This window comes from Taudactylus pleione, unplaced genomic scaffold, assembly GCF_031769625.1.
Source record: "Taudactylus pleione unplaced genomic scaffold, aTauple2 ptg001990l, whole genome shotgun sequence".
In the NCBI taxonomy this organism is placed as follows: domain Eukaryota; kingdom Metazoa; phylum Chordata; class Amphibia; order Anura; family Myobatrachidae; genus Taudactylus; species Taudactylus pleione.
This window is the reverse complement of record NW_028286386.1, coordinates 6668033-6802116: the sequence shown is the minus strand read 5'-3', so window position 1 is coordinate 6802116 and position 134084 is coordinate 6668033. Positions and strand designations below refer to the sequence as shown.

The following is a 134084-nucleotide window of genomic DNA, read 5'->3' as shown; positions in this document are numbered from 1 at the left end:
AATAGGTACTGACAGTCAGGACAAAGAGGCACAGAGAAGAAAGCAGAACAGAGGTCAATGACAGTGAAATGGGTTGCATTGGTGGGATCTGCATGAGAATGACAGCTGGATTTGGCACTACGGGAAATTGGCTCTTTACCACCTTAATAACCCCTCTAAGGTCTTGTACCAGCCTATAACCCGTCCCATCACTCTTCTTTACAGGAAAGATGGGACTGTTGGCTACACTAGCTGTACGAACTAAAATTCCCTGCTGTAACAATCGCTCAATTATAGGATGACCCCTAATTCTACCTTTTAATGGGTACTGGGGAATTTTTGGAGCTTGCCTACCACTTTTTAAATCTACCATTACGGGACTTACGTTTGCCATTAATCCAGTGTCCTGTCCATCCTTGGTCCAAAGTGAATCTGGAATTTGGGACAACATTTGATCTACCTGAGATGGATTCTCACTTAAACTGGTAGAGTGATACATTATCCTTTGGGGAGTGTCCAGCATATCCCTCACCTCATGTACAACTCTCTCTGGGATATCTAAAAATACACCATTAGGGGTACAATATATGACACATCCCATCTTACATAACAAATCCCTTCCCAGTAGGTTAGTAGGAGCCGCTGCTGCCAGAAGGAAAGAATGTCTGGTATGCAACGGCCCCATAGTAACCTCTGTGGACTTTGTTAAAGGATAATGTTCCACTTTACCTGTTACACCCATTGTTGGTACTGTCTCGTTGGTCACCTGTAAATTAACGGGAGATTTCATCACTTATCTGTTCGCCCCTGTGTCTACAAGAAAAGGATATTCAGTACCAGCTACATCAACCATCATGACCGGTTCTTCCCTAGTACTTCCCATTAATCTGACTATCTGTAGACTACAGGTATGACCTGACCCCTAGCGTTGGCTACCATTCTCCAATAAAGCATTTACGGCCACAATTGGAGCTGTTGCCTGTTGAACATTTGCTGGTCTCTGTGCATATCCCTTATGGGGATATCCAGGTCTTCCCTGATTTGGGGTTCCTACTCGTTTTACTGTACAATTTCTACTTAAGTGTCCTGTTTGTTTACAATTAAAACATGTCCGCGGATCAGGTGAAAACATGTGTTGTTGTGAGGTTTGAGCAGAGGGTAGAGGTGGTGGATATGGGTAAGGATAGGGAGGGTAAGGTTTGTGGGGGATATGAGTATGGGACCTGTGGTTGTATTGGGTTAGCGGAATGGAACTGTTTGCTGTTGTGTGGGGTTAGTGAGGGCAGGTGTAGGTGTGTGTGCAGGTGCGAGTGTCTGTTGGCTCTGATGTTACAGTCATCCCCTCCAGAGCTTGGATATTGACAGCCATTAGTTTTTTGCTCTGGATCTCCCTCTTTTTTTAGATGTTTTTATCATGTTCTATGGCAGACTCTATGAGGTTATCTATTGTAAGTCCCCTCCTGCCAGGCTGTGAGGTCTGAACCCGAGTCTTTAAATTCTCTTTCAGACCATCCATGAGTACCGTGACTATCATTCCCCTGTGGTGAGTGCTATCTTTAATATCTTCAATCCCAGTGTACTGGGTGATAGCCTGCAGAGCCCGGTCGCAATAATCTTCTGCAGTTTCACTCTCCTTTTGCTTGATTGTGAAAATTTTGTTCCAGTTAACTACTACTGGAAAATATATACCCAATTGAGTCACAATGCGGGAAATGTTACCTTGGTTTACTTGGTCTGTTAAGGGAACGTTGCCATCCAATACAGAATCCGTGATAAATTTTGTCACATCGCTATTGCGTGGTAGACAGGCCCTTAACACCACACGCCAATCTTTATTAGTTGGTTCATGAGAAATACCCAAATTTCTCAAAAATCTTTGACATTTGGCTAGTTCCTTTTTGGGACCGGGGAAATCATTTATGATGGAATTTAGTTCTGCTCTTGTCCAAGGACAATGCATTACTACTTCCCTCGTGCACCGTTCGCATCTGCATTTCCATTCGGAAGTTATCGTCCAAATGGGATGCAGACCGGTAGCGTTGCTACCTCTGACCTGGTTGGGGGTTTAATCTGCTGCTACGTATGGTATGAACAACTTCCTCTACGGGTGCAGAGTGTTAACACTTCCCTTGCTGTTACCGATGGAGATGGCGGCACCACCCGTGATTGTGGTGATGCAGCATCTATCATTTGCACAGCATGGGAAATGGCAGACATTACAATAGGCTCATCATCCACATCATAAACATTTTCTTTATGGTTACTTAAGAGGGGGTACAAATTGCTTGTTACATTTTTATGGGTATTTTTGGTAACTGTACTTGCACCTCCATCCACATAAGGTGGGGGAGGTGAGCGTGAACTGCTGGCAATACTCTCCACAACGCTACCTTGCCTCACGTGCGCCATTTTGCGGCTCGCCCGTATTGCAATTCAGCGTTGCGGATGCATTCTCAGACAATGCGCTCGCAACGCTAGTTTGCGTCGCTTGCACATTTTTAAGCCACGCATCCCCTTCATGCTGCCACACTTTTAAACATTCATAATATTTGACCTTTATCTCTCGGGAGTGCATCAGACTGATGTGATCCCGGACATTATCTAATACATCCTTATCAAAACTACCAATTCTGGGAAACGGTCTAACACTTTTCATTATCATTTTAAACCATACATCACAATACCTTATTGCATAAGTACCGTACTTAGGCCCTCATTCAGAGCCGTACGCTCTGAGCAGAGCGCACGCTCTGAATGAGGGCCGCCCTCCATAATTATGGAGCGTCCTCCTGGACGCTCGTATAGCTGTGGGTCACCACCCACAGCCTATACGAGCGTGCAGTTAGATGGCCGCGATGGTCGTGACCATTGAGACCATCGCCACTGCGAGCCGGAGCCTGCGGTTGAGGTTTTCAACCGCAAGGCCCGGAGTGATTTTGGCTCTATCAGAGCCAAAATCACTCCCACTGACATCACTAGTGATGTCAGTGGGCCGGCTTCTGATGGTAGGCGTTCCCTTGGGAACGCCCCCGTCAGGGAGGCACGCCCCCAGCACGCCCACCAAAGGGGGCGTGCTGTCAATCAACATCGACAGCACGCCCCCTTTGATCAGACACAATGAGCGAAGGAAAGTCCTTCGCTCGTCGCGTCTGGCGCATGTGCACGACGGAGCTCCCTCCGTCGTGCGCATGCTCAGTGCAGACCATCGACCCACTTGCGAGCGGACAGCCGCTCGCGAGTGGGTCTGAATCAGGCCCTTAGTATGCATAATACGACGGGCTGATACTTTCACTTACCTGTGGACGATTTAAGTCGGCGGCGCCCACACACCTGGATAAGATTTGAAAAAGGCAACTGCCACACCCGGATAAGATTTAGTAAGGCAACTTCCACACCTATGGAAGTTTATATGTCGGCCACTTCCACGCACCTCTCTACAACAAAGACAACATGTACACCTGCTACTGTGTATAGAACGGCAAAGCTACTTACCGAGCGGCTAGCCTAACCCTTGCACCTAGCAATTAAGGATCATACGATACCTTTAACTTTGTCCAACAAATATTCAGTGTTACACACTTTTTTCCTGCGCAGAAAAATACACGTTAACCCAGATATTAACAATTAAAAAATGTAAACCTCAACGGCTTTGTTTAAACACGTGGCAGCAGAACCGGAAGTACGTATACGCTATTGTGCGACCAGCCGCATACACAATAATGCGACTACCACACAACCGTATAATGACTTTTTAGCTGCGTACGCAAAAGTGCATCTTTACTGTGCGAAAAACTGCGACTCTGCCGCGTACTCAATACTGCGGCACCCTTTTAAACGTTAGGTTCTATCAACAAAGGAAAACAAACTTTTTCCCTTCTTGTCCCAGGATTCTAGTCAGCTTCCTTTGCTCACACGAAAACGGATAGCGATTTTTCAGCACAAAGCGGTTGCAGGAAAACCCTGCATGTGGCCATGCAGGGTTTTCTTTGCTCCACCCTTTGCTGAGATATTGATAGCCGTATGTGCCGTGTGAGTAGGTAAGTGACCTCACTACTACGAGCCCCCAACTAACGATACTGAAATTGAACCTCTATATACCCCTGCCTGTACCTTCTAAAATTCTACCTATAAACCTCTAAGGATGACGCTAATTTGCGTACGCAGTCATACAGTAAATAGAGACTCCAGACTTAGAACATGTGGTTCCAAAGCACAAAGTATTATTCAAGTAAAAAGTACAGTCAATTACACGCTATTGATCCAGACACAATTAGACGCAAAGGAATTATACAGACCCCAAGTACAGTATACATACGCAGCGCTTCCAGACCAGATGATAGGCATCAGCAAGAAACCCCGTCGTCATTCAGCACGAAGACTAAAAACCCAGTGTTTGAGCACACATATTTATACCCCCCCAGAATAGACAGGACAATAGAGAAGTTTGTTGATGATGTCATTGGTTCCCAGGGGGGAAGCAGCTGTTACAGAGCGTTTAACAGGCTGGTTCAAATAGACTCACCCAGCCTCTAACAACTGGGGGTCTCTGCCCTCCTGCCCCCATGCAACATCCTAACAGTTGTTCATAATATACATTTTGTTGCTTGAAGTCTCTGCGATCCATAAGTTGAGAATGCATGATGCGATCTCCACACCGATAGTACCGGAATTCTGTTGAAATAATATGAGATATGGTAAGAACTTACCCTTGGTATCTCTAATTCTACGAGGTCCATAGGGTTCCACAGGATACCTTGGGGTATAGGCGATGGCGGCAGACATCCAGGCACCACAGAGTTAAATTTTCAGCCTCCCAAGATGCACTGGGGTCCCTCTCCTATACCCCGCCCCCGAGCCTCAGGCTACTCAGTTTCGTAACAAGCCATAGGCCGGAGCAGGAGCAAAAAAAAAAAAGAGAGAGAAGACAGTCTGGAACACACAAGAATCACATTCTCACCAAAGGGAGACGGAAAACCGGTGACCAGATTCAAGCCCATCTGCAGTACAGGTGCGACAGGGCGGGAGTCCTGTGGAACCCTATGGACCTCGCAGAAATAGAGATAACAATGGTAAGTTCTTACCATATCTCAGATTTTCTACTTCAGGTTCCATAGGGTATCCACAGGATACCTTGGGGATGTCCTAAAGCAGTATCCTTCAAGGGTGGGGACGCTCCTGTGCTGTAAGGAGAATCCGCCACCCGAAGGAAGCATCCTGAGAGGCGTAGGTATTAAATGCATAATACCGTACGAAAGTATGGACAGATGACCACATGGCTGCATTCAAAGCTGAACCGCTGAGGTGCCACGTCGAGCTGCCCACGAAGGACCCACAGACCGAGTGGAATGAGCCCTAACAGAAGATGGAACAGGAAGGTCATCATGAACATAAGCTTCAGAAATGGCCAGGCGAATCCATCCTGCCAAAGTTTGTTTAGTGGCAGGCCAACCTCTCTTGTGAAAGCCAAAAAGGACAAACAAGGAGTCCGACTTCCTCAAGGAAACAGTGCGGTCTACATAGATTCGTAAAGCCCGCACCACATCCAAGGTGGCCTCACCAGCCGACAGGTTCTGTGAATTAAAGGCTGGTACAACAATTTCCTCATTGATATGGAAACTAGATACCACCTTTGGAAGAAAACCAGGCCGAATGCGAAGCACTGCCCTGTTTCTGTGAAATATTAGAAAAGGAGGTCTACAGGAGAGAGCTCCTAATTCTGAGACCCTTCTGGCTGAAGCAATAGCCAGGAGGAAAACAGTCTTAATAGTTAGCCATTTCAACTCCACTGAACCCAGTGGTTCAAAAGGTGGCCCCTTAAGACCACAGCCAGGTCCCAAGGTGCCACAGGTGGAACAAAGGGAGGCTGAATATGTAGCACACCTTGCATAAAGGTGCGGACATCAGGGAGTGTAGCAATCTTATGTTGAAACCACACCGATAGGGCAGATACCTGCACCTTCAGCGAGGCAAGGCGAAGACCCTTATCGAAGCCTGCCTGCAAGAAAGCCAGAACCCTGGACACTTGGAATGCCCGAGAAGCATACCCTCGAGGGCGACACTATTGAAACGGAGGAAACAGCCATACTCGATGGTAGATGCATGCAGAAGAAGGTTTCCGAGCTCGCAACATGGTTTAACCACCGAGCCAGAGAAACCTGTGGACCTTAACATGGCCGTCTCAATAGCCACGCCGTCAAAGACAGCCGACTCAGGTCCGGATGAAGACAAGGACCTTGCAACAGCAGATCCGAAGATCTGCGTACCAATGCCGTCTGGGCCACGCTGGAGCTATCAGCAGGAGCGTGCCGCCTTCTTGCTTGAACTTGTGTATCACTCAAGGAAGAAGGGAGAACGGAGGGAAGAGATACGCATACTGGAAGGTCCACCGGACTGACAGAGCGTTCACTAGACACGCCTTTGCGCCTCCTGTTCTTGACCCGAACATCGGCAACTAGTTGTTGTGTTGGGAGGCCATGAGATCTATCTCTGGCAAGCCCCACCTGTTCACCAGTAGTTGAAATACCTCCTGGTGAAGAGACCACTCTCCTGGATGCACGTCTTGACGGCTGAGAAAGTCTGCTTCCCAGTTGAGGACTCCTGGAATGAACACTGCCGATATTGCGGTGGTGTTTTTCCGCCCAGAGTAGGATCCGGGACACCTCTGTCAGAGCCGCCTGAGTGTGTGTTCCTCCTTGACGGTTTATGTAAGCCACCGTGGTGGCGTTGTCAGACTGTACTTGCACGGGTCTTCCCTGCAGGACGTGTCTTGCTTGCTGGAGAGCATTGAAGACTGCTCCTAGTTCCAATATATTTATTGGGAGTGCCGCTTCCCTTGGAGTCCACCTCCCCTGAAAGAAGTGTGGTCCCGTCACTGCTCCCCAGCCGCGGAGACTGGCGTCCATCGTCAAAGGGACCCAGTCCGCTATCCAAAAAGGGCGCCCCTTGTGCAGGTGAGCAGTCTGTAGCCACCCGGCTAGAGACAGCCGTACCTCCGGAGAAAGCACCATAAAGTGTCTTTATCTGGTGGGGCAACCCATTCCATTTGGAGAGGATCAGCTTCTGCAGAGGCCTCGAGTGGAACTGGGCAAACTCCACCATGTCGAATACCGACACCATGGAACCCAAGAGCCTCATTGCCGAGTGAATGGACACCCGGCGACTGCGCAGGCAAAGGTGTAACTTTTGCCGTAACGCAGAGACCGTTTCCTCCGTTACAAAGATCCTCTGATGTTGGGCATCCAACAGAGCTCCTAGATGGAGCATCCTCAGTGATGGTACCAAGGAGGGCTTCTTCCAATTTTATCATCCAGCCGTGAGTCTGCAATACAGACACTGTCAGGTGCAGATGGCGCTGAAGTACCTCTGGAGATTCTGCCAGCAGCAGGAGATCGTCCAGATAGGGTAACAAACGGACTCCCTGCATCCGCAGGTGAGCTGCCATGACTGCCATAGTTTTGGCGAACACACAAGGTGCTGTGGCCAGACCAAAAGGCAGAGCCTGAAACTGGAAATGGTGATGGCAAACACGCAGACTTTGCCGCCGCCAGGGTAGCCACAATTTTGTCCAAATCAGGGCCAAAAAGCACTTAACCATTAAAGGGTAAACCCTCTAACCCTTTCTTGGAATCTTTCCAAGACCGCAACTACAGGGTACATCGTGCTGCTACTGCTGCCGAGGAAATCATGGAAGCAAGCATGCCTATGTCCAAAGCCGCCTCAGTAATGTAAGTGGCTGATTCTCGTAGATTACCCACCAGTTCCACTTGATCAGGGACTGAGTCTGGGTCCAGAGACACCTCCAACGGATCTGCCCAATATTCCATGGCTCTAGCCACCCAGCATTAAAGGAGACCATGGAGGGCATTGGCAACGTTGCACTCTTGACGAGGCGAGTGACGTGAGAGTCGACCTGTGGCGAGGTTTCCCATTTAGAAAAATTTTCTATGGAGGGATATGCCACTGCCAGATGCTTCTGGGGCTGGAAACGCCTACCTGGCGATTTCCAGGCTTCCTCTAAATGATCCACTAACTGACCAGATAGTGGGAATACCGCAGCATCACCTTTAATATCCTTAAAAAAGGGATATTTAGATTTTGCCACAGGCGGAGCGTCATCCTCAATAACCAAGGCCGTGCAGACCGCCCGTACGAGGCCTGGTATACATATTTCGGATTTAGCCTCCGTGTTTTTATTACGGAAGGGTTCCTGAATGGAAGTTCACATCATCCTGATCACCCTGATCAGTTTGAAGTTGCAGCTGCCGCTTCTGTGGCCGCCAGGATGGCTCTCCCTGCAAGCGTCCGTCAGGTGTTGTACCGACGTGGACAATGACCTCGCCCACGCAGGTTCTTGCATGACCTGGGGGGGCGAGACCGAGAGACTCTGAGGGATTACCAACTGTCTAGGGAACCCCTGCATAGGGGATGACGCCATAGACTGCTGTGAAACCCCCATCTGGGGAAAAGCAGAGGGCGTCGCTAGCTGGCCCACCAGGGTTGTAAGTGCCTTAGCAAAACAAGCCCAGGGCGGCTCCTGCACAGGTGCAGGGACAGTAGTTTGCTGTGCCTGTATAAGACACGTGTTGCAAACCCCTTCAGAGCTGCCATCTCCCTCCACCAATTGTGCCAGACATACTGTACACCTTAGCTGAAGGGGCAAGTCCTGGTCAGTGTCAGACATGCTGAATGACCGGAACTGTGTGTGACACGTCTCACTAACAGACTTGTATAGTGGGACACTGACCCCTGGTAACACCGCACCACAAGGGCTAATAGCAGAGAGACAGGGATAGGGAAATGTCTGACAGATTGAAAGTGAAAGTACAAGCAGCAGACACTAGCGTTTAGTCACACACAATGCAGAAATAACAACCTGCACTATCAGTGCTTCATCAACTACTCAGACTGATAGCCTGGTAGGAAACAGCGCAGCATAACCTGACCTTACACCGAGGGGGGGGATGCAGGGGGATCCCAGACCCTAATGCCGCCGTTTTCAGCGTCCAGCAGTGCTTGCCAAGTCACAGGAAATGGCCGCTGAGGAGCAGAGTGAGGGCAGGGCTGGGGGAGGAGCGCATGCAGATGCCAAACCGCAGTGGAAAGGCTGTGTGCAGCGGGGGAGGCGCCGCCTGCTGTGCAGGGAAAGCACACTCCCCTGGCATGCATTTAACCCCTGGGACGCCGGGCGTTTTCCATTATCGCGCGGTCCTGTGTCCCCGGGGGTAGTGGAAGCGCAGGGTATGGTGAGCCTGGCTCCACGCTGCAGCCGGTCCCCGGGGAGCCCCCTGCCTGGGGACTAAAGGACTGTGATACAATTTTCTGCGGGAACCCACCGCGGGTCCCGCCGCTTACCTGAGACCCCCGTGAATCCGGCCACAGTCCAGGCAATGAGGGGCACCGCTAGTCGTGACCCCGATTGCCCACCAGGATCCCCGGATCAGTACCGGCGTTCTGGTACCAGCGGGGTTTGTAGGAGTGACAGCATGGACGTCAATACTGACTGTCCTATGCTGGAGCACTCTAGTTGTGCAGCCACAGCTGCGAAGAAATATTCAGGGGCCTTGAAAAGGCCCCCCCCCTGTACGGTGCGACTGGTTCCGGCCAGGCACCGACGAAAAACTGAGTAGCCTGAGGCTCGGGGGCGGGGTATAGGAGAGGGACCCCAGTGCATCCTGGGAGGCTGAAAATTTAACTCTGTGGTGCCTGGATGTCTGCCATCGCCTATACCCCAAGGTATCCTGTGGATACCCTATGGAACCTGAAGTAGAAAGTATGCATCAGTACGAACCCAAACACGGCTATTCCCGAGTTGGCGCCGCTCACACCGGAGTCAGGTCTGCATAGACCTGGCTTTTCTGGCATGAAAGTGGACGCTTGGAGATGAGGTCATCTCCAAGCGCCACTGAAGCCGGACCAATCGGCCGGCTTGCGGCACACTGCAGGTCATCAAGACCCGAAGTGCACCGTACACACAGCAGGGTTTCACGGGTTACTCCCGTGTTAAACCCTGCTATTTACCTGGGTTGGATTGCTGGGTCACTCGACTCGGCGATCCAACCCTCACCCCTTTTACACCAAGGAGCTGCCCGGGTTAACCCTGCAATAACCCGGGTTTTAGCTCTGGTGTAAAAGGGGTATAAGTCAACACTAGAATGCTGACAGTTATGTTGAAGCTAACATGCCGACATGGACAGAGGGCCTGATTCAGAGCCGAACGCTATTTGCGGATGGTCGTTCTGAAAAAGGGGCCGGATATTTAAAGTGCTCGCTCTTTGCGGTCTGTTGACGCCTCTATGTCTGAACGAGCGAACAAAACACGCGGTTGCTATTTTGAAAAAAAACGCCCCCTGGCCGCTCGCATCATACGTCATCTCCGCTATTTATTAGATTAATCGAGTACATCGAAAGGCGTCTGAACTGCTCGCTATTCTTGGGGTAGCATTTTCCTACCGCAATCATGCGAGCAGTTCAGGCTAAAAGACAACAAAGTGACGTGGTCGATAACGCTGCTTTGTTAATTATACACACCCTTAAAACGCCCGTTTTGACCGTTTGGCACGCCTGCGTTCGGATCTCCACTCCCCGTTTTCAAGCACCTTCCCCTGTTACCACCCACAAATGCCTCATCCTGTCACTCAAATTAGCAGGCATTCGCTATTTTGCGAGCACACGATTTTTGACCGCACTGACTGGTTCGCGCATGCGTACTAAAACCCATACGCATGCGCAGATGTGCGAACATCGCTCCGAACGAACGTGCAGCCGCTTACGAGCGGCTCTGAATCAGGCCCAGAATGTCAACATTAGGGTTAGGTTTTGGGTTACACACACCTAAAAATACATTGTTGACATTCTATCAGTGTTGACATGTTCTCTGTCAACATTATGAATCTCCACATGGGTCCTCAGAATAGACTGGTTTTCCATAATGCACATATGTTCCTGGCATATCACAATTAAATGTTATGTATTAAGCTATTTAAAAGTGTAGGAGAATGCATGTGTGTGTATAACTTTCCAAAGTAACCTGCACAAATGTACTTATTTCTTTAAAATCAGCCTCACTATAAATTTAAATATATGATTGGAAGGGCATGAAGTAGGACAAAAAATATTCAACAATATCCTGTGCAGAAATATTTCCGGTATTATCTACAATCAGTAATTACTGTAGATATTATAATACCCCTTCTATTGGTTAAATACAAATAGTAGTTATTGTAGATACTATAATATACCCGTTATTGGTGAAATACAATCATTTACTGTTTATACAGGGTTGGTTCAATAATACCACTTTCAGACAGGAAAAAGCTGAAATCACAGCTTTTACCCGGCATTTGCATGCCGGGTTGTGTTGACAGTCCCTGCCTGTACCCCCTTTCAGACAGAAGAGCAAATTACGTGTCAAACATTTCAACCCGGTAATTTGTTTTTCTGTCTGAAAGGGATATAAGTAAGGTAACAAGACCTCTCACATGAGCAATGTTCTCATTTCATTGTAATTCCCGCTAGGCCAGGGCAATACTATATAATACACCTGCTATTGGTGAAATACAAGAATTACGGGTTGGATACGTAATGCCGGCGCTCAGGTCAAAATCCCGATGCCAGTATGTCGTCAGGGTTAGGATCGGTATCCTAAAGGTGCATACACACTTAACGATTCGCTCCATCAGTGATATCGTTAAGTGTTTGCCGGGCTCAATGTTGTTAACGAAATTAAGTTTATACACTGAACAATATTGTTAACGATGTTGTTCAGTGACGTCACTGGCAGCATTCCTGAACATGCACAACCTGACAATATCGTAAAGTTGGTCTGCATGTTCAGGCGATGAAAGATATCGTTAACGATCTGCGGGAGCGCGCATCGTTAACTATATCTTGCATACACACTGGACCATATAGTGAACAAATGAACGATAATGATCTCCTTCACAATATCAGCCAGTGTGTACGTGGCTTAACTCTCCCCCTCCCCACACCCTAAAGGTGCATATCCCCTACACGAGTGGAACGACTGTACGATGACATCGTAATCGTTCATCATCCTGTGCAGTATGTCGTTCAGTGCAGGCACCCTCCCTCATACACAACCTGATGATATTGGCACGTTGACTTGCATGTTCAGGTGATAACATATGCTGGCAATGACCAGCGGGAGCGTGCATCGCTGGTCGTTGACGGGATATTCACTGCACGAATAATAAACGATTGAACGATAACGATGTTGCAATCATTCAATCGCCCATTTTTCTCATGTAGTGGATACGTGCCATAATCCTAACCCCTAGCCCTCCCCCTAACACTGCTACTTACCTTCAGGATGCCGGCTAAATGCCGGCATCCCGCACGCTGGGATATTAACCGCATCCCGTAATTACTGATTATATACCAGTTACTTAATAATCGGCCGTGTATTTATTTTAGATTTCCTAAATAGAATCTCGTTTTGTGCAGTGCTGCTACAGAGTTCCCACATCTAATGCTGCACATTCACATTGTGTCTAATAACGTAAGAAGATGAACCCCAGCAATACATATTGCATAGGTTGGCTGTATTTCCCCTTCTTGATATTGCATATACTGTATCACATGATCATGGTGACAGCTACAGCCAGCCGCATGATCCCCTTCCCGCTGCGCATTTTACGTCATTATGTTGGCGACGTCGCGCTCTGGTTACGCTGTATAGTATATACAGTAGCTGAGAAAATGGCGGCCGGGACGGGGAGTGAGTATTGTGTATAGTGACCGAGGCTTATATTGCCAGCATGTACTACCTAGCGCAAAGCCGGCACATTAGTGTCAGACCATATGCGCAGTATCCTGTGTACATGAGACGTGTCAGTGTATTCATTTGTATTTCCTGTCGCTTTCCCCAACCTAGAGCACAAACTGCTGAATGTCGGCCCCACAGAGCCGTGGTCTGTCCGGGAGAAGCTGTGCCTCGCCTCCTCCGTCATGCGCAGCGGCGACCAGAACTGGTGAGAGGAGAAATCACACTAATTGGCCCGGGGATCCTACTACTGGAGTATATGGAGCAGCAGTGCTCTCATAGCGGCCCATTTATCAATGATCGCTTTTGCAATGCGATCAGGGCATGCCAGTAACGCCCATGATCGCTTCGGAATGCAAAAAGCGATCCTATTGGTCGGATGTATCACCCGGGACATGCAGGGATTTCGGAGCCCGACCCTGCGATGTCTTCGGAGAGCTGCCAGCCAGTACAGGGGGTGGTGCGTATGCGCAGTCCCGTGGACTGCACATCCGCCATAGCATGGGAGGGTTCCGGAGGATCCCTCCAGTGGCTAATAGTGCGCGGAGTAGCCCATAGGCTACGGTGGCTAATGTCATCTTCAGATGGTGTTAGCTGCAAGGGCCAATATCTGGAATGCATCTCATTCCGGATATTGGTAAATTTGGCAGCATCGCATCCCCTATAGAAACCTATGAGGAATGCGGCTGCCAGTGGTAATGGAGGGATCACAGCAGGTATCAGAGATACCTGCTGAGGTCCCTCCCTAATACATACGGGGGATACTTAGTATTTGAGGTAAACGGTTGTTTGCAGGGATTTTACCTCAAATACACTTTGATAAATGGGCCATATCGAAATATGACTATGGTTGCTAGATCCTAGTTGGAGAAGGGACCTCTCTGACGTTGCAACCACGTGACCGCTGCAGAAGGGGGACGGACCGCTCCAGTGTTACCATCCACGTACACAAAGAGGGAGAATATATTTTTGTAGTGAGCCACCTTGCCCAAAGTGTGGCGAGCGGCCACTTTTGGCCCCCCGTTCGGATCCTTGTCCCTCCCCCTTTGGTCGCTGGTCACGTGGGCGTGACGTCAGAGGTCCCTTGCAGCACCCAATTCTAGACCTAACCATATAACTATGGTAGTGGATAGTTCCCCTCTAACTGATGTCATCAGTTACTGTCCAACATAATTTCCTACTATCTACGTGGACATAGAGGGGGAATACAATCCTGTGGCGACTTGAGTGAAGCGAGTCACCATGCCTGAAGCGTGGCGAGCCGACAAGTTATGACTATATCATGATGAGCCCTCCCCCTACTGTCCAATTTTTTGTGGGACAGTCCCGATTAGCGGGCAAGAAAATGGGTGGGGATTATATAATAGTGGGCAGAGGTTTGCCAGAAAGTGGGTGGCATTGAGTGGGGTTTATTTAATCCAATTAGGGGCATATTATTATTATCGGAAATTGGTTGGGATTATTATCATTTATTATCATAGCCAAACTTCTGCACATGTGCGGTCGTCAGTCTACACATGTGCAAGCTGTCATTGCTGGGAGGGATTCTTCAGATTACTCTCCTGCCCCCCCCCCCCCCCCAAAAAAAAATTCCTGTGTACAGCCCATACGATGCGAACAATGGTTAATACTCATTACTCTGGAGTTTAGTAAATTTCACATTTTTGTAGTCCCTATAGAATCCTATGGGGCCTGCTTCTGTGGTCACAAATGGGATTGCACCTGATATTGGCGATTTTTGCTGCCGCTCTTCCTTACATACATTTAGGGGATCCTTATTATTTCCGCAAATTTTTTTTGATAACTATGCCCCTTAGTTTGTACAGATGTTGAGAGGTAATAAGTGTACAGCCGTTTGCAGCAATGACTAGATGTATTCATTTTCTGTATGAATTTCTGAGGCTTTTACATCCTGTATGATGAATATGAAGTACCTGCTACTACAGCACTGCATCTTCTCAATGATGATGTTTGGTGGCATTTTTTTCCTTTTATTGAGGCATTGCAAATAAACATAATGGCATTTGTTTATGCACCACACTCTTTTGGTCCCATCTCAGTGCACTTGAGGTTTGCACTTTGACTTGGTCATTCTAAAACCTTTTATTTCTAATCTATTTGGATTTAGTATCAGATTTGCTAATGTGCTTAGATCATGTCCTGGTGCATGAATGCGTTTTGTCCAAGCTTCTACAAAGAGGAGTTAATTGTGAACTTGGCGCGCAAACAACTGTACTTTGGTCTCAGATGATGCAGTTATAGAATATGTATTGGTATGAGGAGTATGTTCTGTTCAAGGCTATGTAGAATGCCGCTCAGACAAGGTTCCGTGTGAGAAAGCAGGAACTTTTTGTAGTGTATTTTTGGGACAATGCTGGAAGGAGCACTAATACATCTTTTGCTATATACTGTATTCCTGACCGTGCAGCGCTGGTGGAGGGTCACAGCTGGCTTACAACAAATGTAAATGGCTCCTTAAACAGGCATGAACATCTGTTGTGTATGAAAACCTTTTTTTAACAAGGGTAAATCCCGAAAGGGTAAACCTTTTATTTTATTGAAAAACTTAATTTCAGTGACCTTTAATAAAACTGATGAATAAACTCACTACTGTTTTTAGGGTGTCTGTGAGCCGCGCCATCAAACCTTTTGCAGAACCAGGACGTCCTCCTGATTGGTTCTCTCAAAAAGTAAGCTGCAGTTTGTTTACAACTTGGCTCATAGAAAACTGGGCTCATGTAAAACATGTATCATCCTCACCTTGGTGTCAGAATTATCCTTCAAATGACATGTAGTTTTATCTCTGGTTGAAAACTGGGTCACTTTGTAGACACTAATGGAGCGTACACACGGTCAGATTTGTCAGACTTGTCAGATTTGTCAGATGAACGATTAAACGATCTGAACGATTTGAACGATTTTACCAAAGTTTTGAACGATTTGAACGATTGAACGATTTTTGACTGCATTAAAATGAATGGAATCGTCCAAGTCTGACTGCAAACCCATCAGATGTCAGATATCGTTATCTGACAAACGGGAACGCGCATCGTTGATCGTCCATCGTTCAGGCATGTCAGATATGAACGATTTTCCTTCAGATATGAACGACTGAACGATTTTTAAATCGTTATCGTTCATATCTGAAGGAAAAATCTGATCGTGTGTATGCACCATAAGTAGGAAATTAATTTAAAAGCGATGCCTGGATGTGCAGTTGGACTCGTGTGGCAACGCAGGTAACTGTGGCACATTGCAGGCATAACAGACTTATTTTATTTTGCTACCCCAGCATTCTGCTCAGTTAAAGGAGTGATGATGGTCTATGGTAATTATCCGTAAAATGCCCTGCAATGGTTTATTACGGATATCACATGGTTAAACTTGTATGCTAATAGTTGCCTTGTTCATTAAAAGCCTCCATTTATTGTTTGTACTTACACAGTATAAAATGGTTTATACATCACAGAAGGATTTTATGCAGCTGTTACTGTTGTAAATATTTGAAAGCATGCTCTGGAGTCTGTACCTTCACAATTATAGCCATGTTGTGACAGTTCATATTGTGTATCTTGAACCAATGTTGCATTTCATTTTATTTTGTTCTCAGCATTGTGCTTCACAATATTCTGAGCTCCTGGAGACCACAGAGACCCCAAAGTGAGTATAGACTTACAAATCACATTCAGCAGTCATCCCAAGGCATTATATTGCTTGTATAGTTTTCAGTCTCTGGTCTGATTCAAAGTTGCATGGAAGATCGCTTAGCGGACGGATCTCACAATTTAGCAACTGTGCATGCATCAGAGCCTACATATGCAGCTATGGGCAGTTCAGTGACTATATATCTCAACCATAATTATTCTGTCATCCCATATCCCAGCCAGTGCTAACTTACCCTCCAGCATTTAAGTCCAAAAAGAAGGTGCCCCTTTGTACCCAAGAAGCTGAACAGCATCAATATTAAAAAAAAGAAATAAAAAAAAAACCTAGTAAGCCAGAGCTCAACAAATACCATTTGCAAAGACGATTTGATTCTCAGGATGGTGGAAAGAATCCACAGAATCCCTGACGGTCCCAGCATCCCCATTGGCAGTCCCAGCATACCCGGTGGAGAATTGTGAGCGCAATATCGAGCGGCATGTTACATCTAGATGCATTTAAATCACACCACTATCCTACAAAGACCTCCATATCACATGCTGTGCATTATGTGGTTACCAGTCCTGCAGCCAATTTACCATGCTGCGACCTGTTCACTCCCCCCCGTGCGAGCTCAGTATTAAACTGACCACTGCTGATTTCCAGAACACCTTTGCTGGGCTGCAGATTTATTTAGTAAATGTGAGTACTTGCACAGTAGTGTAAGTATTTTGTTTTCAGATTACAGGTTGAGTCTCCCATATCCAAATATTCCGAAATACGGAATATTTTTTAGCATGACTGAGATAGTGAAACTTTTGATTTTTGATGGTTCAATGTACACAAACTTTATTAAGCACACAATTGTTAAAAATAAAATGTAAAATGACCTATAGGCTGTGTGTATAAGGTGTATATGAAACTTAAATGAATTTCATGTATGTACACAAACTTTGTTCGAGCCACAAAATTATTGAAAATATTGTATAGAATTACCTTCAGGCTGTGTATATGATTCATAAATGCATTCTGTGTTTAGATTGTCCTAAGACATTTCATTATGGTATGCAATTATTCCAAATTACTTAATATTCCGATATCCAAAATACCCTTGGTCCCAAGCATTTTGGATATGGGAGACTCAACCTGTATATGGTTACCCAAAATGTAAAGTTTATATTTTGCAATAAGAGTAAGTTTCAAAGTCAGCCTCTCTTGCGTTGTCAGAAATAAATTGAGATATCTGCCTGTATTCACATTTGGCCGCACCACCCTTATACACCTGCTTGTGAAAGTAGATGTCCTCATTAGCAGTGCAGACTTTAATGTAAGAGATCTGTGTGATACCAGCTCACCTCTAAGCAGCTCACTATTTCACCTAGGACACACTTATCCTATGAATGAAAGCCTAGTTACAAACCCAGTTACACCCACTAAGCATGTGATAAAGAATATTTACTTAAATTGAATCATCCTAAAATGTGCATAGCTCAGTTAAAGAGTGAATACTCAGCATGCATGGTATAGGGAAAAAAGTAAATACTGTGAATAGCAAAACCATGCTCAGAATAGCAGTCTGATACCCACCACTTATTGTTTCCATATGTAGCCCGTTGCCCCACTTAACAGACCCATGCTTACTATTAGTTCTGTGCCAGTGCCTACAGCCAGCCCATATCCAATGCGATTGGAAACATGATGTGTGTTATTATTACCTGTTTCTTTTCTATGTTATAATGTTCACTCAGGCTGCGATGGGTGGGAGAGTACAGCCCTCTTAGGGCTTCTCACTTTGTATATGTTCTTTAGACGGAAACGAGGAGAACGTGGAGAAGTAGTGGAGACCGTTGAAGATGTCATTGTGCGGAAACTGACAGCGGAAAGAGTTGAGGAATTGAAGAAAATTATTAAAGAAACACAGGAAAAATATAGGTAAAACATGTTTAGATTTCACTTTATATTCAAACTATCAAGCAGCCCATACATAACCTGACTGAATAACAATACAGAAGATCCATACATTTTCTATATTATGTTTAAAAACACCCCATGCTGAGTTTTTAAAAAAAAACAAAAAACATTTTTATTTACAAGACACTGCCGTACAGAGAGAGAATGAAAAAACAAATATATTTATAATGCGGACATACACAGAATAAAACATTCAGTGAATGTAAGTATCAATATTAGAACAAAGGCATGGAATGCAATGGGTTTTCATTTAATAATTATACATCAAATACTTAAGGACTGAACAGCGAGTCCTTATTACCTGGGAAGAAACATATAGGCTACATCATATACGATTTAAGTAAATTTAAAGATAACAGAAAAGAAAAAGATAGTAGGGCAGCAAAGAGGGAGGGCGTAAAGCAACAATTGCATACAGCAGAGTGATGAAAAGCAAACCAGTACCTCCAAAGTTGATGGTATTTGGGGAGGGTATCATTCAAAAGGGAGGTAATGTATTCCATGGATGAAATATACCACACTCTCCTTTATTTGCTGAATCTAGATGAGGGAGGGTGGTTCCATGCACACTTAAGAATCATCAGTGCACACAGGTGTCAAAACCTTAAAGCATTGTGGTGAAAAGGCATTATCTATTGTATTTTTTTTTTTTTAGTCTGTTTAATCAGCTTCTTGTTAACAGAACATGTTTCTTTCAGTGGGGTCAGTGAACCCAATTGACATGACAAGGTTCACTTGTCAAAACTAAACCAACCACCTGGTCTGTAAAAAAGTTATTGAACTCCTCCAGAATTATTTCTCACTATTAGCTACCCAAAGCTGACACTTTGCAAGAGACTTCAGTTACTCCCTCACGTAACTCAAAATATACTCCCGACTTAAATTAATTAGAGTTACTGTAATCCAAACAGTTATATGCATGAAATGTAGCTTTTATAAGCGACCAATCTAGCTTGGCACATGTATTCTTTAAGAGCACAATTAACATTATTAAATTAAGTTTACTATGATAAAGAAAAGTCACAATGCTTCTAATAGGTGTTTGTATTTAGCCTGATTGTCCTAATTAAGGGCTTTCACTTTCTATTGTCAGGAAATTGAAGAAAGAAGCAGAGCTGATTCAGAGTGGCCACATGGACAGCAAGTTGGAGGAACTGTGGAATTTCATTTTGGCGTGGGTTCTCATTTTGTTATATACTTCTGTATGTCCATCAGCTGTCAGTTCTAGGTTCCATTTTAATTCACTGTCTGCAGTAAAATCTTTTTCTCTGAACCGTGCAGCAATAAGAAACAAGAAGAGGAGGAGGCAGAGATGAAGAGAAAGGCCACAGATGCTTCTTATCAAGGTTAGGGTGAATTGAATACTTTCATTTAATTTCAGCATTGAAAATTTGCTTGGTGTATCCCTAAAAAAAGAAAAAGAACATAAGTAACAGCAGGAGACTATCCATCCAATAACACTTCTGGACAGCACTCGCGGTGTGCTTGTGATAAATAGCTTGTGTTTTTTGTTTGTATGAAAACATTTTAATTGACGAACAGCAGGAAATTACAGCAATACACAAGAGTATGGTATCGAGATTGGTACAATGACACAGAAACAAATGGAGCAACTATAATAAACAATATAGTTGCAATATAATAAAACCAAATAGATGCCCAAAGGCCACTAAACAGGAAGTAAGCTAAAATCTACACAATTAAAGAACAAAGCACAGTGATAGCTTGCTTTTTAATTCATAGTCAAATCAATCCTTTATTTCTGTATTTGAATCTTGATCTAAAATAAATAACTGCAATATCTTCTCTTGAGGCTTTTATATTAGTAATGGGACAGGGTCATACAGAACAAATATGTCCAATATTGTTAAAATTTACATTTGACCTTCCATTTTTTTTTTTTAAATCTAATTTTGAACTATCTACAAGTATGTAAATAACTGCAATGGAAAATTTATTTTGTACTGCTAAATTTGTATTCTTTCAGCCCGCCAGGCAGCTAAGAACATTCCTCGCAGAACTTCAAGTACAATCAGCCGCTCCTCTATTGAATCTTCATCTCCAGGAGCAGAGTTTGGCTTAGGAGACCTGACACCAAGTAGCATTGAGGAGGGAAGTGTGGGGGTAAGTGCTCTGCAATAAACAAAAACTGCAGCCTTGGTATCAGTTCTTTAGCTATATTTATACTACAGGTAGTTTAGGTCTTGCAAATTTATGATTCTGATTTTTTCCTTTACAGGTAAGTGTGGGGTCTTTAACGAGCACCCCAGTCTCTTCCTTCATTGGCATTCCTGACACCCCTCCTCCTCCTTCTGCCCCCTTGGAGTCCCTGTTGACCCCTTTGATGGACGACTCTCCCCAGAAAAAGATGGTGGGACAGAAATCAACTCCACCCCCCTCCCCGCTGTTATCGGAGCTCCTGAAGAAAGGCAATCTGTTGCCCACGAGTCCCCGGCTGGTATGGAACCCTACCCTGGTCCTCACGGAGGGTGTCCCAACACTACCCATAGTTTTGCCAAGGGAGGAAATTCTGCACATAGTCAAGTTTCTTGCCATATCTGTTTCTTTTTTTCACAGGTCAGTGAGGGTGAAATGACTTTAACATCTACTCAGCTTACCAGTTCTGGTGTCCTAATGGATGTTGGAGTCCTTCCAAGTCTTCATGGAGGTGAGCTGCACTCTGTTGCAGGCACAATCCCAGCGGCTTCAGGTATGCAACATAAATATAGATTTGGCAAATTAAAAAATAAATAAATAGACCCCAGATATCAAGATAAAGGTTTGTCTGCCTCATGAAGCCTATTACATATTTCTCAACCTGCTTTTTTTCTGTTGATCCCTTTCTCTCTTCTTACTTGGTCCTTGCCTCTCATGTTTGGTTATATCAATCCTCTTTCCTTTTTATTATACTTTTTTTTTTTTTTTCCCCTTTATTTATTCTGTTACCTTTTCCAATCTCTGGCCTCCTCTCTTGTTCTGTTGTCCCTTCCTGTTCTTGCCCTGATAGGTGCTCCCACTCTGTCCCGGCTTCTAGAAGCTGGTCCTGCACACTTCGCTCCACCTCTCGCTTCCTTCTCTGCTGCTACAAGTGAATCTCTGTCTAAATCTTTGCTGACCCCTATAGAGTCCCAGGCCACCATTATTATGATGTCAGCACTGCCAATGGCTGCAGCTGTCCCAGGTAACTTTTGCCTTGGGCTTCATGCTTGTCTTAATAACTTGGTTTAAAGCTGAGCTCTGCTTTAATTTGAATGATTTTAATTGATTGTATTTTCTTGATTTTATGCAAATATATTATTTCTGAGCAGTGCCAGAGTTGGGCACCTTTTTTTTTTACTTAAGTAAATTCTTTTTCAGAGGACAACTAACATAAATTTGATAAGATATCTTATTCTATTTTCATATCTCTGAAAATAATAAAAGCTACAGTTGTTGACTGAAAACTCTACATGATAATCAAAGGGATCTTATTTGACCAAATAGTGACCCAGCAGGAGGACTCTCAATCTTCTTCAGATCCGCACACCGTTACAGTGTCCATGGACAGCAGTGACATTTCCATGATCATAGATTCTATCAACAAAGAATGCCTTGCAAGTGGCGACGGAAGCGCACAATCCAAAGCCGAATCTTCAGAAAGCAAGGGGGATCTGGATCTAGCAGAGAAGATGGATATTGCTGTATCCTACACGGGAGAGGAGTTAGATTTTGAAACTGTCGGGGACATAATTGCAATCATTGAGGATAAGGTAATGGTATACATGTGCCAAATTCCTTTTTTTTTTCTATTTTAAACCATCTCCACCCGGAAGAGTACAAATACCCACATTAAATATCAGAATGGTGGTTTACAAACTCAGAAGAGCAGAAATGTGGAAGGTTACCAATAGGACGTGAAGCTGCGAATTTAATACTGCAAAATAGTTTGATTTAGGTGCCCTAGTTATAAATGAAGACCTTGTAATGTTGTCCAACAAAATTATTATGATTTTTTTTGTTTTATAAATCGGATACTTTTGATAGTGAATCTTATTATAATGTTAAAGGGTTTATGCATTATATAGCAAATGCTGACTTTGTTAATCATACTGTTCCCTGGTGATGCTTTCATTCTCCCGACTAGGTGGATGACCATCCTGAAGTGCTGGATGTTGCAGCTGTTGAAGCAGCCCTTTCTTTTTGTGAAGAGAATGATGACCCCCAAGCACTTGGTGGGCCCTGGGATCAGGCTGTACAGGAACATACAGCAAAACAAGAGACCCTTGCACAATCTCTCATTCCAGGGTCCAAGGAGTCTGACTCAATAATGAATATAATGGAGCTGACTGCTGATATAAAAACGGAACCTCCAGAGAGTGAAGTGGAGCCTGCTCCATCAGAGGCTTCTTCCGTCAGTTCTCATTCATTATTTCAACTTGGACCTCCTGAAGAAGCATTGAGAGGAACCACTGTAGAAGACCCAATTAAAGAAGAGGAAGCAGAACACCAATTGAAAACTGAGGTACTTTTTATACATAAATGAGATTGCATTACAGAGGATACGATTTATGTGTGGTTACTTATCATTCTTCTGTTTTGCTTTCAGGAACCACATTGTGAAATTTCTCAGAGAGACTCTTTTTCTAATGAAGAGGAAAAGGGAATGGGATCTGAGGAGAGCCCGGTGCTAATTGGTGCGCACTGAGAGCAATAGAAAATGTATATACTAGGTTTGGGGTATCATTGAGATTAGACCGGAGTTGGGTAAACATGCGCAGTGTGTAATTAACTATGCATGTTCTCATTGTCTTGCTCACATTTCCAGATGCATTGAAATCGGAACCTCCATCTAGCAGTCAGAACAAGGTACCCTTTACTGTACTATCACATGCTCTTTCTCTACAGGATTGTAATTAGAATTAAATCTACATTAATATAATTTTCAAAGGACTCTCAAGGAGAGGAGGAAGAAGAAGATGATGATGTCACAAGTGACGTTGGCAGCCCAGATGAGCCCAAGGAAGAAGAAGCTGGGGAGGAATATTTGTCAGAGATGGATAATGAGCCACCAATCAGTGAGAGTGATGATGGGTTCAGTATACACAATGCCCAACTTCAGTCACACACACTTGCTGATTCTATTCCCAGTAGTCCAGCATCCTCCCAATTGTGAGTAACCTCTGCTTATGTATGTGTTTATGAAAATATATTGACATGATATTTGATATCAGATGTATTTCGCATTCTGTTTAAAAAACAAAACAAAAACCCAATGACATTATAATTTCAGTTCAGTCTGCAGTGAAGATCAAGAGGCAATACAAGCTCAGAAAATATGGAAAAAAGCTATTATGTTGGTGTGGCGAGCAGCAGCCAATCACAGGTCTGTAATTCTAACTCACTTGTAGTGGGGTGTAATAATTATGTGTCTATTATTCACTCGGTGTCTACCTAATCCTCTGCTCTGCCCCCTTTTTCCACCTCTACCCTTTCCTACTAGTCTACTCCACCTCCTCCTTCCCTTATCTCCCCCCCTCTATCTGCCTGCCTCCCTCTCCTCTCCCACTACTACACTTTCGTTTTCTTCTACCCCACCATGATCTTACTACCCCACTGCTAATCCCTCCTCTCCATGTCACCACATCCCACCTCCATCCACATCTCATTAAACTCTCTCCCTACCCACCACCTAAAGTTTCCCTTCCCAGCACTGGTGCCCGCACAATCTCTCCACTCTATTCATCTCGGTCCCCAAAATTAATCTAACATACTTGTTACAGCAATCCTGATAATATCATTCACATCTCTCCCACAAACACTGTCCCTTTATCCTGTGCCCTCTGGAATGTCAGATCGGTCTGTAATAAACTGGTTCCCACCCATGATCTTTTCATCTCCAACAACTTGCATCTCCTAGCCATTACTGAAACCTGGATTTCACTCTCTGACTCCACTTCATCTGGGGTCCTCACCTCTCACGCCCCTCGGCCTGGGGGTCGCCATGGTGGTGGTGTTGGAGTCCTTATGTCCCCTGGTTACTCCTACCAACTGAACCATCCCTTACATTCTCTACATTTGAGGATCATGCTATACGCCTCTTCCAACCAGTACACCTGCGAGTAGCTGTCATTTACCGTACCCCTGGCCCTACCACCAAATTCCTTGACAACTTTGCCTCCTGGCTCCCGCACTTTCTCTCCTCAGACTTTCCCTGCATTATCCTAGGTGACTTCAATATTCCAATTGATATCCCCACTGTATTCCCTGCTTCCAAACTCCTTACCCTCACATCTTAATTTGGTCTCTCCCAATGGACCTCCTCACCCTCCCATGTGAATGGACATTCCCTTGATCTGGTCTTCACTCACTTTTGTGATAATTCTGATTACTCCAATTCCCCATTCCCCCTCTCTAACCATCACCTTCTCTGTTTTAACTTATCCCTCTCTCCTTCCACTCCTCTACCTCCTAAGGCCACCATCATTAAGCGTAACATTGAGTCTATCTACACAGTTTATTTTTCTTTCCTGCTTGACTCACTGCTCTCTCCTCTCTCCTGCCTTGAACAAGCTGCTTCCCTATACTAATGCCTCCCTTACTTCTGCTCTTGACTCTGTTGCTCCGGCAATCACTACTCACCCTCGCAGATCGACAACTCAACCCTGGCATTCCAGATGCACCAGATACCTGCAAAAGTGTTCACGAACTGCCAAGCGACAGTAGAGAAGATCTCGCTCTAAGGCAGATTTTCTCATTTTCATATTTATGCTCTCATCCTACAGTGCTGCCGTTTCCCTCTCTAAACAATCATATTTCAAGCACCTAATCTCCTCCCAAACCTCAAATCCCCAGCATCTCTTCACCACCTTGAACCCTCTCCTCTGCCCACCCCCTCCTTGCCTTCCCTCCTTGCTCTCTGCCCTTGACTTTGCTACCTACCTTATATCTAAAATTTACTCCATACGTCAGGACATCATATCCCACCAGTCCCCAAGCACTACACCTCCTCCTTTCCCGGATCATCCCTCCCCTTCCATTTTACCTACTCTGACATCCTTCTCCCCTGTATCTGGAGAGGACGTCATGGCCCTCATCCGGTCCTCCCCCCTTCCACCTCCCCCTCCCCTTGACCCTATCCCTTCACGTCTCCTCCGCTACCTCTCTCCTTGTCCCTGTTCCCATCTTGCCCATCTCCTCAATCTCTCCCTCTCATCTCGCACTGTCCCTTCTGCATTCAAACATGCCCTTGTCTCTCCCATTCTTAAAAAACCTACCCTTGATCCTAACACTCGCCAACTACCGACCAATCTCTCTCATTCCTTTTGCCTCGTATTGTTTACAACCGCCTTACCACCTTTCTTTCCTCCAACTCCCTCCTTGACCCTTTTCAGTTCTAGCTTCCGTTCTCTCCACTCCACTGAAACTGCCCTCACAAAAGTCAGCAAAGACCTCCTTCCTGCCAAATCCAAAGGCCACTTCGCTCTGCTCATTCTCCTTGACCTCTCTGCTGCTTTTGACACTGTTGACTACCCTCTCCTGCTGCAAATCCTTCACTCCCTTGGTCTACGTGACACTGTCCTCTCCTGGCTGTCCTCCTACCTCTCTGACCAATCCTTCTCTGTCTCCTCTCATGACTCCTCTACCCCCCCCACCCCCCTCCCCATCCTCTTACAGTAGGTGTTCCCTCTATACGTCCTCTTTAGGTGAAGTCATCGGCTCTTTTGACCTCCATTATCATCTCTATGCTGATTATACTCAGATCTACCTTTCCTCCCCTGACCTCTCCCCTTCTCTCCTCAGTCATCTCCAACTGTCTCTCTGCTATATCTTCCTGGATGTCCCAGCGATTTCTTAAACTTAATATGTCTAAGACTGAGATGATCATCTTCCCACCCTCCCACATAACCTCACTTCTCACTATTTCTTTATCAATTGTTGGCACAGCTATCTCCTCGAGCCCCAAAGTGCGCTGTCTTGGAGATATCCTGGACTCCTCCCTCTCCTTCAAACCACATATCCAGAACCTCTCACAGTCCTGTCGTTTCCATCTCAAAAATATTTCCAGACGCTTTCTCACCCAGGATGCTACTAAGAACCCAATACACTCAGTGGTCATCTCCAGATTGGACTACTGTAACCTCCTCTTTTCTGGCCTCCCCAACTCCCATCTCCCTCCTCTCCAGTCTGTCCTCAGTGCTGCCGCTCGACTCCTCTTTCTCTCCAAACGCTCTACATCTTGCTCCCCTTTCCTTTAGAACCCAATTCAAGGTTCTCACACTCGCTTACAAAGTCCTCACACATTCCTCTCCCTTCTCTCTCCTGTCCGCCCTCTTCGTTCAACAAATGCACTCCGTCTCTCATGCCAATTGATTACGTCCTCCCACTCCTGCCTCCAAGACTTTGCCCGTGCTGCTCCCTACCTTTGGAACTCTCGCCCTCTCCCCATCAGACTCTCCACCTCTCTACATGGGCTCTCAAGACCCACTACTTCATCAAAGCCTTCCAGCTCTCATCCTAACCTGCTAATCCATGCTCCCTCCTCCCTGTCTACCCCATCTGTGTCACGCCTGTTTGTCTGCCTCTCCCCTTTAGAATGTAAGATCTTGCGACAAGGGCCCTCTACCCTCTTGTGCTTCTCCTTACTTTATTTTCATCTACTTCTTACTCCCCACTAGGGCACGTAACACTTGGTTGCTTATGCTCTGTTGCTTATTTGGGTGTTATGGTCACCAATGTAGCAATGTATATTATACCTGTCCTTGTCCTCCATTGTATTTGTATTGTACTGTTAGTCACTTTCTTGGTTATGTACTTTGTAAGGCGCTGCGGAACAACATATAAATAAACGATAATAATAATACTATTATAACAAGGATGAAATTCGTTCTTCCATTATTTCTGCTGCTGGATTTCCTATTAGGTTGTGCACTTTGTTCTTTTGTAATATCAGTAAAATGTTTTAATTTTGTATAAAAGTATGCCTTGTATTGATGATACCAAACAAAGTAAGATTTTTTTTGTTTATTCAGTCATTGAGGAACACACTTTATCTCCCCGGAGGGTGATGTGTGTGTGCCTCCTTCGGTAGTGCCATCACTACATGACATCCGAACAAAAGTCCAAACTATTATCTAGCCAGAACAGAAGGCAATAAAGACCTGTATCATTGAGACTATGTGCAAAAAAATAAGCATCTTCTGGCACCAAGTGAGAAAAATCCTACACACCTGGATACATTATGCAGCAGGAAGTGTGTCATTGTCGAAAGCATGATAAAGACTTCACATCCTCTGTGGACCCTGATTTTAGTGCCTTCATCCTACATTTCTGCTAGTGTAATTTCTGTTTCCGGAAATGCATTAGAAGCAGAGAAAAAAATGTATAACTAAAGAAATACCTTACACCTTTTGAGTTAATAAAAGCATTTAACTAGTGTCAGCTACTAAATCATTCTTCAAAACTGATTACACATTCAGGGGGAATGTAGGAGTTGAAAAGGGTGGGGATAGAACATCTTAAAACCAATGAAAACGTTAAAACGTTACAGAAAGCACAAAGTAGTGATGTATAAGGCTCTAATAAATATACTAAAGTAAGACATGATATCCAGTTCACAGCTATATGAAGCCAAGATCATATATCAAACGTGTACAAAATTTAGTTGCTTTGAACTCATGGTGATGTCTTTCTATACAGATATGCCAATGTCTTTCTTCAACCTGTGACAGATGACATCGCTCCTGGCTATCACAGTATTGTGCAAAGGTAATATCTGCATGGGGTTATCCTGTAATGTTGATAGAAAAATCACATTTATGTTTGCTATAGGTTAATCAATAGTTCTAGAATTCCTTTGTTAATTATGCTTTTGTAACTATGTCCTGGGACATGGGCAGCTGATGTCAACCCAGCAAACCTTGACCTGCAGCCTCAAGCCAGCTTTTCTTCATCTACTTTACCCTGAGCTTTGGTATAAATAAGAGAATAAGACAACGGGAGCAGCTTACTTCTCTGTGTCACATGACCTCCTGGGTCATCCGGGTTGGAACCGTTTTCCAAATATTAGTAAAAGTGTGAGAGGTCTGCTAGGCATGTTAGAGATATGTAAAGAACATACGGGAGGTGTGATGGGCATATAGGAAGGAAGGATTTTTGGTATCTAAATGGTATGTTAGGGGTATATGGGGTTGGGTTTGGAGTACATTCGGGATCTGAGGGCTTGTTGGGGTCTGCAATTGAGGGGCATTTTGGGATGAGGGATGTGTGTGTGCCGAGGTTGTTTTCATGCTGTTTTCTTACTCTTGCAAATACACTTTAGCTACTGGTTTTGACTTCCTCAAGCAGCTATACTTTCCACAGATCAAGAGCTGGTGAAGAATAAAAATAGCCTGTTATGATGAATATTATATAACTGTGCCATATGTGATTTTTTTTTTTTTTTTTTTTCCCTCTGTTTGCGAACCACAATGACTTGGTAGTTTTTCAAAGAATGTTTAGAATCGTTAGTATTCAATGGATCACTAGCAAATATGTATTTTTTATATTTTTAAATGTGATAAGATTTTTGAAGCGAGTTAAGAAATAATCATTCTTTGCTTATTGATCACAGTGTTATCGTCCCTTTACATCCCTTCTTTTTCTCCCAAGGCCAATGGACCTATCTACTATAAAGAAAAACATTGAGACAGGTTTAATCCGGAGCACAGCTGAATTCCAGAGGGACATCATGCTTATGTTCCAGAATGCTGTAATGTATAACAGTTCTGACCATGATGTCTATCACATGGCAGTGGAGATGCAAAGGGACGTGCTGGAACAGATACAGGTATGGCTCTATTTGTTGGTGTTGGACCAAGACTGTTGATGTAAGAATTGTTTGTAACTTTTGAATATACTAGTTGTTGTTATGGACTAATATTCATAGCTTTTTATTTTTTCAATATCGAAGCATAAAAAATGATCTACAGAGTTGACTTTAAAATTGCATGTAGTAGAAATATAGTAAAAGTGCAACACAAGATTTGTTTATTTTTTTTTATTTTCCCTACAAAACAACTGTTCATTCTTCCCATGACAGCAATTCCTTGCCACCCAGTTGATAATGCAGACATCTGAATCTGGGATCAGTGCAAAGAGTCTGAGGGGCCGGGATTCCACACGAAAGCAAGACGCCTCTGAAAAGGTACTGTTATGCCAATTGCTGCTTAAGTCAAGTCACTTTTACCATTAATATCTAATTGTAAGATCCTCATGATAAGTGCTGACAAGATGATGGCTTTCTTACTGAAATATCCATATTCTGCACTACTGAAAGTGGACCTAACTAACCAAATGTACTGATAAGACGCACAACCTTGTTTTTGTTTACCACTTGTTGCATAATTATGTAGTTTATGTTTTATATATGGCTTTTTAACATTTTACAGTAAAGCATTAGACCCATATTTTATGTTCATATGAAATATTTATTAATACCGATGAGTATGTTTCTATGCCAAGAAATGACAAGACTAACAGCAGGAGTGTTTTCCTGGCTAATATCATCAAGATGCAACTTAATATTAAGGCTTCAATTATTGACCCTATATCAAAGTGCAGACAGGTTTTGAACTCTGCAACTGGCCACTGTAAAACTCTATCTGCCTAAAAATCCCAAGTATTTCTTGGTCTATTCAGCCAACCCAAGTTCCTGTCTTTGAAACCTTCTGTCGATTATATGACTTATAATAGTGAATAAAGCATGGTGATTGGGTAGTCACGATTGGTGTCAAATGTCACCAATAAACAAGTAATGAAGACTTGCACCTGCAGTTCTGCATTTCCTCCAGGTACTGGATTATTGTCAGTTAAGTGAGAAAATGCTAAAACTAATATGCTACGCTTTATATAATCACTGAGATAAATTCACGCAACAGTGTTTGAGCAAAATCCTCATTGCTCCAAATGCAAAATTTGATTTAATGCAGAGTTCTGATTGGCCTTATTTATTTATTATTTGTATTGTTTTATTTTATTTATTATAGTTGCAGTCCTTTGGCCACTTTGGTAGATTGTACTCATTTCAAAAATGTAAAAGATATCACAATTTCTGCAGGGAAAGAGTGTGTATGCATGTCCAATCGGACCAAGTCACATCTCACGGGGATATGCTGTAGCTCTCCCCTATAAAATGTTTGCCCCCACCTTTGTAACACATCTCTCCCTCACCCTACCGCTATACACACATCTCATTAATTCCCATCTCTCCCCTTTAACACATGCACATTCCCCCACCTCTCTGGTTTTAAGTTTAACACATTCATACCCGCCACAAACAAACCCTCTGTAACATATTTCTCAACTCTATTGTTTCACCTGTTCTTATCCCTCACCTCTAACATATTCCCTCCTTCTGCTCTGTAATTCATTTACTGGCATGTAGCACATATTCCTTGCACATTACCTGTCCTGTGTTCAGAATGAGATGGATCCCATCAAGCAACTTGTTCTCACCCGTTAAGACACAATACACCGACAGTCCATCAGATTTCACTACTGAATGACTGGGGGCAAAATTTACTAAGTGGCGGTTTGACGGCGGGTTCTATTCTATTCTAAACCCCGGCAGTTTGGTGGCGGGTTCTATTCTGTTCTAAACCCCGGGGGTTTGGTGGCGGGTTCTATTCTGTTCTAAACCACGGCGGCTTGGTGGCGGTTTTGCAGTGGTTTCTAAATGACAGCCCTGTTCTATTCTATTCTAAAATGTGTTTTGATGGCAGTTTTGCAGCGGTTTTAGCCTTAGTAAATCTGCAGATAGCAAAACCGCCGCCAAGCCACAGTCAAAACACATTTTAGAATAGAATAGAACAGGGCTGTCATTTAGAAACCGCTGCAAAACCGCCACCAAACCCCCGGGGTTTAGAATAGAGTGGAAACTGCCACCGAACCGCCGGGGTTTCAAATAGAATAGAAACCGCCGTCAAACCGCCACTTAGTGAATTTTACCCTGGGTCTCTCTGCATGGCTGCGGACTGGAAAAGTCCCCACAGCTACAGCGAGACCCTGCAATGTGGTACAGGGAGGATACAGGTCCTGCTTCCTGTGAAGCACTAATAAAATGACCATGAAAGGTGGATGCAGGCTGTGCTGATCATCTTTCCATGCTAGAGCCTGCTCATTACTATGAAATACAGAATTCTATTATGCATGAGGGGACAGCAATTCAATGCATTTGTTTCTTTATCATTTTATTCTCTGGAGAAAAACATGCAGTATGTATATGTTTTGGTTGGAAATCCAGTAATGTGACAGGAGTTCTGTATGGAAACTGTAATGTGAAATAAAACATATGGAATCATTTATCTAGTCTGCTGTTGGATGAAGAAAACTGTATACACGAATAGCTGCCATAGATCAATGTGATCAAACATCGGTGGAAGAATCAAGAATGTCAAATTTGGCAATAGGGGTTCTTACTGCGGTTCTTTTTTGAGATTGTGAGTAGCAAGAGAAGCCAGTACTGGTATAATTTGTTAGGACACACTAAAGTAATACACCCCCCCCCCTCCCTCCAAAAAAATATAAACCAATAAATGGAGAAGCCACCTGCACCTATATTTCAGTCTCGTGTTTCCCCTAAGGGCTCTATGTCAAAGTCCTGGCTCCTCTTCTGCTTTTGTGTTGCCAGCTTCTCTGTGTCTTGTGTTGGAGAGTCTCCGTGGAATCTGACCTGTTTTTGTGTTTGTCCTTTAACAGGACAGTGTCCCCATGGGCTCTCCTGCCTTCCTTCTCTCTCTCTTTGTAAGTATTGAATAGCTGGAGTGTTGGAGGAAATGAGTGTCTCCATCCTTCGATTAGAGCTGATAGAGAAAGTAATCAATGTTGTTACAGTCTGCTTTATGTCTGCTCTGTAATGCTTTCTTAGTGTCCCTTTCTGTCCTTCAAACTGATATTTCTGTTTTATTTGTTAAATTATACCCGAGGATTCTCTTACTTCCATCAAGTCAATGTAGAAAGGTCACGTAGTTTGTTATCCAGTGCATGTTACAGATGTATTCATTCCAGTGTAGCTGTGTTTTCCGTAAATGCAACAATTCAGAGCTTTGAAATGTGAATACAGACAGGGTTAAGACAGGACTAGGATGCGAAGGCAGAAGTTCCCAGCTTAGATTATCTCAGGTATGTGAGCTTTTCCTATAGTACTGGAATCTGAATTCCTTTAGTCTCTGCTATGCCAGAAACCATTATTCTTTCACCGATAACACTGTTACTCCAGGCATTTCCTTCATGATTTCTTCTTTGTTTCACAGGATGGAGGAACCCGAGGCCGTCGCTGTGCAATTGAAGCAGACATGAAAATGAAAAAATGAGGTGGCAGCCTGTGTACCATGTGCTACACAACGTAATAGTAACAAGTGAAGATTGATTGTATTATGTGTATAACAGAGCAATGTCCCTTTTCCTCAAGTTAGTGTGTAAAGCCCCAGTATCTGGGTCTGGTAGCTAGCACATTTCTGTTTGCCATGCCCTCCGTGAAGTGGCAACACAAGCAGTATTGTTTAACTTGTAAATATGTACAATTAGATAGCTAGAACATCCTGCCCTTAAATGACTTTGTAAATGGACATGACAAATGCAAAAGTTCTACAGTTCAGTTATACTTGGACTTTATTTATTAGAAAGGTAGGGAGTAGCATTCAGTGATAATTTGTTTTGCACTTACTATGCTTGTCATTAATGTACTTAATGATGGAAATCCTAATGGAAGAATCACAAACTTGTGAAAGGGAATGATGTGATGTCTGTTGCTTGACTTAGACCTAATTAGATGAACATACATTTCTGAGATTTGTGAGCAATGGGCATTGAACTGTTCATTGTGTGCATTTACCATTAAACTACTGTTTCTCATGCACATTAGAGTGCAGATCTCAGTAGAGTGACTCTTTTTTTTATGACTTAATCTGGCATTCTTATCTGTTAGAATGAATGGCAACTACTAATCACTTCACAATATTTCTGTTTGGCAGTAGCAGGTTTGTACCTATCTTAAGATAGTGTAAGCGTCACATGATTGGATCACATCCTTGCCTGGAATGCACTCTTCAGCCAGGCACACCCCAGAGTTGCCAAGCTTCCCGGCTAATTGTTATATATATATATATAGCAATTATGCTGGCCATATTAATTTTCCTTTAAGTTATAAATAATAAGGTAATTGTCAACAGAGTATTTATGTTTTAAAAAATTTAGAATGTTTATCCCACAGTAAGAAACCACTTCACTTATTCGTAGGTCACTACCCACTCTCACCCACTTTCAGCAGCTGGAAAAAGCTTCTGTAAAGGTGGTTTTGTACCATAAGGCACACATCCACTTACAGACATGAAAACAACTGCACGATTACGACATTGTAATCGTGCAGTCGTTTGTCAGTCTGTGATGTGCCTACACTGAAGAGCAGTCGTTCAGCGTAGGAACATCAATCATCTGCAAACATGCTGATCCAGACGTTATCATCAGATTGTACAACATATTTGCCCAATGATAGATGTCTGAACGACCAGACATTTTTCTTAACGATTTTCAAACGATTGGAGAACGATTATTGATTGATAACGATCTCGTTATCGTTCAATCGCTCAATTTAATCTTCTAGTGGATGTGTGCCTTTTACAATGATTGTATTCACTTGTATGTGCCCTCCTACAACTTTTACTTAACAGATTGCATTATCTACTAACTAAAGTACTCTAAAAGCGCAAACATCTTTATTATTGTAAATGTTTTATTTATAAATTGGCTGTCAATGTACAAAGCCAAGTTTCTGCCTAGGCACATAATCAAATTAGAGTATCCTTGCAGTTTAAATGAACGTTTATCTTAAGCTGGAAGTTGTCTGAAATGAACTAACTTCCACTCCAGTTAGAAAAAAAAATAAAAATAAAAAAGCATTTATGTATGCTACAGTTTGGCTCTAAACAAAGTTTATGTCATTTGACTGATTTGTTGGTTTGTGTAGACTAGAATTAAATTGTTGTAATGTTGTGGTACTAAAACAGTTAGCCATCATTTTTAAATCTATTTGCAAAGGTAAAAAGAACATGCTTAGTATGTAGACTGGAAACTACATTTGTCAATATTTATTTGTGACTGTTGTAAACATGTCAAACTGTAATATATTTCTCTTTGTTGTTTGTAAATGTTGTTAAAAGGAAAATCAGGTGCATATGTTTTATATTTTCTTATACATCACACATTGAAATAGGCTTATTGAAGTTATACCAGTTTATTGTCTTATTTTGGTTACATTTGCACTCTTATGTATTCCTAATGTTTTCTGTGTATCGCTCCTCAAACCTTTTTATAATTTTTTCCTCCAAGAAATCTTCACCAAAACCCATACTAGTCGACTCTCAATAGGAGTTGAGAGTAAAACCAATTTGGATTACTCAAGGAAGATTTCATTTAGTTGACGGGAAGGGCTATTGTCCTGGGGAGAGATCCTGGGTCAGAACTATTGATATTCAAGCCCCACTTTACATACAAATGTTACAACTCTATGCTTTCTATTAAAAAGAAGATACCTAGAAGTTAGGGAGTAATGTAACATGCCAATTTCAGCAGATTTACCTAATCCAGTGTCCTTGCTCCTGGCACCTTGTCTAAACTTAGCTGCGTGCCGGAACCTCTTTCTGTTTATCCTGTTGTGCATAGTGAATATACGGCCATTCGTAGGCTTCAAGTGGGAATTTAAATTTGTGTTCTGTGCACAGGCAAATCAACACCCATTTGTTGTGGTGCCCGTAGACATGACAATTTTGGACCAGGGCCGAAAATTGCAATTTACACTTCTCCATTCTGCCGATACTGATTTAAATCTTTCCAATAATACTGTCAGCCTGTAAACGCTATCTGTTGTGTGGCCACCTTTTAGTTTTTTAACAAACTAGTCTGACATTGCTGATTCATTGTTATGTAATTTAATCTGCATTTTATATATTGATTTATTAATATTATGCCTTTTTAAAAAAAATATAATTGTGTACAATAAAGTTTCATACTTTTAATTTAAGTGTATGGTGTGTGCTTGTTCTTGGGTAAATGAAACATACCAAATTCAATTGCACTTTTTTTTTCTTTGTTTTATACCATTGTTTTATGTTTTTTATGGCCCATACTAGATCTGGACAATACCCTTTTTATGTACTTATTGTAAATGTACATATTGTCTTATCATCCAAAATATTTGATCATTAAAATGCATATTTTTGTAAATTGTACAAGAATGTCAATTATGTGTATATATGATCATATACTGTATGTTCTCACATGTTTTATAGATATTGCTGCTATAAAAAACTAAATACACCAGTCCTTCATCTGCTAGGGAAAACACATGAAGTGTGGATGCAAAAAAATGTTCCCGTCCATTGCTCACATATTTCATATAGTAGTTCTTATTTTAACACTCTATATATAGATTTTGCAGTTAGCTCATTTTCCAGTTTGCAGCTTTTTAATCTGCTTGATTGTGAGTGGTAGATGTGTAATTGATGTCTGGGTCTTTTTTTATATGATCAAGCCAGTGAGTTTCTAACTGTTTTTCTGAATTTTTGATTATGTTCATTTACCCTAAAGTTGCTCTCTCAGCACCCTGGTGATATCACTAGTAAATGTTTAGGGTCAGTGGTGCTTCAATAGTGCAATAATATATACATGCTTACAATGTGAATTACATTTTAAGTTGACAAGGTATGGACAAATTTGTAAAGCCTGAGAATTTGAATACTCACTGATATGGTTGAAAAAGCCTGGCTAAAATCTTTGGCTTAGTCAATTTCTGAGCTCACATAGCTTGTTTTGCGTCCCCGGTTATAAATGAAGAGAACTGCCCCCCCTTCTTTCTCTGATACTTCAGAAAATTGCTCCATGGCTCCAAGTGCATTTGTTCAGGGATCACTGGCTCTCTCAATGTTGCCCCTAGATTAGGGATGTGCAATAAGCAGCCCCCCAGCTGTTGTAGAACTACACATCCCAGCATACCCTGCCACAGATTTGCTATTTGGCCATGTTAAAACTGTTGCAAGACATGCTGAGAGTTGGTGCCCACCCCTGCCTAGATTAACTGGCTTGAGTGCAGTGCCTGATAAGTTTGGTGCTGGTCCTTATTTTGGTTTCGTCCTTTTTTTTATTTTTTTTTAGGCACTTTAACATCAGGTTTCTATCTTGGTTGCATCCTGGAGTGGGTGTGATTCAGACTGCTCGCCACATGAATAAGATGCCTAGGTTTGACTTAGTGGCCTTGGTTGAACATATCCAAGAGGTATCTACATAGCTGCGTGATGTGGTTCTAGAAGCAGGTCTCATGGGGGCTAAAATATCCGTTTTAGTGGTCTCAAGTCTTGGGTGGTGGACACAGTCTTTACCTTTTTCTGGTGATGTACTCTAAAGTCCAGAGCTGTATAATATTATTTGCCTGGCAGCAGACTACTTCATGGCTTTAAATCTGTCAAAAGAGGAACTTGTTTTTGGGTTGCTGGTAAAGGCAATTATCAGGTATCAAGAAAGTGGCCCTGTGTGGAGGTGAACAAAAAGGGAAACAAGTGTGGTCAGCAAAGAAACTAATAACTAGACCCTCAGTTACACAGTCTCTGTAATCTGTCCATCCGCTTCCAACTGCTTCAGTGCCCGTGTGAGAGGAACAGCGTACATCAATGGGGGATATACCACTAAACTCCTCGAAAATAAGACACTCTTATGTTCCTTATGTGGATCCGGTATAATGCCAGTCCCTACAAGAAGCCATTCACTTAATACTAACCATGGGTGTATTAGTTATAGACTGCATATAATTTGACAGGTTTATTGTTTCAAAAATGCCTATTGTATGATTGTGAAGAAACGGCTATTGAAACCTCCTTAAGTTAGTGAGTTTATACTGCATTAAGGATAGAGTTGATTAGGCTCTTTTCCGAATTAAGTTGTTTGGCTGCATATGTTTCTGCCAGTTTGTTATAGTGATAGAATTATTTTTGGCATATAATCTTTCCAAATGTGAATTGAACTACTTTTGAATTGTAGCAAGATGGTAGATTTATTGTTTTTTGGTTAGTGCTATATATAAATATGGAGATCTATTAATGTATGAAAATTGTATTTTGTATAGACCCTGATTGAACAGTTTTAATCATATGTTTTAAAATTAAAACAATATATTAAACATCTAATTTTTTTTTATAGGTTTAATGTACTTCATATCAGCACTATAATCCTCCTAATCATTTTGCTTTTTTTTTTTATTGTAAGGTTTTACTCATTCGAGTCTTTTTATAATGACTGTTTTTTGTTTTTGCAATGGCCGAGATGACGATCTTTCTTTTTTTTTTTTGGTATGCTTGTTTGCAAAAGTGAATGTCACCAATACCTTCTCAGGATTTGTTTTTTTTCCAGTAACAGACATATACTTTGTGAAAATCCAGTGAGCTGTCATAGCTGTTCTCCTGAGGTCCAGGCATGTAACCATTATTTCCTATTTGAATGATCTCTCCATCATGGTAGATTCTCGGAGAGATGCCGCATTCTGGCGTCCCACAGCTGGATTTTCATTTATCATAAATCCTTATTGGCTCCTACACAGAGACTTGTGATTCTGGTTCTGTTCAACACTCTACAGAGGATGTCTATTGGCTCTTAGATGGATGTCAGTTCTTTTATTTCTGAAATTCCTGGGAAAAATATTCACTACCCCCCCCCCCCCCTTTCAAGGCTCTGCAGTTTTGTGTAGTTCCATTCAGGAGTGTTCTAAATCAAACTCCTCTCAGAATGGGACATGCCACATCTCCGTTTGACCACAAACACATTGCTCCATTCTTTGGTGGCTCAGGGACAACAACCTTAACAAAAGTTGTTCTTTTTCTATTTGGAATTGTGTTAATGGATACCGGCCTTCAGGTTGGAGGGTGATCTCCCTTCATTGCTGTTTTCAGAGTCTGTATTCCCAGGTGGAAGGCAAGCTAGTGAATACTGTTCTGTGATTAAGAGCAGCATTAGACCTTCTAGTTCAGGTACACTCCTAAGAATTCTGTCAGATAACGCAATCACAGTGTTATACATCAACCATCAGGGAGACTCAAAGAGCTCTTTTTAATGACTGAAACTTCAGGTTCTTGCATTGGGCAGAGCAAACCCAGCTGTCCCCAAGCTGAAATTTACACACGTCCCTCTTATTCAGGTGTTGAAGATGCGATACTCTCAAATAAGGAGAAAGATGTGGCATGCAGTTATGCTTCAGTATATAACACTCTAAAGCTGTGCACTTACTCTGATAACTCGCCTAATCAAGGCTAGATGCTTTCCTGTAAAGGTATCTTTAGATCTTCCCACACAGCCAATCATTAATTGGTCATGAATCAATGCTTGTTCCGTATTGGGAATAGACTCACCTGGGACCAGGTATAGACATTCCCCAAAATGTTTCTTTGTGTCAACGGTTACACGTTATTCTGACTGCATACAGACAAGAAAAACCGTCACTGGAGCACTTTGCATAAAAATGTATTTCAAAGTAGATAAAAAAATTCAAGCAAAACAGAACATTGGGCCTGGTTCAGACCCGTTCGCTAGGATTCGTTCACTCGGAGCGAGCTGATGTTTGCAATCTGTGCCTGCGTATAAGATCGCACCCTGTACATAGACGCCTTGCTAGAACGAGTGACAGGATGAGCCCTTTGTGGGTGGTATCGGGTTGGTCGATGGAAACGTGAGAACGCATCTAGCGAGCTGGTCTGATCGTGCCCATAGTCCCTTAGCGGGGCTCTCAGCAATACATGGGTTCCCACAAGACAAAAACCATCTACCCGGAATGAGTAGGTCAATACATAAGATTAAAAAAATGTATAGGTGAGTCCACATCAGCTGAGAGTTCCCCTTTATCACCAACGTGTTTCTGACTGTCTTACTCCTTCTTCACGGTGTATTGGGACCCTCACAATGTCCAAATATTTATACCCCTTCTCTCAATAGGGAGGAGAGGGTCATAAAAAGTAAACACTAAAACACGGAAACGTATCCACTAAATATCATTAAATATAAAACAATGGTATGACATAATGCAATTCATACAATCTCATCTTATATATACAATAATAAGGTAGAAGTCTGAGTAGGATAAACAAGAACATTAAATACCTATACCCCAGATCCAAATCCAGTCCATTTGTTAGCAGGAAAAATCTTAATGTGGCTATATCAGAGGTTCCCGAATGCGGTCCTCAAGGCTCCCCAACAGTTCAGGTTTTAGAGATATCCATGGTTGAGCACAGGTGGTTAATTCAAATTGACTGAGGTACTAATTAAGTCACCTGTGCTCAAACAGGATATCTCTAAAATCTGAACTGTTGGGGAGCCTTGAGGACCGTGATTGGGAACCTCTGGGCTATATTAAGGCTGAACTTGGAGACCAAAATCCCAACATCAGGTGTCCCAGAAGCCGATTCCCACGGGAACTTTCGGACAGCTGCTTCCGGGCTGTGAGACGCAAACCAAAAGTCGTAGCCGATGACTTCCGGTCCATGAGGCGCAGGCATCAGTGGATCTCTATTAGATGGCCAGACGTCCTCTTGTGATAGACAGGCGCCATTTTGCGGGGATCGTTTAGTGTGAAACTTCCAATATTCTCCCTGTGAACTGGATTATTGATTTTTGTTTTTTATCTCTTATATTGAGACTATCTATGAGAGACATTTAATATAAGACACCTATTGCATATTATATGCTTGTTTATGTTTTGGATTCACCTCTCTCAGCATTACATTTTTGTGATAGTGTATCTAAGAATTGAATCACTACATTATGGTGACTTTTATATTGTATATTGACCGGTCAATTTGATATTGTTACATTATTTTTTATTATTAGTAAAGAATTATAAATAATTATAGCAGTGTGGTGGTTGTCAGTTCATCCATATCAACCCTTAAGCATATTAATTAGCGCAGGGGTTCCTTCACATATTTTGTTACTCAAATACAAATACCCACAAAGCCCAGGCTCCTCTCTATACCCCGTCCCCAGACAGAGGCCCTTCGGTTTTAAGTTTGGTGCCAGCAGGAGCTGGGCATCAGGTTTTCGGGGGGCTACTTTAAGTGGTCCCCTAGGATTTTATTTAACTTTAATTTATTTTCATTAGTTTATTTTGATTATGCAGTGGAAGGCGTCCTATAGGACGCCCCTACTGCTACTCCACCACCGCAGCACCGGCAACTGGGCCAGTGACTTCGACTGCAGTCTCTTCTACACTGGAGCCGCAAGCCCTGGTACAGGGGCTGATTAATACAAGCCGTGTGTTATGTTCTGGGTTGTTTGTGGACCCGGGGTGGTAGCAGGGGCGATCACAGAAGCGGATTTGAATAAAAAACTAGGTTTTTTAATAAGTGCTTGAGAAGACATAAAATATGGCAGTAAATAAAAGTCCAGGAATATATAAATGTGCACAAGAGTTCTGTGGTGGGAGTAATAGGTTAATGTCCAAGTAGAAACAATTAGAGCTGTCCAGGTGTGCAGGTAGTGAGACTGAAAATAATCAACCAGGTATGCAGATAGTGATGCAGGAAAATAATAGCCAGGTATGCAGGTAGTGAACTAAGGCAATGAGCAGGATGTCAGCAGGCTCAGGCACTCAAGTATGGGCAAGGGTGATGGAGGAAGCGGGGTAGTCCAGCGGAAGCTAGGAGCTGACAGGCAGACTGGCAGACAGCGAATTCACAGGTACAGGATAAGCACAGAGAACTCCCTCTCAGCTAGGCTGAGATACACGTTGCACTGGCAAAGAAGGAAGGCACTGACCCTTCCTAAATACCCCATGCTGTGCTGTTACTGGCCGGAGGGAACATGTGACTCACCAGGATTGGCCAGCTGCATCACATGGCCAGAAGGCCAGATGGCGGCGCCCATGCCAAACGGAACGGAGACGCCGCCAGGCCTTCCCAGCGCAGAGTGACAACAGGCCCACACAACAACGCGCACAGCCAAAGACCCCCGCCAGACACCAGCTCCGCCACCAGACAGCCCGCGCCACAACAACCTCACAGGTAACACCCGCCTAGCACCATGCTGAAATACCCTGGCCGTGACAGTACCCCCCCCCCCCCCTTTTGGGGTGGCCTCAGGACACTCACCAGGCTTCTCCGGATGGGCAGAATGGAATCTGATGAGTGTGGGAGCGTGGACATCACGAGCATCGGTCCAGCAAAGTTCCTCTGGACCGTAACCTTTCCAGTCCAGCAAATACTGTAGATGACCTCTGCGCAGACGAGAGTCCAAGACCTGGGCGACTTCAAACTCAACTCCTCTCTCCGTCTGGACTCGAGGAGAAGCAGGTAGAGCATTATGGAACTTATTCAGGACCAGGGGCTTTAATAAGGAAACATGGAAAGAATTAGGAATTTTTAGGTATGGGGGTAACTGTAAACGGTAAGCCACTGGATTAATGACTTCTGTTATGGTGAAGGGACCGATGAAGCGGGGTGCAAATTTCATTGAAGGAACTCTTAGACGAAGGTTCTGGGTAGACAACCAGACCTGGTTTCCTACTTGCATGCGTGGAACTATTCTACGCTTCTTATCGGCCTGGGTCTTATAGCAAGAGGATGCCTTCAACAAATCAGACCGTACTTCAGTTCAGATGGCAGCAAAATTCCGCACCGTGTCCTCTACGGCCGGAACATCAAAAACAGGCAGGCTTCGGAATTCGGGAACACGAGGATGAAGGCCATAAACAACCTGAAATGGCGCTTGGTTAGTTGATGAGTGGTAGGAAGCATTGAGTGCAAACTCGGCCCACGGCAGCAAGGCAGCCCAATTGTCCTGGGAAGATGACATAAAAATTCTTAAAGTCTCTACATCTTGATTAACTCTCTCGGTGGAGCCGTTGCTTTGCGGATGGTAGGCCGTGGAAAAGTTTAACTTCACTTGAAGAACAGAACACAAAGCCCTCCAGAATTTTGCAGTAAACTGCACACTACGGTCAGAGACAATTTCAGCAGGAAGGCCATGTAGACGAAATATGTGTTGGACAAACAACTGTGCCAGGTCAGGGGCAGAATGTAACTTCTTCAACGGTATATAGTGGACCATCTTAGAGAATCGGTCTATTACAACCCAGACAGTGTTGAAGCCTTGAGAGACTGGCAGGTCTGTGACGAAATCCATGGAGAGATGCGTCCATGGACGTGATGGAGTAGGTAGTGGAAGCAATTCCCCAGCTGGAGCTTGTCGTGATGATTTATGCTGGGCACAGGAGGAGCAGGAAGAGATAAACTCCATTATATCTGCCTTCATAGAATGCCACCAATAGTGTCTTTTCAGGAACTCCAAGGTCTTCCGAGTGCCTGAGTGCCCTGCGAAGCGAGAGGAATGTGCCCAAGTGAGAAGCCGCTTCCTTAATTCCGGGGCCACAAATGATTTTTCCGTAGGAGGCTGAAACTGTAATGCGGCAAAGACTCTTGATTCCAAGACATGGGTATTGCTTTGATTTTCAGATTGATCATCACAGAGGAGAGATCTCGATAGGGCATCAGCCTTCTGATTTAAGTGCTCCAGGCTGGAAGGTCAGGGTGAACTGAAACCTGGCAAAGAATATTGCCCAGCGGGCTAAACGAGGACTCACACATTTGAAGGTTTTTGAGAAATAGGAGATTTCTATGGTCCGGAAATACAGTAAATGGGAACTTGGCACCTTCTAGTAAATATCTCCATTCCTTCATCGCCAACTTAACAGCTAGTAGCTCTTGCTCACCTATGGCGTAGTTCCTTTCGGCAGGTGAGAATTTTTTAGAAAAGAACCCACAAGGATGGACTCTGTTGTCCTCATAACGTTGAGACAAGACTGCTCCCACAGCTTCAGATGATGCATCTACTTCCAACAAAAAAGGCCTGTCCAGATCTGGTTGTCGAAGAACTGGTGCTGTGATAAAGGCCTGTTTTAGAAGATGAAAGGCAGACTCTGCCTCAGGTGACCACTGGGAAGGATTAGCACCTTTGTGGGTCAAGACTGTAATGGGAGCCAGCAATGTAGAAAATCCCTTGATGAAGCGTCTATAATAATTGGCGAAGCCCAACAATCTCTGGATGGCTTTCAGTGTCTGAGGTCCGGTCCAATCCAGAATTGGTTGTACCTTCTTGGGGTCCATTTCCAAACTGGAGCCAGAAATAACGTAGCCGAGAAAAGGTACACTGGGCACACCAAAGACGCACATCTCCAGTTTGAGAGAAAACCACCTTTACTGCAAACGGGTCAAAACTTCTTTAACATGTTCTTGATGTTTAGCCACGGAGGGTGAAAAAATCAGTATGTCATCCAGATAGACAACAACCGAAACATATAACAGATCCCGGAAAATCTCATTAACGAAACTCTGAAAGACAGCAGGGGCGTTGCACAATCCAAAAGGCATTACTAAATATTCGAAATGTCTATCTCTGGTATTAAAAGCGGTCTTCCATTCATCGCCAGCTCGGATATGAATGAGGTTGTAAGCCCCTCTCAGATCTAATTTAGAAAACATGACAGAGCCCTTGACCCTATCAAACAACTCAGTAATCAGGGGAAGTGAGTATCGATTCTTTACAGTAATGTCATTAAGGCCTCGATAATCGATACATGGTCTTAGACCACCGTCCTTCTTGCCAACGAAGAAAAACCCAGCTCCGGCAGGTGAAGTAGAGGGGCGAATGAACCCCTTTGCCAGGTTGTCCCGGATGTACTCGGTCATGGCTTGAGTCTCAGGCAAGGACAGTGGATAGGTACGACCACGAGGTGGTGTCTTATCAGGTATCAATTCAATTGGACAGTCCCATTCCCTATGAGGAGGTAAGGTATTTGCTTGCTGCTCAGAGAACACGTCGGCGAACATCTAATATTCCTTGGGAATGGCAGAAGAAACTAATGGAACTGTCTTTCTTACAGGTCGAATTTTTGGAAGACAGGATTTCTGACAGTCCATACCCCATGACAGAATCTGCATAGAACTCCAATCAATCCTGGGATTATGTTGACGTAACCAGGGTAGACCAAGAATAATTTCTTGAGGCCTCTGATTTCACCAGAAATTTTAAGGACTCAGAATGAAGTGCCCCAATTCGGAACAATGCTGGTTGAGTCTCCTTGGTGACTATCCCGTTAGTTAGAGGGCATCCGTCTATAGAGGTCAGAGAGATGACATGGTTGAGAGACGAACAGGGAATCTGAAATTTATCTATGAAACTAGACGTTATGAAATTTCCGGCTGCTCCCGAGTCAAGTAGAGCAGTAGCAAAGACAGGTTTGGGTTTAAGATCCAACGCTAGGGTAATCGTGAAATCTTTCATTTTTGGAGACGGGCTCATAACTCCTAACTTGATGTCTCCAGGGTCAGTTAGGATTTGGCATTTCCCGGTTTACGGGTGCAGGAGATCAGCAGGTGTCCGGACTCTCCGCAGTACAGACAGAGGTTTTTTTTGCATTCTTCTCTGACATTCTTCTTTGGAGAGGTGTGTATGATTCACCTGCATAGGAGAAGGAATTGTACTGGTAGAAATGGAGGGGGCAAATGACCTTTGCCGGTCAGTTCTGTGTTTTTCAGCCTGACGTTCCCTGAAGCGTAGGTCAACTTTGATACACAACGAAATCATGTCGTTCAGATTAGTGGGAAGCTCTCGAGTGACTAGATCATCCTTTAGTCGGTCTGACAACCCATGCCAGAAGGCCGAGGTGAGGGCTTCCTCATTCCATTTGAGTTCTGATGCTAAAATTTGAAATTGCACGCATATTGACTGACAGGACGGACCCCTTGTCTCAGTGTCATGATGTTTGATGATGCTGATACAGTACTCCCAGGTTCATTGAAAATCCTCCTGAAAGATGACACAAAGCCTGCGTAATTATCCAGCAACGGATCTGAGCGCTCCCAGAGTGGGGAAGCCCATTCTAAGGCCTGGCCGGATAACAGAGAGACTATATAAGCCACTTTAGTTCTTGCTGTTAGAAAGTTGTCAGGCTGCAGGGTAAAATGTATGTCACACTGATTTAGGAATCCTCGGCAGAGTTTAGGGTTGCCGTCAAATTTACTTGGTAAAGGAAGATGTAAGCGGGGAGATGATCTGCCTCCTGTATTCCCAGACGCTGATGCGGATGTAGATGCTGGTACTACAGGGGTAGAAAAGGAAGTTTGCAAACTATCCTGTCGCTTGGACATCTCTTGCAGAAATTGAGCCATCTGATGCTGCATGTTTTCCAGATTTTCTAAACGACCAGAAATGCATCGGAACAAATCCACTCCTGATCCGTGGCCGGCTCCATGGGGCCAGTGCAAACTGTTATGTTCTGGGTTGTTTGTGGACCCGGGGTGGTAGCAGGAGCGATCACAGAAGCGGATTTGAATAAAAAACTAGGTTTTTTAATAAGTGCTTGAGAAGACATAAAATATGGCAGTAAATAAAAGTCCAGGAATATATAAATGTGCAAAAGAGTTCTGTGGTGGGAGTAATGGGTTAATGTCCAAGTAGAAACAATTAGAGCTGTCCAGGTGTGCAGGTAGTGAGACTGAAAATAATCAATCAGGTATGCAGGTAGTGATGCAGGAAAATAATAGCCAGGTATGCAGGTAGTGAACTAAGGCAATGAGCAGGATGTCAGCAGGCTCAGGCACTCAGGTATGGGCAAGGGTGATGGAGGAAGCGGGGTAGTCCAGCGGAAGCTAGGAGCTGACAGGCAGACTGGCAGACAGTGAATTCACAGGAACAGGATAAGCACAGAGAACTCCCTCTCAGCTTGGCAAAGAAGGAAGGCACTGACCCTTCCTAAATACCCCATGCCGTGCTGTTACTGGCCGGAGGGAACATGTGACTCACCAGGATTGGCCAGCCGCATCACATGGCCAGAAGGCAAGATTGTGGCGCCCATGCCAAACGGAACGGAGGCGCTGCCAGGCCTTCCCAGCGCAGAGTGACAACAGGCCTGCACAACGCGCGCAGCCAAAGCCCCCCCGCCAGACACCAGCTCCGCCACCAGACAGCCCGTGCCACAACGACCTCACAGGTAACACCTGCCTAGCGCCATGCTGAAATACCCTGGCCGTGACACAGTGGTGGCCATATTCCCGGGGCTTTTTCCATAAAGGGTAGGCGGGTGCTTCCCTGTCTGCCCCTCCCCCACCCCTGGAGTGCGCTTCTCCCTTGCAGCCAGTAAGCTTCACTTCTTTCCTCCACCTCCTAGAAGCTAGGCGGCCATTTTACTGCTTCAGCGCTGGAGTGAGAAGTTTGGGCTCCGGTCTCCTTTTATCGCATGCTCCCTGCAGCTGTGCTTAATTCTGCTCCTTCCTGCTATTTAGCTGGATTGTTGAGCTATTTAGCCCACTATTCTGCATTAAGAGGTCTATGTGCATGTAAGTAAGTGTACCCTTTATTGTTTGCATGTGCTGCTGTTACTGGTCGCTGGGGAGGATCCCTTGCAGGGGTGAGTACAGTGTGTGTGTGTGTGTGTGTGTGTGTATGTATGTATGTATATATATATATATATATATATTTATATATTTCTGTGATATAGTACTGACACTGCTTAAGGATCCTTTTTTGCTTCACATACTCTTCCTCATTTTAAGGTGCGTGGTGGTACTTTCTGCGACTGCTAAAATGTCCAGAAATAAAGATACCAAAGAGATAGGCGCATCAGTACTGCGCTCATGCAAGAAATGTCGTCTTGTTATTTCTCCTCAGAATCCAGAGCATGATGGCTTGTCTGTTAGTTGCTTTGGAGCTCTGCAGCAGGTGGTTGCGCCCTGGATTCTACTCCAGAACCAGCCTGGGCGTCACCGCCTGTCACTGTCGTGATGCCACAGCTGCCCATGGCTGAGCCACCCTGGATGCAAACGTTTACACAGTCAGTACAGGCGTTGGCTCAGGTATCCACATTCTTTCAGCAGATGCTTTATGAGGATAGACATCGCAGGCGTAGGCCTGTGCCATGCAAAAGCTCCACTCCAGTATCTGGCGCAGTTTCGGAATCAGAAGTCTCTTCTGATGGCGAGGCTAGTTCTTCTATTGCATGCGATGTGGAGACATCTTCTGTACCTGAGGAAGCAATGTCTCCTATAGACGTAGAGGCTCTTATTAGAGCTGTTAAAGCTATCCTTATGGTGGAGGACTCGGAGCAACCTCCCAGATCCAAGGCATCTGTTTTTAAAAGACAAAAGAAGACCGTGGCGGAATTTCCGTCGTCAGCAGAGCTAAAAGACCTCCTAGCAGAGATGTAGACTCGCCCTAGCAGGTGCTTTCAAGTTTCCAAAGCCTATTGCTACCTTTTCCTCTCCCTGTAGCGGATAGGGCTAAGTGGGAGTCTCCGGTGGATGCCTATCTCTCGGCTGATTAGCTCATCCCTCCTACCTATTCCTAACATGGCATCTCTTAAGATCCCACGGACAGGAAGCTGGAAAATTTCCTAAAGACAATTTATGTTAATGCAGGTTCTCTGGTTTGTCTAGTCCTTGCATCAGCTTGGGTGGCTAAAGCTGTTGGCTGCTGGGCAGACGCTTCAGAGGAAGGTCTTACATCGGGTGCACACTGAAGTGATTTCATTTCTATGGTTAAATGTGAAAGAGACAGTTCCTTATCTCTACGAAGCAGCCATAGATTTGGGGGTTTTAACTTCTAAAATTTCTGCTTCAGTGTTGCATCAAGAAGAGCACTTTGGCTGTGCACCTGGAAGGCGGACACAGAATCTAAGAAGGCTCTGAAAGCCCTCCCCCTATTCCAGTGATGTTTTGTTTGGTCCAGAATTGATGGTAGTCTCACGAATGGATGATCAATTGGAAGAAGTCCACGCTATCACCATCCCAGGATGCTCCACCTAGGGGCACTGTTGGATTCCAGGGCTCAGTGAGTATTCCTCCCTGCTTTGGTGGCTCCAGCGCTCACATCTGGACAAGGGATGCCCATGATGGATCCAGGACTGGGTCCTTCTCACCACTGATGCCAGTCTTCGGGGGTGAGGTGTGGTCACTTGTCACCTAACATTTCAAGGACGTTGGATGTGTCAAGATAGTCGGCTGTCTATTCAACATTCTGGAACTTCGTGCTGTGTACAGAGCCCTGTGTCAGGCACAACATCTCCTTGAAAGTTTGGTGATGGTTCAGTTGGACAATGCCACGGCGGTGGCCTACATAAACCACCAGGGAGGCACTCAAAGTCCTGGAGCCAAGCAGGAAGTCAGAAGAATTCTTCATTTGGCAGAGCATCATTTTCCGGCACTGTCCGCCGTATTCATTCCGGGCGTCCAAAATTGGGACGTCCAGGCAAGCGAGTGGGCGCTGCATCCAGACCTCTTCCAGCTATTGGTCCGTTGCTGGGGCCTACTGGTCATGATTTGCATCTTGCTACAACCATCAACTTCCTCGATATTGCTCCTGCACCAGGGATCCGAAAGGTTCCTTGGACCTTCCCCCTGATTTATGTCTTTCACCCGATATCAATGATTCCTCGAGTCCTCCACAAATTCAATGGGGAGGGCGGCACTCTGATCCTGGTGGCTCCAGGTTGGCCTCTACGGAGAGGCCCAGGAGATCTGTGTACCACACACGTCGACGCTCCTCTACGGCTTCTGCTGCGACTGGATCTGCTGCTTAGGGTCCATGTTTTCATCCGGACCTGGCTTGACTCGCTTTGACGGAGTGGCTCTCGAGACATCCATCCTAAAAGAAAAAGGGATTCTCTAGAAGAGTGGTTAGGACCATGCTACAGGCTAGAAAACCTTCGGCGCGTGTTTATCACAGAATTTGGCGTACCTACTTTGCTTGATGTTCGACCAAGGGTCTTAGGGCCTAAATCAGAGCCGCTCGTAAGCGGCCGCTCGTTCGTTCCGAGCGATGTTTGCACAACTGCGCATGCGTACGGATCGTAATACGCATGCGCGAACCAGTCAGTGCGTCCGAAAATCGTTTGTTCGCTAAATAGCGAATGCCTGCTAATTTGAGTGACAGGAGGAGGCGTATGTGGGTGGTAACAGGGGATGGTGCTTGAAAACGGGGAGTGGAGATCAGAAAGCAGGCGTGCTTAAAGGTCAAAACGGGCATTTTATGGGTGTGCATAATTAATACAGCAGCGTCATTGACCACGTCACTGGGTTATTTTATAGTCAGAACTGCTCGCATGATTGCGGTAGGAAAAACCAACCACAAGAATAGCGAGCAGTTCATACGCTGGTCGATGTACTCGATTAATCTAATAAATAGCGGACATGACGTAGGATGCGAGCGGCCAGGGGGCGTAGTTTCCAAAAAAACGACCGCAAGTTTTGTTCGCTCGTTCAGACCTAGAGGCGTGAACAGACCGCAAAGAGCGAACGGTTCATTTGAATAGCCACCCCTTTTTTCAGAACGAACGACCGCAAATAGCGTCCGGCTCTGAATCAGGCCCTTAATCCCAGGTCTTTTTGTCTTTCCCGGATCCTTTCTTTTCTACAGACGGGTCTGGACTTGGGCCTACGGCTCTCGTCTTTGAAGGTCCAGGTATCGGCTTTGTTGGTTCTCTTCCAAAGGCAGATTGCTTTGCTGCCGGAGGTGCGAATATTTTTTTAAGGATTCTCCACATTCAGCCACCGTTTGTGTCTCCTGTGGTTCCTTGGGACCTTTCTTTGGTTCTCCGAGCTTTGCAGGTGGCTCCCTTTGAGCCATTACAGTCAGTGGATTTGCGCTGGCTCACGTGGAAGACTGGTTTTTCTACTGGCCAACTGCCCGGCGCCTGGGCTACCTTCTTAAAGTGGTATCCCGTTTCCACATTAATCAGGAGATTGTAGTTCCGGCATTCCAGCCTATGGATTGTTCTCCATCCAAAAGCTTAGCTGGATGTGGTAATGGCTCTCCTGATTTATGTTAGACCGTCCAAGGAGATACGCAAGTCAGACTCTCTCTTTGTGCTGTATGATGTTTTTAAATGGGGCTGGCCGGCTTCTAAGCAAACCTTGGCCAGGAGGCTCCGCCTCTCCATTCGCCATGTACTCTCTGGTGAACTGTCCTGCCCCAGCCGTGGTGACAGCACATTCCACGCGGTCAGTTGGATCTTCTTGGGCAGGGCGCTGTGGGACTTCTGCTAAACAGCTTTGTAGGGCAGCCACATGGTCGTCTGCTCATACCTTCATCAGGTTTTATGCGTTTGACACTTTTGCGTCCTCGGACGCTGCCTTCGGGCGTTCTGATCTCACTGCAGCTCAGGAACATCCCCGCCCATAGGGGACAGCTTTGGGATGTCCCAGCGTTGTTCCTGTGTCCCCTTGTGGAGGAAGAAAATTAGACTTATGTCCTACCATTTTCTTCGATTCCATAGGGGACATAGGGCGCCCACACTGACACACCGTCTGCTGGGGGTGTCTCCTTGGTGGTCGTTCCGGCTGTACTCACCATGATATGGATGGTTCTGTCTTGGGCTTGCTAACTAAAAACTGAAGGTCTCTGTCTGTGGGCTGGGTGTAGAGGAAAGGAGCCTGGGCTTTGTGGGTATTTGTATTTAACCGTTTGGTGCCCAGACTCTCCTCTCCAGGTTATACCCAGCGTTGTCCCTGTGCCCACTATGGAAGCGAAGAAAAAGTCTTAACAGGTAAGACATAAGTCTCATTTTCTCTTCTAAATCTTTGTTTTTTTTGGATTGTTTAAATTGTATTATGTTACTAATTCTTTTATAGCATTGCATATGATCGTACTCTTGATGACAAACTGCAATGTCTGTATTTTTTGTGCCTATTTGAAAAATTAATAAAAACAAAATACATTAAAAAAAAAAATAACGGATGATAGTCAGCCTCTTCTTATTAGCTGAATGCATCTCAATCCCTACCATTTTTCCTTAAATTATTGCATTGATATTTGCAATTGTTCTACAGTAATAAAACATATTTCACTGTCCTCTATTAAAGGGGAAGGTGACTTTTTTTTTTTTTTAATAGAAATTATATATATTTTTTATTTTGTCTCCGTGTCTTCATCTAGTTTCCTTTTACATGATGAATGACTATTAGTTATTTATAACACTGTCTGGTCATGTACTGTATTGTGTATGAATTACAGTATTTTTAGCATTTTCTATGAATGCCTCCTACCCTTACTAAAGTGGATTACTCTTGCGTTTACAGCAAGCACATGCCTAGTAAAATGTGTATTCTCCATCCGATACACAGCATGAGTCCCTAAATACCTAGCTAAATCATTTACTCAGGAATCTTTGATAATGCTGTAAGGGATGTAGTCGGCATCCCGGTGATCAACATATCGGCTCCGGAATCCTGATTCTGACATACCAACGGTTAGTATTAGGATTAGGGGTTAGGCTGTGGGTTGGAGGGTTAGGCTGTGGGAATGGTGTGTTAGGGGAAAGGTTAGGACACTTACCTACTTGTGTTGAGATTCTGACTGTCGGGATGCCGCTGTCTGTATTCTGACCGACGGGATCCCGTACCCAACCCTACTGTAAAGCTAATTTCATCTGTCACAGGAGTAAAGACACACTAATTACATATTGCACTTCCAAACATATGGCTGAGATAGGTCTTGAAATTTCGTCTGAACAGTGGGCTAATAATATATTTAGATTGGATTTAAATCCGTTGAAGAATTGAACTACCAGCAGTTACTATGCTGATGCTAGACTCCAGTTAATACTAAATTGGCTTGCCCAAGCAATAGGCTGATTTGTTAGAGATGCCAATGCTCTATGATTTACAGTACAGTCTGTCCAAATATGGGATGTAGTCCGGAAGCCGACGGTCTAAATCCTGACCGCCGGCTTCCAGACACTGCAATCCCGGCGTGGTACTAATGACAGGCGTCGAAAACTCGACGCCTGTCAATAACCAGACGCCCGAAGAACGACGCCCGGCATACTGAACGAAGGTAAGCTGGGCAATAAAAAAAGAGTTCTGAATAGGCGCTGTTAATAGTTCAAACAAGAGATAGATGGAGTAATGGTCTCTTACTTTCTCATTACAAATTTTCTTTTAGAGTCCATAAATTAATATTTCTTCTTGATCTCCTTTGTCCTTCAATATACCTTTTTCTTTCTTTGTTAAACAATTAAAATGCCCATGCAGGACAACTCAACTTCTTTTTCATGTATTGGTATCCAAGGTGTGGTTTAAGCAGCAGACATTCACTCAGAAGCATAAATCCAATTTAAAACACAATCCCTCAGCTTGTCAGCACAGACTTGGACCCATAAGTGGAGCAGTGCCAGAGGTTGCCTACCCCTTTCTATATTACAGTACTCATTACACCCCATTTCTATGCATAAGGCTTGTTTACGTAACATCTTTTATTTCCTGAAATTCCTATATTATTAACACCTCTTAAGTGCATTTTTCTTACCTCACACTTGATACCACAACACCTATACGAGTAATTTGTATTTAACGGAAGGTTAAACTAAAATGTTAAAGGATCATTATCATGCATGGTCTGACTTATATGAAAAATACTGAGCAACATGTCTTGGCTTGGCTTACAGAAACCAACATAAATAAGGATAGTATGTCTCTCAATAGCATTGCTCCCAACACTTGAATAATGTATTTTAAGTGGATTATTAACTATGCCACCTACTCATTTATTGGGATCACGTTCTTCTTTGTTTCACCGTCCCAATCCTTCTGTCTATTGTTTTTCTTTCTATCTCCAAAATCTCTGTCTCTGTGTTGTCTGTCGCTTAGTTTTGTTGGTACTTATGTATAATTTGTTTGACATTTTTTTTGTCATTTGTACTGTTTATTTGCATCTAACTTTAAGTACATTAGTATGTTACATTTATATTGGTTGTGATTTTGCTTTTTTATATCTACACTAGTCGTTTTGGACCCGTCTTACGAAGGTCTGTCCATGCTCCCTTTCCCATCACACTATACTTACCCTGTACCGGGTTCTCCTCTCCTGCTGTCATGGTACTGGGAGTGGTAGCCATTGGGAGATATCCCATTGCCCATGTCCGAGACGTGACAACCATTCTGCATTATTATATAGATTACTTTAATATATATAATTCTATATACTAATGGGGGAAAATATGTAAGCGCTTTCAAATGTTCTCCTTATTTTGGTTACATAATTCTAAAAATACATTCATTGCATAAAAGAAGACATGAGAAAAACAAATAGTGCATGTTTTTGTTTTTTGTTACAGATGAAATCCAATTTGGAGCAGAACTTAAACAAAGTGCAGACATCTTTTCCATCTGAGATTTTGGGTACAAAATCCAATCAGGATCACTGTGGTTTCAAAGAACCTGGGGAAAGGCAACTTCATAGTGAAGATAATTCAGTTGCAGGAGAAAAATCCATTTGTATGGCCATTGCTAGTGCACAGCTCAGTGCAGCTGATAAGAGTATCTTTCATGATCTAGATCAGGTATTTAATATTTATAGTAGAGCAGTAAATTAATATAGCACTGAAAAAACTGCGTACTAAATTACAGTCCGTATCATTGACCCTCTTAAGCAAAGATTATGACCAAAAGCACTCAGTTTAACTGTGAACCAAATATAAACCTCTAACACTGACCTCACCCTGGAGTTACTGTAACTACTATTCTCAGCCAAAAATATTGTTTTATAGATCAGCTGCGACATACATAATGTAATCAAAGTACATTTGCTTCGATGTGGCTTAACATATTTGAGTTACTAATTCGTTTTAATCTTATCACTCTTGAGCCATTAAAATCATCTTGGTTTTAAACATTGAAGGTCAATATTAAAATGATTAACGTACCTTTAATAAGATAAGAACAAACTACTTCTACTTACCCAATTTGTAATATGGATCTCATGCTCTAATGAATACACTACATGAGTTAAGTGACAATCTGCTTTTTGAGAGACATTGGGGGGGGATGTAACACTGTATGAGTTTCTGAAAATAAAGAGATTTAGGCAGTTTTGCCACTAGATGTAAGGCGTTTTGTTTTTTTAAACAAAAAGACAAAACCAACCTAGTTTTACCTTATGAAAAACGTATGCTTTATATTCTGCAACAAAATCACATACAAATCAGCACCTTTGCCATATTGCACCACTGTGGACTTTGCTTTACCTTCCTTTACACATGCTTTGCATTTTGGAACATAAAACATTTTATGAGTGTATACAGAAGTATGCTGATTCACAATATTACTATCTTTTTTTATGAATACGTTTTAACACTCATTTTTTAAAGATTATATTTAATTTTTTATTTTCCATATTTGCTTAACATATTGCATGTATTTTAATTTGAGAGTTAGGTCAGGCCTAGAGGATTAAATTTGGTTTCAGTTGATTGAGACTTTGCAGAGCTTCTCTCCACAAACCTCAACCTTACAGCTGAGACCCAAGTGTATATAAAAATTTTATTATTGAATGGTGTTTAGGGTTGACCATCGAAAGGGTTCGGCAATGATGGTCTCTATCGGTGGTGCCATTGTTACTTGCCATCAATGGCAGGCTACCATCGCCAGAAAACCATTGACAATTTGCACATGTGCAGAGGAGACCACTGGAGCTATTTGGAAAACTCATCAGTTGTAAAACTCTGACATGCCAGGTTATTCTTGAGAGAGTTCCGAATTCAATAGATATATATTAATGAGGTACAACATATAACTAATAAAAAGAAACAAATGCACTTAAATTTTCTATGTCATTTTGAAGTTCACTGGCAGGCTGTGTTATGCCAGTCAGTGGCCCATACCCTGACAGTTCATAATCTGCCAGCCTGCACATAGCAATGCTTGATGTTATGACATGGTTGTTTGAGCAGATCTCTAGTAAAGTGTTTGGTATACTCATGGGTTCCGCACAAAAAAAAAAAACAAGGGCAGCATCAAGTGGCTTAAAAGTCAACCGATCTGCACAATGTTCCATTCATACATATTCTCCAATAGAGGGGCCCACAGGCCGTTTAGAGAAGTCACGGACAGGAAAACCATTAATGTTGATTGAAACTTTTCAGCCAATCAGCAGCATGCACTGAAGTACAGCCGAATACTGATTGGTCAGGTGGGTGGGGTTTGTCATTGGCAGCAAGTGTGTCGAGCTCTCCTACAGCACCATCAGGGCAAAACTATTGATGCTGAGAAAAAAATTAAAAAAAGGACATTCTTCATTGATGGGGAAACCATCAACCAATGGATGCAAAACATTGATTTTGCTAGACATTGACCATCGATGGATAACCCTGTTTTTACATTTAGGTTCCTATAGTGCTAGTTTTGTTTTCTGTTTAACTGATCAAACTCTAGAAAATAATGTAAGACGGGAGAATCATCCTCTCGAATAAGCAATCTAGTTTGGGTAACCTGTTCCTTCTGAAATGAAGAGGTCAAAACACACCGTAAATGGCCTGCCAGAGTGTAAATTGTTTTACAATCATTGATGATTTACTCTATGTAGACTCAATACATAGAGCACTATGTGTTCACCTTTTTGGTCTGCTGATTGCAGGTTCCAGATCTCAGGTTTAGTCAGTCTGTTACCAGCATAGATGTTTTACTGAGCTGCCAGCATGAGTCCTGTATGGTGGATTTCAGTGAAGGAGTTGGAGAAGGCCAAGGAAACAATTTAGAAAGAATGGAAAAAAATACAATGTGTTATCTTGACCCCAGAAAGCCAGAAGACTCAAGCAACGTAGATAAAACTCAGTCTTCAGACCAGGCAGTTATGATAACTGAACCTCTTCTGTGCTTTCCACAGGTAAAAACCACACTTGTGAGAAATATATATTGCTGTTCAATATGAGAGTCTGTTCTAGATTACAAGCAGTCTATTTTCTTGACATCCTTCATATCTAGTGAGTCATTTAGAGCAGTGAGAATGTAACCAAATGGCTAGTACTGGAAATGGAATAGTTAAACATTATAGTAATGTGTTCAAATAATCTTAAAGAAATGCAAAAGTGATTTGGAGTTGTACATAAGCATGCATGATTATGTAGGGTTTATGGGGTAAATTGACTGAAGTGAGAGTTTTTAGAAGAGATGTTTCCCATAGGAACCAAACATTGCTTGCTATGGGCAACATCTCTTCTAAAACTCACTTCTAAAATCTCTCACTTTAGTAAATTCACCCCTTTGTATCCCATGTATACATGTGTCACTTAATAAAATCGTACATCTCTTATTGCCATTGAAATGCAAACCAAGGGTGTGGCCATATAATTGCAAACTCAAGCAGACCAACACGGAGACATAGCCTGTCAGTAGTCATATTAGTTGTGGGTGCTTCAGGCCTGGTGCAAATGCACACTTATGGGTAAATTTACTAAAGTGAGAGTTTTTAGAAGTGAGTTTTAACAGTGATGTTGCCCATAGCAACCAATCAGATTCTAGCTATTATCTTCTAGGAGGTGCTAGTTAAATGTTAAGTAGAATCTGATTGGTTGCTCTGGGCAACATCACTTCTAAAACTCACTTCTAAAAACTCTCACTTTAGTAAATTTACCCATTACTGTATGTTGATGCCTATCGCCAGTGCGGCGACCAACTTGCTGAATGCGGACTGATCTCTGAAGCAAATAGTGCACTTTTCATTGCCTATAGCAGAGATTCACAAACTCTGTCCACAAAGCACCCTACCATTCCAGGTTTTAAGGGTAACCATGTTTGAGCACAGGTGACTTAATTAGTGCCTTGAGTACTGAGTTTTGGAATCACTGTTTTATACCTTATGAATTTGTGGCTATGTTTTAGAATTAACTAATACTTTCATTCATATGTCCATATGCCCCATTGTGTGCATCAAGATAATTCAGACATAAGCAAGAGTAATATCTGAATAAATTACCAAAGCAGACAAAAATACATGTTAGCCCACAATGTAAGTCCTAGGGTGTCGACAACATTTTAAGTTAGTGGGGCTTTATTGTGTCCCACTGTGTCTAGTCTGGTATATGACATTATTCAGAAACATTTCACACCACTTTAAGAAAATAGATGCCGGAGCTAAAGTCAAACGCCCAGTAGTTGGGGCAATAATAATTTACATAAACAAATGGGTGAAGACCTGTTTTCTTTTTCAATATGATTTATGGACCTACAGTAGGTGTTACCCAATCTATACTTTATCTAGCAGGTATTTCCAGTTGTTTATATGCTTAGCATATGCATATCTATAGTGTATACACATTTTCCCTTGCTGGTGGGTTATAGTACCTGCTCCTACCTTGTAATCTTCAATTCACACAGACACAAGGAAAGACTCATAACAGAGTTTCATCAGGAATATAGACGTGGGGATGTCAGTTTCCTGAATTTACACTTTGTTTCTACAGGTGATCAACAATATAGTGCGAAGGATAGGCATTTTACCCTATCAAGTATTATACTGACCCGTAACAGTGGTTGACACTCTTCAGTCTTTCTTTCTTCATCCATTTAGGGTAATTTATAACCAATTGTACACACATACAGTACATGCAGGCTCATCCCTAGTATAAGTGAAATCAAAAGTGTTAGAATCAATGTGTGATGGACTAAAACAAAAGAGACACAAATATTCTATCCTTTAATCTCAAACTGGTATCCTGGTCAAACCATAATGGTTATCCCTTGACTTGCCATCACCTATCCAAATGGCTCTCAGCCCTAGACAAATCCAGTTAAGCTCAATACTTTAAGGCACTTGAAAAAGAGCCATTTTCCCTTAAGGACCAGCTTATACAGAGGGAATGGGTAACAGGACATGCTTGCCTGTGTATAGTCCAAAGTCCTGGTCACTTAATTCACAGCATACTGCTGGTCTCTTCAATTCCATACCCTTCCTTCCTTAAAATGTGTAGGGTTTATATGCACTCCATAAATTGTGTTATGTAAAGATTGATCCTCAGATACTACTAAAGCGATCACAAACCAGTGGTATAGGGTATTCATTTTTAAAATATCAGTCAACCTTCTATGATTCATGCAAGTCATACAGAATGGTCTTCTCAACAAATACGTTAGCAAGGCTTTGAATTAAAGCTCTCCTTGAGGTACTTAGACATGGCTAACAGCCTTTAGGAGGAGGAATAGCACAGTCAAATGAGACATACAGTATTCAGGAGAAAGGAGTATTGCAAGCCAGGGGCAGCCAAGGGAATAGGAATTATACTATCAAGACAAGTACAATACTAATCCCCGGGTGGCAAGCTGACTAGAACTCAAAAGAGCGATGTTGGAGCTAGGGTAAATCTAGAACAAATAAATTCATGAATTTTGGAATGACGTAACTTTTTTTTGTTCTGCAAGACCACTATTTTACCTTGAGGGTAGTAGTCATTAGAAGATTTGAACCTCAACAGCAGCAATACACAGAGACTAAGGAGGAGATTCAATTAGCCCTGATAAATTATCTGGGGTGAAAAAAGGAGATAACCTCGCTATTCAATTAGGCTCCCATTTCCCCCGATACCTGTGTTAATGCCTGTTAACACATTCATTTATCGGGCATTAACACACTGAATCCGTAAAAAGTGAAATAGTTATCAGGGATTTCTTTTCAGGTGTCATTACAGTGTCTAATTGAATCTCCCCCTAAAGCTTGGTAAAATTATTATTCAGACAAATTGGTTAAATCCAACAGATTTAACCAATCTGTCTACATGTCCATTTTTTCAGTTATTCAGCATTTGGAAGCAAATTATCGATTGTGATTTGACCTATACATTACCAGATTTTTATTCCAACCAGCCAGATTGGACAGATAATCCTATAGTGCAGTGGTTCGCAAACTCTCTCCTCAGGACCCCACACAGTTCATGTTTAGCATATCGCCAAGCAGGTGCACAGTTGTATTCATCACTCACTGACCCATTTTGAGATCCACAGGTGGAACTAATTATTTCACTTGCAATTCTGTGAGGAGACTGGAAAACATGCTGTTTGGGGTCCTGAGGACCGAGTTTGAGAACCTGTGCTATAGTGTGTACCTAGCTTTAGTTAAAGAAACAACAGAAATGTGATATTTCTACTTCAGGGTCCATAGGGTATCCACAGGATACCTTGGGGTATAGGTGATGACGTCAGGCATCGGGCACCATAGAGTTAAGCTTTCAGCCTCCCAGGATGCACTAGGGTCCCCCTCCTATACCCCGCCCCCGAGCCAAGGCATCTCAGTTTAGTTTGGTGCCCGGCCGGAGTCGGTTGCACCTGTTAGAGGGGGGCCATGAAGAGCCCCTGAAGTTTTTCTTCTATGCAGCTGTGGCTGCACATCTGGAAGGACAGCATGGACAGTCAGGCCTGACGTCCATGCTGTCTTCCCTACAACCCCGCCGGTACCAGAACGCCGGTACCGATCCGGGGATGCTGGTAGGCATCTGGGGTCACAGCTAGCGGTGACCCCAGATGTTTGGGACCATGGCCGGATTTAAGGGGGTCAGCAGGTAAGCAGCGGGGTCCCGCGGTGGGTCCCTGCTGATACATGGTCCAGAGTCCCCAGGCAGGGGGCTCCCTGGGGACTGGCTGCAGCGTGGAGCCAGGTACTAACCTGCGCTTCCACTACCCCCCTGGGACAGCAGGACCGCGGCAGAGCGGTAGCGCTGCGGAAGTCCCAGGGGTTAAATGCATGCCAGGGGAGCGCGCCTTCCCTGTCTCACAGCCGGCGCCTCCCCCGCTGCACACAGCCCTCTCTGCACACGCCGACTGGCCCTGTGGCAGCGCTCCTCCCCCAGGCCAGCCTCCTCTATGCTCCTCGGTGGCCATCTTTCCCAACGCATGGTGAACGCTGCTGGAAGCCTATGATCGGAGGCATCGTGGTCTGGGTCCCCCCGCATACCTCTCCTCCGCTGTGGTCAGGTCTGTGTATGCAGCGCTGTGTCCTACCAGACTCTGTGTCTGTGTAGTTGATTTATCAGCGCTGTTAGTGCAGGAATTGATTTTCTTTGCATTGTATGTGACTGTGCTAGCGCTGCTGCCTGTACTTTTATTTTCTAAAACTGTCAGCCTTATCATTGTCCCTGCTCTTTCTGCTAAAGCCCTTGCGGTGCGGTGCTGCAGGGTGGTCTCTCGCTATACTAAAAGTATTGGTGAGAGGGGTCACATACTTTCCACCATTATGTCTGAGAGTGACTTTCCTCTCCAGCTTCAGTGTACTACATGTAAAGTACCTATAGTGGAGGGGGAAGGTAACGCGGAGGGCCTATGCCGGAAGTGTTTTTTATTGGCGCGTCCAATTATGGTCACAGCACCGGTACCGGAGCCGCCCTGGGCTTGTTTCACTCAGGCGCTTACAACCTAGGTGGGCCAGTTAGCTCTGCAGCCCACGTTCCCGCAGATGGGATTGTCCCAGCAATCAGTGGCGTCGTCACCCATGCAGGGTTTCCCGAGGCAATTGGTGGTACCCCGCAGTCTCCCTATTTCCCCTATCCCGATCTCTCAGGAGCCGGCGTGGGTTAATTCCCTGACTAGTTCTGTACAGCACTTGTCGGAGATGTTACAAGGGGAGTCTGTGTTGCGGCCGGTGGCGTCTCTGTCTACTCCTTATGAGGATGACAAAGTGACGTCTGATGATGGGGAGATTCTGGATCTTTCCGACCAGGAACCTCTCCGTGCTAAGGAGGCAGACGCTAGGTCCAAGGTATATATTCCTGGACTTATTCGGGCAGTCCGCACAGCTTTGGTGATTGAGGACGAAGTTCCTCCGGCGTCTAAATCCAAATATGCCCTTGTTAAGGGTGACGCCACAGTCTTTCCTCTTTCGGGTCAGTTGGTGGACCATTTAGAGGAGGCGTGGAAACAGCCTGGCAAACGATACCAGCCGCAGAGGCGTTTGGCGGTGGCTTATCCGTTCGCGGATAATTATTTTTCTAAGTGGGAATCTCCTCCACAGGTGGATTCTCATGTGACACGCCTTGTCCGTAGTGCCACTTTACCCATGCCATCCATGTCCTCCCTTAAGGATGCTATGGACCGCAAGGTGGAGATCTGCCTAGAGTCTGTTTATTCCCTTGCTGGGGGGGCAGCGCGGCCAGCCATGGCCATTTGCTGGGTTGCCAGAGCTATGGAGCGCTGGGCGGATACGTTGGAGGCGTCCTTCGAATCCGACTGTTCGGCTGAACAGACGGAGTTGATCGGAAATCTCCGGGATTCGGCCACTTATATCAACGAAGCGGCCTTGGATATTAGTACCCTGGCGTCTCGAATTTCTTCGGCAGCTGTAGCTGCTCTTCGTACCTTGTGGTTGCGATCTTGGATGGCGGATGCTGATTCCAAAAAGGGTTTGGAAGCGTTGCCTTTTAACGGTGAAGTTCTCTTTGGTCCGGACCTGGACAAAATTGTAGCCACGCTGGCGGCAGCCAAATCGGCCTGTCTCCCGTCTGCTGCAGTTCCTTCCGGTTCAGGTAGGTCGTCCTTTCGGCCTTAAAGGGCTCAGGGTAGGCCTAAAGCACAGTCCTTTCCACGACAGGCTGGCCCCAAAAAATCGGCCAAGCCCCGTAAGCAGGCCTGGAGTACCAGACGTCCGGCCCCTAAGCCAGATGACAAGCCTGCGGCCTGACGGTCCGGGCCTCCCTTTGGGGGATCCCAAGGTGGGAGGCCGCCTGCTGCAGTTCGCCCGGTGTTGGTCGATCACCACAACAGACACTTGGGTTCTCGAGGTGGTCTCACACGGGTATGCCCTCTCCTTCCGGCACAGACCCCCGTCTCGATTCTTCACCACGGGTCTACCATCAGACCGGAACAAGGCCACGGAGCTGCGGAAGGTCTTGCACACTATGCTCCAGGATGGAGTTATAGTGCCTGTTCCATCCTCCCAGAAGGGCCAGGGTTTCTAATCCAATCTCTTTTTGGTGCAGAAGCCCAGTGGGTCGTTTCGTCCGATACTCAACCTCAAAGCTCTCAACAGGTCTTTGCGGGTGCCGAAGTTTCGGATGGAGACCCTACGGTCCATCATTCTGGCGCTAGAACCTGGGGACTACATGGTGTCGTTGGACATACAGGACGCTTACCTGCATGTTCCTATTCTTTCGCGCCATCAGCAGTTCCTCAGGTTTGCAATCCGCAGCGACCACTTGCAGTTCCGGGCGTTACCTTTTGGCCTGGCGACAGCACCACGTGTTTTCACCAAGGTGATGGTGGTCATGGTGGCTTTCCTGCGGCTGAAGGGAGTCCGCATGTTGCCGTACTTGGACTGCCTTCTCGTAGTGGCAGGATCTCCGGAGCTCCTTCTACGCCACTTGGACCTGACCATTGCGGTACTGCAACGGCACGGCTGGTTAATAAACTGGCAGAAGTCCACCCTGATCCCGTCTCAGCGGATTCTGCGCCTCGGAGCCTTATTGGACTCCGGACAGCAAAGGATCTTTGTGACGGGGGAAAAAATCTCTGCCTTGCAGTTGAAGGTGCGCAGTTGTCTTCAGAGCCGCCGGGTGTCTCTGCACTCGGCGATGAGGTTACTGGGCTCCATGGTGTCGGTGTTCGACATGGTGGAATATGCCCAGTTTCACTCCAGACCTCTGCAGCACCTGATCCTGTCCAAATGGAATGGACTGCCTCAGAGTCTAAAGTCCCAGACGATGGGAGGTTCGCCTGTCCCTAGCCTGGTGGTTGCAGACGACCCATCTCAACAGGGGTCGTCCGTTCTGGGTGGCGAATTGGGTCCTGTTAACAACGGACGCCAGTCTTCGGGGCTGGGGAGCAGTCTCGGGTCCACACTTGTTCCAGGGCAGGTGGACTCTGGCAGAAACAGAGCTTCCAATAAACATCTTGGAACTCCAGCAGGCACATCGGGTTCTCCAAGGTCACCCGGTGCAGGTCCAGTCGGACAACGCTACCACCGTGGCCTACATAAATCGGCAAGGAGGAACCCGAAGTCGGGCGGCTCTCGTGGAGGTGTCCCGGATCCTGGTATGGGCGGAGCGCAATCTTCCGGCCATATCAGCGTTCTTCATCCCGGGAGTGCTAAACTGGGAAGCGGACTTTCTAAGTCGCCATGACGTTCATCCGGGGGAATGGTCCCTGCACCCGGACGTTTTTCAACTGCTGGTGGACAGGTGGGGTCTTCCAGAGATCGACCTCATGGCGTCACGGCACAACAACAAGTTGCCGGTGTACGGGTCTCGCACAAGAGACGAAGAGGTGTCTCTGGTGGATGCTCTGTCCGTCCGGTGGACATTCCAGTTCGCTTATCTGTTTCCTCCATTTGCCCTTCTTCCGCTGGTAATCCGGAAATTCAAACAGGAAAGAGGGACGCTCCTGTTGATAGCTCCCCCATGGCCCAGACGGCACTGGTTCTCAGGGTCTGTCCGTGGACAGTCCTCTCCGGTTGCCGCTATGACCGGACCTTTTGTCACAGGGTCCTTGTCTTCACCCGGACCTGACTCGGCTGTCTTTGACGGCGTGGCTGTTAAGACGGCCATGTTGAGGTCCAGGGGATTTTCCAGCTCTGTGGTGCGAACCATGCTAAGAGCTCGGAAACCGTCTTCCGCGAGAATATATCATCGCGTGTGGCATACGTTCTTCCAGTGGTGTCGACCGAGAGGTTATGCACCGCGGGAGTTTCATCTGGCTAGAGTTCTAGCCTTCCTACAAGCGGGACTAGACCATGGGCTTCGCCTTGCTTCTTTGAAGGTGCAGGTTTCTGCCCTGTCTGTCTGGTTTCATCGTAGGATTTCTACAATCCCTGATGTGCGCACCTTTATGCAAGGCGTTCTGCGAATTCAGCCGCCATTTGTTCCACCTGTGGCGCCTTGGGACTTGGCTGTGGTCCTGAGGGCTCTCCAAGGACCGCCGTTTGAACCACTGGGCTCAGTGGATCTTAAATGGTTAACAGCTAAGACTGTTTTCCTTCTGGCCATAGCTTCGGCCAGACGAGTTTCTGATTTAGGGGCTCTCTCTTGTAGACCCCCTTTCTTGATTTTTCATGGGAACAGGGCAGTGCTACGCACTCGTCCTGAATTTCATCCCAAAGTTGTTTCCTGGTTTCATGTTAACGAGGAAATAGTTGTACCGGCTTTTAACTCACCTGGCCTTTCAGTGGGTGAGGCCACTTTGGATGTTGTGCGGGCCTTAAGGACTTATGTTGACCGCACTTCTTCGTTTAGGAAGTCGGACGCCTTGTTTGTCTTCTATGGCTTCCGTAAAAAGGGTTGGCCTGCTTCAAAGCAAACTTTGGCAGCCTGGATCCGTATGGCAATTTCAGAAGCCTATCTTCATGAAGGCCTGCCGGTTCCTCCTTCTGTGAAGGCTCATTCCACTAGGTCTGTGGGTCCTTCGTGGGCAGCTCGACGTGGTGCCTCTGCAGTCCAGATCTGCAAGGCGGCCACGTGATCCTCTGTCCATACCTTTGTGAGGTATTATGCGTTTGACACCTTTGCCTCTCAGGATGCTTCCTTCGGGCGGCGGATTCTCCTTTCAGCACAGGAGCGTCCCCACTCTTAAAGGATACTGCTTTGGGACATCCCCAAGGTATCCTGTGGATACCTTATGGACCCTGAAGTAGAAAATATGAGATATGGTAAGAACTTACCCTTGTTATCTCTATTTCTACGAAGTCCATAGGGTTCCACAGGACTACCGCCTGTTGCACCTGTGCTGCAGATGGGCTTTGCTCTGGTCACCAGTTTTTCCGTCTCCCTCTGGTGAGAATGTGATTCTTGTGTGTGTCCAGATCTTTTTTTTTTTCTCTCTTCCTTCTCATCCTCCGGCCTATGGCTTGGTACTTAACTGAGATGCCTTGGCTCAGGGGCGGGGTATAGGAGGGGGACCCTAGTGAATCCTGGGAGGCTGAAAACTTAACTCTATGGTGCCCGATGCCTGACGTCATCACCTATACCCCAAGGTATCCTGTGGAACCCTATGGACTTCGTAGAAATAGAGATAACAAGGGTAAGTTCTTACCATATCTCATATTTTTTCAACCCATTCCTTTTTTAATAGTTTACTGCAGCACTAACCAAGGAAGTTTCAGAACTAAAATTCACTACAGAGTTTGAAATGTGAGCAGGAGAGTAGTAACTGCTACCTATGGCCTCTCCAGAGCTATCTTGGATTTGGCATCTCCTGTTTAGAGCAATGGCTGATAATATGGCACTTGGATCTACAGTACCCTATACAGGTTCAGTGGTCAAGGTGCTCATTATAAAACTAGCAATCAAGTGAAGGAAGTATTGTAGAGAATAGGATTGTTTCTTTCCACAATAGTGAGTCCCAGGCAACAGTCTCTCCAGAAAGAAAATCTATTATATTTCGCTTGTTTGGCTTATTTAGGTGCAAAGTTCCCAGGCTGCAGATGAAATTGGGAACCTCTGCATGTCTAAGGATCACCACTGTAACAGGATGGCATATGAAGATAAAAAACAGGCTGTACAGGTACAGGAATGGAACTATCACATAATGGTGCAGAAGAACAATGAGGGAGCGTGCCTATCCAGACATTACAGTGAGCAGGAGCTGGTGAGAGCTGAAAGTGGCATTTTGCATATAATATAACCATGCTGTTTTATCCTTTTACATCTTTGCTTTAATTTAGATTTTTTATAAGCATTATTGTGGATACAGAGGAGGTGTGCTTTTATTTACTATCAACCAAAATGCTCTTTGAATTAACTTTTATGTGGAGGTCTGGATGCACCTGGCATTTTCAGTTCTCAATAAAACATCTGAGTGCCATTCATACTTACATCATTACACAGATGCTGCAGAAAATCAGCACATAGAGATAATGGGCAATGGCTTAACTGTGCAGCCAGGACTGATTACTCATGTACTCTTCAAAGCAGAGCCATAGATTCTGGATCTCAGTAGACCTAAATTCCCACAGGCTCAATAAAATAAGCCATCAGACAAATCAGCACTCTCATACAATGTAAGTGCTTAAGTTAACAAGCACACAGTTTGCCCCTGAGTACACCAAGACCATATGTTTAGTCTTCTCAACATGAACGGTCAAAAATGTTCAAAACACTTGTCTTCTCCAGAAGACAATATAATATATCGATGGCACTTTGCATAAAAGTGAGGTTTTTTTTTTATCTAGCACATTGAAAATTGAGATGCCCATCTCAATCTACATCACCACATCAAAACCACATTGCCTAGTCACCCATTAAAATGACCTCTTTGAAAACTATTTCAAACTAATCCTAAATTACTTTACACCTATATTTCTTATTGTTTTGCAACCTTTTAAACTTTTTTATCAATATGTGAAGGTCCCAAATTACATTTTTATAACACATCAACTGGTAACCCACTACACAATACCCACTGTGCAGCTCAGTGATGGGGTCACCAATCCACCAATATAAATACAATCACAAAGAATTACTAATCAAGCCCCTCACTGTTGGAATAGTAATATAACATAGAAAAACTCCACAGAACAGTCAGGGCCAGATTGACAATGAGGTGGATGGCCCCAGGCTGCCACATAAAAACTAGCTAGCAGGCCACACATAGGTATTAATATGGTATTTTTATTTTCCTCACAACATTATGCAATTTTTCAACTTTTACATATTTAGGGAGACACTAGGGCTGATAGTGCAGGAGGTGTACACGCCCACATGGCCCTGGCCACACCCACACAGAACATGTCACAGCTACTCAACTTCTCACAATAGGCTCTTGCTTGTTTTCAGCCCCAGGCCCATGTGGCACATATTCCTGCCCTGAGTAATATGAACACAGTGGTATCCAGACTTTAACTTTTCTTCATGTAAATTATCTAATCACCCTCAAAGGAAAAGAGAGAATCCACATGTGTAGAATGTAAAGCTGAAGAATGCAAAATGCTCTTAGATCTGCACACAATCAAATTTCTTGTATGAATGCATATGTCAAATTGTGTTGTATTCCCACTCTTCAATTTCACTGCTTAAATGGACATATTTCCTCAAAGTAAATAAAAATGCTCCTCATTGTGCATTAACTTTAATATCAAGTATAAAATCCAGTAAAAGCAGGTGTTACTGCACAACAGATAGAAGTATTCAAAACAGCCTATCAGCCTATCATCAGTGTATTCCTACTAAACACAGTCCTTGGAAACAGGGATTCCCCACCAACCAATGCATTTTGGCAATAAGTTTTGTGATGACTTTTGGTATGTCAATGCAGTATTTATACCACCTCTGACCAATCATATCATCCTATTTTGCATAATCATATATACATAGCACAATATGCATACATTCAAAAACTAAAATAGCTAAAAGGTATAAGAATCATACTGTATACAGTATCAAGCATTGGTGTTACAGTCTTCCAAGTAAATGTTTTAGTCCTAAAGTTGTTGGGAAAGTTTAAAACTATGCCAAAAAGTATTTTTAAATGCTAAATCAGATCACTCATAAAGTGCCTAAAACCATCTCTGCCTGCAGCTTGAATACATGAATACACAAATAAATGAATACAAGTATCCAACTTCACAGTATGATATATCTTTCAGGACTTGTATGAGGAGGTGAAAGTAGAAGAACATGTTGACCCTTTACTTTTGGCCAAGGATTATTCATCACAGCTCTGTGAATCAGGCCTTGATCCCAGTTCTCCTGTGATGCAAATTCAGAGTGAAGTCTCCATTTGTGTGAGGACTGAAAGTATCACAACCAAAAGCCCATCACTGCTTGAAGTGTGAGTGTTTTTCAGATTCTGCTACTTAGATTGTCCATCATGACTGTAGTTTTGTGTAGCTTCTCCTTTTCCCTTGACTAATAGCATGACTATGGTACCCCACCCGTCTTGCTGCCTGTCTTACTATGTGCTATAATGCTGCTTGGTTTTTCGTTGACATCACTTTTGCTGTTAATGACAATAAAGTATTCATTCACCCCCTACCCTGCCCATTAGCACAAAGTAGACACTGCATGGACAGGACATCCTGGAAATCCAGTACACTGTAGTAAGTGAAAGACGGAACTTGATTGGATGGCCATTTAACCTGGGATTTGCTACAGTACATTGGACCTTCAAACTGCCAAAACCTATCCAAGCAGAGATATACATTCCAAAATACTGAACTGTATTCAGGCCACTATATCTTATCTATATAAAATATATTTTAACTGTATACTGTATGTGGTCATATGCTTCTCTACTTTTTTCAGACTGATTTTGCACACTAGACAATCCCATCATGACCACATCACTATCAACAAGATGCTCACACCTGTATGGAAAATGATAGCTACTCACAGGTTTGTTATGAGTACACAGAGAATGTTGGCATGATTTACTTAACATGCCAGTAGGTTCAATTCCAGTTAAGACCACAGGATTGCCTTTACAACACCAACAATACAAATGTGTAGGACTTCCAGTCTTCTGACATAGAAAGCTATGATAGGCTGGGGCTGCTGCAATGACAGCTCTTTTCACTCCTTGCTGTCAGTTCTACCAGATCTGTATGTGCATTCTGATAACTATGGTAGCACCCAACCAAAGAGATTACTAGGGGTATGTCTCTAAATTGAAAGGTCTGTAGTAAAATATTTGAATGGGGTGACAGCACTCACAATAATGGACACTCCACCAAAATGTCATTTGTAAGGAAAGCCAATATCTCACACACTCACATGGCATGCTAAGTTTGCACAAGGGGTTATCTCTGCTTGCAACCCTTGTATCTATCATGCTTCTTGGCAGATTGAATTCTGTCAGACCAGCATTGCGCTGACATGGAGTCCAACGGATCCCAGTCATATTTTTGGGGATTAGGAATACAAAAAGTAGAACCACCCGTTGCTGCTGGCGGTAACACCACAGGTGGATTGGCTTTTTAATTTGCCCTAGCAGAAAGCTGCAGGGCATCCAGGCAATGAGCCATACTTTGAAAATAATGCATAACTTGCTGCTGAGAAACTTGTGAAATTAAGTGTTGAAGAAGAGCCTTTGGAGAGGCACACCCAGTTGCATACATCTGTGTGGCCTGAGTATACTATCACATTTCTGAGCAGATTGGATGCTCTCAGACTAGGATTTGCACTGGCAGGAATAAGGCGCAGGGTCGAGTCCACTGGCCTTCTCCAAGAACCGCCAGAAGGTGGGATGGTGCCAGGAGTGCATAGGTCACAGCCTTCTAACTGCCCCTGGATGTGACGGTTGGGAGTGTAACAATAGTGAGGTACAGAATCAGCAGGCTGGAGTGTAGTCAGGAAATCTGAGGCCAGGGTCACAGGCAAAGTATCGGAACTATGAGACAAGCCGAGGTCAGGGGCACAGGCAGAGATTTGCAGTCAGGAGAATGCAGGGTCCGGTACACAAAGGCAGATTCACGGACAAACACTGCAGCAAATAAGGTGACCTAAAATACAAAATTCTTGCGCAATGAACGAAAGATTTAAAATTTTGATTCATGGTCCATAAGACCTTCCAGTCTTCAGTAGTCCACTGGCGGTAATTAATGGACCAGACAAGCCTCTTTTTCATTGCTGCAGAACAGATGTAAGCTCATTACGTACTTGTTCCTTGAAAAAAGCCTTTCTACTTCAGGGTCCATAGGGTATCCACAGGATACCTTGGGGTATAGGTGTGACGTCAGTCATCGGGCACCATAGAGTTAAGCTTTCAGCCTCCCAGGATGCACTAGGGTCCCCCTCCTATACCATGCCCCCGAGCCAGGGCACCTCAGTTTAGTTTGGTGCCCGGCCGGAGTCGGGTGCACCTGTTGGAGTGGGGGCTAAGAAGAGCCCCTGAAGTTTTCCTGCATGCAGCTGTGGCTGCACATCTGGATGTACAGCATGGACAGTCAGTCCTGACGTCCATGCTGTCTTCCCTACACCCCCGCCGGTACCAGAATGCCGGTACCGATCCGGCGATGCTGGTGAGCATCTGGGGTCACAGCTAGCGGTGACCCCAGATGTTCCGGACCATGGCCGGAATCAAGGGGGACAGCAAGGTAAGCAGCGGGGTCTCGCGGTGGGTCCCCGCTGTTACATGGTCCAAAGTCCCCAGGCAGGGGGCTCCCAGGGGACTGGCTGCAGCGTGGAGCCAGGTATATAACCTGCGCTTCCACTACCCCCCTGGGACAGCGGACCGCAGCAGAGCGGTAGCGCTGCGGCGTCCCGGGGGTTAAATGCATGCCAGGGGAGCGCGCCTTCCCTGTCTCACAGCCGGCGCCTCCCCCGCTGCACACAGCCCTCTCTGCAACACGCCGACTGGCCCTGTGGCAGCGCTCCTCCCCCAGGCCAGCCTCCTCTCTGCTCCTCGGTAGCCATCTTCCTGAACGCATGGTGAACGCTGCTGGAAGCCTGGACGGAGGCATCGTGGTCTGGGTCCCCCCGCATACCTCTCCTCCGCTGTGGTCAGGTCTGTGTATGCAGCGCTGTGTCCTACCAGACTCTGTGTCTGCGTAGTTGATTGATCAGCGCTGGTTAGTGCAGGAATTGATTTTCTTTGCATTGTATGTGACTGTGCTAGCGTTGCTGCCTGTATCTTCTATTCTGACTGTCAGCTTTATTACTGTCCCTGTTCTTTCTGCTAAGCCCTTGCGGTGCGGTGCTGCAGGGTGGTCTCTCGCCTCTTTAAAAAAACAATTGGTGAGAGGGGTCACATACTTGGTACCATCATGTCTGAAAGTGATTTTCCTCTCCGGCTACATTGTACTACGTGTAAAGTACCTTTAGCGGAGGGGGAGGGTAGCGCGGAGGGCCTCTGCCGGCAGTGTTTGTCAATGGCGCGGCCTATTACGGTTACAGCACCGGTACAGGAGCCGCCCTGGGCTTGTTTCGCTCAGGCGCTTAAAACCTTAGTGAGCCAGTTAGCTCCGCAGCCCGCGTTTACGCAGATGGGTTTGTCCCAGCAGTCAGTGGTGTCGTCACCCATGCAGGGTTTCCCAAGACAATTGGTGGTACCCCGCAGTCTCCCTATTTCCCCTCTCCCGGTTTCTCAGGAGCCGGCGTGGGTTAACTCCCTGACGAGTTCTGTACAGCACTTGTCGGATGTGTTGCAGGGGGAGGCTGTGATGCGGCCACATAAACGGCCGGTGGCGTCTCTGTCGGCTCCTTATGAGGATGACGAAGGGACGTCTGATGATGGGGAGATTCTGGATCCGTATGATCAGGAACCTCTCCATACTAAGGACGCTGACGCTAGGTCCAAGGTGTATATTCCTGGACTTATTCGGGCAGTCCGCACAGCCTTGGTGATTGAGGATGAAGTTCCCCCAGTGGCTAAATCCAAGTATGCCTTTTTTAAGGATGTGAAGGGTGACGCCACAGTCTTTCCTCTTTCGGGTCAGTTGGTGGACCATTTAGAGGAGGCGTGGAAACAGCCTGGCAAGCGATACCAGCCGCAGAGGCGCCTGGCGGTGGCTTATCCGTTCGCGGATAATTATTTTGCTAAGTGGGAATCCCCTCCACAGGTGGATTCTCATGTGACACGTCTTGTCCGTAGTGCCACATTGCCGATGCCATCCATGTCCTCCCTTAAGGATGCTACGGACCGCAAGGTGGAGATCTGCCTGAGGTCCGCTTATTCCCTTGCGGGGGGGGGGGGGGGGCAGCGCGGCCGGTTATGGCCATTTGCTGGGTTGCCAGAGCGATGGAGCGCTGGGCGGATTCATTGGAGGCGTCCTTTGATTCCGACTGTCCGGCTGATCAGGCGGAATTGATTGGTAATCTCCGTGATTCGGCCACTTATATCAACGAGGCGGCCTTAGACATTAGTACCCTGGTGTCTCGAATTTCTTCAGCAGCGGTGGCTGCTCGTCGCACCTTGTGGTTGCGATCCTGGAAGGCGGACGCTGATTCCAAAAAGGGTTTGGAGGCGTTGCCCTTTAACGGAGAAGTTCTCTTCAGTCCAGATCTGGACAAGATTGTGGCCACGCTGGCGGCAGCCATATCGGCATGTCTCCCGTCGGCCGCTGTTCCTTCTGGTTCAGGACCATCGTCCTTTCGGTCTTATAGGGCCGAGGGCAGGCCCAAACCACAGTCTTTTCCCCGACAGGCTGGTCCCAAGAAATCGGCCAAGCCCCGGAAGCAGGCATGGAGTACCAGACGTCCGGCCCCTAAGCCAGATGACAAGCCTGCGGCCTGACGGTCCGGGCCTCCCTTTGGGGGATCCCAAAGTGGGAGGCCGTCTGCTGCAGTTCGCCCAGTGTTGGTCGGTCACCACGACAGACACTTGGGTTCTCGAGGTGGTCTCCCACGGGTACGCCCTCTCTTTCCGGCACAGACCCCCAGCTCGATTTTTCACCACGGGTCTGCCATCAGACCGGAACAAGGCCACGGAGCTGCGGAAGGTCTTGCACACTATGCTCCAGGCTGGAGTTATAGTGCCTGTTCCATTCTCCCAGAGGGGCCAGGGTTTCTATTCCAATCTCTTTTTGGTGCAGAAACCCAATGGGTCGTATCGTCCGATTCTCAACCTCAAAGCTCTCAACAAGTCTTTGCGGGTGCCGAAGTTTCGGATGGAGACCCTACGGTCCATCATTCTGGCGCTGGAACCTGGGGACTACATGGTGTCATTGGACATACAGGACGCTTACCTGCATGTCCCTATTCTTTTGCGCCATCAACAGTTCCTCAGGTTTGCAATCCGCAGCGACCACTTTCAGTTTCGGGCGTTGCCTTTTGGCCTGGTGACAGCACCGCGTGTGTTCACCAAGGTGATGGCGGTCATGGCGGCTTCTCTGCGGCTGCAGGGAGTCCGCATGTTGCCGTACTTGGACGACCTTTTATTAGTGGCAGGATCTCCGGAGCTCCTTCTGCGCCACTTGGACCTGACCATTGCGCTACTGCAACGGCACGACTGGTTAATAAACTGGCAGAAGTCCACTCTGATCCCGTCTCGGTGGATTCTGCACCTCGGAGCCTTATTGGCCTCGGGACAGCAAAGGACCTTTGTGACGGGGGAAAAGATCTCTGCTTTACAGTCGAGGGTGCGCAGTTGTCTGCACAGCCGCCGGGTGTCTCTACACTCGGCGATGAGGTTACTGGGCTCCATGGTGTCGGTGTTCGACATGGTGGAATATGCCCAGTTTCACTCCAGACCTCTGCAGCACCTGATCCTGTCCAAGTGGAACGGGCTGCCTCAGTCTCTAAAGTCCCAGACGATGGTGCTCACCCCGGAGGTTTGCCTGTCCCTTGCCTGGTGGTTACAGACGACCCATCTCAGCAAGGGACGTCCGTTCTGGGTACCAAATTGGGTCCTGTTGACAACGGACGCCAGTCTTCGGGGCTGGGGAGCAGTTTCGGGTCCACACTTGTTCCAGGGCAGGTGGACTCCGACAGAAGCGGAGCTTCCAATAAATATCTTGGAACTCCGTGCGGTCTTCAATGCCCTCCAGCAGGCACATTGGGTTCTCCAGGGTCGCCCAGTGCAGGTCCAGTCGGACAACGCTACCACCGTGGCCTACATAAACAGGCAAGGAGGAACCCGAAGTCGGGCGGCTCTCGTAGAGGTGTCTCGGATCCTGGTATGGGCGGAGCGCAATCTTCCGGCCATATCAGCTGTCTTCATCCCGGGAGTGCTAAATTGGGAGGCGGACTTTTCAAGTCCGGGGGAATGGTCCCTGCACCCGGACGTTTTTCAACTACTGGTGGACAAGTGGGGTCTTCCAGAGATCGACCTCATGGCGTCCCGGCACAACAACAAGTTGCCAGTGTACGGGTCTCGCTCAAGAGACGAAGAGGCGTCTCTGGTGGATGCTCTGTCCGTCCGGTGGACGTTCCGGTTCGCTTACCTGTTTCCTCCGGTTTCCCTTCTTCCACGGGTAATCCGGAAATTCAAACAGGAAGGAGGGACGCTCCTGTTGATAGCTCCTGCGTGGCCCAGACTGCACTGGTTCTCAGACCTTCAGGGTCTGTCCGCGGACAGTCCTCTGCGGTTGCCGCTACGACCGGACCTTCTGTCGCAGGGTCCTTGTCTTCACCCGGACCTGACTCGGCTGTCTTTGACGGCGTGGCTGTTGAGACAGCCATGTTGAGGTCCAGGGGGTTTTCCAGCTCTGTAGTGCGTACCATGTTACGAGCTTGGAAACCGTCTTCCGCGAGAATATACCATTGCGTGTGGCATACGTTCTTCCAGTGGTGTCGACCGAGAGGTTATGCACTGCGGGAGTTTCGTCTGTCTCGGATACTCGCCTTCCTACAAGCGGGACTAGACCATGGGCTTCGCCTTGCTTCTTTGAAGGTACAGGTTTCGGCCCTGTCTGTCTGGTTTCACCGTAGGATTGCTACAATCCCCGATGTGCGCACCTTTCTGCAAGGTGTTCTACGCATTCAGCCGCTCTTTGTTCCACCTGTGGCGCCTTGGGATTTGGCTGTGGTCCTGAAGGCTCTCCAGGGACCGCCATTTGAACCACCGGGCTCAGTGGATCTTAAATGGCTAACAGCTAAGACTGTTTTCCTTCTGGCCATTGCTTCGGCCAGACGTGTTTCTGATTTAGGGGCTCTTTCTTGTAGACCCCCTTTCTTAATTTTTCATGGGAACAGGGCAGTGTTCCGCACTCGGCCTGAATTTCTTCCCAAAGTTGTTTTGCAGTTTCATGTTAACGAGGAAATAGGCCTCACTGGCCTTTCAGTGAGTGAGGCCACTTTGGATGTTGTGCGGGCCTTAAGGACTTATGTTGACCGCACTTCTTCGTTTAGGAAGTCGGACGCATTGTTTGTCCTCTATGGCTTCCGTAAAAAGGGTTGGCCTGCTTCAAAGCAAACTTTGGCAGCCTGGATTCGTATGGCTATTTCTGAAGCTTATCTTCATGAAGGTCTGCCGGTTCCTCCTTCTTTGAAGGCTCATTCCACTAGGTCTGTGGGTCCTTCGTGGGCAGCTCGACGTGGTGCCTCTGCAGTCCAGATCTGCAAGGCTGCTACGTGGTGCTCTGTCCATACCTTCGTGAGGTATTACAGGTTTGACACCTTCGCCTCTCAGGATGCTTCCTTCGGGCGGCGGATTCTCCTTTCAGCACAGGAGCGTCCCCACCCTTAAAGGATACTGCTTTGGGACATCCCCAAGGTATCCTGTGGATACCCTATGGACCCTGAAGTAGAAAATATGAGATATGGTAAGAACTTACCTTTGTTATATCTATTTCTACGAAGTCCATAGGGTTCCACAGGACTCCCGCCCTGTCGCACCTGTGCTGCAGATGGGCTTTGTTCTGGTCACCGGTTTTTCCGTCTCCCTCTGGTGAGAGTGTGATTCTTGTGTGTATCCAGATCTTCTTTCTCTCTCTTCCTTCTCCTCCTCCGGCCTATGGCTTAGTAACTAACTGAGGTGCCTTGGCTCGGGGGCGGGGTATAGGAGGGGGACCCTAGTGCATCCTGGGAGGCTGAAAGCTTAACTCTATGGTGCCCGATGACTGACGTCACACCTATACCCCAAGGTATCCTGTGGAACCCTATGGACTTCGTAGAAATAGAGATAACAAAGGTAAGTTCTTATCATATCTCATATTTTTCTTATAACTCTGACATTTTCAGTAATTTTTTAGGTTTTGCTTCAGCCATTTACTGCTTACCTTTGTACCATTTCAGGTTATAAAATGAAACAGAAACATTGTCAAACTCAAAACTTGGTACTCTCCCTGCAAATCAGGGACAGATACTGTAGCAATTATGTAACTGTGTGCACTTCACAATACTCTTTAGCCTGTCCATTCTGGTATTAGTGCCACCTGTTCATTTGCTAACGTCACAGCTATGCGTTAATTTCGTTGCAGATTTGCAGGACCATTCATGTCCCCAGTGAAGGACAGAGAGGCTCCAGGCTACAAGGAGATAGTTAAGAGGTCAGTGAAATCTTATTTTTTTTATTCTTTTTATATGCCCATGATCCTGCTTTAGGGTAAAGGGAATTCTATATAAATATAACAAAATAAATATATGTAACTTGGAGCCATCAAACACAGTGATAACTGGGTTAATTGATATGGATCTTGATACTTTTGTATACTCGATAGCTTTATATTTCAGTAGCAAAACACTTGTTATATATTAGAAAGTAAACAAGTACATCTTAAGCTGGGTACACACTGGCAGATGTATTGGACTATCAATTGATCGGCCAATATATTGTGTGCCTGTCGGTCAGTGAGTACCAGCGATATGTCTGTGATCGACGTCGTTCACAGACATGTGGCGTTGGCTGTGCTGCACAGCCGATGCCCAATATATCTGCAGATATATCTGTCCATCGTGCTGTGTGTACAGGTGGTCAGTCGACCGCCCGTACACTTGCAGCAGAGGCCACAGGAAAGGGGGGCGCGACGCGACCTCCGACCAGCGGGACCCGAGGCCAGATGACAGATGATGGTTGATCTGCAGATCACTCATTCTGCAGATATATATTTTAGGTGTGTACCCAGCTTAATACTGTAGACATTTGTATAGAACATCCAAGACCACTTTGTCCCAAGGTCCTCCAGTTGATATTATAATAATTAAGTTAAAAGTAATTTAATTTAGTTTGTAAGAGATATTCTTTCAATTCTAAAATAATGAATGCAAGTGTATGGCCCAAATGTAATAAGCTCTGATTTGCTGGTCCCGGCTCAACACCGGTGATGTAGCCACTAGGTTTAAAGCGCTAATATAATTTATTGATCTATAAATATCAATGTCATACTTTTTCCCTTTTATTTTTCGTTTGAGAATAGATGAGTCTTTGGTATGTACCACATAACATGGGAAATACTTCCATTATCTGCTCCTGACATGAACCATTTAACATGCTGCATAAATACCAGCTCACAATAAGGGATGTAGTTATGAGACCGCCGGTCTCAATACAGACACCCGAATCCTGACAAGGGACTTAAGATAGGCATTGAAACACCGACGCCTATCTTAATACCGAAGCTGTAATGCCGAACGACTCATGCCCAAATGAGGTAACTTCGGGGCGCCCTTAGCATTAGCCGCGGGGGGTGGGTTAGGTTCAGGGAGCATAGCGGGGTTAGGTTTTGCGGAAAAGGTTAGCGTTAGGCACCCCTATGGGGGAGGGTTAGGGATAGGCACCCCTGGAGGGAGGTTAGGGTTAGCCACCCCTGGGGGGGGGGTTAGGGTTAGGTACTAGGGGGGGAGGTTAGGGTTAGGCACCACTAAGGGAAGGTTAGGGGGGAGAGGGGTAGGGATAGGCTACTTACCTGCCCTGTCGGGATCTTCTCCCTTCTGGCTGCCGGCGTCAGGATATGAACCTGGGACTTCAAACCCATTTCCACAACTCAAATTATTTTTTGTGACAACAAGAACATAGTGGGAATGCTCCCAGTTGTATGTGAAGCAAGTGGATCACTACATAAAGGGGTGGTGGTGTCTTCTGCTGAGAGGGACTGGCTGATATGGCAAAACGGGGCACTCACGGATGTATGCTACCTCTTACTTACATCCCCCACATTCAATACAATATTTGATTTTGCAGGTTGATATATTTAAATAACTTTCCATTCACTGGGTCTGGGTGACAGGAGGCTGCTCCATAAAAAAAAAAAACAGACTCCCTGATTCAGAGCGAGCGCTCTGTCAGAGCGTCCGGCTCTGAATCAGGGCCTCTGTGCGACAGGGAGGTGATTGGGAGGAGGGACGGTACATAGAATGACAATAGCAAGAAAGTGATTATAGGAAGATGAACTTTTTACTGCATAGCTCAAAACCTCAACTTCAGAAGACAGTGTGTATGCACATGATTTAATTATGGCATATACAGTCAGGTGAATGAATATTGAGACATTGACAGAATTTTCATATTTTGGCCTCTATTCACCACCACAATGGCTTTGAAATGAAACAAACACGATGTGCTTTAACTGCAGACTTTCAGATTTAATTTGAGGGTAATTACATCCAAATCAGGTGAACGGTGCAGGAATTACAACGGTTTCTATATGTGCCTCCCACTTTTTAAGGGGCCAAAAGTAATGGGACAAACTAAACAATCCTAAATCTAACTTTTACTTTTTAATACTTTGTTGCAAATCCTTTGCAGGCAATTACAGCTTGAAGTCTGGAACACATAGACATCACCAGACACTGGATTTCATCCCTGGTGATGCTCTGCCAGGCCTCTACTGCAAATGTCTTCAGTTCCTGCTTGTTCTTGGGGCATTTTCCCTTCAGTTTTGTCTTCAACAAGTGAAATGCATGCTCAATTGGATTCAGGTCAGGGGATTGACTTGGCCATTGCATAACATTCCACTTTTTAGCCTTAAAAAACTCTTTAGTTGCTTTTGCAGTATTCTTTGGGTCATTGTCCATCTGCACTGTGAAGCGCCGTCCAATGAGTTCTGAAGCATTTGACTGAATATGAGCATATAATATTGCCCAAAACACTTCAGAATTCATTCTGCTGCTTTTGTCAGCAGTCACATCATCAATAAATACAAGGGAACCAGTTCCATTGGCAGCCATACATGCCCACGCCATGACACTACCACCACCATGCTTCATTGATGAGATGGTATGTTTTGGATCATGAGCAGTTCCTTTCCTTCTCCATACTCTTCTCTTCCCATCACTGTGGTACAAGTTGATCTTTGTCTCATCTGTCCATAGGATGTTGTTCCAGAATTGTAATGGCTTTTTTAGATGTTGTTTGGCAAACTCTAATCTGGTCTTTTTGTTTTTGTGGCTCACCAATGGTTTACATCTTGTGTGAACCCTCTATATTCACTCTTGTGAAGTCTTCTCTTGATTGTTGACTTTGACACATATACACCTACCTCCTGGAGAGTGTTCTTGATTTGGCCAATTCTTCTGTCATCCACCACAGTTGTTTTCCGTGGTCTTCTGGGTCTTTTGGTGTTGCTGAGCTCTCCGGTGCGTTCTTTCTTTATAAGAATGTTCCAAACAGTTGATTTGGCCACACCTAATGTTTTTGCTATCTCTCTGATGGGTTTGTTTTGATGTTTCAGCCTAATGATGGCTTGCTTCACTGATAGTGATAGCTCTTTGGATCTCATATTGAGAGTCGACAGCAACTGATTCCAAATGCAAATGTCACACCTAGAATCAACTCCAGACCTTTTACCTGCGTAATTGATAATGAAATAACGAGAGAATAGCCCACACCTGTCCATGATATAGCTTTTGAGTTGATAGTCCCATTACTTTTGGCCCCTTAAAAAGTGGGAGGCACATATAGAAACCGTTGTAATTCCTACACTGTTCACCTGATTTGCATGTAATTACCCTCAAATTAAATCTGAAAGTCTGCAGTTAAAGCACATCTTGTTTGTTTCATTTCAAAACCATTGTGGTGGTGAATAGAGGCCAAAATATGAAAATTCTGTCAATGTCCCAATATTTATGCACCTGACTGTATTACAATTACATAGTGCATTTAAAAATTTGAGTTTTCTAATATTTTAAGATGTCTTCTCCTTCCTGAATGCGAGTAATACAAGCATTGCATTAGACTTACAATGATGAATGCTGAACTGTGTGAGGGTATGTGTACAGTCCTGAAATCTGAATTTTCCTACAGATGTAAGTTTTTGTCCTTTTAGGCCTATGGATCTCACTACAATAAAACGTGGGCTATCAAAGGGAAGAATTACAACAAAAGCAGAGTTCCAGAGAGATATCTTGCTAATGCTTCAAAATTGTGTTATGTACAACAGCATTCACCACTGTGTTCACCATAAAGCCTTGGAGATGCAGAGAGATGTTATGGAACTTCTTCAGGTGTGTTGGTGCTAAAACATTATAGGGCATATGTATCAATTATCTTGTTTCAGACCTAATAATTGTAATTTCTTATTGCTGCTATTCGTGGCAATAAGATATTATATATCGCCCAAATCTATTAAATTCACATGCAGGAACAGGGGCAGTGTCGGCCTGGGGCATAAAGGAATGCAATGGTAGGGGCCCAAGCTTAAGGGGTGTGGCCAGCCACCAGAGGAGCTGTGGCCAATCATTTGAGTATGCATGCAAGGAAGAGGGGACGGGTATGTCAGAACAACCACATTGATTGGCAGGAGGGCTAATATTGTTGTAGTTTCCATACAAACAAAACAAGTTCATACATGTTCCTGCTCCACCAAGTTACTGACACCTAGAGGAGGCGGTGAGGCCCTCAAGCAGTGGGGCCCACTGGAGGATTTCTCCTGTACCCGTGTGCCAGTCCGACCCTGAACAGGGGGTCTGAAAGGAACCCGTCCATGCAATTTGTTCGGAGTGAAGTGACCACATCTGCATTATTGATTTTTATTGAAGGTACAAGGTTTGAGGACTTTCAATTATGTATTTATTCTAAATATCTCTATTCAAGCCTTACTGTTCCATACAATATTTTTATAGGTATCACAATATTATACATTTTCTCTGTTCCCAAATGTACAGATGAACCACATTTGAATCTATGACCACCTACTAAATATCATTCATATTATTTTATATCTCACATATTGGATAGCACCCAGGGCACACTGCATTTGTTACTTTTAAGGTTATAGCCAGCTAGCTGCTGGGAAGAAAGTGTGGTCTTATATATTCCTATGGGAGATGGAACATGTCAAAAGTATATTGTTCATAATTGTTACATGTCTAGAGATTTGTACATGGATGTGGTCTGTGAGAGTAGGCCTTTGGCATAAGTCAGACATAGAGATCTGTTTCAAAACAAATGTATGTAAAATGAGTGTTGGCCAAAATAATCAAAATTATATTGAGATGATTCATGTCTATTTGTAAGTAAATGTATGTTCTGTTCATATCAAAGTTATGATTCTGTGATGTTTGATAGGAGACTCATGGCTATATCAGAGTTTCTGGTTATTTTTGTGTAAACTGTGCATCACAAAGAGGTGTGAAGTCTTCCCCCTATTAGTATAAACATACAGTAGCTTGAGGCACTTCAAAGAGAGTGGGGAAGCTGATCTTTTACATCTACCATAATAGCAAGGCATCTTATTCACCAGGAGACCATTGTGACTGGGGCTATGATCCATATTTTGGTGTTCTTCCTTGACAGAGATAAGCAATTAAGTTGTTCTGTTTCTGTATTGTATTCTTTTTATTTTAAGAAAAAAAACTGGTTGCATAATATTACACAGGTCAATATGTTATCCTATTTTGTATATATATTAGGCTTTTTGAGTATATATTCTCATATTTACCTTATTTAATAAGGTTCTGTCTGTATTTTTAACAAATGTGCATGATACATAGCTTCAATATTGTTTTTAAGGTAATGTCACGGGGGATGGTATTATGTGATATATATATATATATATATAAAATCAATATGTGACACATGGGGGCTTACTAGCAGGGTGGGTACTGATGACACTTGTGGGGTGGGGGAGCTCTACCACTAGGGTTCTATTACCGCTAGGGAGTGTGAAAATGCCAATAGAGATCTTTTGCCCCTGGGGGATTTGCTAACACTCGGTGGTGAAAGGTACAATTACAATGGGGGTCTATGGAGATAAGGGGGGGGGGGTGCAAGACATAACTAGGATCATTTCAATATAATCTTTAAATACTATATTTAAAATACATTCGTAATTTAATTAAATTAAAAATAAACTTGACAATAGCTTAGAGTTTTTTGGGGGAAATATTAGAGACAGTTTTATTTTCCTGTATGTTTCCATTTCAATCATAAGTTTCAGCAAAAAGAAAATAAAAAACATATTCCTCCCTGGAGACATACTGTTTGTGGCTGCTAACTGGGAAGTACTCTTATATCATGCTCAGTTGTTGGGAAATATTCCATCTTAGAGCCATTAATGCAGTTGTTGAGTTTGTTAGAGGAAATCTTACTCATGAATGCCAGGTGTAGTCTCATTGTTTTTCATCCTTTCTACTACACGAAAAAAAAATTTTGCCCATCAATTTTGCAGATTGTTGCAGTTACTCTCATAAATAGACATCTGTGATCAGTTCTGTTCTAGATCCCATTATCCTGCATATATTACATTTGTGTACTTTCACTTGTGAATTACTTGTTTAAAAAAATATGTGACTACAAAAATCAGTACAAGAAGAGTCATGTAATAATTCCCACAGAGTTATATTAAGAGACTTCCAGGTAATATCAACACCAGAAGTTGTGTATGACAGAAGTTAGTTCATGGTGTCATAGGTTTATATGGTTACAACACCATCTGCAACTTTATCTCATATCCGATTAAAGAGTGCATCTAGGTACAGAATAAACTAGGGGTGTATCTAGCCATTCTACTGATTGAGCATGCCACTGAAATCACCTTTCTTTCTCCACTCTAATACATACTCCCAGTGATGAAAGTGGGTATTTAGAAATGTTGGCATGATCACTGAATGGCTTGAGGGTTTTTGATTAATGAATGTTTTTAAAACTGTTGAATAATATTTAAAGACATTAACTGCTAGCACTTAGGGGCATATTTAATAAATTATGTGAAAAGGCCCTGAAAATTGGCATTCCATATCGATGGATAGAGTAGTGATTTGGAATTCTTTTTTGGGGGGGGGCTATGCTTTAATAGTGATACTGCGGAACATGGGCTCCGATAAGAGCCTGTGCTGGAGAATTATACAGAGTAATGTGATCTCTTAAGTGATCACTTTACTTCTGGATTCGAACCTGGCTGAGCTACTGCGCAAGCATAGGAAGCGGGCGGTGCATGAACGAGTGGTAATTGCCATAGAGCATCCAAAGGATCCCTCTCAAAAATAAATGTGCTAATGTAGCTGATAGGCTTCAATGGGCTAATGCCTTCTAAGGATAACGCTAGCTAATGAGTTCAAACTCCAAAAAGTTACGCTTTTTATAGTATGGTAAATGGGACATTTTTGCAGTCCCCATGGGGACTACATTTGCATGCCTAAAGAGAGGGGCCCCAGCAGATATGGGTAAATAGGCCCGATGCGCAAAAATCTGCAATCATCTGAAAATAGCCAATTTGAAGGTGGACACAATAAATTGGCCTTATATGTCTTTGTGTTTTACTAAACAGTGTTAAAGCAGGGAAAATGATGGCTCTATGTCCCTCACGTGTCACAAATGCGCCTTGGACATACACACAGACAGACAGACAGTACACACAACATGGGTAGGGATGGACATTGGAACCCTGTCATCGAATCTTGCCAAGCGATGGTAACTAATCATTGCATCAAAACCATTCAATGTCAGTATTATCGTGATGGTTCGTACAAGCACAAAATCCCTGTTTGTGCATTAGATGCACACTGTCGTGCAACAGCGGGACGGATTTTTGAGCTGTACTTTATCAGCGGGACAGCAGTACTTTGGCAACATTTCATGACGGAAAGCCACCATTGAATGGAAAACCACTGACATAACTAAATGGAAAATCACTTATGCTGGCCATACACGCTACAATTATCGGGGCGATCCGCCTGATATCGGCGGATCGCCCCGATTATTGTAGCGTGTGTGCGGGCGACCGAGGGTTAAATATTGCTCGGTCGGGCATGCAGGATTGTCCAGCATGCCCGTCCGATGCGATATTTACCCGGTAAACTGTCGGCCGCATCGGGCACTGTATGCCCAGCGCGGCCGACAGACAGACATTTCCTGTGTTCCTTCCTACGGAAGGAATAGGGAAATGTCTCCTCCCCCGGGGGCGGAGCGCGGATGTCGGGCTATACACTGTGAGATTTCTCTCACAGTGTATGCCGGCGACATCTGCGGCTGGCAGCCGGCCAGATAAAATGTCTGTCGGTCTGACAGACATTTTATCTGGCTGTGTATGCCCAGCATTACATATGTAAACCATTGACTATCAGTATCCATCCCTACACATGGGAAACACAGACACATGATACACACATAGAACATAGGCAGAAATATTGCTCGATCACTAAAGTACCTGCCTGTGTACTTATAAGAATGGTTATGAATAACCAACAGACAAATAACATAACTCCTGGTTTGTTTGTCCTATTATGGGGAAGTTCCTAAATAAAGTTTTGCCAAAACAACAATTAAAATAATGGAGAAACCTTAAATTGTGTCTTTATTATTGACTGACTTATACACGTAGCAGCTATTTTTCTGGAGACCAACTTGCATTGAGGCATACTTATCAATGTACAGAGTTCCCCCAGTGCCCGGAGATGATATGCACTTAATCATTGTGGGGGATGGGAACTTATCATTAGGCCCTGCCAGTTAGTGGCACAATGCAGAGAGAGGGGGCAGTGTTGACACGATTCTGTGCTGGGCCAGTGGCAGTGAGCCCTGCTCTGCCGCTGCTGGTACAGGTTACCTCATTTTAGGTATGTCATTGATGTAAACACAGATGCAGCCATTACATAAGTAACTCTCACTAATCTAATGGTTTTTTTGTCATACTTGTGTCCTAGGTTCTAAATTTGCAAAGTGACAAAGGATCTTAGGCAGCTACTGACAACAGACTACAGCTCCTGCAAGTTCCAGTTCTTCAGTACAACATTCTTACAAAGGAAATTTGTGCAGATTTACTGTCCAAATCGCCAATGGTTTAGCTATGTAATTTGTTATTATTAGCATTTTTATTTACCTCTATGGAGCCAGTACTGTATATTCATTTGTGCTTTATAATTTGTTGACGTTTTAATGTGTTGCTATGTTTGTATTTTTTAGGATTGTTTTGAAAAGCAGTTTAAAAATGTTATATGTGATAGTAAGTGGTTCCTGTTCTTTTGTTTGTTTGTTTGATCTATCCATGATGGAAGCATGCTCATTATACATTTCTGCTTACAACCAGTGTGATGAGTATATCACATGAGAACAGAGGGCCTGATTCAGAGCCGGACGCTCTGACAAGAGCGCTCGCTCTGAATCAGGGACTCCTACCTAAAATTGGAGGGGCCTCCTGGCCGCTTGCATAGCTGTGGGTGACCACCCACAGCTTATGCGAGCGGCCAAAAAGATGGTCGCGATGGTCAAGACCATCGCGACCATCGGGCTTGCGTCAAGACCCTGGGTCTCGCTTCCGCAAGCTCAGGAGTGCTTTTGGCTCTATCAGAGCCAAAAGCACTCCCACTGACATCACTACTGATGTCAATGGGGCCAGCCCCAGACGGTAGGAGTTCCCATGGGAACGCCTCTGTCTGGGCAGCAATGCCCCCGGCACGCCCACCAAAGGGGGCGTGCTGTCACTCACCATCGACAGCACGCCCCCTTTGGTGCGAGACCCATAGCGACGGCTTGGCTGTCGCTATGCGGGTCTCATGCATGCACACGACGGAGCTCCCTCCATCGTGCGCATGCGCACTAGGGCACCATCGACCCGCTTGCGAGCGCTCAGCGCTCGCGAGCAGGTCTGAATCAGGCCCAGACTCCAATAACTTACCATAAAGCCTATTAATGAATTTAGAAATGGGTGAGAATAATATGCAGTTACTGAAGATGTCCAGGCAAATAATATTTGTTCCACATACATTTACATCCAACTGTTCATCTCAATCACCAGCTGTAGCAAATTCAAACTGCACAGTCCAAGGGCTCTTATTACAGACCTCCATGCCAATGTTCTCTTGTCCATGGACTTATTAATATTGGATTCAAGTGCAAAATGTCCACTGAATCACAGCACATAACTATGTTTATAGAGCAAGTTAGAGATTGTTACCAAGGGCCGTTTCTGAGTCGCAAGCAATGCCACACAGGTTGGACACAGTTGAGCAATTATTTTCTGCTGGGCATGCATGGAACTGTGCATGAGTACAGTCACAGTTGTGATTGATACATACGGTGAAAAATCGTTCCTCGGCGGTGGCCGGGATGGGACAGGGAGGTGGCCATAGGCATAACTGTCGTAGTTGCAGGGGGTTGCGGCTGCTACAGGGCTTATCCTCCCCCTGCACCCAGTTATGCTGCACCACACTGACTCACTACTACTTGTGCAAGGCGGGTGCTCACCTCCTGAGCCCCGTGGTTGGCTTTTTCACTGATACTGGGAGGAGATACCCGGACCATGGCCATGCCTCCTTCCAGTATTAGTGAGGAGAAACGGAGCCAGCCAGGACAGCATATGTGCCTGTGGCAGCACACTGCTGAGAAAGAAGAGGCTGCTCAGGAGGTGAATGTCCGCCCCGCACTGATTAGTAGTGGCGCAATGGCATAGATCAGCAGGCAGGTCCAGCAGCGAGGTAGCAAAGCAAGGGTGGGGGGCACAGAGGGCATGTGCCCCGGGCACCTCTCAGGGACAGGGGACTCATTGAGATGATTGCACTGTCAGACTGGTATAGTGGACAGAAGGGGGTTGAGGCCTTCCAAAATTTTATTATGGGGCACATATAGTTCTAGTTACGACCCTGGAGGTGGCTAAGTGGATGCACGAAGATGGCCCATTTTATGGACATGGTATGGAAGTTTCGCGGGCACATCAGTGAAGTGGTTGCAAAATCAGATACATAATTGTTATTATTGGAGCCCATAATCTGATGGACAATATGCACCTCACAGGGCTGGAGCAAGTTTTGATGGAGCAGCCGCTGGTGGCATCTAAAGCTGCACTAAGCAATATTTGAACATCAAAAGATGCTGACAGCTGGAGTCTCAATCTTTGCACATACAGATGCCTGGATGTACACCAGGGAGGGGCTTGTAGCAGCATTTGCATATAGTCGCAGAAGCAATAACGGCAAAAGATGCACACATGGACCTCTCTGCAGCATCCAAGTCTCAACCTCCAAGTGTGTTGTCACCTATACTTTGGTGACTGTTTTCTTGCACCATCTAAATCAGGTGGAAATATGGTTTGTGTCTTTCATATTGGGGTGTTAAGAAGGTACACTGATATGTTTTGGGTGATCAAGGGTGTCATGGTAAAGCAGATATAAGCGCTGTATCAGGTACATCTACATAATAACAAGTGCCTCCTATTTCTCCTTATAACAAACATGGACATAATATAGATGTTGGTTGTGCTGCTCAGAGGTCCTGGCCCATGATGGCTTTAGCAAGGGCTTTAAGGCCCGATTCATATTTGGGAATAGAGTAAAGCCGGGTACACACTAGATGATTTTTTACACGATTTGCGTTTTTCAACGGATCGGAACATCAAATTGTTCAAATCGCCCAGTGTGTACGCAACTATGCGCGCTCCCGATGCATCATCCATCACATATTCACATCTGCCTTACATGCTGCTCAACCTGAGGATATTGTCAATGATTTTCCTCAAATCGTGCAGTGTGTACGAACTACCAAATGACCAGGAGATATGTTAACAGAATATCTTAACGATCTAAAGACCGAACAATGCACTTTATATCGTTTGGAAGATTGCACAGTGTGTATTCACTATATCGTTTGTCTGAGAGCTCAAGGGAAATCGTGACAACCATCGCGTAATTTTTCCATCATCTAATGTGTTCCCAGCTTAAGAAAGAACAAGTAACTGTGCATCTGCAGGTGGCGGGAGATTTTAAATATGCAGAGAGATTTATATTTTGGAGGGTCGTGTCCAAACTGAAATCTAAATTGCAGTGTAAAAATAAAGCTGTCCAGCATATGTGAGCTACATGCAAAAGCAGCCAGTATTTACCGTGCATGCAAAAATGTATCTATTTGCACCCCTTGCATTTCTACTATGGTTTGTCCAGGCACGCAGTTACTTGTTCTGTCTTACTCTATTCCCAAATTTGAATCAGGCCCACAATTGTACACAGACCCGGCGACGGTGGGTACAAGGGAGACTCTTGTAGCGGGCCCTAAGATTCCGAATGACTCAGAGAAACACACAGGCAGGGTAATGAAGCTGAGAGGCAGGGTAGGGTATGAAGCTAAGAGACAGGGTTATGCCCCTGTGTAGCATGATATACAGTAGGCAGTATCCACTCTGTGTGTGTATCTCTATCATGGGCCTGATTCAGAGGAGCATGCAGGACGATGTCCCACACAAGCGACCAATGTTTTCAGTCTGCTCATGCGTCCAAGTCGCACTGCACGTGTCCAGATGGTTACTGCTCTAAGTTGCAGAATGAATTTGGCCGCAGAGAGGCAATTTCAGTGGGTATTTTTGAATGGTAAAGGGGTGCCTAGCCAGACGCAGGTGTATCCCGATCATCGCCTGTGTCTTAAGACGCAGTTGCACTGACACAGGCGACGATGCTCAGGCGTACAATCTGCGCTTCCATAGGGCTGGTGCAATGTCCTATGGTGTGTCTTATTACGCACAGCAGCAGATTAGTGCCGCAGTGAGTGGGAATCTCTGTACGAACATAGGGCCTGATTCAGAGCCGCTCGTAAGCGGCCGTTTGTTCATTCCGAGCGATGTTTGCACAACTGCGCATGCGTACGGATCGTAATAAGCATGCGCGAACCAGTCAGTGCGGCCGAAAATCGTTTGTTCGCTAAATAGCGAATGCCTGCTAATTTGAGTGACAGGAGGAGGCGTATGTGGGTGGTAACAGGGGAAAGTGCTTGAAAACGGGGAGTGGAGATCCGAACGCAGGCGTGCTTAAAGGTCAAAACGGGCGTTTTAAGGGTGTGCATAATTAATACAGCAGCGTCATTGACCACGTCACTGGGTTATTTTATAGCCAGAACTGCTCGCAAGATTGCGGTAGGAAAAACCAACCAGAAGAATACCGAGCAGTTCATACGCTGGTCGATGTACTCGATTAATCTAATAAATAGCGGACATGACGTAGGATGCAAGCGGCCAGGGGGCGTAGTTTCCAAAAAAATGACCGCAAGTTTTGTTCGCTCGTTCAGACATAGAGGCGTGAACAGACCGCAAAGAGCGAATGGTTCATTTGAATAGCCACCCCTTTTTTCAGAACGAATGCATCTCTCTATACACACACATCCTGGGCATTACTCACGGGCCTTTTTTTTTCGTTTTTGCCATGTCAACCCGGGTTGTGGCTCAGTGGAAAAGGGGCCAGGGTTGGATTCCTGGGTCAAGCGACCTGGCAATCCAAACCCGTTTAGCGAGCAGGGTTAAACACGGGAACGACCCATGTAACTCTGTAGTGTAAACGGATGACCCAGGTCATCCGACCCGGGTACTGTTATCACCCTACGGAGAGCTGGCTCACCGGCGCATGGAGGTGATGTCATCTCCAAGCGCTGGCAGAGTAAAGCACCGGCAATAACATGGGTCCAGCATGTGGTGTAAACGGGTTTCAAGCCACCTGGGCTGGACCTGGAAATGTAGTGTAAAAGGGGTATAACTAATGACAAAGTAACCACAGGGTTCCATTTTTAATAATAATAAAACTTTAATCAGGGATAAGTATAAACAGTGGTACTGACTGAGAGTTGCTTACAAGTTAGTTGTATATGTGGCAGGGGGCACCGCGGGTCACGGTACCGGCCGGTCCTAGTTACTCAGTTTTGTGCCAACCGCAGTGAGTGTGGTCAGCTCTACACATTTACACAGGACCGGCGCTAGGCTTCCCTGCGCCCAGTGCTGGTCCTGTGCTGCACAGCCGAGCCCCTTCCCTCCCCCTGAGAGGTTACCCACTAGCGCCAGAAGGAGGGTGGGAGGCGGGCTCAGGCTGTGCATTTTTACACACACATCGCCACCAGCTAATAAATTGCTTCTTAGCATCTTTGTAAAAGTGGTGAAGAATGGCATAAAGCTGTATTTTTTGTGGAAATAAGTAGTCCAGTCAAATTTGGGGTACTTGAAAATGGGTGCTAGCATATTTTTATGTTGCTAAAGGGAACTTTTAAAAAACGTCAAAAACGCACCTGCAATCCTAAAAACACCTGACCCATCCTTGCAGACCCCCAAGAAGTCTATTTCGCTAGTTTTTATGCTTGTCCCCCCACTTTTTTGCCCCCAAAATGAAAGTACTTTTTTGGTGTGTTCTGAGGTTAATTTTTTGTTGATTTGTCCTTTGGGGGGGCTGTCTCAAGGGTTCTGAGTTGTTTCCCCACGTTTGCACCCCAAAATAACGATTTTGCACTTTTTTTCTCCTGCTATTCATAGGAGATACTTTTCCGCCTATTACAATGCATTGGGTTGCCGCTTAGGCAAAATCATCATGGAACTGAATATGGAGATACTTTGAAAACAGGCGGAAAGTCCGATTCCGCGGAAACTTTTCACCAAACGGCACTTTACGCCTCTAATTTAATACGGCCCATATGGGGAGAGAAGAAGCTGATGACTCTGTAGGAGACAGTGTAAGGTTTGTCAGAGACTATCAACAGAGGTATAGATGTGAGAAAGGCAAACTTGGTAGGCAACGGTGGCTAGAAGAGTTTGAAGAGGGACAAGGAGAGACTTGGGAAAGTCAGAGATAAGGAGGTTATAGTAATAAAGGCGAGAGATAATGAAGGACTGAATATAATAAGAGGTTTAGTTGCTTCCACGGTGAGAAAGGGCCAAATCCAGGAGAGGCTGCAGAGGTGGAACTGGCAGGAATGTGCGTGACTGAATACGGGGAGGGAAGGAGCCAAGGAGGACTCCCAGTTTCCCTTAACATATTTAATTTGATTGAATAAACAGAAATAAAAAAGTATTGCATTAAAAGCACCACAATATATTAATAGCCCCACCAACTTCACTTTTCATTAATAATAACCAAACTTTTAATAAAGAGTCACCACAAAATATTAATAGTACAAGCCCCACATTACAATTATATCCCCATTGGTGCACACATAACATTAATAGTAGTAACCCCACATTACACTTATAACCCCACCATTGCCCACATAACATTAATAGTAGAAGCCCCACTTTACACTTATACCCCCACCAGTGACCACATAACAGTAATAGTAGTAGCCCCACATTACATGTATAACCCCACTTGTTGCCCACATAACATTAATAGTAGTAGCCCCACATTACACTTATACCCCCACCAGTGCTCACACAACATCTTCTGTAACAAGTTGACAATCAAAGTGTTTGGAGAACACTGATTTGTTATTATAGTGCAACTGACTCCCCTCATTACCTTCCAATTACCTACAGTCAGGTCCATAAATATTGGGACATTGACAGAATTTTCATGTTTTGGTCATCTATTCACCACCACAATGGCTTTGAAATGAAACAAACAAGATGTGCTTTAACTGCAGACTTTCAGATTTTATTTGAGGGTAATTACATCCAAATCAGGTGAACGGTGTAGGAATTACAACGGTTTCTATATGTGCCTCCCACTTTTTAAGGGGCCAAAAGTAATGGGACAAACTAAACAATCCTAAATCTAACTTTAACTTTTTAATACTTTGTTGCAAATCCTTTGCAGGCAATTACAGCTTGAAGTCTGGAACACATAGACATCACCAGACGCTGGGTTTCATCCCTGGTGATGCTCTGCCAGGCCTCTACTGCAAATGTCTTCAGTTCCTGCTTATTCTTGGGGCATTTTCCCTTCAGTTTTGTCTTCATCAAGTGAAATGCAGGCTCAGTCGGATTCAGGTCAGGGGATTGACTTGGCCATTGCATAACATTCCACTTTTTAGCCTTAAAAAACTCTTTAGTTGCTTTTGCAGTATGCTTTGGGTCATTGTCCATCTGCACTGTGAAGCGCCGTCCAATGAGTTCTGAAGCATTTGACTGAATATGAGCATATAATATTGCCCAAAACACTTCAGAATTCATTCTGCTGCTTTTGTCAGCAGTCACATCATCAATAAATACAAGGGAACCAGTTCCATTGGCAGCCATACATGCCCACGCCATGACACTACCACCACCATGCTTCACTGATGAGATGGTATGTTTTGGATCATGAGCAGTTCCTTTCCTTCTCCATACTCTTCTCTTCCCATCACTGTGGTACAAGTTGATCTTTGTCTCATCTGTCCATAGGATGTTGTTCCAGAATTGTAATGGCTTTTTTAGATGTTGTTTGGCAAACTCTAATCTGGTCTTTCTGTTTTTGTGGCTCACCAATTGGTTACATCTTGTGTGAACCCTCTATATTCACTCTTGTGAAGTCTTCTCTTGATTGTTGACTTTGACACATATACACCTACCTCCTGGAGAGTGTTCTTGATTTGGCCAACTGTTGTGAAGGGGTTTTTCTTCACCAGGGAAATAATTCTTCTGTCAACCACAACAGTTGTTTTCCGCGGTCTTCCGGGTCTTTTGGTGTTGCTGAGCTCTCCGATGCATTCTTTCTTTTTAAGAATGTTCCAAACAGTTGATTTGGCCACATCTAATGTTTTTGCTATCTCTCTGATGGGTTTGTTTTGATTTTTCAGCCTAATGATGGCTTGCTTCACTGATAGTGACAGCTCTTTGGATCTCATATTGAGAGTCAACAGCAACTGATTCCAAATGCAAATGTCACACCTAGAATCAAGTCCAGACCTTTTACCTGCTTAATTGATAATGAAATAACGAGGGAATAGCCCACACCTGTCCATGAAATAGCTTTTGAGTTGATAGTCCCATTACTTTTGGCCCCTTAAAAAGTGGGAGGCACATATAGAAACCGTTGTAATTCCTACACCGTTCACCTGATTTGGAGGTAATTACCCTCAAATTAAATCTGAAAGTCTGCAGTTAAAGCACATCTTGTTTGTTTCATTTCAAAGCCATTGTTGTGGTGAATAGAGGCCAAAATATGAAAATTCTGTCAATGTCCCAATATTTATGGACCTGACTGTACGTCACAGGGTAGCCAATTACAGGAACTGATGTTGTTATTAGAATGTTACTATATTTTATCTGAAATATGTGATGCTTTGCTAATAAAATACGACTGTTAATATTTATACATTATAACAGTTTTCTTACATTTGTTCACTATATAGCACAGGTTGATGCTGAAGAGAGGAGCGATTAAATATAAAAAATTATAATTTGATCAAGTATTACAATATTAGATTCAATATTAAAGATCATTATTAATATGCTGCAAATCAACTTTATAATGAATAATATAACAGGAATGTGATTGGCCAGATAGGGGAGGGGGAGGTGGAGGCCGGACCTTAACTAAAATATTTTATTTAGACCAATACTTTGTGTTTTCATTATGTTGTATAAATGTACAATAGTAACACATTGCTGTGTCAGATTGCAGCTCTTTTATAAATGCTATGTACATAGGAAACTCAGCTGTTGTTCATGTACATAGAGCAACATTACTTCCATACCAACTGGAGATGTGATAATGTCCAGGGTAAGTCCTCCTCTTTATCATTGTATTGCACCTCATCATGTATGCGACATGCACTACAGCAGGTAGAGCCAGATTACAATATCCTGGTTTGTGCATCTCCTCTAATCTGCCTATTTCAAAATACCTTTCCCATGGCATTCCCTGGCACCCTCTCACCATAAGCATTACTTACCCTGTTCCTTTACATATGTCACAGTATGGCACATATAGTTTTATAATGCCCCAGACAGCTACCAGTGAGCACATACATAAGCCCTACAAAAACTTAAAACTCTGTCCTGCATCGCCATCATTCAATTCACAGACACATAGTCACTTGCAGCTATAATATAATAATTCCCTAACAGGCTTGGACTGGGGCACCGGGGATTCAGGGATTTCCCTGGTGGGCCCCGATGTTTAATAGCCACGCCCTCTTTTGTGAGTGGGCGTGGTCTATACCAGGTTGCCTGCAGGGTTTATTTTATAGCAGGCTGTTTAGTTGACTGACGGTTGCTTATCGGTGACCCCCCTTCCCTGCACTGGGCTGTCTCACATCACCTGCAGCGGCATTCTGCGCTGTTCACTACTTTGTTTTTGTTTATAGCCTTCATAGGCAAACGCAGGGGGAATTCCATCTGCCTGGAAACCACCCTCCCCAGCCCACACCATGACCACAATAGAAATAGTAATATAATAGATTGTTACTAGTGCTGCATGTTCTTCTCAGTATCACAAATGAAATAATTAGCACCACCTGTGGATCTTTTGACATGTATCAGCCAGTAATAAATAACCTGTGCACCAACTAGAACATCTGGAAAACATGCACTGTTAGGGATGCACTGCTATAGAGCCCAATATGTACATTTGTGTCCAGGGCAGTGCTAGGTTCTTCTGCTGCTGCTCCAGGCTCCTGGACTTGCTCCAATACTCTGGAATGGTGCCCGTATATAAAATAAACAAAAGTAATCTCAGGCAGGATGGCTCATATAATGGCTTACTGTGATCACTGGTCCTATATATACTGGAATTATGACACGCAATACACTTTGTATGACGTTATTAAAGCTGGTTACATACTAATTGTGCCCTTTTCATTGACTGACCGCACTCGCTCTAAAATTAAGCATTTGGAAACCCCCCTCTGGAAATCCTGCGTTTGCCACTGGCCTTGCCTGCAGAGTCCCGTCTGGTGTAAGTTGCCGCCCCCCCCCCCTCCCCCCCCCCTGCCCAGGACCATCCACCAAATGAGGTAGGTTTGTCTCTTCCAGCCACTCCTCTTTCTGCACAGGCTCCTGTGGCTTCCTTCTCCCTGCACAGCACTCTGACATTACAGAGTGTGAGGCTGGCTGGAGGCTGCTTTTATCAGTAGTGTGCAGCATGGATTGCTTCATGTCTCCTTGCACTTGCAGCAAATGTCTCTCTCCAGTCACCTACCATGAGAATGGCTGCAGGTAACAAAGGACAATAAAAAAAAAAGTTAATAAGTGTAACACTGTTCCCTAATGTCCCCATAGCCCCTAGTCTCTCATTAGATATATTGCCACATGCTCCAGCAGTTGTGAAACTACAAGTCCCAGCACAACAGACATGTCTCATAGTTGCACAGTTGTAGTGTGACCAGTTGCCTAATACTAGCCTGATTAATTTGGTTACAAATTGCTCCCCCATCATTTCAAAATCTCTACCAACATCTACTCACAGGTAACAAATTACTGCATATGTATAGAAATCTGTGAACTGCACTTAGTCTACATTAATGGTTAAATAGTAACATATACAGTCAGGTCCATAAATATTGGGACATTGACAGAATTTTCATATTTTGGCCTCTATTCACCACCACAATGGTTTTGAAATGAAACAAACAAGATGTGCTTTAACTGCAGACTTTCAGATTTAATTTGAGGGTAATTACATCCAAATCGGGTGAACGGTGTAGGAATTACAACAGTTTCAATATGTGCCTCCCACTTTTTAAGAGGCCAAAAGTAATGGGACTATCAACTCAAAAGCTATTTCATGGACAGGTGTGAGCCATTCCCTCGTTATTTCATTATAATTAAGCAGGTAAAAGGTCTGGAGTTGATTCTAGGTGTGACATTTGCATTTGGAACCAGTTGCTGTCAACTCTCAATATGAGATCCAAAGAGCTGTCACTATCAGTGAAGCAAGCCATCATTAGGCTGAAAAATCAAAACAAACCCATCAGAGAGATAGCAAAAACATTAGGTGTGGCCAAATCAACTGTTTGGAACATTCTTAAAAAGAAAGAACGCACCGGAGAGCTCAGCAACACCAAAAGACCCGGAAGACAATGGAAAACAACTGTGGTGGATGACAAAATAATTATTTCCCTGGTGAAGAAAAACCCCTTCACAAAAGTTGGCCAAATCAAGAACACTCTCCAGGAGGTAGATGTATATGTGTCAAAGTCAACAATCAAGAGAAGACTTCACAAGAGTGAATATAGCGGGTTCACCACAAGATGCAAACCATTGGTGAGTCACAAAAACAGGAAGACCAGATTAGAGTTTGCCAAACAACATCTAAAAAAGCCATTACAGTTCTGGAACAACATCCTATGGACAGATGAGACAAAGACCAACTTGTACCAGAATGATGGGAAGAGAAGAGAAGGAAAGGAACTGCTCATGATTCAAAACATACCACCTCATCAGTGAAGCATGGTGGTAGTAGTGTCGTGGCGTGGGCATGTATGGCTGCCAATGGAACTGGTTCCCTTGTATTTATTGATGATGTGACTGCTGACAAAAGCAGCAGAATGAATTCTGAAGTGTTTTGGGCAATATTATATGCTCATATTCAGTCAAATGCTTCAGAACTCATTGGACGGTGCTTCACAGGGCAGATGGACAATGACCCGAAGCATACTGCAAAAGCAACCAAAGAGTTTTTTAAGGCTAAAAAGTGGAATGTTATGCAATGGCCAAGTCAATCCCATGACCTGAATCCGATTGAGCATGCATTTCACTTGATGAAGACAAAACTGAAGGGAAAAAGCCCCAATAACAAGCAGGAACTGAAGACATTTGCAGTAGATGCCTGGCAGAGCATCACCAGGGATGAAATCCAGTGTCTGGTGATGTCTATACGTTCCAGACTTCAGGCTGTAATTGCCTGCAAAGGATTTGCAATAAAGTATTAAAAAGTGAAAGTTAGATTTAGGATTGTTTAGTTTGTCCCATTACTTTTGGCCCCTTAAAAAGTGGGAGGCACATATAGAAACCGTTGTAATTCCTACATCGTTCACCTGATTTGGATGTAATTACCCTCAAATAAAATCTGAAAGTCTGCAGTAAAGCACATCTTGTTTGTTTCATTTCAAATCCATTGTGGTGGTGAATAGAGGCCAAAATATGAAAATTTTGTCAATGTCCCAATATTTATGGACCTGACTGTATATGTGTATATGAAGTGCTTTGTGAAAAAATGTATAAGAAGCTAAAAACACTAAGAGGGAAATTTAAGAATCGAGTCTGGGAGAGTCTGCTTTTTTTTTTCAACTCGATTAGCTTCGCTGAAACTCGGGAGATTTGAGGCTCCTGAGACTCTCAAATTCACCAAAAAGTGAGTTTAGCTGAGAGTGAGATGGCCGATGGTGAAGCAGAACGAGATATCTCCCCCGAGTAGCAGGTTTTGCTGGAGATTACTCACCCGAGATTGCAGTGTCTTCTCTCTGCAAAACTCTCCCAAGGAAGCAGCCTGCACATATCAGTGAGATATGTGTAAGCTGCTTGTGTTCTAGCCTGTTAAAAAAAGTACATAGGGCCCCATTCCCCCTAAAGCTTAACCAGCCCCAGACTTGCCAGCCAGTCCTGGTTTCTAAAATTATGGGGAAAAAAATGAGTAAGGTTCCACCGTAATATAGAAACTAACACCTGTGATGTTCTGGGTTGTTTGTGGACCCGGGGTGGTAGCATGAGCAATCACAGAAGCAGATTTAAAAATAAAACTAGAATTTTAATAAGTGCTTGAGTAGACAGATAATGGCAGTAAATAAAAGTCCAGGAATATATAATGTGCACAAGAGTTCTGTGGTGGGAGTAAAAGGGTTAATGTCCAAGTAGAAACAATTAGAGCTGTCCAGGTGTGCAGGTAGTGAAACTGAAAATAATCAAGCCAGGTATACAAGTAGTGAACTGAAGCGCAGGATGTCAGCAGGCTCAGGCACTCAGGTATGGGCAAGGGTGATGGAGGAAGCGGGGTAGTCCACTGGGAGCTAGGAGCTGACAGGCAGACTGGCAGACAGCGAATTCACAGGAACAGGAAAGCACAGAGAACTCCCTCTCAGCTAGGCTGAGATACACGTTGCACTGGCAAAGAAGGAAGGCACTGACCCTTCCTAAATACCCCATGCCATGCTGTTACTGGCCGGAGGGAACATGTGGCTCACCAGGATTGGCCAGCCGCATCACATGGCCAGAAGGCAAGATGGCGGCGCCCATGCCAAAACGAAACGGAGACACCGCCAGGCCTCACCATCGCAGAGTGACAACAGGGCCGCACAACAACGCGCGCAGCCAAAGCCCCCCGCCAGACACCAGCTCCGCCACCAGACAGCCCGCGCCACAACGACCTCACAGGTAACACCCACCTAGCGCCATGCTGAAATACCCTGGCCGTGACAACACTAGGCTACAGGGCCAGTCCTGTTTTTAAATATAGGGGGGAAAAATTTTGTACTGGTCCTGGCTATATTTAATACCAGCCAGGACCAGTAATGCCACAGCCAGGAGACCCTATTACCGGGTCTCTAGGGCCAAAGCATTATCAGCCCAAGCCGCTCAGGCCAAGCCAGGGATCTCAGGGGAAGTGGGGACTCCCCCAAGAAGGGATCCCCCCAAAATCCTAGGCTTGGACTGAAGCCCTGGCTCTTCCCCGCACCTCTGGAGGGTTGGGTACGGGGGGTTATAAAGCGAAAAATAGAATGAAACTATTGTATTTTACAGTGGGACTACAGGTGCAAGCATGCCAGCACTTTGGCACTTGTGGAACTACAAGTGTCAGCAGACGGGTGGCACCTGTACCCCCACTGTAAAATAAATAGTTAAATAAACACAACACACCGTGACAAGTAAAAGTTTATTGCATACACCTACCCACTCACACATACTTACCTATACTAACCGATCTGTCCACTTGTCCCATGTAGAATCCATAATGACTGGCCCTGCAAAAAAGAATCTATACTCACCTTCATCTTGGCGCTGGTCTCCACAGCATCCCGGGACAAAATTATTTACCCGAGCCATGGACCCACTATCTGTGTGTTGCCTCACATACAGATAGCTCGCGAATGCCAGCTGACGGGACTGCACAGGATTTGCACGTCCCGCCAGCCAATCAGCGGCGGCTAACTGTAGAGTGGCCGCTGATTGGCGCCGGCTACTGACAGTTCCCACATGGGATTCCTGGCAGACAACTGAGACAAATTAAAATAAATTGTACAAAAGAAGAGGCATTCCAAGAACAGAGCCAAGAAATGAAGAAAAAATCATAAGAAAGGGCTACAAAGAAGAAAACCAAGACAAAGAAATAGAGAAAGTGACACACCTCAACCGATCAGAAATGATCAAATATACACAGGAAAAAAAAAACAAATAATGAAGAACTATGCCCAGCTTTTATTACACAATTTAATTCCAATCATAGTCAAATTGAAACCATGATCAAAAAACATTGGCATGTTCTAATGTTAGATGATGATCTTAAATTAAACCACACGGAATGAATATAGACATAACCGTAATGTCTTTCTGTAAAAAGCCCCCTAATGGTCATTATCTTATATTATTTTACATAAATACATATTTTTAATACATTTTTACTTACACATCATACTCTAAATACATGTTTTTAAATTTACTTTATTATATATTTTTACAGTTTTATATAGATTTTTTTATATTTTACATGTTTTTATAAGAATGCTGAACACTAAGCACTGACATGTACTTGCCGCTAACATGACACCAATCTTAGACTACCGTATTTCAACAAATAAAGGCCCTGATTCAGACCCGCTCGCTGCCACAAGCAGCTCGCAGGGTCTGTGGGCGTTTTTTTTTTCCTTTCTCTTGCCGCTCACAAAGCTGTGGGAGACCTCCCACAGCTTGTGCGAGTGACCTGGAGACCGTCGCGATTATCGTGACCATCGGCCTTGGGACAAGACCCTGTGGTAGGGTCTAGGCTGCTGCAAGGCCAAGTAGACTTCCTGCTCTAACAGAGCAGGAAGTCCACTACTGACATCAGTAGTGATGTCAAGTCGGTCCTCCCACAAATGCCAGGCGTTCCTAAGGGAACGCCTGCGTTTGTGCAGCCACCCCCCCTTACCCGCCTACAAAACGGGGCAAGCTGTCACTCATCATCGACAGCCGCCCCGTTTTGTAGCGAGCCCCGTAGCGACTGAAGTTCAGTCGCTCTGTGGGGCTCGTGCATGCGCACACCGGACAAGGCGCATGCGCAGTGGCCAAACGTCGAGCCGCTTGCGAGCGGCTCTAAATCAGGCCCAAAGTGTTTTAGAATTTACTATAAATATAGTCCATTTTTATCACAACAAAGTATCCTTTACAAAGTGCTTGACTGCATGAAACGCATTGGATACTTGGGAGTACCGGCACTTCGTCACCTGGAAGTGATGCAACGGACTGTGGACCTGATTCAGACCCGCAAGTTTGGATGCGTTCGCTCGTCGCTGATTTTCACAATCTGCGCATGCGTATGCACTGCAGTGCAAGTGCGCGAACCAGTGCGAGATCGGGAAACATTTGCTCGCTGCGCATAGACACATTGGTACCAATGACACAAGTGTAAGATGAGGGTCTGCACTATGGGCCTGATTCAGACCCTCTCGCTGCTGCCGATGGTATGCAGTGTGAATGCACAATGCATTAGCTCACTGCACATAGTCAGCCCAGCAGAGTGAGTGACAGGAGAAGCCATTTGTGGGTGGTGACAGGGACTGGCCATTAATAACGGGGGGAGTGGAGATGAGAAGCATGCCTAAGTGCCTCAACGACGTTTCAGAGGCATGCATAATTAACAGGCAGCATCATTGTACACATCACCTGGTTGTATTTCACACTAAAGTGATCACAGTGCTTGCGGCAGGGTATAGTCAACCTCAAGCGCTGCGATCGCATCCGATGGTAACCGATGTTTGAATACACTTCCTGGAGATGACATACGCAAGTGGACGTCTTAGGACTGGCTGGTGGGCATCTGCATACACAAAGTGATCACACGCCAAGACATAGTGGGCTTGTGATCGCCTGCCTTGCCATCACTTAGCTGAATTTGCATACGCTGGGTGCGAGCATACGGATCTAGTGAGCGGGTCTGAATGAGCTCCTGTTTCCGGAACTTCTGGCAAGATGGAGCGTACATGTGGGGAAGAAGACCGCGCCACATTGGTGAATAAGACATGGCAAAGACTGAGACCACTGCTGTCAAAGGACTAGAGGTAGGAATAGGGACAGTTAGCTAGCCTACCCACGTCCTTATTATAGTGCAAGAGGCTCAGCTCTCCAGCCATACTCCATCGGCAACTCCTGCTCCCTAACCTTTTTCACTCAAAGAGCTATAATTGTGCCTGTCATGTTTTAAGGGCTTGATTCTATTCTACATGATGTGAATAGGGCTGGGAGTGAGCTCCCGGAGCTATTCAATACACCGCGCTGCTAAGTCCGACTAAGGATTTCTTCTCGCATCCCTCTGGGGATGCAAGCAGAAATCCGACAAAAGTCCAGGTGCTATGCTGTTTTCTGCCCTTAGCGCCGGGAAAACAGCATTGCGCCGGGAAGTTTAGTCGGAAAATGCCCGTTCTAGCGCCTAAATACTCTGTTTAAAGCGCGAGAATGAGCCTGCCCCGACCTAACTTTGCGCAGAATTGAATAGCCCCGGGACCTGATTCCCGCCGCTATTCACATCGCGTACAATAGAATCGAGCCCAAAATGTTTTTAGTGTTTTCAGAATTTTACACTTTTAAAAAAAAAAAAAATGTGCTCAATACCTAAACCTTTATTTTTTTATATTTAGTGTTTTTAGCTTCTTATACATTTTTTTCACAAAGCACTTAATATACACATTTAAATTATTGTATATATAATAACATAAAAGCGACTAGTGTTGTTATTACAATGTAGCTTTAGCTTATCTGTAATATGCTTCTCTAAGTAATAAAACTAGATATTTACTAAAAATAACAGTTTTCTTCACTACACAGCACAGGGTAATGCTAAAGAAAGGAGCAATGATATTTAGAAGATTAAAATTAGAACGTATATTCCATTAGATATGAAAGTTGATGCTGGAAGTTATATGATGAATGATATAACAGGAGTGTGATTGGCCAGCTACTCAGATGAGGTGGCAGCCAGGACATAAAATTAAAATGTTTTATTTAGACCAATACGTTGTGCTTTGATTATTTTGTATAAATGCACAATAGTAAAACATTACTATGTCAGATTTCTGCTGTTATTATAAGCAATAAATATGGGAAACTCAGCTGATCATCTACACAGATCTATGTCTTCAACTATATCATTAAACATAGTACACCACATTATGTATGTACCCCTGGCACCTTTCCACCATAACACTAACATTACTTATCCTGTACATGCTTTCTTGCCATATATCTCTGGCACAGGTCATGTGTTCTGGAGATTGCAGAGTCGCCTTCTGCAGTTTGAGGTTTTTGAATAAGGACTATTGTAAACTTCAGGAACAGAGATACAAATGCATTAACCCCTCCCCCTCATGCAGAGTGCATAAGTACATTTCTCAGGGGCTACTAATCATCCTCCTGCTGATCTCTGCACTTGAAATGCACAGACTGGCAAAACAGTGCTCAGAGGAGTATCTGAGGGGCATGTGATGTTGGAGGTCAGAGACCACTACATGAGGGCCAGATCTACAGAAGGAAATCCATACTACACATGTGCAGAACTGATTTCCTCTTTAAAAAACTAGGGAACAGAGCAGAAGGGCGCAGTAGCATGGGATGCAACAGTGTGTCAGGACTGGTAGGGACGATTACCTAGGAGCCTAGTCCAGCACAGTCTTGAGGGCAGGAATGTAATAGTCCAAGAGTTGTGTGGCAGCCTTGAGGGCTGGTAATCCTGGCTTGATGCGTATTTTGGGCCGAGATGCAGCCTTTGGGCTGTGTAGCAGCCTTGAGGGCTGGAATGCTTGGCAAGATGATGCTGGGATGCGCTAAATCCTGCCGAGATGACATTAATGGTGGAATGCAAGATTGCATATTCTGGACGCTGAGGTGCGCCAAGCGCCACCAGGATGACACTGGCGTCAGTACACAAGATAGCGCAGTCGGACGCTGAGGTGCTCCTAGTGCTGCCGGGATGACACTGGCGGCAGTACACTAGAAGGCGCACACTGGACACAGGAGTGCAGCCTGTGCCACCGGGTTGACACAAGCAGCAGCACGTGAAATAAAGCACTCAGGACGCAGGTGCTGCCTGGATGACACAAACGGCTAGTAGCTGATATACAGAAAAATGTGAATGCTATCACCGGCATGTAGTAAAGGGCTGGCTGCAATTTAACAGATACAGGGCCCAATCAGAGCAGCTGGCCTGTGCACAGACAGGGCAATTAATTAGTATGCAGATGATACTGCACCCAGACAGGCAGTAATTAATAAACACATGAGAACAGCACAATATGATCTGCTAACTGCAGATCCTAACACAGTGTTGGTAAAAGCCCATCTGGTGGTGGTCGCATCCAATGCAGCTGTGCCAGGTAAGCGGGTAATGTCTGTCATGCTTTACCAAAAAGATTAAAATGAGTTACAGTGTAGTAGTAAAGTAGCTCCACAAGTGTCATGGGCCCCATCCATCTGCGATGGATTGCCGCAATCCCGCGATGCTGCAACCCGGCATCGCAGAAATCCAACATGTTGGATTTTGCCGATTTGATGATCGCTATCAAAAAATTATCGTGATTTTCAAATTGCCGACATTTAACATGGCAAATGTCTGCAATCCGGCGACAGATCGCAGAACATCGACGGTGGGAGGTTGTCGTTTCCACCCGGAAACGCCAGCATTTCCCATCGCATCACGACTAACAGTCGCTGATGTATGGCCACCTTCAGTCTTACCACAGACAGCCCTGGACTCTTCACCTTACAGAGTTGGGGTAGGAGTGGCAGATGACCCATATGTATATAAGCATTAAAAGGTTGTTTCTGTGTGACTTGTTTTGCTGTATAACTAGGACACAGACGACACATAAGTACATATGTATAAATAGCTATTTCATAAACACATGGTTACGTTTAGAATATAAAACATATGGACACCTGGAATTATGCCACCTGTGCACACCTGTTATATACATTAATGAATCTAGTTCTTCCATTAGTCTGACAACACTCCCTTTTATCTTGAATATATCACGGACTATGGCCCGTATTCAATTTGAAGCGTTAAGTCCGGATCCGCGTTAAGTTACCGCCGATGACGTCATTATCGCCTGTTTTGGTTTTACCCCGTATTCAATTTGAAAGATTTTCCGCCCAGGCGGAAAGTAATGCAATGTAATAGGCAGTAAAGTATCGCCTATGAATGGCAGGCGTTAAAAAGTGCAGAATTGGGGTTTTGGGGTGCAACATTTCGGGAACCCCCGTGTAGCCTTCAGACAGTCCCCCAAAGGTAATCTGTCAAAAAAAAAATGTAAAAAAATTAGGGACACCCCAAAAATTGACTTTGAGAAATGGGGCGAAAAAAAAAAATGGGGTACAAACTTAAAAAATAGCTAACTTGACTCTGGTGGGGTCCCCAAGTATTTTTTTGATTACGGCAGGTGGATTTTTCACGGTTTTTTTATGTCACTTTAGCAAGTTTGAAATATGCTGAACTCCATTTTCATGTACCCCAAATTTGATGGGACCATTTTTAAAAACGAAAAAAAAAAAGCTAAATACTCTTCTGCATCACTTCTTCAAAGTCGGGAAAAAAAACACCTGCCGCGGCTATTTTAAAACCCGACTTTCTTTTGCAGCCAAAAACAGGGGTACCCATAGTGATCCCCCATGTCTGGAATACGGGCCCATACATTTATGCAGTAAGCTACTTCCATGGGGCCTGCGGAGAACACATGAAACAAAGTGTCACTATGGACTCACTGGAGTGCAGTATGTATTGTGACTGTGGGGTATAAGCAGCATATGAGGCTTTGTATAACAGTGCTGTGCATTGTGTGAAGTTATGCTGTCAGGGGTTTATACAGGAAGTCTATGTATGGCAGTGTGTCCTTCCTACTCCCCACATCTCTCTGACGCAAGAAGTTCCAATCAGCTGGAAGCAGCTTTGCAGGTATAAAGTATGGAAGAAATGTGAGGAGGGACTCATCATTACCATACAGCCAGGGGCGGATTGGGACAGAAAACCAGCCCGGGAAATTTATGGAAGCAGCCCTAATGGGGGCGTGGTCTGTTGAGGAGGTGGGGGTCCGTCGAGGGGGTGGAAAAAATTACAGTTTGGAGCTGATTGGCTGGGACATCTTTCTCCATTTTACATCTCTCCAAGGATTAGTGAGTAGACCACACCATCAGCCGCACCATTGGAACTTTCTACAGCCCTATGCTAGGTGCAGATCATCCATCTAAGTATGGCCTCCAATGTGTGTGCTCACATTGGAGGCCATATTTAGGCCCGTATTCAGTTTGAGGCGAAAAGTTCAGACTTTTCGCCTGCTGGACTTTTCGCCTCCTTCGCCTGTTTTCCAGGCGGAAAAGTATCGCGTGCGTGCCCGCTATTCCCATTATTCAATTCCAAAGTAGGCAAAATCTGGATCTGGTGAAACTCTGATTGGCAAAAAAACATGGGAATTTTTGGGAAATAATTGTAGGACTCCCTAAAGATGTCCAGACCTGGGGGATCACTATGGGTATCCCCGTTTTTGCCTGCAGAAGAATGTCAGGTTTTTAAATAGCCGCGGCAGGTGCATAAATACGGCTTTGAAGAAGGTGATGCAGAAGAGCATTTTTAAGTTTTTTTTTTGGGAAAATATCTATGCCCATCAAATTTGGGGTACTTGAAAATGGGTGCAAGCATATTTTTAAGTCCCATAAATGATTTGTAAAAATTCAGCAAAAATGCACCTGCCGCAACTCCCCGCAATGAAGAAAACACGCATATAAGGGAACCCCTCTGGACTCCATTCCGCGAATTTAGAAGTGTGCTCCCTATTTTTTTTTTTAAACCCCAAAATTTAAAATATTTTTTTGCGTGTCCCTATTTTTTTTTTAAAACTTTTTAACACAGATAATTTTTAGGGACCATTCCCAGGGGTGCAGGCTATTTTTTTAAAGCCTGCACCCCTACACCCCAATTCTGCACTTTTTAAAGCCTGCTAAAGGTAAGCGAAAAATTATCCCCGTTTTTTTAATTTGACTTTTCGTACTGGCGAAAAGTCAATGAAATTGAATACGGGGATATTGGAAATGGGCGAATATGACGTAATTGACGATAAATTATCGCAGATTCCGACATTTCGCCTCAAATCGAATACAGCCCTTAGATGGAAAAAATAAAACATATTGGCCCTCACAAAAAAAAAAAAAACACATAGCCTCCACGGAAAAGAATAAAACACATTGGTCCCCGCATGAAAAAATAAAAACACATTAGCCTCAACAAGAACAAAATAAAACACACACCAGCTCTTACAGTGTTCACTGACAGGCACTGGCTCCGCAAAGGCTTATGGGTGGAGCTGCTGCTGCTGGACATGCGCAGCAGCTCCACCTTCGGCCATTTTTTTTTTTTAGCTAGTCAGCTGTGCACCGTACACCGAGTGCAGCAACCCGATCGCGGCAGCGGAAGGCCGGGGTAGAGGAGACCGCGTGAGGGGGGCCGTGCTGCTGCGCAGTTCAGCTGCCAGGCTCCGATCGTGCATAAGTTGCACTACCACTGTGGGCACTGCATAAGGGGCATAAATACAGGGGGCATTGTATAAGGGGCACAAATACAGGGGGCACTGCATAATAGCCACGTTTGCCTGAGAGCCAATGATGGGGGGGAGCCTAAGACCTGTCGGGCTGGAATGGCAAGGGAGGGGGCTGGAATGATGTGTGTATTATGTGAATCTTGTTTTTTCAGTGTGTTTTATGTGGTTCTGGATTTCAAAATTTATTTTATGTGGTTCTGGATTTAATAATGTATTTGAGGTGGATGTGGTTTTAAAACATAGTTTATGTGGCTCTGGCTTTTCCAATATATTTTATGTGGAAGTGGTTTGTTGCTGTGTAATCCTGAAGTGGCTTTTTCAATGTATTTTATGTGGACCTGGCTTGTATTTTCAATGTGCTGAGCTCGCCCCCAATGTGACCAAAAACGGGTGTGATACAAGGTCATACTCCTGCAATTGTCACACCAAAGGCGTGCACACACAAATGTGGCGTGGGCTTGTGACAGGCCACACCTAATTTTTTGAGCGCGCGCCGCATGCTGTCAGTCTTTAATTTAACTACATATATTTTTCAGCGCTTTGCCTCTGACAGGTTAGCCACTCCTGGGCTCAGTAGTCACAGCGGCTGACATTCTGTAGTCCTTTGAGACCACGCCCCCTTACTGTGACACCACACCCCCTCCCAATGAGGCCACGCCCACTCTGCAATATTACTGCTTCTTTGGGGGGGGCGCATTTTGACTGCTCGCACTGGGAACCTCAGACCCTAGAAACAGCCCTGGCTGTGCGCTTGCGTGAACTCAGGTCGCACATGCGCAGAAAGCCGGCACAGTCCGGTAAGTAACACAGCTACTGTAGTACTGTAAATCCTAATGCCGGCATCCCGACCAGGTTAGAACGTCGACGCCCCCAGTTAAGTACACTTAACCCTCCCCCGCCTAGTGCCTAAAACTACCGCCTCCCCTCTCACGCCCTAACCCCAGTACTCCGGCGCAGGCATTCTGACAAGTGTCGGGATTCCAGCATCTGTATTCTGACCACGTTCCATGGGGACAGATGCTTTTCATTGCAGCTGTCCCCACACAAGAATACTGAATTGCTCCGGCAATTATGTATCCACCGCCGGAACTTGTGGCAAGTTGGATACCCCAATGATGAATAGGCTCCCTAATAGGATTGAGCCCTATGGCCAGGATGTACTAAATGGAAAATGCGGTAAAAATCCTGTTTTGGGGGGTTTTACAGCATTTTCCATATGTATCATTGGTTGGCCATCGGGGCTCCAATGTGGAGGGTAACGCTGGCGTCACCTTATAGAAGCCTATGGGCTTCTAACGCATCGCACTGGTATAAGGGATCTAATTGGATCCCTCCCAGCATGCCCTGCAGCCACCGCGTCACTCTGGGCATGTGCAGATGGACTACTGGGTCATAAATTCGGAAGTTCACGACGCATCTCTGATCACAAAGGACAGCTCTTCCGGACAGCTCTTATCGGAAGAGCTGTCCTTTGCTGTACTGATCGCATATGTTAGTACATATGCAATCAGTAACAATGCGATGTCTGGCGGGATGTATACCCTAAGGTTGGTACATCCTGCCCTAAGTGGGAACAGCGAGGTATAAAGGGAATTGTTAATCTATATAATCTCACTTACACATGAGAAAACAAAACAGCCAAACACACCATGAAGGTGTCACGGTACATACAGATGCTGGTCTGCGCATATCTGTTGCCTAATATTACAGACTGCAGTCTCTATGCCAGGGGTGCCCAACCACGGTCCTCAAGGCACACTAACAGCCCACCCGTATTTGAGCACAGGTGACTAATTAGTACCTGTTACTTTCATTTAACCATCAGTGTTTAAGCATGGCTATAACTAAACCTAGGACTGTAGTGTGCCTTGGGGACCGAGGTTGGGAATCACTGCTGTACGCTCTGACTCTGTGTGATAATATACTGTATACACTGCTGCATGCATGCTGTTGAGGTTATGACTAGAATAGAGGCTGTTGATGTTCTTCCAGAGTCACCGTACTTCCACATCCGGAAGCCGATGTGCGCCGGAAGCGGACGGAGTGTGAGTGCGCGGTGCAGGGGACACGTGTGTGCAGCGGGGGAGAGTGAGTGCTGTAGGGGACACGTGTGTTGGGAGTCGGACGCGGTGACGGTGTAGGCGGCACGGCAGCGGTACTTTCGCCTTTCAGATATGACAAAGGTAAAGAAGGAAAGGCCGGATGAGGTGGAGGAGACGGAGCCGGCCCCGGAGCAGACCTATGAGGAGATGCTAGCCAACCTTAACCCCATCGCACAGCCGCTGGCGGGACGGAAGCTCACCAAGCGCCTGTACAAGTGCATTAAGAAAGGTGGGTGGCTGGGGAGAGTAATAGATTACCCGGGAGAGCACCAAACGTCTCTCTCATGTGTATATAATTTTTTAACCTGGGGGGTGAATGAAGTATAGGCGGTCCCCTCCCGTTAGACATGATGTCTATTGCTAATGAGTACAAAACAAATGTTGGATGGACCCTGGATGCAGCAGGATGCATTTAGGATCAATACAGTATGTGCTCAGTCATTTCTTCATTGGACATTAATGTAGCTCGGATATTGTGTGGCTGTGGAGGGGTATATTATTTACTAAGCGGTGATGACCACTTTTTCAGTAGAAAAAAGGGGTTATTAATGTTATCAGCAATCTACCAAATTGTTGTGTAGAAGTCTAATGGTGCGTACACCCGGTACGATAAAAAGGAACAAAATCTTTATAGTTCAGATCATTTTTTTTTTTTGTTGTGCCTTCCAACCCTCAAACGACCAGCGATGCGTGGGCATGTATGGACGATAACAATAACCTCCATCAGCCGTGCATGCAGGCTAACCTGGGCATGTCATACACATCGCGGGTCGCTGGCCTGTCGTTAGTGGGTTGATGGTGTGCTGGATGATTGATATTGATCATCCAGCACACCGGGAAGGTGCAGGGAGATCAGTCAGCGATCGTACAGTGTGTACGCACCATTATCCTTGTATCCACTACACAGGAAAAATTAGCGATTGAACGATTGACATTATCGTTCAATCGTTCATTAATCGTGCAGTAATTATGCCAGCAACAACCAGTGATGCGTGCTCCCGCTGGTCGATGTCTGCATTTGTCATTGAACATGCAGGCCACCTTGACGAGATCGTCAGGCTGTGCATGTTCGGGGATGAGGGAGGGTGCCTGCACTGAACGACATACCGTTCAGTGTGGGCACATTATCCACTGCAGAGAATGAACGATTACGATATTGTAATCGTATAGTCATTCCACTCTCGTGTAGTGGATATGCACCTTTAGATTTCTCATGAAGGCCTGTTATTGTCAGTGGTTACTGTGTCCCTGAAAACTGTACTGAAGCAAACCTATCACCAACCTGAAATTTTGCTTACTTACCTTGTAATGTCCCTTTATGATTTACTGTATTTTTTGCGCTATATGGCGAACTCTGTAATCTGTTCACTGAACACGCGCAGTCTGATCTGTACATATTGACTGTTTCTGTTGCATGTTAATAAATTTAGTGAAGATGGGGAATAAATATACAAAACCTTTTTGTGTGTATTTTTGATTTTTATATATATATATATATATATATATATATATATATATATATATATACACACACACACACACACGGTTTGTATGTATGAAACTATTGGTGATGACTTGTGTGTGTTTGTGAGTGGTGTTAATTGGAATGTTTCTTGTGGTGGTTTGGGAGTGAGAGGGAGGGTGTGATTGGGTTTGGAGTAATGTGAAAAGGGGATTATGATCAAAATGAGGCCAGCGAGACACAGCAGTTTGGGGCAAAATCTTTTATTGAGTAGTCACAATGCTGCTCTGTTGAGATCTCGGGCAGGTGGGTGGGGTTCAGTGATGAGACTGGGGAGGTAGGGGGACCCTTTCAGGGGGCTCCTTCCCATGCGGTTCAGCGAGCGTGCGTCTCTCTCATTACCCACTGCGGGAGCCGGAAGATGGCTCCCGCAGTGGGAGCAGAAGCAGCCGATGAGAGTCTGACAGACTCTCATTGGCTGCTGATTACAACAAACACAGCTGCCGGCTCCGACGGCTGTGTGTTTGGCAGTGTGTAGTGCTGACCGAACTCCGTCCAGTCAGCGCTACACACAGAGACACAGTCTGCACCGCGGCCCGCATGGTACACTACTCAGCTGCGTACCATGCGGGCATGACTCGAGTATAAGCCGAGGGGGTGCTTTTTCAGCACAAAAAATGTGCTGAAAAACTCGGCTTATACTCTAGTATATACGGTATATTATAATATTACACAATCATAAGTTATTTGCTTAATATTATTGTGCTTTATTGGGCATCTATTATGCTAAGACATATAGTTGGCAGTTTGTCATGGCTTTCAGTATCTGAAATATGGCTTATTTATTAAATTTTAGCATAATTATTATTTATCTGAACTTTTCTTAACTTTATTTTAATTTTCACATTTTTTTCCAACTAAATACTGTATAGGCTTTCAGCCATACATACATATAGTTTAATGCTATCCTTTCAGTATTTTAATCATTAAAATGGTGCTTTTTTTTACTATTTCTTAATATTTTACTGTTTTCTATATTTGCTTGAATGCTTGCTTACATGAAGCGAAGCGATGTAGCTCCCGGGATGAGTGTGAAAATGTAAGTTATTGTATTATAATAATTGTAGAGGGTAAAGCCTGGGGGTTAGAAAGAGTCAGGTCTAATTTATTAGAGATATCAACAGGTGACAGAAGAGACAACAATGTGTGTCGTGCTGGGCTTGCAAAAAAGCCAATTTATGCAACTTAAAGAAATAAATTGTTGTTCCAAGACAGTGTTCACATATAGATCACGCTGGTGTATCCACTCATGGACATATCTACAAATACATGTCTGGTTATTTAGCTCAAGATCTGGGAAGTTGACCCCAACGGTTGATTTAGTGCGTCTCAAAATAGCGATATGATTTTAGATTTATAACGTTTCCAAACAAAGCATCTAAAGACACCTTTAGTGAACAGGCGGTCAGACCAAGACAATAAAATGGAGATGATACAACATTTTCGGAAAGGTAATCATATTAAGCAGATACTCTACCTAAAAAAGAAATGAAAAGGTGTCACCAATTCGTAATCTCATCTACTGCTTTCATGATGATATGAACATTTAGTATATATTGAGCTTCTATTGTCTAAAACAATAATCCCAAAGTATTTTATATAAGTGGGAGCCCATTGAAATCCCAAAGATCTACTCCAAGTTGGCTGCATTCCATTACCCAGATACAGAGCTACAGATTTATCTATATTGATGGTGAAGCCTGAAATTGAGACAAATTGTGATATTTCTTCCATGACTAAAGGAAAACTCCTTTCCGGATTGGATACATATAGGAGCAGATCATCCGTAAAAAGTGTGACCTCAACAGACCTCACCCATGTACTCTGAAACAGTCCCATTTGTGCAAAATACAAAGCAGTGGATTCACAGATAAAGGGCATCCCTGCTTAGTCCCTCTAGAACACAGGTTCTCAAACCCCAAAAAGTGCATGGTTTCCATGTTTCCTCACAGAATCACAAGTGAAATAATAAGCTCCACCTGTGGATCTTTTACAATGTCAGTGAGAAATGAATACACCTGTGTACCAGTTAGGTGACCTGCAAAACGTGAACCGTGTGGGGTTTTGAGGACCGAGTTTGAGATGATATGTAAATACAGTGCCTTGCAAAAGTATTCATCCCCCTTTGCATTTGTCATGTTTTGTTGCCTCACAACCTGTAATTTAAATGGATTGTTTGAAGGTGTGCATCATTACATTCACAGAACATGCCTACAACTGTGAAGTTTTCTTTTTTTTTTAATATTGTGAATCAAACAACTTTTAGGACAACATAACAGAAAACTTCAGCATGCATAACTATTCACCCCCTAAAGTCAGTACTTTGTCGAGCCACCTTTTGTGGCAATTACAGCTGCAAGTCACTTTGGATAAGTCTCAGTGAGCTTGCCACATCTTGCCCCTGGGATTTTTGCCCATTCCTCAAGGCAAAACTGCTCCAGCTCCTTCATGTTGGATGGTTTACGCTTGTGAACAGCAATCTTCAAGTCTGACCACAGATTCTCAATTGGATTGAGATCTGGCAGTGATCGCGCACAGCGACAAAATATGTGGGTCCCAGGGACCTGCCACTTTAAAAAAATGGGGTCCTACCTGACCATTTCTGGGTCCCATTGTAATTTATGCTTCAGAGCTCCCCACATACCCCCCCAGACCTCCACACATGCCACCACACTTTCCCACATAACCATAGAATGCTCATCTGATACCCCCAAAGGCATCAGTCTTGTACATAGATGTCAGACTTAAGTACCCATTGACAATAATGGGGACTGCAGTCTGCAGCTTGCTGCGGTAGTTAGTCTTCTGCAGGAGATTTCTGTGAAATCTTCTGTTTTAGACTGTTTTTACATAGTGGCGCTACATAAAATTATGATGAAAAGTGTCACCTTCCCCAATACTTGAAGCATGAGATGGTTACATAGGCAGAATCACCCCATGGACGTCGCAACATATGAGGGACAAAGCATGGCTAATGGAGAGCAGAGGAGGACAGCAAGTGAGAGATGACTGAAATCCAGGTAACAGTGAGAGGCTTGTAAAGTAATTTGGGCTATATCTGTCAATGACAGTACCTTTTACAGCAGAGCAGATTGAAGATGGTAGTCCTGGTTCAATAAGCCCAGTATGTGAGAGAGCCAGCTGTCAGCATTCCAAAAAAAAGGCTTTTAGAGCTGGCAGCCAGCACCAATACTGCGAGCCCAGAGGGGATTAAAGCATCTGGTTCTGCACCTCAACAGCTGCACTTAGAAGAGATAAAGGACACTGGTGTCTGCAGGGAGATGCCTTCCTCCCAGAAGTGGACTTATCACAGGGCCCTCACAGCTTCAGTTATTGCAGGGAATCAGAGGTGAACAGGAGCAAGGGCACACAGAGCCTCGTCTAGTGTGGTTGTGTTCTGGCAGTGCACCCGCTGCTTCACTCTGTCTCCGGTGGGGACCAGAGATGCCTGGAACACTGCCAACTGGAAGTCCTAAATCCTTAATTTGTCCAAAGATGATTATACACTGAAGAAAAATTGGAATTTTATATAGTTTCCCTTATGATATTGTTCATGAAAAACAAAAGACGTCAGATGGAATCAAAGAAGTGCAGATACAGTATTTGTGCTATGAAATTCATCTATACACATGCAACAAGTTTGTCTGGTATTAATGTAGGATAGTTAACAACCTGCAGGTGCCCTTTTTTTTTTTCTCCACTGACTTTTCCTCAGCTCCTGAAGCTGTGAGGAAAGGTCGCCCTCTGCGGATTAAGCAAGGGGGGAGGGGGAAGGTTTAATTGGATTCACCCCTCAGTACTCTTAGGTGTTTATTTGCCAAACAGCAGTTCTACCACAGGATTTAAATCTGACTAGTATTCTAAGGCAAGATTGGTTAGTAAACCACTTAGGGGGGAATTCAATTAGGTGCGAGTTTGGTCCCGCAAGGTGAAATCACTGCAAATTAGCCTTGCCAATTACATTTGCAATTCCATTCCAAATTCGCATTTCTTTTTCAGAGTATACGCACTTGTTTTTGTTCGCACAATCCGAACACATTTGACACCTTTTTAAAAGCATACAGTACTTTCCTTATGGCCGCTTACAGTCTTCTACATGATTCTGCTAACAAAGTTTTTCACTTTTTTGGGGGATCCCAGATGGTCTCCCCACTTTTTCTTGCTATTTTTGCTGTTCACTTTTAGGACAAAATTCGCACCCTGCGAGTAGTGCAAATTTGCATTTCTAATTGAATTGTGTGTCTCTCGGATGCGTGCATGAAGGTGAAGTGAGTTTTTTTTTTTTTTTTTCCTTTTGAAAACTCATCTAATTGCATTCCCCCCCCCCCCCCCCCCCCCTTAGTATTTGGTGCCGTGTATATCTGTAAAGTATCTGAATTGTCACCGTACTCAGCAGTAACTACCTGCAAGATTGGTTTAAACACATTTTTTTTCTTGTCGACAGACCCTTCCTGTTTACCATGTTTTGTCATTAATTAGCATGCTGTAGTCTTCCATATTCACTGCTGAGTAAGGAGTCTCACCCAGCCATCTATCATGCTATAATAGTTCTCCAACATTCATTCATTCTAGTTCCTGTGTTTTGATTATTGCAATTACCAGGTGCATGATCTTCAGCAAACATTTACTTTCCATTTCAGCTGCCAAACATAAGAATATTCGCAGAGGAGTAAAAGAGGTGCAGAAGTTCATCAATAAAGGAGAGAAAGGGTAAGCTTCTACATTCTTTCTTTAAATGTAGTAATTAAAACAAATGTCTGACTAAAACCACTTAAGTTGCTGAATGCTGGTTACCGCTCCTAAAGCTGGGAATTTAGTGACTCTAACTGCCATTTTTCAAATAAAGTGGTGGCTGCGAGGTTGTTAGTGCCGCGCTAAGCCGGCAAACAGCATTACGGCCGGCACTTTTAGTCGTATTTCTCAGCAGGGTGTGAGAAGAAATCCTTTAGTCTCCTTAACAGCGCGCTGAATTAAATATTTCCGGGACCAACTTCCCGGAGATCTTCACATCACGCTGTGAATTGAATCTGCCCCATTGAGACTTGAAAGATCATGTGTTCACCCTATAGATTGCCTAGCACTGGTGTAACGTGTGCGGTCCTCAAACTTTCAAAAGGGCTGCTTTCTTGAGTCATGGGTACCCCAGAGTAGGTGTTATTAAATGAGTTGTGTTTACCTATCATTCTTGGGTTAAGTAATGTGGTGGACATTGTTGTGCCTCTGTTTGCCACTTACTTTATGGTGGGCAAAACCAGGGCTGTTGGCAGCCAATCACATTGACCATAAATCATTTGACTAGATCCTAGACCACCAACCCAGGGCACCCCTGCAAGTTCCCCATGGCACCTGAAAGGTGACACTGCACTCAGTTTGCGAACCACTCTACTATATAAACGGTATATGCAAAGTAACTCTTTAAGGACAGTAAACATAAATAAATGATAAAAGTAATGGTAGAGTACTATTTTAGCTACCTTGTAACACATACTGGTTAAACAGGTGTTTGTGGTGGTTCAGCTCAGTAGATGGGCTTTAGTATCCTATAGATTGTAAACTTGCAAACAGGGCTCTCCTACCTCTGTCTGTTATTACCCAGTGTAGTTTTATTACTGTTCTGTTACTTTGTTACCCTAATTGTAAAAGCGCAGCGGACTATACTGGCGTAACATAAGTGAATATTATGGTAATGTTAAGTACATAGGAATTTGCAAAGAGCTAGTAATATTTCAATTAGATAAAGAAGCTATGTCCATCACTGAATGCACTGACCAAAATGTACTGCTTCATAACACTTTAATCATTTATCACCATATTTTAGCCATTAGTAGCATTGCTCCATTTCAGCATGGTGCAGACACATGATGTGGCAAGGCAACACCAATATGGCTGCTTGTATTTATACAGTGACACAGATAAATGGTTCAGTGCTGGAAAACATAGGAATTACAAAATAAAAAAAACACAAATATAATTTTAAACATGTTTGTTACATTTCTATTTCAGCTTTGTCGTACTTGCTGGTGATACACTTCCTATTGAAGTTTACTGCCATGTACCTATTATGTGCGAGGATCGGTCCATTCCATATGCGTACATCCCATCCAAATCTGTGAGTATACCAAATCTGTGAGTTATTAAAAATAAACTTTCACCGTTTAGCAGTTGCATTAGCCATAATATAAATCTAATAAAATTATTGTAAGCTTGGAAGGAGTTAACATTACATCTCTACCATATTGTTAATTTTTAAGAAAAGTTCTACAGCATAACGTGATTAACCTTTTTTTATTTAAACTCTTTGAAATGATGTCTGAACAGGGGTTTGAGCAGGAAGACCACCTTGTGTAATGCTAACTGTTAGTTCAGATGTTTATGGGCTGCTCTTTCTGATTTACATATATGGCCAAACCAAGACTTATCAGGATTAGTTCCTTGAAGTTCTAGTTAAGTTGTGTTGTCTGAGCAATTCTAATTACAGTAACATTGAGAGAGGTAGTGAGGGCCTTTACATTAGCACTCCAGCAGGTTTCAGCATTAAGATATGAAGATATAGTGATGAGACACACCAGTGAGTTACAGGCTGATATTAAAGATGGAGACATATTAAAGAACAATTTCAACCAAATCTTACAGATCAATATTTGATGGAGTTCACTTTATTTCTCGGGTGGTCTGTCCGGCACGTCTGGCGCTGCACTGTCGTTTCATTTAGGAACGTCGGACTGGAGGGCAGAGAAGATCCCTCCCCCAGTTTAAAAGGAAGAGCGCGATTGTCGGCGGTAACAGTTGCCCGTAAAGAGAGTGGTCCTCCTGCATCCACCCACACGGCTTGCGGGTTTGTTACTGGGCCTTCAGTGTAGCCAAGCAAGTGGGACAGTATCTGGGTGCTGTTAAAGATAACATTTGTGTCCAAATAAACAATTAATGCATATATTTTCAACTGGACTCAATGAGTCTTTTCAAACTTCTCAAAACTAGCTGTTATTGGACTGACTATATATGTAAGCACAGCTGCATGTGAAAGGGGATTTTCTACTCTGACACAAATTAAGAGCTTTTTAAGGAATTGCATGAAGCAGAGCACACTAAATAATCTGATGCTGATTACTTTAGAGGGGACCAGATCCTACAGACGGATTATAAAAAAGCTGCAGACAACTGGGCCCCTGAGAAGAATTCATATATGAATGCAAGAATTGATATATGAAATGTTTAATCTCGAGGTTAAATTAAGATAAGGTCCGGATTTTACTATTTCATTATTGCAAAGGCCCCCACCCGGCTACATCTTGATGCCACACAATTTTCTGGGGATTACATTTATCTCTGATGTGCTGGCATTCATGGGTCACATCAGCAACAGTGCTGCCCAGTGAGGAACTAGTATACAGGACACATGGAGAGCACAGTGCAATATTTAATGTCAACCTCTTCTTACTTACAGGACTTAGGTGCTGCTGCCGGCTCCAAGCGCCCTACCTGTGTAATACTGGTTAAGCCAAACAGCGAATACCAAGACGTATACAATGATTGTCTGGAAGAGGTTCAAGCACTTCCATTACCCTACTGAATGAACTTTTTTATTTTATGTACAGTTTGGACTCTCTCTCTGAAGGAGCATTTTGTGACTTTTTATTTTTTTTGGAAAACGTTTAAAACTTTCTGTTTGTAAGTTTAACTGGTTAACATACAATACATTGTCCATACATGATGTGCATCAGAGGTTTAGCTAATGAAAGAACAGTGATTTGACATGTGTATCATGCAATAATACAGTTTTTACAAATGGTAGGAGTCTCTACTTCGATTCTGTTTTAAAACTAATTTGTCTACTGATATTCTTTCAATTATGCTAATTGTTGCAAAAGTTTAATGCAAAATAATGGCTAAATACACTATTTAGAGCAGCTAATAATGATAGACTACTCTTTATATGGTCAGGTTTACCTGGTAGGTAATTAGAGCTCTACGAATGTGATTGGCTTGCAGTTTTGTACTAATATGAATGGAATATGTGGAGAAAACAAATAGCTTTTTGCAATGTTACATCTTTTCTCTCCAATTGTTTATTTTAGCTTTACAATAAACATCAGGAATTAATATCTTAAACAACCCTAGACATTTTTCAAGTTAATAAAGATGCCTATACTGCAAGTTTGATTCAAATCTGACGGCTTGTTTTACATGGACAAAATGCAGACTGTATTGCACAAGTTACTTGTGAGGTAAAGCAGTTAGCCTACTTAGTTTTCAAAAAAAATATTTATATAGTAGTCGAGGTACTTTATTTAAGACCGCATCTGCGTTACTTGGCTGTCCTTATACAAATCTTCTTGTTAATTATTGTTTGAGGGTAGACCAGCATGACTGCCAGAAAGTGCCTCTGTCTCTATCATGCTCTTGCCATGGAAGAGCAGGGGTTCCCAACCACGGTCCTCAAGGCACACTAACAGTCCAGGTTTTAAGGATAGCCATAGTTGAGCACAGGTGACTTAATTAGTACCTTAGTTATTTTGATTTAACCATCTGTGCTTAAGCATGGATATCACTAAAACCAGGACTGTTAGTGTGCCTTGAGGACCGAGGTTGGGAATCACTGTGGTAGAGAGAGAATTTTACTGTACACAGTGCAGATAGCCCAGAAGGGCATTTAATAGCCCTTCTGCCCACTACATCATGTGACTTTACTCTGGACAACCTGCAGAATTATTACTAGCAGCCTGAAGAAGCAAATCAAGTAAAATGGTAATCGGTTGTTTTTTTTTCTTCTAGCCTGACTTTTATTTAAAAACAAAGACCTAACCCTTATTTCTCCTTCATCCACTAGGGGACACTGGAGAGCATAGACAGTGGGGTATAGACGGTGCTAAGTGGGAGCTGGCACTTTAAAGTTTTAATAAGTGTGACTAGCTCCTCCCCCTCTATAGCCCCAGTCTTTTTAGTTTGTGCCCGAATGGAGCTGGTCATGTATACCAGATGCTCTGGGGTGTTAGGCTTTCTATCAGTAGCGCTGTTGTGCTGAAGCTGAGGAGACGGGCAGCATCTGCCACTGCCAGCCTGCTTAGTCAGAGACTGCCGGCAGGGACCCACTCGCAACTGCTTGCAGTTTGCCTGGGGTACCTGACTACAGGAAGAAACCACTGTCTCTGGGAGACTGCATGCCGCTGCACGCAGTGCGCACTGAGTCCCCTGCTGATCACACCGCCGCCGGCAGTTGGGCAGCCAGTGAGTATGTCCAGGCTAGCTTAACTAGTGAGGTAGCCAGGTTACACAGCAGGCGGTGTTTTAATAGCAGCAGTGAGTGACTCCGATTAACGGAGTCACTCTGCAGCAGTAGCGGCTGTGCAGGCTTTCCCTCTTACAGCGCGCGCTTATGCATGAACGGGGGGCGGAGCATGGCTCCGAAGTCCTGCTATTTCAGAGCTGTGCGGGCTCTTCCCTCTTACAGCGCGCGCTAATGCATTATGCATGAGTGGGGGCGGAGCTTACCTTCGAAGTACTGCTATTTCAGAGCTGAGCGGGCTCTTCCCTCTCACAGCGCGCTCTTATGAATTATACATGAGTTCATAAGCGGGGGCGGAGCTTGGCTCCGAAGTCCTGCACCTTCCTCCCAGTGGCACCAGCGCTTCTCTGAAGTGTGCTGGCGGCCATTATACGGAGAAATAGCGGCAGCTGCACAGTGTGAGACTGTAACATCGCTGCTGCAGGAAGCTGATAGCCTGCCTGGACTGTAAGTAAAACAGTGGGGCTTAGGCAGGTCAGGAGAGCATTTATAGGGCTCAGTAACTACTTATTTATCAGTGGTTATTTCCTCATATGCCTAGCGTTGTCTGGCTCTGCTAGGAGCGCTATCAGGATGTGACTCTCTCATGACTCCATATTTCACTTTCCTCTTTTGACCTTTTTCACTACACTTATAACATCCGATATATCCTCGCTCTCTCTCTCTCTGCAGAGCAGCTTCTTGGAAAGAGAGAGCGCCTTACAGGTCACTCTAGAAGAGATCTTTGGCGAAATACAGGGAGGGTTTCAAGAGCCATGGCTATTTCCAATACCACTACGGAATCCTCTCCACCGGTCTCAAAAAAAAAAAAAAAAAAAAAAGACTGTTCCAATCGGATGATTCGGAGAAGGAGAATATGCCAGGCGAATATGCTTCAGATTCGCCCAAAGAACTCCAGGAGTAGTCTTGAGCTGGTATCCAAGGGGATAGAGGCTTTCATTTCTGCAATTTGCCAGGTATTGCAGTTTCAGGAGGCGAACTCGACTCCTACTGGACTAACAAAGCCATTGAGCTTTGGGCAAAACAATTGGCTGAAGGAACAGCTGCCGGGGGAGGAGCTTATTCCGTTAGAGCATATAGGTGAAGCCGCGACTTACCGGGGTGAGGTGTCCAAGGACGTTGGCAATATCGCATCCAGGAATTCAGCTCTGGTGATTTCAGCACGTAGGGTGCTGTGGCATAGACAATGCCAGGCGGATGCATCTAAGTAGAAGCACTTCCATTCACGGGAAGTACATTGTTTGTAGAACATAAATGGATTTCTCAAGATAGCCGGAGTTAATTCCACTTGTCTTCCTTTTACGGCTCCCCCCCCACCTGGAAGCCCTTACTAGGGACCCTTGTTTCGGTCCTTTCATCCTCCGGGATGTTCATGTGGTCGCTTCAGAGGAGGACCATCGACTTCCCGTGGTTCCAGAGGTCAGGGCAGAGCCGCACCTACATTTCATCAACCTGAGGTTAAATCCACTACCAAGCCTAGTGCATGACTGGCTTCTCTCTCACCTGGAGGACCCCAGAGTGGGACCGCATCTTCGGGACAAAATCTTGTACGAACGCATTTGTACGGGATCTCATCCCTGATACAACCTCGACTTTCAGTTTCAACCTCCACCTCAATTTTTTTTTTTTACCAAATTACGACAGGAGTGTCGTTTTACAGCAAGATATAGACAAGCTCCTAGCCGTCAGAGTGGTGGTCCACGTTCCCGGACACCGCCAGTCTCTTCGTGGTTCTGAAGCCGAACTGTTTGGTCAGACCTATTCTGAACTTGAAGGATCTAAATCCTTACCTAAGGATTTTCAAGTTCAGGATGGAGTCCCTTCAGTCGGTGATTGCCGGCCTAGAGGAAGGCATACTCAGGGTATCTCTTGCTGTCAAGGACATCTTTCCTTCACTTTCCTATCTGGCTGCCTCTCCAGGCGTTTGATATTCGCAGTTCGATGCTCACATTTCCAGTTTTAGGCCTTACCCTTTGGCTTATCAGCCCCCCGGGTATTCACAAAGGTCAGGGCCTCCCTACGGAAACTGATTATCTGTATCCTTCGGAAACAAGGGATCACTATTATTCCTTACTTGGACGATCTTCTGCTGAAGGCCATTTCCAGGGACCAATTACTACAGAATATCACAAAGCTTTCTCATTCATCATGAGTGGATCCTGAATTTTTCCAAGTCTCTCCTACAACTGATGCAGAGGCTAGTTTCTGGGAATGATCATAGAAAATTCCATTCAGGAGATTGTGAGGACGGTCTTTCGACATCGCCAAGTCTCGGTGCATGTCTGCATTCGAATCCTGGTGAAATGGTTGCGTCATTCGAGCACATTCCTTTACGGACGCTTTCACTCCAGGACGTTTCAGCAAGACCACCTCGATCAGTGGACGGGATCCCATCTTTTCCTTCACCTACAGGTAAGTTTAAGTCCCAGAACTCAGGTTTCCCTCCTCTGGTGGTTGAACTCTGTACAGCTACTGGAGGGAAAGGGATTCAGAGTGTGGAATTGGACTGTTCTCACCACAGACACGAGTTTGTGATGATGGGGGAATGTTGATTCAGGAACATCACTTCCAAGGCCGCTGGACATTACAGAATGCGACTCTACCGAGAATCATATTGAAATTGCAGGCCGTGTTCTACGCTGTTCAGAGCAGGTCACCTGTGGGACCAAGCAGTCAGGGTCCAGTCCGACAACACTGTGACAGTGGTGTACATAGACAAAGCAGCACCAGAAGTAGTGCAGCTATGGAAAGGTAAGCCGAATTCTAACCTGGCTGGAAAATTTTGCCAAGGCACTCAGCAATCTTCATTCCAGGCGTAGAGTAGCGGGAGGCAGACTACCTCAGCCGGCAGGACGTGCATCCAGGGGAATGGGCACTACATACGCAAGTTTTTCAACAGCTGGTCCAACGGTGGGGTCTTCCACAGGTCAACCTCATGACATCCAGACAAAATCATCAACTGCCTTTCTAATGCTCCCGGGCAAGAGACCCAGTGGCAGTGAACGCACTGTTAACGCCGTGGCAATTCCAATTTGTCTCTGTTTCCTTTTCTCCCTTGGATTCTACAACGCACAAAAGGGAGAAGGCCAGGGTTCTATTGGTAGTTCCGGATTGGCCTCGCAGAGCCTGGTATTCCAACCTACTTCTGCGGATCGATGATCCGTGGCCTCTGCCTCTAAGAGAAGATCTCTTACTATAGTGTCCTTTAGTCTGTCCAGACTTAAGGCGGCTTTGTTTGACGGCGTGGCTATTGAAAGGGCCATCTTTAGACGTAAAGGGATCCCATCCAGGGTAATCCCTACTATGCTTAGAGTTTGGAAGAAAGTTACTTCTAAACATTACCACCATATTTGCAAGACTTGCGTTTCAGGGTGTGAACGTAGAAGGTCTACGGAATTCACCCAAGCCAGATTTCTGCTTTTTCTGCAAGCAGTTTTCTCAGCCGGTCTGCGGTGGGGTTCTCTGACTGTTCAAATTTCAGCACTAACTGTTTTCTTCCAGAAGCAGCTGGCCTTGATACCGCAGGTACAGCGACCTTTTGTTCCTCCTACGGATCCATGGGATTTGTATCTCGTACTTTTCTTCTTAGTCTCCTCTGTTTGATCCTTTGGAGTTGGTGAAGTTAAGATACCTTACGTGGAAGGTAACTCTTCTTCTTACACTGGCCTCTGCCAAGAGGTGGGCTGAATTAGAATCTCTATCCTGTCGCCCTCCTTACTTGCTATTTCACGAGGACAGAGTGGAACTCCGGGCTAGAATTTACTTTCTTCCAAAGGTGGTTTCGGTTTTCCACATCAATCATCCTTTTGTGGTACCGGCTTTTCCACAAGATTAACCTTCGTCTAAATGCTTGGATGTTGTTTAGATTCTTAATTTTTTTTTATGTGGAAAGGACTCCAGCCAGACATACAATGGACTCTCTATTTTTTATTTATTTTTTTTTTTTTGTATGATGCTGCTTGTCGTGTTTGGCCAGCTTCCAAACCGTCGCTGGCACGCTTTATTCGTCTACCAATCAGACAGGTCTATCTGGCCTCATCTCGGGAGCCTCCGCCTTCTGTTACAGCGCATTCCACTTGCTCCATGGGTTCCTCGTGGGCGGCTGCTTGCAGGGTTTCCATGGATTCTCTTTGCCGAGTGGCCACTTAGTTTGGCCAGGATACTTTTGTTCATTTTTAATAGATTTGACATGTGCGGCCTCTGCAGCGCAGTATGGCCGGTCTGTGTTGCAGGGTTCTCAGCGCTCTCCTGCCCGTAATGGGAGCTCTGGGACGTCCCCACTGTCTATGCTCTCTAGTGCCCCCTAGTGGATGAAGGAGAAAACAGGATTTTGGTACTTACCGATAAATCCCTTTCTCCGATTCCATAGGGGACACTGGATGCCCACCCTGCGCTGTTCCTTCCTGCCAGGGTTGGGGTCATTTTATGTTATGTCTGTTAGAGACTAGCTTGATGTTGAAGGTTGTGTTACTGTTTTTTGTTTTTCAACCTTTTCATATGTTCTGTGTACTTGCTTCGCCTCCTCCTTTTCTTCTGTTTGTTTGTTTTTTCTCAGCTCCCCTTGGGCACACTTTGCTAAGACTGGGGCTTGGCGGGGGAGGAGCTAGTCACACTTATTAAAACTTTAAGGTACCAGCTCCCACTTAGCACCGTCTATGCACTACAGTGTCCCCTATGGATTCGGAGAAAGGGATTTATCGGTAAGTACCAAAATCCTGTTTTTCTCATGTGCATGCTGCTTTAGGGTGGGTTGTGGTATGATTGGTTGACAGTTAACAGTGTCCATGTCAACATTCATCATGTCTAAATGGATGATTTATTTGATATGAATGGTCTCTTACAATCTCTCGGGGGTGGCAGCAGTGTAGTCTTCCTGGTCCCAGGTCACGTGCTGCGGAGCAGTCTGGCGGCAACGTCTTAGCAGCTTCTTTCCAGTGAGTATTCTACCCATTATCTCTAATAGTAATGCCTACTCTCTAGTGTCTAACCCTAACCTTCAGCATGTCAACATTTCAGATGTCAGCATGGTGCCTGTTGACATGTTGAACCATTATGAATGTTGACATAGTTCTTGTCGGCCATCTGACTGAGAGGCACATAATGATTTGACTGTGGTACACAAGATCTTAATTGTTGAGATTGTCATAAGTGATCACTACTATAATCTATATAATAAGCGAGAAAGTGTGTCTGTCTTTGGCCCTCATTCAGAGCCGTTCGCTATTTGCGGTCGTTCGTTCAAAAACAAGGGGTGGCTATTCAAATGATCCGTTCGCAAATTGCAGTCTGTTCACACCTCTAAGTCTGAACGAGCGAGCAAAACATACGCTCGTTTATTTGTTAAAAACGCCCCCTGGCCGCTCGCACCATACGTCATGTCCGCTATTTATTAGATTAATCGAGTACATCGACCAGCGTATGAACTGCTCGCTATTCTTGTGGTTGGTGTTTGCTACCACAAATTTGCGAGCAGTTCTGGCTATAAAATAACCCAGTGACGTGGTAAATGACGCTGCTATATTAATTATGCACACCCATAATACGCCCATTTTGACCTTTAAGCACGCCTGCGTTCGGATCTCCACTCCCCATTTTCAAGCACCTTCCCCTGTTACCACCCACATACGCCTCATTCTGTCACTCAAAATAGCAGGCACTCGCTATATAGCGTACAAACGATTTTTGGCCGCACTGACTGGTTCGCGCATGCGTACTAAAAACCGTACGCATGCGCAGATGTGCAAACATCGCTCGGAACGAGCGTACTGCCGCTAACGAGCGGCTCTGAATGAGGGCCTTTGTCCTTTATGCAGAGTTTTATACCTGGCTCCACCAAATTTGGCATGGTGGTGGAATTTGACCAGGATTAGGTTTTTGCCTAGGTTTGAACTTCGTCAGGGCCATACACTGTCACACAATCCCATAAAACAGTGACACTCTTAAATTACACAGGTTATGGGGCTGAGGGGCTAGCTTCATACATAACTTTCACACTCTGGCAGGCTCATAGCAGCTCAGCACTCAATACATGCAGATTGTGGTAGACAGCATAATCAATCCACAATCTTTGATCCTGGCAAAGTTTAGCATATGGAGACTGATCGCAGACACACAGTACCACTGTAGACTGGCCCCCTTCTATCTGGGAACAGGATTCCAGTCCTGGTATTCCCCCTCTAGTCATGGTCTTCAATATTAGTCTGCAGAGTGATTTCAGGGGGACGCAGTGACCGGGATCATGCAGATTCACGATTATTTCGAATCTGCATGAACCTAACTTGTACTGCGTATGTGCAGTGCAGGTCTGCAATCCTGCACCCAGTCCGGCAGCAGACTGTCTGTGATTGACTGGGGAGCAGGTGGCAACAGCTTCCGTTTCCCAAAACGGAGGCATGTCGCCGGTATTGGGGGGGGGGGGCAGGATCTCTGTCGGCTGATGGAGATGGCCTGGACTCTTTTACTCATCTGTGGTGGCTGGCCTGCTTGACCCCATGGTCACTTAGCCGGCCGAAGGGATTGCAGATGATCCGATGCGTCCTTGGCCGCAGCTCCAGTTTGTAACGCATGCAGTAGGCGTAACGCATTACCATATTACAGCTATCTTAGCTGCTAACATGTCAGCAACTACAGTAGCATATTTGTCTGCAGCTAAATTGGGGTGCAGCAATTTCTAAATCTCAAGTGATTTTGGAAGCTATATTAATTTCTTTTCTGTAAATCAGTCTGCTCCTGATATACCCCATTCCAAACGGTATGACAATACGCTGCCTGCGCTGTCACTCCTAATTTGCATAGTTATCTAATTTATAGGCGGGGACAATGTAAAAAAAAATTTGAAGGCTACAGGTGTACTTCAGGGTCCAGTCTTCAACACTGGCAACGCCGGGTATCTCAGCTCGTTTGTAATACCAGATTGAACAATTTGTACAAAGGCAGAATTTTTATCAATGAAAAGATGATTTGTGAAAACTATCTTTTGTTTACAATTCATAAAATCATTGCATGTAAGGTTATTGTAGATCTCAATCTGTATATATTTCCTTACCTGATACATTTCAAGAACTACATATTACCATTAATCTCCTTAATAATAAAAAAAAATAAACCAAAAAAGCAACACTTACACAGCTGACAATCAAGAAGGACCTGGGAATCGGGAATGGAATATCACCTTTTCAGGCCTTTGCGATATACAGATATATATTTTTTTTTATGTTTTCTGTAGGTTTGTTTTTTTTTTTTTTTTTTTTGTTTGTTTTCTCTCTTCTTTTCTTACAGATTTCCAAAAGTACTTTAGAACCTTTGACAGTTTTTGTGACCCTGTAAGGTAACACAAGGTGTGTAAAGAAAAAAGTGTAAGCAACATAGGCCTGATTCAATTTGAGGCGAAAAGTCTGAGGTCAGACTTTTCACCATCATCGCCGTTTTTTTCCTGGGATAAAGTATCTGGCGCGTGCCAGCTTATCCCCATATTCAATTAGGAATCGGTGAAAATGGGACCCGGCGGAAAGATAAGTATCGTAAAGTCCTGTCACTTTTGAGATTTTGGGAAATCAGCCTGTCACCCACCAAAAGATGGTCTGAGATGGGGGATCACTATGGGTACCCCCGATTTGGCCTGCTGAAGGTAATGGGGGTTTTCAAATAGCCGCGGCAGGTGCATGAATGCGTCTTGGAAGAAGTGGTGAAGAATACTAATACAGAAAAAAAATATTAATGTGGTTAGTTAAGTAGTAAAATGTCAAAACACAAAGCTTAGTATTCCAGCAGGTGGAGCCATTTGCGCCAAAGTTTGATTTGATCTGTTTACCAAAGCTATGGCTTGTTCCTGCTCATGGTTAAGGTACAAACTGAATAAAAAAAAAAAAATAAAAAAAAAATTTTTTTTGCTTGATTACAATGCTGATTTAGTACCATATATATAATATATATATATATATATATATATATATATATATATATATATTTCATAGGGGTCCACAGGGTGACCTTTGGGTATAGCTGGATCCTCGGGCACCACGGAGTTAAAGCTTTCTGCTGCTCCCAGGATGCACTTGGGTCCATCCTCCCCTATACTCCGCCCCCGAGCCACAGGCACCTCAGTTTAAGATGGTGCCCAACCGGAGTCGGGTCACCCTGCGGGGGGAGCAGCCCCCTAAAGCTTTTTATTTTTTTCTAAATTTATTTTCAATATGTTTTTCTTCAGAGCGGCAGCGATGGGCTGTCTGTACAGACGCCCACGCTGCCGCTCCTCCCTGCTGGCGCCGTGACGCCGGCACTGAACTGGGGATCGCGGCGGGGGAAGCCAGAGTCTGTACTAGCCGGACTCTGGTTTCCCCCGGGCCTGCTGCCGGGGAGATCCAGGTAAGCCGCGCGCCGCTGATTAGCGGCGGTGCGCGGGTTCCTTTTAAAAATGCAGTCCCATGCCCCCGGTTCTAGGGGACAGACCGGGGGCGCTAGCGGTGGCGGCGGGCCCCCACTCGAGCGGAGGCATACCCCGCCAGACCACTAGACCACCAGGATAAATAAGGCAAGTGGGATGCCGGCAACCCGGGGGTTAATATGCTAGCCAGGGGAGGAAGCCTTCCCTGTCTAGCGGCTCCTCCCCTCAGCTCAGCGCGCCTTTCAGCACGTAGTCTGGCGTCGCTGAGCTGCAGTTACACGGCCACTCCTCCTCTGAGGTCTCCAGCGGCCATTTTCTCTGTGGCAGCGCGGATGCTCAGGGAACACGCGGACCGGTCCCCCTGTGTACCTCTCCCCTGACAAGGACAGTGTACACAGCACTATAGCCCTCCCAGACACTGAATCTGGGCAGGTTGATTGTAGTGGAAAGGTGCAGTGAGTATATGTTCCTGCATGGTATGTGACTTTTGCTAGTGCTGCCTGTCTATGCTAATTTCTACTTACTGTCAGCCTATACCTATCCCTTTCCTTCTCCTACAAGCCCTACAGGTGTGCGGGGGAAGGGTGTTTCTACTGACCTCACTTATATAGATCACGTATTTGTGAGGTCCGTCACATACAGTTGTGTGCTACACAGTACCATATTGTGGCCACGTTTTCTTCCTGTGTCATAACTATATATTTAATTATTTAGTCGGTCATGTCTGAGGAGGAGATTGAGCACTCCGTGGCTCCGGTATTGTTATCCTGCAGGCGCTGTTCTGCAGGAGTGGATAGGGAGGATTTGTCGCAGGACGGCCTGTGCGGACGGTGCCAGGCGATCCCTGGTACGTCTAAACCTCCTATGTCGCAGGAGCCACCAGGGGCGATGTTTTCCCAGGTGCTGGTGTCCATCGCGGACCGTCTGTCGGTCCCGACTGCCGTCCCTACTAGGGCGTTGCCCCAGCCTACCATCCCCCTTTCCCCAGGTGTCCCACAATTATTGCAGACTCCCCCGGGGTCTCAGCCTGTTGGTCCCTATGCGGGGTTGCCAATGTATATACAGTCCACCCCGGTGGTGCAGCAGGCTGTGGTGCTGTTTCAGGCTCCTGTGGCAGCTCCTCCACCCTGGGTGGATGCGCTTTCCCACACTGTCCAAGATTTGGCGGCAGCATCTTCGGCTTTTCAGTCGATGTTGCGCAGCGACGTGCTCTCCAGGGCGTCTAAACGCACAGTTATGGCGCAGGCTGCGCATTTTTCGGTCTCTGAGGGGTCCTCGGATGATGGCGAGGTGCAGGATGACTCAGCCTCAGATGCCTCAGTCCAGGAGGTAGACATTAAGTCTTCCATCAATGTGCGGGCTCTGGTTAGGGCGGTGCGGGCCATTCTTCTGATTGAGGATGAGGCTCCCGCTCCCAAGTCGAGGTATCCTAGTTTTAAAAAAGCTAAGGTTACTTCTGCAGCGTTTCCCTTGTCTGATCAGTTGACGGATCACATGGCGGTGGCCTGGCAGACGCCCAGTAAGCGATTCCTGCCACAGAAGCGGTTGGCGTCCAACTATCCGTTTCCGGAGGCGCATTGTAAGAAATGGGAAACTCCGCCTTCCCATGTAACACGCCTCATCAGGAGTGCTACTTTGCCATTGCCGTCTATATCCTCGCTGAAGGATCCTACGGACAGGAAGGTGGAGACTTGTCTAAAGTCTATTTATTCTCTCTCAGGGGCTGTGGCCCGGCCGTCCATGGCCATCTCCTGGGTGGCCAAGGCCATTGAGGGTTGGGCCAACGCCTTGGAGAATACGTTTACGGATGAAGCTCCGGATGTCCAGTGGGCGTTGTTAGGACAGATGAGAGATGCCGCTTCCTACATTGGAGAAGCATCTTTGGATGCTAGCTTGCTGACTTCTAGGGTTTCGGCGGCAGCAGTGTCTGCTCGCAGATCCTTGTGGTTGAGGTCTTGGAGAGCAGACGCTGATTCAAAGAAAGGCTTGGAGGCCTTACCTTTTAATGGAGAGTTACTATTTGGTCCGGACCTGGACAAAATAGTAGATTCCCTGGCAAAGTCCAAGTCAGCCTTCCTCTCTTCAGCTACGACACCTGCTAAGGTCCGGAGCTCGGCCTTTCGCTCCTTTCGGGTTCAGGGCAAGGCAAAAGGTCAGTCCTTCCCGAGGCAGTCCGCAACCAAGACCTCCTCAAAGCCAAAGAAGCAAGCCTGGAGTGCTAGGCGCCCTTCTTCCAAGCAAGAAGATAAGCCTTCGGCATGATGGGGTGGGCCTCCCTCTGGGGGACCTCAGAGTGGGAGGCCGACTTCTTCAATTCGCCCAGTGCTGGCACAATATCACCACGGATGCCTGGGTGCGAGAAGTGGTCTCCCAGGGGTACGCCCTGTCTTTTCGGCACAGGCCGCCTCGCCAGTTTTTTTGCGCGAGTCCTTCTCAGGACAAAACCAAGGCCTTGCAGGTTCAGGAAGCCATGGAGGCCTTGCTGACGGCGGGGGTCATTATACCCGTGCCACAATCTCAACGTGGGATGGGGTATTACTCTACGCTGTTTCTGGTGCAGAAACCCAATGGCTCTCTTCGCCCAATCCTCAATTTGAAGTTCCTGAACAGATTTCTCAGGGTTCCCAAATTCAGGATGGAAACTTTGCGTTCCATCATTCTGGGGATGTGCCTATAGCAACTTCGCACCAACGGTTTCTGCGGTTTGCTATTCTCCACAACCACTACCAATTCAGGGCTCTACCCTTTGGCCTCTCCACAGCACCAAGGGTATTTACCAAGGTGATGGCGGTCATGGCGGCTCACCTTCGGAGCCAGGGGATACGGTTGCTACCGTATCTAGACGACCTCCTCTTGCTGGCAAGCTCCCCGGAGATACTGATCCAGCATCTCCACCTGACGGTCGCTTGTCTACAGGCGCACGGGTGGTTGATCAACTGGAAGAAGTCCTCCCTCATCCCATCTCAGCGGATGGTTCATTTGGGGGCCCTTCTGGACTCTCGTCAACAACAGATTTTTCTGACTCCAGAGAAGGTCTCCTCCTTACAGCTGCGGATTCACAGTTGTCTGAGCAGGGGCAGAGTGTCGGTGCACTCAGCGATGAGAGTTTTGGGGTCCATGGTGTCGGCATTCGACATGGTGGAGTTTGGCCAGTTCCATTCCAGGCCCCTGCAGAGGCTGATTCTTTCGGAATGGAACGGATTGCCACACAGGATCCGCTCTCAGATGCTGGTGTTGTCCTCGGAGGTGCGTCTGTCCCTGGCCTGGTGGCTACAAACGGCTCATCTCCTCGAGGGGCGCCCCTTTTGATCCCGGAGTGGGTTCTGCTCACGACAGATGCCAGTCTCCGGGGTTGGGGGGCGGTGACAGGCTCCTTGTCACTTCAGGGTCGTTGGTCGGCGGAGGAAGCGATTCTTCCCATCAACATCCTGGAACTGCGGGTAGTGTACAGAGCCCTGCAGTCGTCCGGCACCGCTCTTCACGGAAGGGCAGTTCAGGTGCAGTCGGACAACGCCACCACGGTGGCGTACATCAATCACCAGGGAGGGACTCGCAGTCGAGCTGCGATGTCGGAGGTTTCCCGCGTCCTGGCTTGGGCGGAGCGCTATCTTCCAGCTCTCTCGGCAGTCTTCATCCCGGGAGTCCTCAATTGGGAGGCGGACTTCCTCAGCCGTTACGACGTGCATCCCGGGGAATGGTCGCTTCATCCAGAGGTATTCCAACTACTCGTGCACAAGTGGGGGCTGCCGGAACTGGACCTGATGGCGTCCCATCACAATCACAAGCTGCCCGTATACGGGTCAAGGACAAGGGACACAGGCGCAAATCTAATAGACGCTCCGTACCTCCTACCTCAACGACGGGACCTGTTGTCTCAGGGGCCCTGTCTTCACCCGGATCTGGGTCGACTATCTTTGACGGCGTGGCTCTTGAGACAGCCGTGCTGAGGTCTCGGGGCTTTTCTAGCTCCGTTATTACTACTATGCTGAGGGCGCGCAAGCCTGCTTCCGCGAGGATCTACCACAGAGTGTGGCACACTTACTTTCAGTGGTGCGAGGCCAGAAGATATGATCCCCAAGTGTTCCGGGTTTTGCGTATTCTGGCTTTCCTTCAGTCGGGTTTGGATTTAGGATTACGTCTTTCCTCACTGAAGGTGCACGTGTCTGCTCTGTCGGTGTGGTTCCAGCGCAGGATTGCTGCTATGCCGGATGTACACACCTTTTTCCAGGGTGTTTTAAGAATCCAGCCTCCCTTTGTGCCACCTGTGGCCCCGTGGGATTTGGCGGTGGTTCTTCGGGCCTTACAGGGTTCTCCTTTTGAGCCCTTGGAGTCAGTGGAGCTCAAGTGGCTAACTTTTAAGACGGTTTTCCTCTTGGCAATTGCTTCTGCCAGGAGGGTTTCGGAGTTGGGGGCGCTTTCCTGTCGTCCCCCTTTTCTGGTTTTTCATCAGGACAGAGCAGTTCTTCGCACTCGTCCTGATTTTCTGCCTAAGGTGGTTTCCAGGTTCCACATTCATCAGGAAATTGTTGTACCAGCCTTTCAGTCGCCTGATCTTTCGGCTGGGGAGGCTTCCTTAGACGTTGTCCGTGTACTCCAGGTTTATGTGGACCGGACTAGTTCGGTGAGGAAGTCGGATTCTTTGTTTATCCTCTTTGGTTTTCACAAGAGGGGTTGGCCTGCCAACAAACAGACTCTGGCCCGTTGGCTTCGTTCTGTTATTATTGAGGCTTATATGCAGGAGGGGTTACCTGTTCCAGCCTCTGTTAAGGCTCATTCCACTCGGTCTGTGGGCCCTTCTTGGGCTGCTAGCCGTGGTGCCTCTGCTGTTCAGCTGTGTAAGGCGGCCACCTGGTCTTCCATTCAGACCTTTTTGAGGTTCTATGCGTTTGACACCTTTGCTTCTCAGGATGCATCCTTTGGGCGCCGGGTTCTCCTATCAGCACAGGAGCGTCCCCGCCCTTAGTTGGACTGCTTTGGGACATCCCCAAGGTCACCCTGTGGACCCCTATGGACCCTGAAGTAGAAAACAAGAAAGATGGTAAGAACTTACCTTTGTTATCTCTGTTTCTACGAAGTCCATAGGGTCCACAGGGCACCTGCCCTGACGCACCTGGCTTCATATGGGCTCTGTGACTGGTCACCGGTTTTCCGTCTCCCATTTCTGTGAGTATGGTTCTTGTGTGTTCCAGTCTTCCTTCTCTCTGTTTCGTCTCCTCCTCCGGCCTGGGCTGCTTACCAACTGAGGTGCCTGTGGCTCGGGGGCGGGGTATAGGGGAGGATAGACCCAAGTGCATCCTGGGAGCAGCTGAAAGCTTTAATTCCGTGGTGCCCGAGGATCCAGGATCCAGCTATACCCAAAGGTCACCCTGTGGACTTCGTAGAAACAGAGATAACAAAGGTAAGTTCTTACCATATCTCTTGTTTTATTTATTTATATATATATGTTAGTCTCGGAAAGGTGCGGCACTCAGACCTGTAAATAATGGCTCTGGATATATTAATCAATGTTTCAGTGTATTGACACTCCTCGAGATTACAAACATACATGAAACACGCTTACTTTATATGCGCTAAACAACCCCCTGCACCCAGCCGGTGTCACTGGCTGCTTATGTTATCGCGCATGCTCCGGTGCACAGCATGTGATGCCAGTGACCCATTACCATTGGAGCCAGGATATAGACCAGTGGTCCCTAAACTCTCTCAGTTCGAGGCACCCTTAAGCTCTCCATAATTTTTTTCAAGGTACCCCATAGCCAAAATAATTACAGAGCAGTCCCGTTTATTTAAGTAGTTGAGTAACAATGTAGAAGTATTTAAAAAAGGAGAAAAACTGCTATTATCCTTTTGTCCCCATTATGTCTCTCCTTTTGCCACTTCGTGTCTCCCTTTGCCCCATCTATGTGTCTGTGTTCCCCCTCCTTTACTTACCTTTATTTGCTATCGTCTGCAGCATCGCTCCTCAGACACTTCCTGCCTGATCTCCCATTCAGCAACAGACAGCCTCAGGATTCACTGCCTGTTGCTTTACAGCAAAAGCTTTCATCCCCCCACCCGCCGTTCCATTCTACTTCATGCTGCCAACCCCTATTCCACCCATGCAAAAAAAATTATTTTACGCAAGAAAAGAAAAACACTGGTTGGCCACTGGCTGCCGCGGTACCCCAGGGAGCCGTGGCGCACAGTTTGGGAACCACTGCAATAGACTACAATGTAAACTGCAAGACTGAATCAATTTACGAAAAATAAAATGCTGAACAATAATTACAAATAATGAATAACAAAATAGGAGCAAAAGCAATAATGCTAGCCACTAAATCAGCGTTTCCAAACCTCTATCCTCAAGGCACACCAACAGTCCAAGTTTTAGTGATATCCGTGCTGAGCACAGATGGTTAAATCAAAGTAACTGAGGTATTAATTAAGACACCTGTGCTCGAGTATGGCTATCCTTGAAACCTGGACTGTTAGTGTACTTTGAGGACCATGGTTGGAAACCCCTGCACTAAATATTATGTTTAATAAGGACAG

At 44.9% G+C, this 134084-nt stretch overlaps 2 protein-coding genes across 3 annotated transcripts; both read left to right on the top strand.

Moving 5' to 3' along the window:
- The first annotated feature begins 12656 nt into the window (after positions 1–12656).
- Positions 12657–84593, top strand: BRD8 (bromodomain containing 8). Of its 2 annotated transcripts, XM_088465547.1 has the most exons (28): positions 12657–12715; positions 12872–12968; positions 15381–15450; positions 16371–16420; positions 18212–18334; positions 19467–19547; positions 19655–19719; positions 20361–20497; positions 20613–20831; positions 20951–21083; positions 21381–21554; positions 21857–22122; positions 22497–22874; positions 22959–23046; positions 23178–23218; positions 23301–23521; positions 23643–23735; positions 28049–28117; positions 29000–29177; positions 29430–29534; positions 32087–32131; positions 53523–53747; positions 55820–56068; positions 67736–67920; positions 68394–68483; positions 75947–76015; positions 79730–79907; positions 84546–84593. In XM_088465547.1, exons 1-28 carry the CDS (start codon positions 12697–12699, stop codon positions 84576–84578), a joined length of 3681 nt encoding a protein of 1226 aa, XP_088321673.1. In that variant the 5' UTR covers positions 12657–12696; the 3' UTR covers positions 84579–84593. The 2 variants fall into 2 exon arrangements, with proteins under 2 accessions (XP_088321673.1, XP_088321672.1); XM_088465546.1 differs by lacking the exons at positions 53523–53747; positions 55820–56068; positions 67736–67920; ... (2 more) ...; positions 79730–79907; positions 84546–84593 and adding an exon at positions 32641–35405.
- Positions 84594–108252: 23659 nt separating this feature from the next.
- On the top strand, positions 108253–118053 carry NHP2 (NHP2 ribonucleoprotein). The gene is made up of 4 exons (XM_088465419.1): positions 108253–108594; positions 114528–114597; positions 115891–115996; positions 117332–118053. The coding sequence occupies exons 1-4, from the start codon at positions 108438–108440 to the stop codon at positions 117455–117457; spliced, it is 459 nt and encodes a 152-aa protein (XP_088321545.1). The 5' UTR covers positions 108253–108437; the 3' UTR covers positions 117458–118053.
- The last annotated feature ends 16031 nt before the right edge of the window (positions 118054–134084 follow it).

What these genes read in the sequence shown, in the direction of transcription:
- BRD8 (XM_088465547.1), top strand. An exon ending in TGCCCACGAGTCCCCGGCTG is followed by an intron (nt 20,832 to 20,950) that starts GTATGGAACCCT and finishes TTTTTTTCACAG; the next exon opens with GTCAGTGAGGGTGAAATGAC. An exon ending in GGAGAGCCCGGTGCTAATTG is followed by an intron (nt 23,047 to 23,177) that starts GTGCGCACTGAG and finishes TCACATTTCCAG; the next exon opens with ATGCATTGAAATCGGAACCT.
- NHP2 (XM_088465419.1), top strand. Translation starts at nt 108,438, where the DNA reads ATGACAAAGGTAAAGAAGGAAAGGCCGGATGAGGTGGAGGAGACGGAG. An exon ending in GTACAAGTGCATTAAGAAAG is followed by an intron (nt 108,595 to 114,527) that starts GTGGGTGGCTGG and finishes TTTCCATTTCAG; the next exon opens with CTGCCAAACATAAGAATATT. An exon ending in ATCAATAAAGGAGAGAAAGG is followed by an intron (nt 114,598 to 115,890) that starts GTAAGCTTCTAC and finishes TTTCTATTTCAG; the next exon opens with CTTTGTCGTACTTGCTGGTG.